The following is a 144,179-nucleotide window of genomic DNA, read 5'->3' as shown; positions in this document are numbered from 1 at the left end:
TTCTGCTGCCATTGTCCTGTCCCAAAGGTGGTCGACAGGAAATGGTTCTGATCTCTGTTCTTGGAGTATAGCTGGTGCAGCGGTTGCTACCAGCTATCTCTTCTGTTCTGTCTCCTGGGATCGCGCTAGCCACTTTTCGCTAGCGCTGGGGATCCTTCTGTTCTGTCTTCTGGGATCGCGCTAGCCACTTTTCGCTAGCGCTGGGGATCCTTCTGTTCTGTCTCCTGGGATCACGCTAGCCACTTTTCGCTAGCGCTGGGGATCCTTCTGTTCTGTCTTCTGGGATTGCGCTAGCCACTTTTCGCTAGCGCTGGGGATCCTTCTGTTCTGTCTCCTGGGATCGCGCTAGCCACTTTTCGCTAGTGCTGTGGATCCTTCTGTTCTGCTACTCTGTACCTGGATCGCACTCGCTTCTCGCTAGTGCTGTGGATCCTATCTCTCGCTTGTCCCTGTTTTCGTGTGTCTGTCTTGTCTGCTACGCTTGCTGGAGGCTCGGTGAGGTAACCGTTAAGCAAGCGTACGCGTCCTCTGTTTCATGTTTGTCTGTCAATGGTTAGTTAGGCGTGCTTGTCTCTATTGTGCTTATCACGTGGAGACCGCGCATAACCGCGTGCACTGTTGCGAATGAGTGCGGTGTCCGCGGTTAGCTAGCGTTTGTTATTTTCCTTGTTATTCTCATTGTATTATTTGCTGTGCCTTTGCTAACCTCGTATTCTGTTCTGATCTGCCTTGTGTCACGTCTGGCGATCGCACCTCTCGCGATCGCGTTCCTATTTCATATCTGCTGTTACACAGATTGTATGTGTGTGCGCCAATCTAGTCGCCACCCCGCGACCGCGCACACACATACAATCTGTCCCTTTGCTCGTTCTCATTCGCAATCGCCTCGATTGCGTTCTGCGCTTCGTACAATTCCTGTCTGGCATTTGTGGAGGTACAGAGGATTGGTTCCTCTGCACTCCCCAGCGCCATCTGCCGACAGGAATTTTCCCTCTACGGGTGCGTAGCACCTTTTGCTGGGTGCCTGCAAATATACGCTTGTGGAGGATTTCCGCCGTGTCAGCGCACGCGTTGTGCGCTGATCACGGAGAAAGTTCCACAATCGTTACAATCCCCTTTTCTTATTTTTTTCTGCTTCAAACACAATAGGAAATGATAGCTGAGTGAGTTGTGAGCCCCCTCCTACACTGCACCCTGATGCTGGAGCCTCTCCAGCCTCTGCCTTGGCCCGGCCCTGATCAGGGGAGCTGCGCATCGGGAGAGGAGCCTTCTGTAGGTAAGTAAATGCTTTTTTTTTTTTCAGGTGCACATTTTCTGGTGAAACGCTGCCCACCACATTACGATTATTTTCTGGTGAAACATTGCTGTATTACGATTATTTTCTAGTGAAACATTGTTGCATTATAATTATTTTCTAGGGAAATGCTGCCCACATTACGATTATTTTCTGGTGAAACATTGCTGCATTACAATTATTTTCTGGGGAAACATTGCTGCATTACGATTATTTTCTAGGGAAATGCTGCCCACATTATGATTATTTTATGGTGAAACGTTGCTGCATAACTATTATTTTCTGGTGAAACACTGCCCACATTATGATTATTTTCTGGTGAAAGGCTGCCCACATTACAATTATTTTCTGGTAAAACATTGCTGCATTACAATTATTTTCTGGGGAAATACTGCTGAATTATGAATATTTTCTGGTGAAATGCTGCCCACATTATGAATATTTTCTGGTGAAACATTGCTGCATTACATTATTTTCTTGTGAAACCATGCCTACATTACAATTATTTTCTGGTGAAACATTGTTGTATTACGATCATTTTAAGTGAAACATTGCTGTATTACGATTATTTTCTAGTGAAACATTGCTGCATTACAATTATTTTCAGGTGAAACATTGCTGCATCACAATTATTTTCTGGTGAAACACTGCGCATATATTGATTATTTTTCTGGTGAAACGCTGCCCACATTACGATTATTTTCTGGTAAAACATTGCTGCATTACAATTATTTCCTGTGGAAACATTGCTGCATTACGATTATTTTCTGGTGAAATGCTGCCCACATTATCATTATTTTCTGGTAAAACATTGCTGCATTATGATTACTTTCTGGTGAAACATTACTGCATTACAATTATTTTTTGGTGAAAAGCTGCCCCATTACGATTATTTTATGGTGCAACATTGCCGCATTACGACTATTTTCTGGTGAAACATTGCTGCATTACGAATATTTTCTGGTGAAATGCTGACCACATTACGATAATTTTCTGGTGAAACATTGCTGCATTACAATTATTTTCTGGGGAAACATTGCTGCATTACGATTATTTTCTAGGGAAATGCTGCCCACACTACGATTATTTTCTGGTGAAACATTGCTGCATTATGATTATTTTCTGGTGAAACACTGCCCACTGTAATGAACAGCGGAGATGCCGCCGCGTGGTCTAGTGACAGGGCGGCTATCTCCGCGTTCAGACCGGCGGTTTCCACGCAGCGACACGCGTCTGGCTTGGCTGGACCTTCTAGTGCACACAGATGGAGAGCTACGCGTGCGCGCGACAGGACATTTATACCAGCAGAAGGGGAATCAGCTGATCAGGCCGATCAGCTGATCCCAGCTGGACTCTGGATTGGCTGAGTGGCTCGGGCGGAGCTGCACAGCACTGCAAGTATATATAGATCTTGCTTGTCAGTTGCTGGTTGTCTGCCGTTGCGAATACTTACGTGTGAGCACTCAGACCTCAGTCAGATCCTACAGTGTGTTAGAACCAGGTGGACCTGGGAATTTACACTTAGCCAGATTACACTATGATTATATACTGTGTTATACTTTAGACCAGTTCCAGGGTGTTGTGACCAAGGACCTCACACCCAATCTTAGGATTACTGTGTCATTGCTGTGTTATACTTTAGACCAGTTCCAGGGTGTTGTGACCAAGGACCTCACACCCAAGTTTAGGATTACTGTGTTATACTTTAGACCAGTTCCAGGGTGTTGTGACCAAGGACCTCACACCCAAGCTTAGGATTAATGAGTCATTACTGTGGTATACTTTAGACCAGTTCCAGGGTGTTGAGACCAAGGACCTTTCACCCAATCATAGGATACTGTGTTATTCTTTAGACTAGTTCCTCTGTGTCGAGATCACGGACCTCACACCCCATACTAGGATTGTGATTTATATCTGTTATGACCATTTGCTCGGGTGTTGCCGACCTGGCCTGCCAGACCCTTCTGGCTGTCACTCATTCCTCGAGTGTTCAGTCTGTCTGTACTACCTGTGACACTATTCCACCAAGTGTCAGTTAGCTGCAAGGACCTCTTGCTCATCAGAGAGTCCTTCCTGCAGTACAGCCAGTGGCCTCTATCCCATTGGAGTCCCCTGGCTGCAGTACAGTCTGATTTCCAGTTTACCAGGGAATCACTGGCTGCCAGATTATCTCTGTCTCCTCTCTCAAGGAGATAGCCCTGCACAGCTCAGGGCCACCTGCCCCTCAGGTGGTTCCTGGCCGAGCTGCCCGTATCTCCCGCCTCACGGGAGATAGACTACAGTTACACTTTACACTTATACTTCATTAGGTGTCCAGAGGTTAGCTATACTTGTATTATTGGTGATTCTGCAGATCATCAATTATCAGATTCTCTCTGTGTGCTGACACCAATCGTTACACCCACATTACGATTATTTTCTGGTGAAACGCTGCCAACATTACAATTATTTTCTGGTAAAACATTGCTGCATTACAATTATTTTCTGGGGAAACACTGCTGCATTACGATTATTTTCTGGTGAAATGCTGCCCACATTATGATTATTTTCTGGTGAAATGCTGCCCACATTATGATTATTTTCTGGTGAAACGTTGCTGCATTACATTGTTTTCTGGTGAAACATTGCTGCATCACAATTATTTTCTGGTGAAACACTGCACATATTACAATTATTTTCTGGTAAAACATTGCTGCATTACAATTATTGTCTGGTAAAACATTGCTGCATTACAATTATTTCCTGGGGAAACATTGCTGCATTACGATTATTTTCTGGTGAAATGCTGCCCACATTATGATTATTTTCTGGTGAAACATTGCTGCATTATGATTATTTTCTGGTGAAACGCTGCCCACATTACTATTTTCTGGTGAAAAGCTGCCCCACTACGATTATTTTCTGGTGAAACATTGCTGCATTACTATTATTTTCTGGTGAAATGCTGCTCACATTATTATTTTCTGGTGAAACATTGCTGCATTATGATTATTTTCTGGTGAAACGCTGCTCACATTAGAATTATTTTCTGGTGAAACTGCTGCATTACAATTATTTTCTGGTGAAATGCTGCCCACATTATGATTGTTTTCTCTTGAAACATTGCTGCATTACGATTATTTTCTGGTGAAATATTGCCGCATTATGATTACTTTCTGGTGAAACATTACTGCATTACAATTATTTTCTGGTGAAAAGCTGCCCCATTACAATTATTTTATGGTGAAACATTGCTGCATTACGATTATTTTCATGGGGGGCGCCTGGAGTGACAAAATGGCTAGAGGCGTCCCTGGTGATTTTAAAAGCTTTTACTAATGTAAGGCCTCTTTTCCACGGACTGTTGATAGGCAGTAAAATGCCTCGTAAACTCTCACAACTGCCTGGTAACTGCTTGCTGAGCGCACAGCTCAACAATCCAAGGAAAAGAGGACTTATGCTATGGGTGTGATCCCACTTGAGCGATGTGATTTTATAAAAATTCCCCATAGCATTGCATTAGCCAGAGCTTTTTCAAATCACTTAGAAAAGGCTGCTAGTGGGTCCCATGCCTAATGGTCAATAAGATACAAATAATTTAGGTCTCTTTTCCACTGGCAGTGAAATGCCTCTCAAACTCTCACAACTGCTTGCTAACTGCTCACTGCTGCCTGGTAATTGCTTGCTGAACACACAGTTCAACTGCCTGTGGAAAAGAGGCCTAATACTTTTAGCCATAGACCCTGAACAAGCATGCAGCTCAGGTGCTCTGACTTAAATCTGACTGTATTAAAGGGAAGGTTCAGGGAGTATAAAAAAAAATTCACTTACCTGGGGCTTCCTCCAGCCCGTGGCAGGCAGGACGTGCCCTCGGCGCCGCTCCGCAGGCTCCCGGGGGTCATCGGTGGTGCGCCCGACCTGGCCAGGCCGGCTGCCAGGTCAGGCTTCTTCTGCGCTCCAATCTGCATCTCACTGGTGCGCGCTGACGTCATCGGACGTCCTCCGGGCTGTACTGTGCAGGCTCAGTTCTGCGTTTGATTAGCGCTTGCTGAGCACTTGTTAAAAAAATTGTTCCCATTCACTTTCATTAAAATTGCGGTAAAAATCACAGCGATTGCCGCGATCGTATACGCAAAAAACTTACGAGATTACCGTGATTTTAATGAAAGTAAATGGGAGAAATTTTTTGAGTTGCATCAGGGAGTGAATTACAAAACCACTCTGGAAAAGTGCTTAGAAAAGTGCTTTTACCAGACACGCAGCGTGCAATGGAGGGGAAAAACCAAACGCTCAAAAACGCAAAAAGGCTTGCATTTTCGATTTTAGGTGTGAATGAGGCCTCAGGGCCCTTTTCCACAACCAGCTAAATTGCGTGTCTTTTTACTGTGAGCAGTTGATAGGCTGTGAAAAGCCTCTCAAGCTCTCACAACTGCGTGCTGCTGCCTGGAAACTGCTCACTGCTGCCTGCTAACTGCCTCCTGGTAACTTCTCACTGCCACCTGATAACTGCTTGCTGAGCACACAGTTCAAATGTCCGTGGAAACGAGCCCTCAGGCTGGAAGCACCCTTGTTTAGGCCTTGTTCACAGCATAAATCTCAAGCGCTTGCGTTTTTGTGTGACTTTTTTTTTGTTTTGTTTAGCACCTCCCGGCGCTTACCTGCACGTTAGCAATTTTTTGTAAAGCGATTTTCTAAGCGCTTTTGCAGAGCAATGTTTTTTCACTTACTGACGTTGATCAGGAAGTGAACTTTTTTTTTTTTTAACAGTTAAACTTCATTTATTTTGTACAAGACACAAAAAGAAAGATAGGTACAGTTGCACAATAATTGGTTCAGCCAATAGATCATATGTTTATAAGGAAGTAAACTTTTACACCCGGAAATGAATAAATACAAATTATTTATTCATGAAAGCGCTAGGGAAATTGCTTTACAAAATGCTTTTTCAAGCGCTTTGCGATTTTCATATACCTTCCATTGAGGCAAATCACCCCTAATATGGTACAGGCAGCGCTTTGGTGAGCAGATCGGAATTGAACCGCTCATATGTGAACACTCTCATAGGGAATTCATTGCACAAGCGCTTTTAGGGCAATTTTGAAAATCGCCCGTGCTTAAAAAAACAGTTAGTGTGAACAAGCCCTTAAAGGGACACTTAAAGGGAAGGTTCAGGGACTGTTTAAAAAAAATAAAAATCCGCATCCACTTACCTGGGGCTTCCTCCAGCCCGTGGCAGGCAGGAGGTGCCCTCGGCGCTGCTCTGCAGGCTGCCGGTGGCCGACCCGGCCAGGCCAGCGGCCAGGTCGGGCTCCTTCCGCGTTCCAAAATGCGCCTCACGGCGGCGCGCTGACGTCATCGGACATCCTCCGGGCTTTACAGCGCAGGCTCAGAACTACTGTTCTGGATGAATTAGCTGGTTTTGGATGAATTAGCTGGTTAGAGTCTGACCCTTTGACCCGAGAATATTGAACATTTTTTATAATACTCTAATGGGCTGAGATTTTGATTTTGGGGTTACCATAAGCTGTAAGGCATAATTATCAAAATGATAACAAAGGCTTGAAATATCTTACTTTGCATGTAATTAGTCTATTCCATATATTAGTTTCACCTTTTAAGTTGAATTACTGAAATAATGTAAAAGGACTTTAGCACAATATTCAAATTTTTTTAATTTCCCCTGTAAGGGCTGGAACCCTCTAGAGCGATTTTTTTGAGTGTTAGGGAGGTTTTCAAAATGCTATCGATTTCCCTAAAAGCCAATGTTTATGGATGGGCCAAATTCCACTGGAGCGATGCAATGTAAAGTATATAAACGCTGGTGTAATCGCTCGTCAAAACCTACACAGAGCGATTTTGCTAGCATCTTTAAATTACTGCACACTTGTAAAGGATTGCGGAATGGCCGCTGCGTGCTCTGACGGCGTGGCGGCCGTTACCGCGTCCAGTCCGGCGGTTTACGCGCGGCGACATGTGTCTGACCTGGTGCAGCCTTCCTGTGCACATAGTAGAATCCAGATGATCCGCACACTTCATATGAACCAAGTTCAAATTTTATTCAAAACATCGTGACACAAGCCATTCCAAACCAACAATTCGTTTCGGGGCCACGCAGGGTCCCCTTTGTCAAGGCAGTAAAACACAGAATGGTGACATGTGTTTTACTGCCTTGACAAAGGGGACCCTGCGTGGCCCCGAAACGAATCGTTGGTTTGGAATGGCTTGTGTCACGATGTTTTGAATAAAATTTGAACTTGGTTCATATGAAGTGTGCGGATCATCTGGATTCTACTATTTGACAATTTACTGATTCAGCACCTCTTGGGTAGGTGTGCAGTTCCCTCGTGGATTCCTGTGCACATAGGCTGAGGAATACACGCGCGCGGCGAGACAGAAGCTTTATGGGAAGCAGAGAGGGATCAGCTGACTCCTTTGGTCAGCTGATCCAAGTTTGTATGCGGATTGGCTGGAAGGGGCTGGGCGGTGCTGGGCAGCGCTGCACTATATAACCACTCGTCCCTCAGTCTCACATCGTCTGCCGTTGCAAATGCTTACGTGTTAGCACACAGACCTCAGTCAGATCCAACAGTGTGTTTGAACCAGGAACGACCTGGGAATCCACACTGAACTAGAATACTTTCTCATGCTTATGTTATGTTATGCTTTAGACCAGTTCCAGGGTGTTGTGACTACGGACCTCACACCCAAGACTAGGATACTGTGTCAGTTCTATGTTATGCTTAGACCAGTTCCAGGGTGTTGTGACTACGGACCTCACACCCAAGACTAGGATACTGTGTCAGTTCTATGTTATGCTTTAGACCAGTTCCAGGGTGTTGTGACTACAGACCTCACACCCAAGGCTAGGATACTGTGTCAGTTCTATGTTATGCTTAGACCAGTTCCAGGGTGTTGTGACTACGGACCTCACACCTAAGACTAGGATACTGTGTCAGTTCTTATGTTATGCTGCCAACCTTAGTCCACGCCTTCATCACATCCCGACTGGACTACTGCAATGCTCTCTACACTGGCCTTCCAAAAAAGGTCTTGTACCGACTACAGCTGATACAGAATACTGCTGCCAGACTGCTAACCAACCAACCCCGTCACTGCCACATAATGCCAGTCCTGCACTCCCTTCACTGGCTACCTATAGAATGGAGGGTCCTATTCAAGATCGGCCTACTGACATTTAAATCCCTGAATAATTTAGGCCCTGGATACATGAAAGATATGTTGCAGCTGCGTAGCAATCCCCGCATTCTCAGATCAACAGGTTCTAATAATCTAGTCATACCCAGAGTCCACTTGGAAACTTTTGGTCCCAGAGCCTTCTGTCATGCTGCCCCTACGTTTTGGAACTCCTTACCTCAACAGATCAGGACAGCTCCATCCCTGGACGTGTTTAAATCCAGACTGAAAACCCACCTGTTCAGTTTGGCATTTGCAGAAATATAACTTTTGTTGTGTGAATACTTCATCCTACTAATTACTGAATCTGAGAGAGCCTAAGCGCTTTGAGTCCTATGGGAGAAAAGCGCTATAGAAATGTTATTGTATTGTATTGTATTGTATTATGCTTAGACCAGTTCCAGGGTGTTGTGACTACGGACCTCACACCCAAGACTAGGATACTGTGTCAGTTCTATGTTATGCTTTAGACCAGTTCCAGGGTGTTGTGACTACGGACCTCACACCCAAGACTAGGATACTGTGTCAGTTCTATGTTATGCTTTAGACCAGTTCCAGGGTGTTGTGACTACAGACCTCACACCCTAGACTAGGATACTGTGTCAATTCTATGTTATGTCTTAGCCCGGTTCCAGGGCATAGAGAATAGGCCCTCACACCTAGTTAGGGCAAGCCTGTCTATATTAGCAGCAGGGCTTCCTGCAACCTAGCCTAGGCCCCTCTCCTAGGGAGCCTTTGGCCTAGGGATTCACCCACAGTCTGAGGTGAAATCCCTTCTTCTTCATACCTCCAGTTCCTCTGGCGGTTCTCTCTCAAAGTGCTACTGTTACATTGTACTCTCATATCTCAGGTGTCCAGAGGTTAGACATACCTGGATTATTAGTGATTCTGCAGATCATTCATAATCTGGTGTATATCTGCATTACTGGTGATTCTGCAGTTCACCAATAATCAGATTCTCTCTGCGTGTTGACACCAATCGTTACAACACTGTAAAAAAAATTAAAAGTTAATTGAAAGGACCAATCAGAATTAAAAACGCTAATCGCAAATCATTACACAATCGCTGGCAAAACGCTTACACTTTTTAAAATCGCTACCAAAATTGCCAATAAACGATCATGAAATCGCTTACAAAACGCTCATTAAACTGCTAGTGATTGCGATTAGCGAGTGATTTGTAGTGGGTTCCAGGCCTTAGGCATGCTGAAGTTTTTATGTTGTTTTGTCCTATTTGTTGTTTGCTTCACAATAAACCAAATAATACAGTGTTCTGTCAATGAAATGGTGCACACCCTCGAACAATCAATTTGAATTCCAGGTTGCGAGGCAACATAACATAAAAAATGCAGAGGAGGTGAATACTTTTGCAAGGCACTGTATTTGCATTCAGAATCTACATAATCCTGCATGAACTCAGAATTACTTGCATCTCATTGATCATCCCTATTGGTCAGTTGCTTCCTTGCCTTCATTACATCGTATCATGCAAAGGCAAATTTTGTTTTTAGTTGCGTTCTAACAGAATGCAACACTCCACTGAGAAACTGGCCTTAGTGTATAGAAAGAGTGCTACATAGAATACTGAACGTATCTTTACACTTTTATGAAGAAACTGCACTATTAGCAAAACAAGCCTCACATAGATAATCTGTATATCATTTTTATTGGGTAAGAAGACCAACCAATCGTTCCATGAGATAAGATGGGAACAGACAGTATAAACACAATGTAGGTAGGAGATGGAGAATCCCTCCTTCTGATTGTTTAGAAAGCCCATTACCAGGGAGGAAGGAGAAGTTGGGTACATGCCCAACTGGAGCTAACGTACAGCCACACACCGAATAACATCTGAGCAGTCTATGAAAGTATTGTGTCCACTGGAACTGTAAAGTCCAAGGAGTTGGTAGACAGTACTTTGTTAATAGTCCAAAGTTGAGTCCAGAGTCCAGCAGATAGAGCTGGGAAGGATAATAAAGATTGAGCAAGCATGAAAGGACAGTGTGGTTCTGCAGCAGACTTTTTATGTTCTCTGGGGCTCATACATATCAAGCACTGGTGGTTTAATATCATAGAAATTCATATCTCAGTTTCAGAATAGGCCACAATGAGGATTGACGTCTTGGCACATTCATATTTTGTCCAGTGACAATCCCACTTAGTTACATAAGGCTGGCATTATTTGTAAGATGGAATTATGATAGACAACCTATATTCATTCCTAGGAGCCTCAGTGGTCACTGTAGATTCAACCCCTCTCTACATTTGTAACCCTGTAGGTTTTATGGAATTCTGTCTCCTTTCTTACTGACAGAGAAAAAGAGGATGTACACGCCAGGTTCTGTTCTGGCTCCTCAGTTCTTCTCAGCAGCTTCTGATTTATGTCCATATCTAAAGCTTCTCTTGAAAGGCTTGGTAAGGGTATGTACAGCCCTCTTCCTCTAGAAGACTTGACAGTTTCAAGAGACCCTGTGCTTTTTACAATCCAATTTTAAGGGGAGCTCTGCTATCTCCAGCCCAGGATCTGTGCTGACTTTGGGTGATCGGCAATCTGGCAAATGATGATTATTCATCACATCATGGTACTACTAGAGATCTATTTGGTCATAGCACACATTAATGGCCTCAATTCACTAAGCTTTATCAAACGTTTGATAATTTATCTCATGGGTAAAATCTAACGTTGAATTCACTAAGGTGTTATATATCTATCGAATGTTTTATCAATAAAACATTCAAAATATATAACACCTTAGTGAATTCAACATTAGATTTTACACATGAGGTAAATTATCAAACTTTTGATAAAGCTTGGTGAATTATATGTTCCCTGTTTTGCTGTGTTTGGATATCCAGCAGAAGTGACATCAGCAAACACGGGAAGTGGCTGATCACTTCCAGGTCAGGGGTGAATCCGTCCTATAGTCAATTATCTATGCACTAGCCAACCCGCGTCGTAGCATACGCCGCATCTATCTATCTAATAGAGTACGTGCCTCAACCTTGAAGCAAGAAGAAGTAGGCTTTCCATGAGAAAATGTATGCGTGCTCAAACACCAAGTTTAACCCTAGCAAGTCTGGCTTTGCAAATCCGGCCTAATTGGCTATTCATGAGGCAATGCTCATGCAAATATGCATTTGCTTTTGCATGCCAAACTATGCAGAGTCAAAAAACCAATACTGCAAAGTGCTCTCTTGCTGCCTGGGAACCACAGCGGCACCCCGGAGTGGGAGGCTGGGTGGCGCAGCCGCCCCCCCCAGCGTGGCCAGCGTTGGGGAGAGCCGTCCGCACCCACCTCCTAATATTAAAAACGGCCACTTACCTTAACATCCATTGGGTTCTGCTACATGCGCATTAATTTTCTCATGGAAAGCATTTTGTGCAGTTTGTATCCTTTGGAGGCAGGTGGTGGATGGCTTGCTCCGGTGGTGTGAACCCTGGAGTGAGTGCGCCTGTCCTCCCCCCCCCCCCCCCCTCTGGAGTGCTGTATGTGAGCCAGCCCTGAGCTCTAAAGCTCGGGGTGACCCATGCTTCTCTCCTTTCTCATGTGGTGCCCCCAAATTAATGCGCATGTAGCAGAACGCAATGGACGTTAAGGTAAGTGCCTGTTTTTAATATTGGGAGGTGGGTGCAGACGGCTCTCCCCGGCGCTGGCCACACTTGGGGGGGGGTCGTCCACGCCACCCAGCCTCCCCGTCCGGGGTGCCGCTGTGGTTTCCAGGCAGTGAGAGAGCCTGGGACCCTGCGGTCCCCCCAGTTGTATAAAAAGGGGGCATTGGGAATCCTCCCCGTGGCGCTCCTGGAGGCCTGGAGCACACCAAAAACTGCTAGCAGATCCGCAAAATACTAGCAGATTTTGAAACGCTTTTTCTTATTTTTCTGTAGCATTTCACCTAGCATTTTGCGGTTTTGTAAAGCGTTTTTGGTGTAGTAGATTTCATATATTGTTACAGTAAAGCTGTTACTGAACAGCTTCTGTAACAAAAACGCCTGCAAAACCGCTCAACTGCCATTTTTCAGAGCGGTTTGCGTTTTTCCTATACTTTACATTGGAGGCAGAAACGCCTCCGCAATCCAAAAAATGCCTCACCTCGGGAGTATGCGTTTCAGCAAAACGCCTCCCGCTCTGGTGTGCACCAGCCCATTGAAATACACGCTGCCGAACCGCTCTGGTGTGCACTAAGCCGGATAGTGCTAATGTAGCATGTAGCAGGGTGACTGCTTTGTGGTATTGGTTTGTGCATGCATTTGCATGAGCATTGCCTTATGAATAGCCAATTAGGCCAGATTTGCAATGTCAGACTTGCTAGGGTAAGGCCTCTTTTCCATGGACTGTGAATAGGCAGTGAAATGGCTCTCAAACTCTCACAACTGCTCACTGCTGCCTGGTAACTGCTCGCTGCTGCCTGGTAACTGCTCGCTGCTGCCTGGTAACTGCTCGCTGCTTCCTGGTAACTGCTTGCTGCTGCCTGGTAACTGCTTGCTGCTGCCTGGTAACTGCTTGCTGCTGCCTGGTAACTGCTTGCTGCTGCCTGGTAACTGCTTGCTGCTGCCTGGTAACTGCTTGCTGCTGCCTGGTATCTGCTCGCTGCTGCCTGGTATCTGCTCACTGCTGCCTGGTAACTTCTTGTTGCTGCCTGGTATCTGCTCACTGCTGCCTGGTATCTGCTCGCTGCTGCCTGGTAACTGCTTGCTGCTGCCTGGTAACTGCTTGCTGCTGCCTGGTAACTGCTTGCTGCTGCCTGGTAACTGCTTGTTGCTGCCTGGTATCTGCTCACTGCTGCCTGGTATCTGCTCGCTGCTGCCTGGTATCTGCTCGCTGCTGCCTGGTATCTGCTCACTGCTGCCTGGTAACTTCTTGTTGCTGCCTGGTATCTGCTCACTGCTGCCTAGTATCTGCTCGCTGCTGCCTGGTAACTGCTTGCTGCTGCCTGGTATCTGCTTGCTGCTGCCTGGTATCTGCTCGCTGCTGCCTGGTATCTGCTCGCTGCTGCCTGGTAACTGCTCGCTGCTGCCTGGTATCTGCTCGCTGCTGCCTGGTAACTGCTCGCTGCTGCCTGGTAACTGCTCGCTGCTGCCTGGTAACTGCTCGCTGCTGCCTGGTATCTGCTCACTGCTGCCTGGTAACTGCTTGTTGCTGCCTGGTATCTGCTCACTGCTGCCTGGTAACTGCTTGCTGAGCACACAGCTCAACAGTCCGTGGAAAAGAGGCCTTAAACTTGGTGTTTGAGCACGCATAAATTTTCTCATGCAAAGTACTTCTTCTTCTTGTGTGAAGGTTGAGGCACTTAGTCTATTATATATATAGATTGCGGAACACACTATTTACACCAGTCCTGCTGGTTATCTGATCTTGTGATCAGTAAGTCTGGTTATTTAAGCGCCCATTGCTGCAGAGTCTCAGACACCAATACAAATGCCAGCTAACGGACGCCCAGTTTAGGCACACAGTGCTCCAGATAGAATAGTGAAAGTAGCATTTGATACCCTGCTGATTTTACTTGTTTGCCCTCTGACCAAGACATGACTAGTCTATACTTTAAAGGGACTCCGAGCTCTGGCTAAAATAAAAATGTTCACTTACCAGGGGCTTTCTGCAGCCCAGTGCTGGTCGGGACGTCCCACGCCGGCCTCCTGGCTCTTCTCCCCACTGCTGTCCATATAGGGCTGATCGGTGGCTCCCCGGGCGATACTGGATTAGTGTCGGGGCTCCTTCTTCCGCAAACCTCATCAATGACGTCGCACGCCGGCCGCCTCGCGTCATCACGGCGGCCGGTGTGACAGCACGGCGCATGCGTGATTAAATCGCGCATGCGCCGTACTGTCACGCCGGCCGCTGTGATGACGCGAGGCGGCCGGCGTGCGATGTCATTGATGAGGTTTGCGGAAGAAGAAGCCCCGACACTAAGCCAGTGTCGCCCGGGGAGTCGCCGGACAGCCCTATATGGACAGCCGTGGGGAGAAGAGCCAGGAGGCCGGTGTGGGACGTCCCGACCAGCACTGGGCTGCAGAAAGCCCCTGGTAAGTGAACATTTTTATTTTATGCTAGTAGAAGGCGACAAAAAACACAGGGACACCAGGAGCCCAATATCGTGTATTATCGTCAATCCAGATGGTCAAGATATAAACGATAGGTAATATACTCACAAGTGTGGGTTGCCAAAATAGAGCAACCACCTTTAGTGCATGTGGAGAAGGACCGTCTCCACTCGGCCTTTATTGGTCGCTGCTCCTAGAAAAACGCGTCCTACGGAAATGTAGAGGCGCAGCCAATGGCAGAATTGCTAGGGTCACGAGTAATAGATTACAAGGGAAGGAGGCGCCCAAGGGATGTATGTGAGTCCTCAATTACTAGGTAGTATATATATGACAATTTGATCGGGTAAGAAGAGAATACTCTTACCTGTAGTAAAGGTAGAAGACCACTGGTATAAAATAGAAATAATTTATTAGATAAGATTAGCACCTTGACAACGCGTTTCGCGACACAGTCGCTTCCTCAGGTCATGTAAAGTGCTCTATAGTTGTGATAGATAGTCTGGGCGCCAGACTAATCTAATCTTATCTAATAAATTATTTCTATTTTATACCAGTGGTCTTCTACCTTTACTACAGGTAAGAGTATTCTCTTCTTACCCGATCAAATTGTCATATATACTACCTAGTAATTGAGGACTCACATACATCCCTTGGGCGCCTCCATCCCTTGGGCGCCTCCTTCCCTTGTAATCTATTTTTATTTTAGCCAGAGCTCGGAGTCCCTTTAAATGGTAAGTTTAGTGTAGCTGCGAGAGACAGAGCAACAAATGAACACTCAAAAACCAAGTGTCCCAAAAGTCAGAGGTTGATCAAAAAAGGTTTAAAGGAATACTATCGATTCACATATTTTTTTTCAATTGACACGGAATTGTTTGGGAAGTGCTGCTAAGTACTGGTGTATACATTTTAGTAGCAACTTCTTTGTTTACTGTTAGCAAAATACATTCAAAGTTTACTGACGCCAAAACTGACGGCTGACTGAGCCATGAGGAGAGGAGAAATTCCCCTCACACTTGATCAGTTAACTCTATGTGTAGCTCTGTGTGTGACAGAGAAGAGAGCTCCCAACAGCTGCAGCTCCTGTGTCCTGTGTTTCTGACTGACGTGTCTGAAGAGAGAGCAGAGGAAATGTAACTAATTGTCACAGCTTTTCATACTGTTTTTGCTTTCAGAGTTTGATATGTTTGATATTTGCTTTCTGCAGTCTGATATGCAACTCTGGCTGTGCATTGAAGCAGATACCCCTTCTGCAATTGATTTGTCCCAATACAGCTAAATCTTACCCTCAATAAATTACAGCTTTTGCCTCTGATATTTAACATGAAAAGTATGAAAATGTTTACACAGCTACTTAGACATTATTTGTACATTGTCATTTACAACACTTGGGTATCGGTATTCCTTTAAGTTTAAAAAGATTAAAAATAATAAACTAAAGGGACAGGGTCACCATATACTTGGCCTTAAAAGTACATACACACGTCTGATTTTTCCAAACGACCGGCAGTTCAGATATCAAATCAGGCGTGTGTACAAATGATCGTTCAGCTGATAAGACTGGTTTTGACCGATCCGCCAAGCAGATCCGTCAAAACCAGCATTCTCAGCTCAAGGACTGTTTGTACACACGCCCAATTTGACGTCCTAATGACCAGTTCAAACGACCGGTCGTTTGGAAAAATCAGACGTGTTTATGCACCTTAAATTGTGTCGACACCCGTAATGGTTGCCACCCACATCGATCGGATGTGGTCACTTGGGCAATAGTTCAGGGACCCAAAGCTGAATAGATGTAAAGCATGTCTAACCTGCTCCCTAATAATAGTTTATTTATTACTACAGTACTAGTGTTCTCCACATTATAGGTGCAGGTATAACATTGTCAATCCTAACTGCTTCAGCACAACACATTGGCCTCGATTCAAAAAAAGTAGTGCGATAAAAAAAAAAAAAAAATCTTGTTGGGAAATTACTGCACTCGGTATTTTCCTGGTCTGTTTGCTAATTCATAAAGGTTTTCCCAGCTGCCGTTGAAGGTCGGTAAGTTACCGCAGCCCATTGAGCGGTAGAGTAGAGCAGTGTGGCGATATCGCTGTTTTGCTCTGCACAGATGACTTACACAGACTTTCCCTGCCTGCACAGATGACTCGCACAGACTCCTCATACAGACGGCTCTCTGCACAGATGACTCACACAGACTTCGGCTCCCTGCTCAGACTTTCGGCTCCCTGCATTTGCATTGTTAACGCCTCACCAGAGGTGTCGGTAACTTGTTAAGACCTCACCAGAGGTGTCGGTAACTATTGTCAGGCTTACCGCTTGTTGAAGGCTTTATGAATTGACATATGCTGACAATTTACTGACATGTGTTGGAGGTAACTACAGCCAAATCTGTAATTTATCTCCCTGGTCGGTAATGTCAGCTTTTCATGCGGTAACAGCCATTATGAATTGACACATTGCTAAGTGCTCGGTAAAGTCTGCTGCTTTCAGCATTACTGCATGCGGGAATACTTTATGAATTGAGGCCAATGTGGGGATAGCTACAGGTGTGTGCAATTATGAACGCATACAGGCGAAACTTGAAAAATTTAAATATTGTGCAAAAATTCATTAATTTCAGTATTTCAACTTAAAAAATGCAACTTATAATTTTGATGATTATGGCTTACAGCGTATGAGACCCCGAAAATCAAAATCTCAGACCAATAGAATACAGTGAAAAGGTTCAATATTCTAGGCTGAAAGTGTCAGACTCTAACCAGCTAATTCATCTAAAACTCCTGCAAAGGGTTCCTATTTCATATATTAGTTTCACCTTTTAAGTGGAATTACTGAAATAAATTGACTTTTATTCAAATGTTTTGAGTTTCACCTGCTTGTGCAGGAACACTGGCACATTAGTTCAGTAGAACGCTGGATGGTGTAGTCAGTGGGACTGTGTATTTAAAGGTTACTTCACTAGAATTGTCGGTGGACCTGAACTCTTGCACAGGAAAGAGAAATGCACCCTGTATGTATTTAGAGAGTTTAACCTGTTTATTCCCCCCTCATTTTTGTCTAATCACAAGTTGTAATTTGATCTCTCCCTTGTGTCATATGGCTGCCACGGCAGAGATGGCAGATAAGCTCATATGAAAGCACAGCCTGGTAACAACATGAATCAGGAAGTAGAAACACTGCAGATTTATTTTAGGATTTGTACAAAGAAATGTTTTTTTGTTTAAAGGTTATTATGCTGTTGTGTATCTTTTAGAGCAGAGAGGACATTCTGAGTTCAGGTCCGTTTTAAGAAAATGTATTAGAATTGCTTATATTTTACAATATTCATTTATACATTATTTAGTCAAGGCTTCCCCTCCCCGATATACAGTCTTAAATTTGTCACAGGTGGTGACATTATTACTGCTGGCAAGGTGCATCACCGTGGAATGTTAAGCAAACTGGCTCCTAAAAAATGCAATCCCTTCTCTACAGGCCTAGAAACTGCTAAGATTAATGCCACACAAATTGACTACCTTGTATATATAAATTAGACTGCTCAGCTGGATCCATACAGATTGAATACTTTATTAAGGCTGGGAATGTCAGAGCTTCCTGAAAGCCACTCAGTCAGGGGCGTAGCAATAGGGGTCGCAACTTTATCGGGGCCCTTGGGCCAGAGGGGCCCCGAAGGGCGCTCCCTCAACTGCAGTATTAGCTCTCTATTGGTCCTGTGCTCATATTAATCACTTCTATAGAGATACTTTGAACAGTGGTAATCATGAAAGGGACCCCGAGCAGTAAAAATAAATGGAATCGCTACTTACCTGGGGCTTTCTCCAGCCCACCGTAGGTCGGGAGGTTTCACGGCGCATGCGCAGTACTGTCACGCAAGCCGGCATGGTGACGCGAAGCGGCCGGCGTGATGACGCAAAACGACCGAGATACGGAAGCGGCAGCCCAACACCCGACCCAGGTGTCGCTGGTGCTGTATGCGGCGGAGGGACCTGGAGAGGAGCCAGGAGGATGCCGGGGGACCTCCCGACCTACGGTGGGCTGGAGAAAGCCCCAGGTAAGTAGCGATTCCATTTATTTTTACTGCTCGGGGTCCCTTTAACATGCTGTTCCCCATCCCCTTCTTGCATCTCTGACACTGTGGTTGTCCTTGGCAGGTTTTGGTGCGCCGTATCAATTGTTATGTATAAAGTGCTTGGGGGGCCCAATGTAAAACTTGCATCAGGGCCCACAGCTCCTTAGCTACGCCACTGCACTCAGTTTATGCAGGTGTAGATTAGGGAAGGTGAAATCTTGTGGATTATGCCCAATTTGTACCTCATGTCTCCCCCTTGTGTCCTCCTCCAGGGGCGTTGCTAGGATCCGGGGCACCTTTGTGCACTCCAGTCAAAAAATGGGCATGGCCATGCACCAGAATGTGGGTGTGGCCATGGGTGGAGCATAATTTACATGGAACTTAACAGCGATCTGAGTAGGCCTGCCCAGCAAAATGTTAGATAAAGCCCCAGCATATCACATAAATAGGCAATGTCACTTAAACATAACTAGGCAAAGTTACCTAGCTTCTGGTCTGGCTTTCTGCTGGGCGAGCTGGCCTGTTGCCATTCCTCATATAGCATTCCATGACCTTCTAGTGGACCCCCTACCATGCTCCCACGGACCTCCCATTGAGGCATCACGACTCTCAGCATACTCCCATAGAAGGACCACAGCACATAGCATCACAGTGCCCAATGTGTCCACACAGAGGCACCATTTGCACCCAGCATACCCCCCATTGCTGTGGTGCCATGCTAGGTGCTATGGTGTCATGCTGTGGGTGCTATGGTGCCTCTATGGGGCATGCTGGGTACTGTAATGCCATGCTGGGTGCTGTGGAGCCACTACTCTACCTGGGGGACATGCGGGGCACCCCAGATTAGATAAGGGGCATGTGCTACTGATCTTTGGGCCTAGAAACACCCCTGTCCTCCTTTGTGTGTCTCCTTGTGTCCTCTGTTTGTACCCCTGGGTCCTCCTCTGCATGGGCACAGTACAGGGAGTCCCCGACATTGCGGTGGGTTGGAGGCTCGTATTGGCAGGCATTCACAAGTCAGGAACTCTCTGCATTTGGACTATAAGACGTAGTGACTTTTTTCTCCACTTTTGGGGGGAAAAAAGTGAGTCTTATAGCCCCAAAAATACAGTAGATACTTACCTTAGTAGAAGCATCCCTGTTCCAGTGCTGGAACCTCCCCGAACCTCCTTAACAAGGACTTGTCAATGGAGCGCGACTGCACTGCTCAGGACTGCTTGCGCAGTAGCAGGGAACCGTTTGTGCTCAGCTTTTTCTGCCAAGCACATGCTACTGTGCAGGAAGATCCTGAGGTTTCCCTCTACTGAGGTAAGTAATAATAATGGCAGTATGTGTATAGCGCCTTTCTCCTGTCGGACTCAAAGCGCTTGCGAGGCAGCCACTAGAGCGCACTCAGTAGGCAGTAGCAGTGTTAGGGAGACTTGCCCAAGAAACTCCTTACTGAAATAGGTGCTGGCTTACTGAACAGGCAGAGCCGAGATTTGAACCCAGGTCTCCTGTGTCTGAGGCAGAGCCCTTAACCATTACACTATCCAGCCACTGCTCATAGTAACTGACTTTTCCCTCCCCTAAAGTCACAGGTTAGCTTTACAGCACATCTGTGAGGTTTGCCTAGGCTTTGTTTACATACTTACCTCGGGAGGGGGAAGCCTCTAAAACCTAACAAAGCTTCCCAGTCCTCCTTTCCAGCCCATTCCAGCACTGGGACCCCCAAAGAGTGGCCTCTCTGCGCATGTGCACTAGCACCGTCCTGCTCAGTCTGCAGTGGAAATAGCTGAGCTCGATCGGCTCCGTGCACCTGTGCAGTAGTACAGATCTGATCCTGCCTGACTTTTTCCGAAGAATGCCAAGTAGGACAGTGCTAGTGCGCCTGCACGGGGTGCCGACAAGCTCTTTTTCAGGGGGTCCCAGTGCTGGAAAGGGGCTGTGGAGGAAGATAAGGGAAGCCTCTTTAGAATCCAGAGGCTTCCCCCTCATGAGGTAAGTAGCCCCTGGGGGCACTTTTTTCCACTACAAGTACACTTTAAGTACTAGAATAGCATTGTAGATCAGGAGACCGTTTAGGGCCGGTTGAGTACATTTATTTTAGAAGTTCACTTATGGCTCAGTCCATCTTTCAGTTCTTCTGGTTTGAAGACTCCTTTTTCTGTAATGATGGCAGTGATAAGCTCGTGAGGCGTGACATCAAATGCCGGGTTCCAGACCCCGATACCTGAAAGAGAAAAGATCAGTCACGCCAACTGTGAAGCTTCTGGACTTCACCAGAAGTCCTTTCTAGGCACGACCACCCACCTGGAGCTGCCACTCGGACACCGTTGATATCAGTCAGCTCTTGGCCTGGCCGCTCCTCGATTACAATGCTGGCCCCCGCGGGTAGGCTGAGGTCACATGATGTGCTCGGGGCAGCCACGTAGAAGGGAATCCCGTGGTACTTGGCAGTGATGGCCAACTGGTAGGTTCCAACCTTATTGGCTGTGTCTCCATTGGCAACCACCCGGTCTGCTCCCACGACAACAGCTGAAGGAAGAAAAAGCAGCTTCAGCTTAGGCATATGCCGTTTGAAGACACCCTGGCACGCATTATCTGTCTTGAGATCATGCGTGTAGGACTGCTGATAGGTTAAGGAACCACTGTGGTGAAAAAAAAAATCGAGTTTAGAAAAGCCTATAAAGCCACAAACAGAACAATGCAGATAGTGTATTGACCAGGTATTGAACACGGGACTCCAGTGCTGCAAGCTGAGAGGGTTAGCTACTTCTTCATCAGGCCACTCACTATATCCTCTTTACAGCACATTAATGGACTACCAGTCATGCTCTATGGATTAAATCCAATTGAGTTTCATTCAGATTTCATCCTTCTAATTAGTGCAACTGAGAAGGTGTGTGCGGGGGGGTTTAACCCAGCAGCCATCTTGTTTAACCCGTCCCACGCTGCATTCCAAGCCGCGTCACTTGACTACAAAAACTCCCTCCTTCCGGGTTGAAGGAGGAAGTGTTTGTACTCACGTGACGCGCTTGGAATGCAGCGTGGGAGGCGCCGTGGGAAGGGTTAAACAAGACGGCTACTGGGTATGTTTAACCTCCAGCTGCAGTAATTAGGAGGATGAAAGCCAAACGAAACTCATCGGATTTCATCCGGTGCTCATCCCTGATGACTACATAGTGGAAAACAAACAGAAGGCTAATGTTCATAATTAAACATGGAAAAGTAGAAAACCTGTATACAGAACATACATATGCACATACAGGACAGGACATGTTTCTTACTGGATCATGGTTTACAGGAAGAGGAGCCTATAGTCATGTGACGCTCACCATTGACGTGACGTTCCCGGATGGTGACTGCCGCCATGCTGTCTGTGATGAGAGTGGCTGGCATCTTCTCATACACCAGCTCATAGGCTGTGAGCCTGGAGCCCTGATTGTACGGCCGGGTCTCGGTGCAGAAGACTTGGGACAAGCGGCCCAGGGAGTGCAGGGACCGGATCACACCTGGACAGATATATAACCAAACAAATCATCTACGGTGTTCACATAAAGCTATACACCACCTAATAGCTTAGTATTCAAAGAAGCCAAAGGTTTTCTCTTGTTTCTCGGTCTAGGATTTAAAGAAAAAAAAAAGCTGGAAATAGCAGCAAATTTTTTTTGCATGATAGTTTTAATTAATTATAATCCTTGCCTCGACACTTAAAACGTACCCGAGATGTATTAAAAGAAGAAATGTATACATACCTGTGGCTTTCTTCAGGCTGCTCAGTCCCTCGCCGTCCTCCTCCACCACTTGGATCCTCTGCTATGGGTCATGGTAATTCAGCCAGTCGGGGGGGTAGTGCACAAACGCAACCCGGTCGCACGCGCCCACTCGTGCGCTCCCGCTCGTGCTCCTGTCGCTAGGAGCAGGGCTGTGGAGACGGTACAAAAATCATCTGACTCCTCAGTTTATGAAACCTCCGACTCCAACTACCCACAATTGCTCCGACTCCTTGATTCCGACTCCTTAGTCTAATTTTTAGACTATGGATTTGGTTCAAAAATCATCCGACTCTGACTCCTGAGTTTATTGAAACCTCAGATTGCAGGTACCCAAAATTGCTTTGACTCCTTGACTCCACAGCCCTGACTAGGATCGTGACCAGACTGCACTGACTGGCAGAATTACTGGGACCCATAGCGGAGAATCGGCACAGCTGAGTTGGACAGTGAGGGACTGAGCAGCCTGAAGGGGGCTGGAGAAAGCCCCAGGTATGTATACATATCAGGTACATTTTAAATTAAACCAGTGCTTAAAGGACAACTGAAGTGAGAGTGATATGGAGGCAGCCATATTTATTTCCTTTTAAGAAATACAAGTTGCCTGGCTGTTCTGCTGATCTTCTGCCTCTAATATTTTAGCCATAGCCCCTGAACAAGCATGCAACAGATCAGGTGTTTCTGTCATTGTCAGGTCTGACAAAAATTAGCTGCATGCTTGTTTCTGGCGTCATTCAGCCACTACCGCAACCAAATAGATCAGCAGGGCTGCCAGGCAACTGGTATTTCCTAAAAGGGAATTAATGTGGCAGCCTCCATATCACTCTCACCTCAGTTGTCCTTTAAAGTGAACCTGAGGTGAAAATAGACTGTTGAGATAAACAACTGCATCTATTCTATGCCTAAAAAGACCCAAAACACTAACTTTTTTTTTTTTTTAAAGGTATCGCAGTTTTATTTTATGTTTGAAAACTTAAAAAGTAGATTTAATGTTTTTATTAAATGTTCCAATGTATCAGCACACCAGTTTCCATCAAACACACTCTTTTATTGAGAGCCATATGTTTTCCACGAGACGTTAGCCGACAATTGTTTCGGGGGGCCACGCAGGGTCCCCCTTCATCAACCTTTGGTAACCACACAACTTGATTGAGGGGAACCCTACGTGGCCCCCAAAACAATTGTTGGCTAACTTCTCATGGAAAACATATGGCTCAATAAAAGAGTGTGTTTGATGGAAACTGGTGTGCTTATACATTGGAACATGTACCACTGATAGCGGCATTACCTATGCCGCAGTGTCAATCACCCCAATATCTAACTGATGGAAACACTTGAGTAGATACACAGAACCGGCACTGCAACTGCTAATCAACATGCATAGAGACTAAAGTAAGTTGCTTCTTAGAGGGTTAGTAACGGGACATGCTACAAATTGCGTGCTCAGGCTTGAAAACAGCAGGTCATGATAAGCAGAATGCAAGAGGAAAGTCGGCACATGCAAGCAAGTAGCAGTAAAAAAGCTTTATTCTTGCGGCTTCATGCGGTTAGCATAACCACACAAAATTGGTAAAATTTGTCCTACCCGTTACTCCAAGTGGCTGTGGGGTGAGGTGGGAGCAGTGGGGGCCGCCTTACGACCGTTTCGCTCTCTTGAGCGTCTTCAGAGGCAATGCGCACGCCATGTTGTAGGCTCTCGCCGTATATATTGTGTGGGAAACTTCCCAGGATGCTGGGCGTGCGGGTCCCCGCCGTACGTCCTCTCTTCCGGGAGGTCGCCGTCATCTGACGGCTTCCGCCCGGAAGCTCGGGCGTTCCACGCTGGCTGCAGCACCTGCGCACAAAGCTCTGTGCGTCTATCGGTGTTGCAGCCACTAGATGGCAGCAAAGTGTAGGAAAATGCTAAACTGCGTTTCCGTGTGCCATGTCAAGCAACCACGGAAAACCACAGCCTTGCAAGCTCTAAAAAGATAAAATGTAATACATGACATATGTTTATAACGTAATAATTCCCTCAAAATGGCCAGGATCTTTGATAATACTATCTTTAGTAATACATAGTTACATAGCACTACCCATCTTATATAGAGTAGATTAAAACTGGTCACCATAGAGGAGGGGGAAGAGAAGAGGGAATAAACAGGTCAAGGGGAGGGAATCAATTTGTACCATCATAAATAGATGGTGGCTCATAAAATTATGGCCTAAACCCCAAGCCCCATTGGGTGCATAATTGCTACAAATTCCCTCTAATCCAAGTTCGGTCCCTACTCACCCCTCCATACCACTTGTTACAGCAGGTAATCAAAAGGGACAATTATGTGTAACATATTATAAAAACATCATATAAACATTCAGGAAGGGACCACCTAACTATTTAAACCTACAGTCCAGTACGTGGGTACACTATCTAAGGATCCAGGAAACAGGCCATATCGATATGGTCGTTCAGACCCAATGCTCCCATTGCATCGGTCTGGATTATCCAGCGAGATTCTTTTCTTAATAGAAGTTGTTCTCTGTTGCCTCCTCTGGAAGGTAGATTGATTTGCTCTAAACCTACAAATCTTTAACAATTTGGGTTGCTTTGATGGTCTATCCTTACGTGTTCTATCAATCGGGGCGAGCCCTTACCTGAACCAATTGATCTCACATGGTCCTGAATTCTTTCTTTTAACTTTCTAGTAGTCATGCCTATGTAAAATCGGTGGCAGGGGCACCAGATAACATATACTACATATTTTGTTTGACAAGTGATTAGGGTACTAAATTTCTTATCTATTGGACCTAATTGTATACGGGGACATTGCTTCATGAGGGGACAGACCGAGCAGCGACCACACCTATAGTTGCCCTTGGGTTGCAATTCCTCTAACCAATTCCTACCTCTTGACGTTTTATACTCATTTCTCGTAATTTTGTCTCCTATCGTGGGAGCCCTCTTAAATGAAATCAACGGTGGCTGTTTATAAATTGCTCCTAAAATGGGGTCTCTTTTAATGATCTTCCAATTATTCAGGATGCTATTTCTAACTTCTTTGTGCATGGGGGTGTACTCAAAAGTGAATGTTGCTCTCTCATCTTTACTCCTATCATCCTTTATACCCCTCTTTCTCTGTAGAAGATTAGCCCTATTGGTGTGTCTAGCTTTGATCAGAGCTTGTTCCAATTCTTTCTCGTCATAGCCCCTCCTTTCCAGATTCACTTTCAATTCCTGTGCCTGTTGCTCAAAATCTTCATCTTTCATATTGTTCCATCCCAATCTTAAAAATTGGCCATATGGCAAAGATCTGAATGTATGTTCTGGGTGGTAACTCTGGCGATGTAGGAGGGAATTGCCCGATACCGGCTTTTTGTAGCCCTTAGAGATTAACTTTCCCTCCTGTATGTCTAAAATTAGATCTAGGTAGGGTACCTGTTTATTACTGAATTCATATGTGAACTGCATATTATGCTTTCCACTATTTAGGTAATTGAAAAACTCTAAGAAGGCGTCCCTTGTCCCGCTTCAGAACACCAGGACATTGTCCACATATCTGGACCATCTCCTGAGGCAGTTGCCATGGGGAACGGCGGGGCCACACACGTATTGGCTCTCCCACCATGCCAAAAAAAGATTGGCATACGTGCATAACACCGACGTCCCCATGGCTGTGCCCGACACCTGCCAGTACCACCTCCCGTCAAAAGTAAAAAACCCTTTAGGAAAAGGACACGAAGGGGCAGGAGCAAGACCAAGAGACAAGCAAAACAAACAAGTGAGCTGGAAAGGTCAAAAAGTGGAGAACGACCAGAGATCCAAAAAGAGGAAATATCACAGGGAGAGCAACAAATAGAAGTAATTAATCTAACAGATAGCCCTTTACCTCAAGGGTGTGAAAAGTTACTGAGTAAAGGTCTTGGCTTCTCCTGTACCCAGGACTTCAATTTCTGTGACTTTAAAGTAGATCTGTATAAAGGTGTTAGGCGTATTAACATCAAACATTTTTTCACAAAAAAAGAACAGTATCAGACAACGATTAGCTCTGCTGAGGAGATAGGTTCATTGGGATTTATACCAGGAACAGAATGGACACAAACAGATATGGACACTTTTAAAGAATCTGGAGGAACTCTGGCAAGAAAGCCATCAGGATGACAATGTAGATATAAATAAAGCTGAAGTTAGTCACCCTTTCCCCTTTAGGCCCTGTAGATCAATTAAACCATTCCCTGTAACACAAGGTTCAGCAGTAGACATTTTTCAGCTGCAGGTAGAAGAGGAGCTAAAAGCATTACAATATAAAAAAGTGCAGCCTAATCTCAGTAAAGAAGAAGAAAAAGCAATGGCATGGCTACAAGCGAGAACTGATCTTATTGTGAAGAAAGCGGATAAGGGAGGAGCTATTGTGGTGATGACATCTGCATATTACAATGAAGAAGCATTGCGCCAATTACAGGATCAGCAAACTTATAAATTATTGAGTACTAATCCAACTATGAAATTCAAACGGGCCATGCAATCCCTCCTAAGAAAAGGAGTGGAGTTAGGCTATCTCAAACAAAAAATGGCGGAGGATTTGTTGCCAGAATACCCCAGAAAACCAATATGGTATCATCTACCAAAAGTCCATAAGTCCCGCTGCAGACCACCGGGACGCCCGATAGTCTCCGGTATAGGTTCTCTTACCGAGAGACTATCAAGGTTCCTGGACCATCTCCTGAGGCCACTGCTCGTGCACGTGCCGTCCCACCTCCAGGACACGCTGGACATACTTACCAGTGTTGAAGGCCTGTCCTGGAATGAGGGGGACTCCATAGTCACGATAGACGTGGTCAACCTTTACAACAGAATTCCCCATGAAGATGGGGTAGCAGTCGTAAGATTTTTCCTGGAGAAAAATAACCATGATACTGCGTATGTTGATTATATATGCGAATGTCTGAAATTTGTCCTTGAACACAATGCTTTTACTTTTGACGGGAGGTGGAACTGGCAGGTGTCGGGCACAGCCATGGGGACGTCGGTGTCATGCACGTATGCCAATCTTTTTTTTTGGCATGGTGAAAGAGCCAATACGTGTGTGGCCCGCCGTTCCCCATGGCAACTGCCTCAGGAGATGGTCCAGATATGTGGACAATGTCCTGGTGTTCTGGAGCGGGACAAGGGACGCCTTCTTAGAGTTTTTTTCAATTACCTAAATAGTGGAAAGCATAATATGCAGTTCACATATGAATTCAGTAATAAACAGGTACCCTACCTAGATCTAATTTTAGACATACAGGAGGGAAAGTTAATCTCTAAGGGCTACAAAAAGCCGGTATCGGGCAATTCCCTCCTACATCGCCAGAGTTACCACCCAGAACATACATTCAGATCTTTGCCATATGGCCAATTTTTAAGATTGAGACGGAACAATATGAAAGCTGAAGATTTTGAGCAACAGGCACAGGAATTGAAAGTGAATCTGGAAAGGAGGGGCTATGACGAGAAAGAATTGGAACAAGCTCTGATCAAAGCTAGACACACCAACAGGGCTAATCTTCTACAGAGAAAGAGGGGTATAAAGGATGATAGGAGTAAAGATGAGAGAGCATCTAGAGATCTAGGTAGGGTACCTGTTTATTACTGAATTCATATGTGAACTGCATATTATGCTTTCCACTATTTAGGTAATTGAAAAACTCTAAGAAGGCGTCCCTTGTCCCGCTTCAGAACACCAGGACATTGTCCACATATCTGGACCATCTCCTGAGGCAGTTGCCATGGGGAACGGCGGGGCCACACACGTATTGGCTCTCCCACCATGCCAAAAAAAGATTGGCATACGTGCATAACACCGACGTCCCCATGGCTGTGCCCGACACCTGCCAGTACCACCTCCCGTCAAAAGTAAAAAACCCTTTAGGAAAAGGACACGAAGGGGCAGGAGCAAGACCAAGAGACAAGCAAAACAAACAAGTGAGCTGGAAAGGTCAAAAAGTGGAGAACGACCAGAGATCCAAAAAGAGGAAATATCACAGGGAGAGCAACAAATAGAAGTAATTAATCTAACAGATAGCCCTTTACCTCAAGGGTGTGAAAAGTTACTGAGTAAAGGTCTTGGCTTCTCCTGTACCCAGGACTTCAATTTCTGTGACTTTAAAGTAGATCTGTATAAAGGTGTTAGGCGTATTAACATCAAACATTTTTTCACAAAAAAAGAACAGTATCAGACAACGATTAGCTCTGCTGAGGAGATAGGTTCATTGGGATTTATACCAGGAACAGAATGGACACAAACAGATATGGACACTTTTAAAGAATCTGGAGGAACTCTGGCAAGAAAGCCATCAGGATGACAATGTAGATATAAATAAAGCTGAAGTTAGTCACCCTTTCCCCTTTAGGCCCTGTAGATCAATTAAACCATTCCCTGTAACACAAGGTTCAGCAGTAGACATTTTTCAGCTGCAGGTAGAAGAGGAGCTAAAAGCATTACAATATAAAAAAGTGCAGCCTAATCTCAGTAAAGAAGAAGAAAAAGCAATGGCATGGCTACAAGCGAGAACTGATCTTATTGTGAAGAAAGCGGATAAGGGAGGAGCTATTGTGGTGATGACATCTGCATATTACAATGAAGAAGCATTGCGCCAATTACAGGATCAGCAAACTTATAAATTATTGAGTACTAATCCAACTATGAAATTCAAACGGGCCATGCAATCCCTCCTAAGAAAAGGAGTGGAGTTAGGCTATCTCAAACAAAAAATGGCGGAGGATTTGTTGCCAGAATACCCCAGAAAACCAATATGGTATCATCTACCAAAAGTCCATAAGTCCCGCTGCAGACCACCGGGACGCCCGATAGTCTCCGGTATAGGTTCTCTTACCGAGAGACTATCAAGGTTCCTGGACCATCTCCTGAGGCCACTGCTCGTGCACGTGCCGTCCCACCTCCAGGACACGCTGGACATACTTACCAGTGTTGAAGGCCTGTCCTGGAATGAGGGGGACTCCATAGTCACGATAGACGTGGTCAACCTTTACAACAGAATTCCCCATGAAGATGGGGTAGCAGTCGTAAGATTTTTCCTGGAGAAAAATAACCATGATACTGCGTATGTTGATTATATATGCGAATGTCTGAAATTTGTCCTTGAACACAATGCTTTTACTTTTGACGGGAGGTGGAACTGGCAGGTGTCGGGCACAGCCATGGGGACGTCGGTGTCATGCACGTATGCCAATCTTTTTTTTTGGCATGGTGAAAGAGCCAATACGTGTGTGGCCCGCCGTTCCCCATGGCAACTGCCTCAGGAGATGGTCCAGATATGTGGACAATGTCCTGGTGTTCTGGAGCGGGACAAGGGACGCCTTCTTAGAGTTTTTTTCAATTACCTAAATAGTGGAAAGCATAATATGCAGTTCACATATGAATTCAGTAATAAACAGGTACCCTACCTAGATCTAATTTTAGACATACAGGAGGGAAAGTTAATCTCTAAGGGCTACAAAAAGCCGGTATCGGGCAATTCCCTCCTACATCGCCAGAGTTACCACCCAGAACATACATTCAGATCTTTGCCATATGGCCAATTTTTAAGATTGAGACGGAACAATATGAAAGCTGAAGATTTTGAGCAACAGGCACAGGAATTGAAAGTGAATCTGGAAAGGAGGGGCTATGACGAGAAAGAATTGGAACAAGCTCTGATCAAAGCTAGACACACCAACAGGGCTAATCTTCTACAGAGAAAGAGGGGTATAAAGGATGATAGGAGTAAAGATGAGAGAGCATCTAGAGATCTAGGTAGGGTACCTGTTTATTACTGAATTCATATGTGAACTGCATATTATGCTTTCCACTATTTAGGTAATTGAAAAAAACTCTAAGAAGGCGTCCCTTGTCCCGCTCCAGAACACCAGGACATTGTCCACATATCTGGACCATCTCCTGAGGCAGTTGCCATGGGGAACGGCGGGCCACACACGTATTGGCTCTTTCACCATGCCAAAAAAAAAGATTGGCATACGTGCATGACACCGACGTCCCCATGGCTGTGCCCGACACCTGCCAGTTCCACCTCCCGTCAAAAGTAAAAGCATTGTGTTCAAGGACAAATTTCAGACATTCGCATATATAATCAACATACGCAGTATCATGGTTATTTTTCTCCAGGAAAAATCTTACGACTGCTACCCCATCTTCATGGGGAATTCTGTTGTAAAGGTTGACCACGTCTATCGTGACTATGGAGTCCCCCTCATTCCAGGACAGGCCTTCAACACTGGTAAGTATGTCCAGCGTGTCCTGGAGGTGGGACGGCACGTGCACGAGCAGTGGCCTCAGGAGATGGTCCAGGAACCTTGATAGTCTCTCGGTAAGAGAACCTATACCGGAGACTATCGGGCGTCCCGGTGGTCTGCAGCGGGACTTATGGACTTTTGGTAGATGATACCATATTGGTTTTCTGGGGTATTCTGGCAACAAATCCTCCGCCATTTTTTGTTTGAGATAGCCTAACTCCACTCCTTTTCTTAGGAGGGATTGCATGGCCCGTTTGAATTTCATAGTTGGATTAGTACTCAATAATTTATAAGTTTGCTGATCCTGTAATTGGCGCAATGCTTCTTCATTGTAATATGCAGATGTCATCACCACAATAGCTCCTCCCTTATCCGCTTTCTTCACAATAAGATCAGTTCTCGCTTGTAGCCATGCCATTGCTTTTTCTTCTTCTTTACTGAGATTAGGCTGCACTTTTTTATATTGTAATGCTTTTAGCTCCTCTTCTACCTGCAGCTGAAAAATGTCTACTGCTGAACCTTGTGTTACAGGGAATGGTTTAATTGATCTACAGGGCCTAAAGGGGAAAGGGTGACTAACTTCAGCTTTATTTATATCTACATTGTCATCCTGATGGCTTTCTTTCCAGAGTTCCTCCAGATTCTTTAAAAGTGTCCATATCTGTTTGTGTCCATTCTGTTCCTGGTATAAATCCCAATGAACCTATCTCCTCAGCAGAGCTAATCGTTGTCTGATACTGTTCTTTTTTTGTGAAAAAATGTTTGATGTTAATACGCCTAACACCTTTATACAGATCTACTTTAAAGTCACAGAAATTGAAGTCCTGGGTACAGGAGAAGCCAAGACCTTTACTCAGTAACTTTTCACACCCTTGAGGTAAAGGGCTATCTGTTAGATTAATTACTTCTATTTGTTGCTCTCCCTGTGATATTTCCTCTTTTTGGATCTCTGGCCGTTCTCCACTTTTTGACCTTTCCAGCTCACTTGTTTGTTTTGCTTGTCTCTTGGTCTTGCTCCTGCCCCTTCGTGTCCTTTTCCTAAAGGGTTTTTTACTTTTGACGGGAGGTGGTACTGGCAGGTGTCTGGCACAGCCATGGGGACGTCGGTGTTATGCACGTATGCCAATCTTTTTTTGGCATGGTGGGAGAGCCAATACGTGTGTGGCCCCGCCGTTCCCCATGGCAACTGCCTCAGGAGATGGTCCAGATATGTGGACAATGTCCTGGTGTTCTGAAGCGGGACAAGGGACGCCTTCTTAGAGTTTTTCAATTACCTAAATAGTGGAAAGCATAATATGCAGTTCACATATGAATTCAGTAATAAACAGGTACCCTACCTAGATCTAATTTTAGACATACAGGAGGGAAAGTTAATCTCTAAGGGCTACAAAAAGCCGGTATCGGGCAATTCCCTCCTACATCGCCAGAGTTACCACCCAGAACATACATTCAGATCTTTGCCATATGGCCAATTTTTAAGATTGGGATGGAACAATATGAAAGATGAAGATTTTGAGCAACAGGCACAGGAACTGAAAGTGAATCTGGAAAGGAGGGGCTATGACGAGAAAGAATTGGAACAAGCTCTGATCAAAGCTAGACACACCAATAGGGCTAATCTTCTACAGAGAAAGAGGGGTATAAAGGATGATAGGAGTAAAGATGAGAGAGCAACATTCACTTTTGAGTACACCCCCATGCACAAAAAGTTAGAAATAGCATCCTGAATAATTGGAAGATCATTAAAAGAGACCCCATTTTAGGAGCAATTTATAAACAGCCACCGTTGATTTCATTTAAGAGGGCTCCCACGATAGGAGACAAAATTACGAGAAATGAGTATAAAACGTCAAGAGGTAGGAATTGGTTAGAGGAATTGCAACCCAAGGGCAACTATAGGTGTGGTCGCTGCTCGGTCTGTCCCCTCATGAAGCAATGTCCCCGTATACAATTAGGTCCAATAGATAAGAAATTTAGTACCCTAATCACTTGTCAAACAAAATATGTAGTATATGTTATCTGGTGCCCCTGCCACCGATTTTACATAGGCATGACTACTAGAAAGTTAAAAGAAAGAATTCAGGACCATGTGAGATCAATTGGTTCAGGTAAGGGCTCGCCCCGATTGATAGAACACGTAAGGATAGACCATCAAAGCAACCCAAATTGTTAAAGATTTGTAGGTTTAGAGCAAATCAATCTACCTTCCAGAGGAGGCAACAGAGAACAACTTCTATTAAGAAAAGAATCTCGCTGGATAATCCAGACCGATGCAATGGGAGCATTGGGTCTGAACGACCATATCGATATGGCCTGTTTCCTGGATCCTTAGATAGTGTACCCACGTACTGGACTGTAGGTTTAAATAGTTAGGTGGTCCCTTCCTGAATGTTTATATGATGTTTTTATAATATGTTACACATAATTGTCCCTTTTGATTACCTGCTGTAACAAGTGGTATGGAGGGGTGAGTAGGGACCGAACTTGGATTAGAGGGAATTTGTAGCAATTATGCACCCAATGGGGCTTGGGGTTTAGGCCATAATTTTATGAGCCACCATCTATTTATGATGGTACAAATTGATTCCCTCCCCTTGACCTGTTTATTCCCTCTTCTCTTCCCCCTCCTCTATGGTGACCAGTTTTAATCTACTCTATATACGATGGGTAGTGCTATGTAACTATGTATTACTAAAGATAGTATTATCAAAGATCCTGGCCATTTTGAGGGAATTATTACGTTATAAACATATGTCATGTATTACATTTTATCTTTTTAGAGCTTGCAAGGCTGTGGTTTTCCGTGGTTGCTTGACATGGCACACGGAAACGCAGTTTAGCATTTTCCTACACTTTGCTGCCATCTAGTGGCTGCAACACCGATAGACGCACAGAGCTTTGTGCGCAGGTGCTGCAGCCAGCGTGGAACGCCCGAGCTTCCGGGCGGAAGCCGTCAGATGACGGCGACCTCCCGGAAGAGAGGACGTACGGCGGGGACCCGCACGCCCAGCATCCTGGGAAGTTTCCCACACAATATATACGGCGAGAGCCTACAACATGGCGTGCGCATTGCCTCTGAAGACGCTCAAGAGAGCGAAACGGTCGTAAGGCGGCCCCCACTGCTCCCACCTCACCCCACAGCCACTTGGAGTAACGGGTAGGACAAATTTTACCAATTTTGTGTGGTTATGCTAACCGCATGAAGCCGCAAGAATAAAGCTTTTTTACTGCTACTTGCTTGCATGTGCCGACTTTCCTCTTGCATTCTGCTTATCTAACTGATGGAGTGCCCATTCACATCCATTGTACTGCTTAATGTTTTTATTGTCTCTGCTCAATGACAGTCTTTCAAATGTCCCAGAGCTAAAATGTATGAACAACAAGCCATTTTTAACTTGTATTCAGGAGCTGTTCTGTATCAGGAAACAGTTTTATGGCTGTAATTCCTTATCAGTGAGGGTTAAGGTGGCCTATACGCTCATTGGTTTTCTCATTTGATTCCTTGAAGAATCGAGTCATCTGCTGGGAATCAATTACCAAAATGTTTTTTTTTTTGTCTAAAAACAATAAAAAATGTTTTAAAACAATCAGGGACGGGGGAAGAGCACTGGCATATCGATATCCTATAGCTTTGCACTGCATCAAAAATTGCAACTCTCCAGTTCAATCCATTTTCAATAGATTCCCTGCTGGACCCTACTGGAATTCTAGCTCTATTGGAATTTGATGTGCAGTGTATAGTAAGAATCAATTATTTTCAGAAAGGAATCAATCATTTTGGAACATTGAGTTCATTATAGCTGAGCCTGTCTTCTCTGGTGTCTTTTCAAGCCCAAGCCTGCCCCCTACTGGCTCTGCTATAATGACTCAGCTATAATGATTCCTGAGCAAAGCCAGACTGAATGCTCGGTCGGGGATTTTATCAGGGCTGATAACAAGCAGGCTGAGCAGTGAAGTATGAAACAGAGAGCAGGGTAGGTGTTTTCTCTAATGTTCCCACTGATATATATGGTAAAATACATGAGGGTGCTTCGTCTCTGGTTCACTTTAAGAGGCCTTTTCCACTAGGTGCGGTCTTAACTTAGGGAAAAAAAATTGGGTCGTACGCTCACTCCGGACGTTTGGAAAACCGCAGGGGTGCCGTGGTTAACTGTGTAATCTAAATCACAATCCCGTTTTCCACCGCGGCAATTGCGTGCGTCGCAATTTTTACCAAAGCGCAATCACACTGCCTGCTGTAGTTTTTGTGCAATTGCGCCTTGGTATTTACAATCGGAGAACACAAAAAGCCTCTTACCCAGCGCTGTTCCGTACCCAGCCGTGGCCAGGGAGCCCGTGTTGCAGTGGGTCATTATACAAACGCCGCCAGTCACTTTGGTTGTATCCAGAATGTGCTGAGCCCCCAGGTCGCCAATCATGCGGTTGTCTTTCACATCTTGCTCCAGAAGAGACTCCGCCCACTGGATGACACTGCGGAGATACACAGAGTATAAGGAGTCACATGGGTTATTATTTATTTATATAGCACTGCCATCTTCCGCACTGCTGTACAGAGTATATTGTTTTGTCACTTAACTACCCCTTACGTTAGTCCTAATCCCTACCATAGTCATATGTCTATGTATGTATTGCATAGTGTATGTATCGGAGTCCAGGGCCAATTTAGGGGACGCCAATTAGCTTATCTGTATGTTTTTTTGATGTGGGAGGAAACCAGAGTACCCGAAGGAAACCCACCAGACATGGGGATAACATACAAACTCTCACCCAGTGCTGCAAGGCAAGAGTGCTAATCACTAAGCCACCGTGCTGCATGGTGGCATAGTGCTTATGGGTAATGTTCTTTTTTCCCCGCCTAGAATCAGACTTAAAGGGGAACTTCAGCCTAAACAAATATACTGTCATTAAGTTACATTAGTTATGTTAATTAGAATAGATAGGTAATATAATTTTTTACCCACCCTGTTTTAAAAGAACAGGCAAATGTTTGTGATTCATGGGGGCTGCCATCTTTGTCATGGGGGCAGCCATCTTTTTGGTTGAAAGGAGGTGACAAGGAGCAGGAGACACAGTTCCAACTGTCCTGTGTCCTGATAGCCCCTCCCAGCTGCACACGCTAGGCTTTAAATGTCGAATTCAAAATGTGAAAAAAAAAAAAAATTGCACCAAAACAGCAGAACGAGAGCAACAACATCAGAAATCCCATCATGCTTTGCACAGCATCAGGGGAAAAAAGGTTCACTTTAAAGAGACACTGAAGCGAAAAAAAATATATGATATAATGAATTGGTTGTGTACTATGAATAATTACTAGAAGATTAGCAGCAAAGAAAATATTCTCATATTTTTATTTTCAGGTACCGTATTTTTCGGACTATAAGACGCACTTTTTCTCCCCCAAAAGTGGGGTGAAAAAGTCACTGCGTCTTATAGTCCGAATGCAGCTTTTACCTATATGGGGGCGCATGTGTCCGATGATAGCAGCAGCCGCTATGAAGTTTCCCCGCATCAGCCAGAGTGTCCGCAGCGAGGAGGCAGCAGCTGGATACAAAGTTTCCCCGCATCAGCCAGAGTGTCCGCAGGGAGGAGGCAGCCGCTCGATACAAAGTTCCCCCGCATCAGCCAGAATGTCCGTGCGAGGAGGCACTGGCAGCCACTCGATACAAAGTTTCCAGCATCAGCCAGAGTGTCCCCACAGCGAGTCAGCAGCAGCCCGACCTAAAGTATTTCCTGAATCAGCGTGATCAGAGCAGTACAAAGACACCTTCAGCCGCTATATCAGCAGAGTCCTCTGAGGCTTCCATACTGTGTTGTTTATTGGTGTCAGCCCATAACCCCGCGCACGTGCGCTGCGGGTGATTGGAGGGCGCCAGTAAACAACACAGTATGGTAGCCTCAGAGGACTCTGCCGATATAGCGGCTGAAGGTGTCTTTGTACTGCTCTGATCACGCTGATTCAGGAAATAATTTAGGTCGGGCTGCTGCTGACTCGCTGCGGGGACACTCTGGCTGATGCTGGAAACTTTGTATCGAGTGGCTGCCAGTGCCTCCTCGCACGGACATTCTGGCTGATGCTGGAAACTTTGTATCCATTGGCTGCCTCCTCCCACGGACATTCTGGCTGATGCTGGAAACTTTGTATCCAGTGGCTGCCTCCTCCGACGGACACTCTGATGTGGGAAAACTTCGCATTGAGCTGCTGCCTCCTTGCTGCGGTGACAGGCTCATTGCTGATGCGGGGAAAACTCATCGGGCTATTGCTGCGGGGACAGGTTTATTACTGAAGCAGGGAACAGATGCCACCCAGGCTGGATAGGTAAGATAGATCTCATTTATATTGTAGTGGTTAGCATAGCTAGTGTTTTGGGGGAGAGCAGGGGTTTGTGTTGTGTAGTGTAGCTGGAGAAGGTGGTATCAGTGGATTTGTGAAATGTAGTATAGTTAGTGGGGGCAGCAGTGGTTAGTGAAGTTAGGCAGTGTAATTTAGAGACATCTTGGGGAGGGGGTAAAGGTCCATAAGACACTCCTGGACCATGGATGCACCTAGGCTTAGTATTTTTTTTTCCCCTGGTTTTTGCCTTCTAAACCTGGGTGCGTCTTATAGTCCGGAGCGTCTTATAGTCCGAAAAATACGGTATAGTGTTTTTTTCTAACATTGCATTATTCTATAATATGTGCAGATTACACAACACTCAGCATTCAAAATGATTCTTTCAGAGCAGTCTGTGAACTAATGACCTCTCCTCTGGCAGAGAAAAAGTAAATAGTTAACTAACAGTTGAGATAATAAAAGTCAAAAAACAGCCCTCTCCATGACTTTGAAAGTCGTAGAGATTAATGGCTTTTTTGCATAGAGATAACAACAGGAGTTTCTTAACTCTTCCTGTACTGGAAACAATTAGACTGATGTATCTGATATTAATGTTTTATTTCTTAGCTGTACTACACATACAAATCATAATATCATAATTTTTTTTTCGCTTCAGTGTCTCTTTAAAAGTACAATTTTCCTTTAAGGATGGTCTACTTTCCCCCATGGAAGGGGAGTGATATTGTTATTGCACCAATGGAGTCACAGCCAATCTGATGACCGATGAGGCCAGACAATTCACTATGTTCTTTAAAGCGGACCTCCGATGTAAAAATAAAACCCACACTATTAGCACAGGCAGCAGAAGTTATAACAGAGGAGCAGGAAAACATGTCTAAAAACGAACTGCTTGTGCAATAAAATAAAGGTTTTTCGTGTTAGCCACACCCCCTTTCTGAAAAACCTGCCATGGCAGTTTTCTGCCTTTGCAAAGGCTGCTAAGAGATAGTGTCATCTGTGGGTGGGAGGAGCCTTATAGTGTGGTCTGAGGGGTGCTCGGCTTCTACCTGTGCTGTCTTTGCACCTTCTGACAGACTTATATATCGCGCACTAATCTGAAATCAGCACAGCAATGTGTAAGTGTGCTCATACCTTGTTTAATCACTTAATAAAGGACCAAAGCAATTAGCCACAGATACAAACTGCCACTACTCACCTGTATGTATCAGTAGAGGGGAATGCCCCAAAATAATGAATACATTACATGCCCATAACTACAGGAAACAAACATTCATGACTTCACTCATGGCTGAACAATTGATAAAAAAGGCATTTTTTTAAAACAATATTCAGTTGTACAATATAATAGTCAGTTTTCGCCAATGGAAAAACTTTCCTCACCCCGATTTATATTCTGAAATGGATCACAGGAGGCAACATCAATCCTGGCAGGTGATCGCTGCAGAATGTTTGGTTACTGAGGCCCAGTGCACACCAAAACCGCTAGCAGATCGTCAAAACGCTAGCGGTTTTTGAAGCATATTTTCAGAGCGATTCTAGGCATGTTTAGAGAGGTTTTCTAAACATGCCTAGCATTTTTTGGAGCTTTTAATTTTTTTTTTAATTCTTTATTTTTGAGATATAAAGTTATAAAACAGAGCATACAGTAACATAACTATTAGGTACATTCTTGTGTGGGCACGTATATAACAATAAACACATGGGAGAAGTTACAGCAAGCCAGCGCTGTTTGAGATTAGTGTATATATGGCCATCTTGTATGAATGGAGGAGCTGGAGTCGGTCATGGACTGTCTATTGCCCAAACGGACTGTGGGTTGTCGGGTAGAGAGGAACAAACTCCTCGCTCTCGACAAAAGGTATATAATGTGAGTGAGAGTTGCTGCCAGGTCCATAAGGGGAATTTAGGGGCTGTGGTGACCCAGGAGCCCAGTGGGATCATACATCCCAGGACACCATATATGAAAGACCAACATTTGGACCAAGGGGGCTACAGTCCGGCAACCTGGAGAGGTGAGTATATATATTGAGTGGCAGAAACCGTGACAGACCCAGTGCACCATAACAAATCAACTGATTACCTAGATCAAAAGGTTATAGAGGAGAATATATAGAAAAGGTAGCAGGAAAGAAGAAAAAGAAAATGGAGAGGAATTAGGACACACTAACCCTTGCGCTGTGAAACCAGTGTGCCTTATTTTGGAGTGTTTTTGTGTAGCAGATTTCATATATTGTTACAGTAAAGCTGTTACTGAACAGTTTCTGTAACAAAAACGCCTGGAAAACTGCTCTGATCTAGTGTTTTCCAGAGCGGTTTTAGCTTTTCCTATACTTTACATTGAGGCAGAAACGCTTCTGCAAACCGCAAAAGTGCTGCAGGACCCACGTTTGCGATTTGCTAAAAACCTCAAACCGCTGGTGTGCACCATCCCATTGAAATACATTAGCCAATCGGTTTCACAGACGGAAGCGGTTTGCGGAACGCTTCAAAAACCGCTCGGTGTGCACCAGGCCTGAGAGTTCCTTAGACAGTACAAAGTATACCTGGTCTTCTAGAGGAGAATTATGCATAGCTAAATAGCCTAGGCTAAACATCACTGGGAAGGCGGGGCTACATACTAATATATAGCAATATATAGATATAGGAAGGGTTTCTAATGCTGAAACTAGGATAGTTACTATAGAAGTGGGAATCATGAATCATTTTCTGCATTCTTCTATAGGTCACTACAGAGCTACTTCAAAGTCATACTTCAGGCTCCTATTTTTTTAATAGAATTTATAATACAGTAGAATCCCTTACTAGCAAACTTCAAGGGTCCTGCCCAAGGAGCTTACTACATATGTAGGTATTAGCGGCTCCCTTGCAGGGTTAGTTAGATGCACTATCTGTCCCAGGGAGGACGTTAAGGATATGTGCTCCTATTCGTTAGATGAATGCGAGCATGTTTGTGCTATGCATGTTACAGGGCCAGAGTTAGGACACATGACACTGGGCTACCTCTATGCGGTGTATTTGACTACACAGGAGACTTTATTCTTGTGACGAAGATCCCAGCTTTTAACTTGGCTGTAGGGACAGCATTGATTGCTGCATGATTTTTGTGAATAGATTCGCATGAGGATTTGCATGAGTGTGCGAAAGTTCATTTTGACTTTGCTGGATATCAGACCAGTCGGAAATTATCTGTAGACCCGTCTATCTGACAGGAAATTGCATGGTGTACTCCCAGCATAAAGGTGACCATACATTACTCATTGTTGCCGGATGACCGAATGACTTATTCCACATGATGCTGGCACATATTGTGTCGTCACTACATGATACAGGAACGTGCGGTCGCATCAAACACCGAAGGCGGCCAGCAGGGTGGTGAGCATTTACTTACACAATTTCGGTGGCGCTAGAATGATTTCCAATAGATTTCATGATGAAATCAATTGCAAATCGCTGTTCAGTGTGTGGCAAGACAATAAATCCTGCTCTGATCACATTCTATCAGAGAACGATCTGTCCTACAGGCGATTTCCAATAGATTTTATTATGAAATGTATAGGAAATTGTCCTAGCGCCGCCGCCTCGCAAGTGTATAAGTAAACGCTCTCCACCCCGCTGGTGCCATTCTTGGTTGCCTCCGGTGATTGGTGTGACGGCACGTGCCTCTACCATGTGACTCGGCGCATGTAGTGACGACACAATATGATGCAGCATCACCTACTCCATGTGAAGCCGGCACATATTGTGTCGTCACTGCGTGCGCTGAGTCATGTGGTACAGACGCTGCCAGGAGATTCAATGCCGTGAGAAAAGGGGAGATTTATTACGGGCGACTGGATATTGTATGGGTCAAAGACAATACCTGTGACACAAGACCAGGGATTGAATCTTGGCTAGTTACCTATTCAGCAAGGAGACCTTGGGCAAATCTCTCAAATGCTCCAGGGAAGCAGGACATTTGGGCCTCACCATAGCCTGCATTATTACCATAATTGCGGCTATTACAGCGCCCAGTGGACAATTTGGGCTGTGGGCCGGATGTGTTGGTAATGGGAGAAACAGCAGTGGTTTATGGCATGAATAGCAGCGGCAGGGGTAAGTGATCAGATATTATGTAGCTGAGCCCCACAAGGCTGAACATACTGTACGGTAATCAGAAGTGACATATGACATCAGCAGCACATACCTCTCTGTGACAAGCATCAGAAGTGACATATGACATCAGCAGCACATACCTCTCAGTGCCAAGCATCAGAAGTGACATATGTCATCAGCAGCACATACCTCTCTGTGCCAAGCATCAGAAGTGACATATGACATCAGCAGCACATACCTCTCTGTGACAAGCATCAGAAGTGACATATGACATCAGCAGCACATACCTCTCTGTGCCAAGCATCAGAAGTGACATATGTCATCAGCAGCACATACCTCTCTGTGACAAGCATCAGAAGTGACATATGACATCAGCAGCACATACCTCTCTGTGACAAGCATCAGAAGTGACATATGACATCAGCAGCACATCTCTCTGTGACAAGCATCAGAAGTGACATATGACATCAGCAGCACATACCTCTCAGTGCCAAGCATCAGAAGTGACATATGACATCAGCAGCACATACCTCTCTGTGACAAGCATCAGAAGTGACATATGACATCAGCACCACATACCTCTCTGTGCCAAGCATCAGAAGTGACATATGACATCAGCAGCACATACCTCTCTGTGACAAGCATCAGAAGTGACATATGACATCAGCAGCACATACCTCTCTGTGACAAGCATCAGAAGTGACATATGACATCAGCAGCACATCTTTCTGTGACAAGCATCAGAAGTGACATATGTCATCAGCAGCACATACCTCTCTGTGACAAGCATCAGAAGTGACATATGACATCAGCAGCACATACCTCTCAGTGACAAGCATCAGAAGTGACATATGACATCAGCAGCACATACCTCTCTGTGACAAGCATCAGAAGTGACATATGACATCAGCAGCACATACCTCTCTGTGACAAGCATCAGAAGTGACATATGACATCAGCAGCACATACTTCTCTGTGACAAGCATCAGAAGTGACATATGACATCAGCAGCACATACCTCTCTGTGACAAGCATCAGAAGTGTCATATGACATCAGCAGCACATGCCTCTCTGTGACAAGCATCAGAAGTGACATATGACATCAGCAGCACATGCCTCTCTGTGACAAGCATCAGAAGTGACATATGACATCAGCAGCACATACCTCTCTGTGACAAGCATCAGAAGTGATATATGACATCAGCAGCACATACTTCTCTGTGACAAGCATCAGAAGTGACATATGACATCAGCATCACATACCTCTCAGTGACCAGCATCAGAAGTGACATATGACATCAGCAGCACATACCTCTCTGTGCCAAGCATCAGAAGTGACATATGACATCAGCAGCACATGCCTCTCTGTGCCAAGCATCAGAAGTGACATATGACATCAGCAGCACATACCTCTCAGTGACAAGCATCAAAAGTGACATATGACATCAGCAGCACATGCCTCTCTGTCACAAGCATCAGAAGTGACATATGACATCAGCAGCACATACCTCTCAGTGACAAGCATCAGAAGTGACGTATGACATCAGCAGCACATACCACTCTGTGACAAGCATCAGAAGTGACATATGACATCAGCAGCACATAACTCTCTGTGACAAGCATTAGAAGTGACATATGACATCAGCAGCACATACCTCTCAGTGACAAGCATCAGAAGTGACATATGACATCAGCAGCACATACTTCTCTGTGACAAGCATCAGAAGTGACATATGACATCAGCAGCACATCTCTCTGTGACAAGCATCAGAAGTGACGTATGACATCAGCAGCACATACCTCTCTGTGACAAGCATCAGAAGTGACATATGACATCAGCAGCACATACCTCTCTGTGACAAGCATCAGAAGTGACATATGACATCAGCAGCACATCTCTCTGTGACAAGCATCAGAAGTGACGTATGACATCAGCAGCACATACCACTCTGTGACCAGCATCAGAAGTGACATATGACATCAGCAGCACATACCTCTCTGTGCCAAGCATCAGAAGTGACATATGACATCAGCAGCACATACTTCTCTGTGACAAGCATCAGAAGTGACATATGACATCAGCAGCACATACCTCTCAGTGCCAAGCATCAGAAGTGACATATGACATCAGCAGCACATACCTCTCAGTGCCAAGCATCAGAAGTGACATATGACATCAGCAGCACATCTTTCTGTGACAAGCATCAGAAGTGACATATGACATCAGCAGCACATACCTCTCAGTGCCAAGCATCAGAAGTGACATATGACATCAGCAGCACATCTTTCTGTGACAAGCATCAGAAGTGACATATGACATCAGCAGCACATACCTCTCAGTGACAAGCATCAGAAGTGACATATGACATCAGCAGCACATACCTCTCTGTGACAAGCATCAGAAGTGACATATGACATCAGCAGCGCATACCTCTCTGTGACAAGCATCAGAAGTGACATATGACATCAGCAGCACATACCTCTCTGTGACAAGCATCAGAAGTGACATATGACATCAGCAGCACATACCTCTCTGTGACAAGCATCAGAAGTGACATATGACATCAGCAGCACATACCTCTCTGTGACAAGCATCAGAAGTGACATATGACATTAGCAGCACATACCTCTCTGTGACAAGCATCAGAAGTGACATATGACATCAGCAGCACATACCTCTCTGTCACAAGCATCAGAAGTGACATATGACATCAGCAGCACATCTCTCTGTGACAAGCATCAGAAGTGACATAGGACATCAGCAGCACATACCTCTCAGTGCCAAGCATCAGAAGTGACATATGACATCAGCAGCACATACCTCTCAGTGACAAGCATCAGAAGTGACATATGACATCAGCAGCACATACCTCTCTGTGACAAGCATCAGAAGTGACATATAACATCAGCAGCACATACCTCTCTGTGACAAGCATCAGAAGTGACATATGACATCAGCAGCACATCTCTCTGTGACAAGCATCAGAAGTGACATATGACATCAGCAGCACATACCTCTCTGTGACAAGCATCAGAAGTGACATATGACATCAGCAGCACATACCTCTCAGTGCCAAGCATCAGAAGTGACATATGACATCAGCAGCACATACCTCTCTGTGACAAGCATCAGAAGTGACATATGACATCAGCAGCACATACTTCTCTGTGACAAGCATCAGAAGTAACATATGACATTAGCAGCACATCTCTCTGTGACAAGCATCAGAAGTGACATATGACATCAGCAGCACATACCTCTCTGTGACAAGCATCAAAAGTGACATATGACATCAGCAGCACATGCCTCTCTGTGACAAGCATCAGAAGTGACATATGACATCAGCAGCACATACCTCTCAGTGCCAAGCATCAGAAGTGACATATGACATCAGCAGCACATACCTCTCATTGCCAAGCATCAGAAGTGACATATGACATCAGCAGCACATCTTTCTGTGACAAGCATCAGAAGTGACATATGACATCAGCAGCACATACCTCTCTGTGACAAGCATCAGAAGTGACATATGACATCAGCAGCACATACCTCTCAGTGCCAAGCATCAGAAGTGACATATGACATCAGCAGCACATACCTCTCTGTCAGCTCTTGGATAGTCACTCCCGGCTTCTCTGCCTCCTGGGCAAGGAAGGAATTGAGCTCCTCTGATGCTTTCTTCATATTGACAGCGGTGGGCCGGGCACCAACCAGCAGCGCCATAGACTCCCGGACATAAGTAAGAAGATCCGCCACTTGCTGCGGGGGATGTGACGTCAGCTCAACTGCCAAGCTCAGGGACCCCACAATGGCGATAGCCGGGGCCCCACGGACCTGGAGAAAAAGAGGGCCACAGCCTTAGACTTTTACAGTCTACAAAGTCAGAATTACGATAAACTTTTCTCCTGAAGTGCACAAGTGGCACTTCTCAAGGGTGCATCCGTCAACTGGAGCATTGCTATTGCACACGCGCAAGTCCGGACACGCTTGCTCAGTAGTGATTCACTTGTCCTCGGAACTACTTGGGGATATATGTAGTTCCGAGGGTCAAGTGCTGGTTGAACAGCAGAAGAACAGAAAGGCTCTATATTATTCAGAGCCTTCACTCTTAGGCAAGTATGTAACCTGAAGCAAGTTTCCTTACTTCAGTGTCCCTTTAAAACACACCTGAACTGAGAGGGACACGGAGGCTGACATATTTATTTCCTTTACAAGAGTACCTGAGCTCAGAACTTCTCTGCTCTAAAAGATAAGCAACAGCATACTAACCTTTAAAGAAAAACCATCTTTGTTACAGCTGATACAAATCCTGCAATAAATCTACAATGTGTCTACTTTCTGCTTTCATGGAAGCCGATATATTGTTAGCATCCGGTGTTTGACTATTAACCTCCCTAGCGTTCTGGACGAGCTAGGCGCGTCCAGAGACGCCGGAGGTCACCGCAGGTTAACTATTCTCCCGTGGCAGCCAGCTGATGGATCAAATAACAACTTGTGATTAGATAGATGAGGGTGACTTAGATAGGCTAAACTCACTAAATACATACAGGGTACATTTCTCTATGTTTTCCGTCTGTCTTGTGCAATAGTTCAGGTCCACAATGCCAGAATGTCCTGCTGATCTTCTGCCGGTAATTTTCCAACATAAATTTGGTAACTGTACATTGAATTGTGAATGGAGGCTAATAAAATGGTTACTTTCAGTGGAGCGGTTTCTGGGCATATTTTGGTGGAAAAACGTTTGGCTCTACAGGTTATCGGTGTGCCCTAGATTGTTGGGGATTGAGCCATTAACGCAGTTGTGCCCGCTTCTGTCCGCTTTTCAGCATCTGTAACATTGATGTGCTGCTAAAAAGCAGACACAACTGCGCACAACTGTGTTGGTGGGCTCAGGCCCTTAGCGTCTGATCCGAGATGAACTTTTACTCATTGCATAATTGTGTTCCTTTCCTATTGTTTATAGGGCATTCCTCCAGCCAAATACTTTTTTGTTTTAATACTCCAATTCCCTATAAACTAAACAAGCCACGCCCACAGGTTTTCAGAGAGGTAAGGCACTTTCAGACAGTAGCAAGGGCTCATGGGAGCTCAGTCTGGGCAGGAGGAGGGGGAGGTATTACTAGCCAGAGATTTCAGAGGCAGAGGGGAGGAGGGAGGAGGATTCGTTTTTTTTTGCTCAAGATGCAGATAAGCCCGCCTCTGTGTAATGTTTACAAACAACATGGCTGCTGTCATTGTATCACAGGAAGAAATAATCATATTCTATTGAAGCTGTTTGCAGCTAGATCTGCTGTGTAAATTATCTAAACTTTAGATAACATATATAGACAAGTTACTTGTTATAGTTTGTTTTTCATCTCGGATCTGCTTTAACGTCACTATGCTAGTGTCGCATTAGACATGCGCAATAGAACTTTTAGTCTCTGAAGACAGCTGATTTCAAAAACATGCACAGTTTCCCTTTAACAGTGTGATGCCCAACCCAGAAGCAGCGCAGGACTGTACCATTCTCGGGCAGCACGGTGGCGTAGTGGTTAGCTCTCTCGCCTTGCAGCGCTGGGTCCCTGGTTCGATTCCCAGCCAGGGCACTATCTGCAAAGAGTTTGTATGTTCTCTCCGTGTCTGCGTGGGTTTTCTCCGGGCACTCCGGTTTCCTCCCACATTCCAAAAACATACGGATAAGTTAATTGGCTTCCCCTAAAATTGGCCCTAGACTACAGTACTTACACTGCATAATATAGACATATAACAATGGTAGGGATTAGATTGTGAGCTCCTTTGAGGGACAGCTAGTGACAAGACCATATATATATGTACACTGTACAGCGCTGCGTAATATGTCGGCGCTATATAAATACTAAATAATAATAATAATAATTCTCCATACATACTGCACCATTACTTTAGCACCGTAGCAATGGCAGAGACAGTAATAGGTGGAACTCACCTTCTCCTGTCTCTGCTATTGCTGCGGTACTAAAGTAATGGTACATCCTGGTATGGAAAGTAGTACAGCTTCCTGCACTGATTCCAGGCTGGTTATCCCACTATCATAAGGGAACTGCTCATGTCTCTGAGATCAGATGTCAGCCACTTTTTAGAAACTGAAAGTTCTATTGCAAATGCGCATGAGTAACACAACACTATCATAATGACATTAAAGTGGACCAGAACTCTTGCACAAGACAAAATGAAAACACAGAGAAATGCACCATGTATGTATTTAGATAATTTAGCATGTCTAATTCCCCCTCATCTGTGCCTGTGCTGTGCCTTCCGCAGCGCTGTACAGAGTATATATAGTCTTGTCACTTACTCACAGTCTAGTCCCTACCATAGACATATCTGTATTGTGTAGTGTATGTATTGTAGTCTAGGGCCAGTTTAGGGGGGAGCCAATTAACTTATCTGTATTACATATTAACAAAAACATATTAACAATGGGTATCATTCATAAAGCATTTCCGCATGCGGAAATGCTTAACACCGGTGACTTTCCCGACCACTCAGCATAAGCCCCATTCATAAAGGCTCTTTCCGCATGAAAAGGTGACAGAGCGATACATTTCCGCCTTGTGCGGAGTTTTTCTAGATTAATCTAGAAAAAGTAACAAACACATCCATTCATAAAGATTAGAGCAAGCGGTATCCGGAAGGAAAATACCGCTTGCTCGACAGTAGCGATAGGCGGGCGGAATACATATAAATGAATGGGAGGGACCTCCCAAGCAGCATCAGACAGAGCAGCGCAGGGAGGGAATCGGGCAGCTTTTAAGTTTCCGCATGTCTTCCGCCACGCTGCCGCCAGCTTCCTCCAGAAAACCTCCGCACTTCTTCCGCAACAGGCAGACTTCTTTATGAATGGCCACCCAGAAGTCTTAATTACCGGTTGCGGAGAAGAACGGTGTTTTCCCGCACTACCGACAGCCTGTTTATGAATGATACCCATTGTTTTTTTTCTACCAATGGGATGTCAGAGGAAACCGGACTGCCCGGAGGAAACCCACGCAGACACAGGGAGAACATACAAACTCCTTGCAGATTTTTACCTGGCTGGGATTTGAACCGGGGACCCAGCAATACAAGGCGAGAGCGCTAACCACTATGCCACCTTATGTCTGCTTCCATGAAAGCAGGAAGTAGACACACTGCAGGTTTATTGCAGGATTTGTATCAGCTGTAACAAATAAATGTTTTTCTGTACAGGTTATTATGCTGTTGGAACATTCTGGACTTCCCACTACTGAAATAAGTACCCTTCCATCCTTATTTCAGGTGAGCTATAGGCTTTCCAGTTCAGCCAGCCCAGCTCTAGGAGAGCATATACACTTCTAGGTGAACTATAATCATAAACGACAGGATGACATCACATGACAAAGCTAGGAGGGATCACGTGGCCCTATTAGAGCGTGGTCACTGCAGCAAGCTATTGATCACGTGCCTGGCTAAGCTTCTATTGGCGAACAGAACTCGTACTTGCGAGCCACGCCCCTCCCCGCCTCCCCAGTCACGCCCCCAGCGCGTCGTGCTCCCTCGCCCCGCATCCTCACCTTCATGGTGCGGATGGTTTCGGCGCCTTCCCGCACGCTGCTCACGGCCTCGTACTGGCTGCATTGCGGCAGCAGCAGCTGATTGAGAACCTGCAGAGATCCCCGGACGTACCGCACCGACTCCAGAGACATGGCGGGAGCTGCACTTCCTGCTGCTGGGGACACGTGTGCCTGGAGGGGGCGGGGCTTTACGTACAGCAGCTGGGACTGGGAGCACGTGTGTCTGAGTCTGTCCTATAGAGGAGAAGAGCCATGCCATTCTTATACGTATGCCTAGACTGTACTGATATAACACCTAACAGGATTAAATCTACTGAGGGTTCAGGGTTGGGGGCTAGACGCCTGGGAACTATTTAGGGGTGCAGAGTGACAGATTCGTGCTGCACTAGGGAGGGAAGACAACTAAACACCAGGGAACTAAAAGGGGAACTTCAGCCTAAACAAACATACTATCATCAAGTTACATTAGTTATGTTAATTAGAATAGATAGGTAATATAATCTCTAACCCACCCTGTTTTAAAAGAACAGGCAAATGTTTGTGATTCATGGGGGCTGCCATCTTTTTGGTTGAAAGGAGGTGACAAGGAGCATGAGACAGTTCCAACTGTCCTGTGGCCTAATTACCCCTCCCAGCTGCACACGCTAGGCTTCAAATGTCAAATTCAAAATGTCAAAAAAAAATTGCACCAAAACAGCAGAACGAGAACAAAAACATCAGAAATCCCATCATGCTTTGCACAGCATCAGGGGAAAAAAGCCCGGGCTTCTGTGCAGCTAAAAATGAGACTTGTATAAGAGAAACAAAGTTCTGATGCTGTGAAACTGTTAGGGCTCATTTCCACTATCGCGAATTCGCATGCGTTTTTCGCATGCAAATTCGCATAGCAATACAAGTGAATGGGACTGTTTCCACTTGTCAGGATTCCTTTGCGTTTTTCTGTGCAGAAAAAATTCGCATGGCAGAGCCATCAGAATTCGCATACCGCATACCGCTATGCGAATCGCATACAATGTATTTAATAGGAAATTCGCATGAGGTTTGGGTATGCGAATTTTCATGCGAATTTTCATGCGAATTCGCACAGAAACAATGGAAAAGCACACCAGCACTGCCATGGTTAAATTTGCATACATCGTCATCCATGCGAATTCGCGTGCGAATACGCATGAAAATTCGCATGGACCCGCATGCGAATTTCGCATCCGCATGCGAATTTTTACCGCGGCGATTCGCACCGCACAAGTGGAAATGCAGCCTTAAAGAAACACCAAGCCTTTTCAGTGCTGCTGAGTCGATTTTTAGTCCGGAGTTTCACTTTTGCAGGTATCTGGGGCAGGATTGTGGTGTGCAGTGCTACCGTAGGCGGAGCAGTGCTTTTCAGCGCTGCTAGATTTGGACGCACCCGGCGCCTCCATAGACTGCTATAGGAATCATTCCTATTGCAGCGCTCAGTGAGTAACGGCGGCGCAGTCAGAAGACGGAGCCGAGGTTACTTAAAAACGTAATAATTCGGCCTCCAGCAACCGCTGGAAGCCGAATTATTTCATTCCCCCACTATCCATGTTGGCCTGGAGGGGAGAATAGTAATTAAATCGGCCCGGACTTGTGCAGAAGCCGGATCAGCCATATACCGCTGTATCCTGCGCCCAAGTCTACCGGCTTCAAATGTACTCAGTGTAGGTGCCCATGTTAACCATTTCAGCCCGCGGGGATTTTTCACCTTATGCATCAGAGCAATTCTCACCTCCCATTCATTCTCTAATAACGTTATCACTACTTATCACAATTTATTGATCTATATCTTGTTTTTTTCCACCACTAATTAGGCTTTCTTTAGGTGGTACATTTTGCTAAGAATTATTTTTTTATAAATATATTTTAACAGGATTAATAAGAAAAAAAATTCTCAGTTTTCGGCCATTATAACTTTAAAATAATCCATGCAGGGGCGTAGCAATAGGGGTTGCAGAGGTTGCGACTACATCGGGGTCCTTGGGCCAGAGGGATTCCGAAGGGCCTTCCCTCAACTACAGTATTAGCTCCCTATCAGTCCTGTGATCATAATAATCACTTCTATAGATCCTTTGAATAGTAGTAATCATTAAAGGGAAGGTCCAAGCAAAAAAAAAAAATGAGTTTCACTTACCTAGGGCTTCTACCAGCCCCATGTAGCCATCCTGTGCCCTCGTAGTCACTCACTGCTGCTCCAGTCCCCCGCTAGCAGCTTCCTGACCTCGGAGGTCAGGGCCAAATTGCGTACATTTTTACACATTCCCGCTAGTGCAGGAACATTAACACATACATTTTTACGCGTTAGTGGTGCAACGCGTAAATTTTTGTTCCTGCACTAGCTGGAATGCGTAAAAATGTATGCAATGTGGCCCTGACCTCCGAGGTCAGAAAGCTGCCAGCAGGGGACTAGAGCAGCAGTGAGTGACTACGAGGGCACAGGATGGCTACATGGGGCTGGTAGAAGCCCTAGGTAAGTGAAACTCATTTTTTTTTTTTGCTTGGACCTTCCCTTTAACAAACTGTTCCCCATCCCCTTCTTGCACCACTGACACTAGTTGCCATTGGCAGGTTTTGGTGCGCCGTATCAGTTATGTATAGAGTGCTTGGGGGGCCCCATTGTAAAACTTGCATTGGGCCCACAGCTCCTTAGCTACGCCACTGAATCCAGGCTACTATAATTGAAACCTATGTATTTTATTTCCCCGTTTGTCTCGGTTATGACACCATTCAAATTTTGTCCCTATCACAATGTATGGCGCCAATATTTTATTTGGAAATAAAGGTAATTTTTTTCCGTTTTGAGTCCATCACTATTTACAAGCTTATAATTTAAAAAATGTTTGTAGTATACACCCCTTCAAATGCATATTTAAAAAGTTCAGACCCGGAGGGCCCGTTTCCACTCTCGCGGAAACGGCCGCGAATCCGCAGAGTTTCCCCGCAGGCAAATCGCGCGGGGAAACTCTGCCATAGGGGACAACGGCGCCGCCGGCCGAATCGCTTGCAGTAGCGATTCGGCCGGAAACCCCCACAGAATTCGCGGCGGAGGCTGCGATTCCCATAGCCGTGCATGGCACGGCTGATGGGAATCGCCTGCGATCCCGCCCACCCGCTCAGTGCCGGCGTGCGTCTAAGAGACGCACGCCGCACTAGTGGAAACGAGCCCTTAGGTAACTATGTCTTTTTTTTTTTTTTTTTTTTTTTTTTTTTATTTACATTTTTTTTCCCATTAATGTTATTTCAGTAATATTTTGGTGTGGGAAATAAACAGTTAGTTTTTAATGTTATTATATGTGTAAATTGTAATGTAAAAATATGTAGATGTCGTTTTACTATTTGGCCACCTTGAGTTTTTTTTCTCCTTGTGCTTCTCGCTAAGCGGAAGCACAAGGGGGACGCGGAAAATGTTACGTGCAGAAAGACTGAAGCCTCTAGTAAGAGTGCTTCAGTTTTTCTGCTGGGGACACGGATCGGTGATCGGGAACCATGTTCCCGTTTACTGATCCCAGGGCTACCGGGAGACAGCACGGGGGCGCGTCCGCAATCGCGCTGAAGAGCAGCACCGCAGCAGAGCAGCCGCCCGGACGTGAGCTTCACGTCCGGGAGGCAGAAATGGTTAAAGGGCAACTGAAGCAAGAGGGAATTGGAGGCTGACATATTTATTTCCTTTTTAAACAATGCACATTGCCTGGCTGCCCTGCTGATCCTCTGCCTCTAATACTTTTAGCCACAGACCCTGAACAAGCCTGAAGCAGATCAGGTGTTTCTGACAATAGTCAGATCTGACAAGATTAGCTGCATGCTTGTTTCTGGTGTGATTCAGCCAAATAGATCAGCAGGGCAGCCAGGCAACTGGTATTGTTTAAAAGGAAATAAATATGGCAGGCTCCATAGTCTTCTCACTTTAACATTCTGAATTGACGGTAATAGAGGTGGTCGATTTTTATTGAAAAAACTGGATAATCGTTTGATTTTCTTGATCGAAAAAAAAGATTCTTATTGTCTTTAATTCGATTCAATCATTTTGGTCGAATAAACAGGAAAAGCAAACATTTTTATTGTACCGTGTATGGGCACCATTAGGAGGGTTTTTAATGCTAAGCTACCCACTAATGATACAATCTTGATTGTACAATCTTACCACTTCTATGTACTGGAAAGCTACAGTTCATTGAGGAAATCATGAATGCCAACATGTATGGAGACACATTAGGCTCTATTCACAATTACACATGCAGTTAGAGGTTTTTTACTGCTATATTACCGGCAGTAATCATTTCTGCATTTTTTCCACATTCACAAAAAAATGTCCACATGTTTTCCGCATGCGGGAACAATGCGTAAAAAATTGGGGAAGGATGCGTAATTAAGTACTTAGAAGAGTTATCAGGGAAAATGAATAAAATAAGTGCTACTTACCAGGGGCTTCCTCCAGCCCCAAGCTCCCAGCATGTCCCTCCCCGCAGCTCCCTCCCGGTCCCCGGCGATGTCAGGCTGACCTCCAGAACTACTGCGCCTGCGCAGTCCACTCTGGCCCACGTGGCGGTGATTGACAGCATCGCTCGCGCAGGCGCAGTACAGGCCGGCCTGTCAGGGACCGGGAGAGAGCTGTGGCGAGGGACCTGCTGGGAGCTTGGGGCTGGAGGAAGCCCCCGGTAAGTAGCACTTATTTTATTCATTTTCCCAGATAACTCCTTTAACATGTAAAAACCATGCAGGAAAAAATTGGCATAAAAAAAGTCCAGCAAATGCAGCGCTCAAGGCTGAAGACTATTTAAGTCAATGGGAAGCAAAATTTATCACCAAGTACTTCTTTGTGAATTTCAATTTTTTTGTGGAAATTTTTTGCACTTTCACCGCACTTTTTATGCATACGGGCAGGGGCGTAGCAATAGGGGGTGCAGAGGTAGCGACCGCATCGGGGCCCTTGGGCCAGAGGGGCCCCAAAGGGCCCTCCCTCAAATACAGTATTAGCTCTCTATTGGTCCTGTGCTCATAATAATCACTTTTATAGATACTTTGAATAGTGGTAATCATTAACAAACTGTTCCCCATCCCCTTCTTGCACCTCTGACACTGTAGTTGACATTGGCAGGTTTTGGTGCGCAGTAGCAATTGTTATGTATAGAGTGCTTGGGGGGGGGGGGGCCATTGTAAAACTTGCATCGGGGCCCACAGCTCCTTAGCTACGCCACTGCATACGGGAAAACCATGCGTTCAATTTTATATGTCAAGATGGTCTTATTTCAGTCAGTAATTTACCGCTATTGCATTTCCGCATGTGGAAAATGATTGTGAATAGAGCCCATTGAAGCACGAGCCCCTCCCTCCGGAAATTGGAAAGCAGGGCAGTATTCCAACATGATAACTACCCCCAACACACCTGCAAGACAACCACTGCCTTGCTGAAGACACTAGGGGTGCAGAGGCTGGACTGGCCCCACGTCTCCAGACCTAAACCCTATTGAGAATAAGTGGGGCGTCCTCAAATGGAAGGTCTCTTATCATCCACCTGCTTCGCCACGGAGGAGTGGAAAAGAATACCAGTGACAACCTGTGAAGCTCTCGTGAACTCCATGCTTTAGGCTACTTTCCCACCAAGACGTTGCGTTTTAGGGGACGTTATGGTCGCATAACGTGTCCCTAACGCAGCGCATGGTGGTGTTGAAGTTGGACGTCAGATTGAGCTGCGTTATGCAGCTCTCAAAGCAGCCGCACCAGGTTAGTGATAGGAAGTCCGGATCTTTTTAAGGATTTGGATCATTTGAATCGGATCATTGAAAAGATCCGGATTTTTGAACCGAATCATTTGAATCATTTTACTAGGGAAGCAGACTGGGGGTGAAATGACTAGCAGGACAGGACTTTCCCTGCACTGTACATTCTGTATGTTCCTGTTTCTTCCAGACAGACATCCACTGTGAACCGAATCTTTCATTGTGATGATCCGGATGATTCGACTCACAAAAAAGATCTGGATCAAATGAACAATTCGTTCATGATCCGGACAACACTACAGTCCCACCAGGAGTCTCTGCAGTGGAGGAGGAGGGGAGACCTCCTCCTTCAACATTACTGAGCATGTGCAAACAGTCTAACGTGGCTTAGCCCAGTATAACGTACAGCATGCAGCACTTTGTTTAAACGTGCTGCGTTACTATTTAACGCAACATGTGCACTGTGAACAACACATTGATTTTACATTGCTGTGAGTTAGGCTGCGTTACTGGCTGCTGTAACGTGGGACTTTAACGTCCCACTGTGAAACCAGCCTTCACCTCCCTGGCGGTGGATTTCTGTCTGGAATTATGAGTCAAAAGTAATACATTTTTTTCAAGAATTTTAGGCCTCCGATTGTTAAATCATAACTCACCAAAATATATCAGAATAAAAGCCTGGCAGACATTCCACATATGAATAAAAGACTAGAACACAAATTTGTTGATTTAATTACATTTATGAATACACTTAAAAATTTTTGAAACTGTACAAATAAGGCAGGCAGAGAGTAGTCAAAATCCCGGCAGAGGTAGGTGCAGGCGGCAGGCAGAGAGTAGTCAAAATCCAGGCAGAGGGTGGTGCAGGCGGCAGGCAGAGAGTAGTCAAAATCCCGGCAGAGGTAGGTGCAGGCGGCAGGCAGAGAGTAGTCAAAATCCAGGCAGAGGGTGGTGCAGGCGGCAGGCAGAGAGTAGTCAAAATCTAGGCAGAGGTCGGTGCAGGCGGCAGGCAGAGAGTAGTCAAAATCCAGGCAGACGGTGCAGGTGACAGGCAGGGAGTAGTCAAAATCCAGGCAGAGGTCGGTGCAGGCGGCAGGCAGAGAGTAGTCAAAATCCAGGCAGAGGTCGGTAACAGTAAGGCAGAAGCACCTAGCTCAGAAACAGTTGGGAACCAAACGGCTATATTGTCATCCTGTGCTTTCAAATGGGCTAATCTGCCATGACAGTCAGGTGACACGGGGAGAGATCAAATTGCAACTTGTGATTAGAGACAAATGAGGAGGAATTAGACACACTAATATTGATACGTGTGTGTGTGTGTGTGCGTGCGTGTGTGTATTATGCACATGTACACGTGTATATACTGTATATTGGGGTCTAATTCCTCCTGATTTCTCTAATCACATGTACAGGGCGCATGTCTCTGTGTTTTACATGTGCCCTGTGCGACTCTTCAGGATCACTTTAAAATTTAGTCCCGCCCCCAATGATATCCCACCGCACTAATTGGGACTGGATCCCCACGCGCGGGACTCCGAGAATGCCAGGGAAGCAGGTAATTTGCTGGCCCGAGCTGAGCACGGGGTTACCGCTCTCAGCTAATTTCTCCCACCTGCTTACCGCTAGGGAGGTTAAGGGACTCTGAGCAGTGCATACAAATGAAAATCTGCACTTCCCTGGGGCTTCCTCCAGCCCCCTGTAGCCCACCAGTTCCCTTGGCGTCCTCTGGGTCCCCTCCGTGGTCCCGCTGGTGGCTCCATTAAGCTGGGTGCAGGCTGTGGTGCAACTATAATGTTTAGGTGAATTGTGTTTTCTTTTACTTCCGAATTAAACAGATCTCAAAGTGAAAATGGACCAATCTAATCCCATATAGGTGGAATAGGTCCATTTTTAACCACTTGATGACCCACCCTTTACCCCCCCTTAAGGACCAGCGTGGTTATTAGTGATCTGTGCTGGGTGGGCAGAGAGATCAGATTGCCCCCCTTTTTTCCCCCCTATGGGGATGATGTGCAGGGGTGGTCTGATCTTTTCTGCCTGCGTGTGGCTGGCGGGGGGGGGGGGGGCACCTCAAAGCCCCCCTCCGCGGCGAAATTCCCCCCTCCCTCTCCTACCTGTCCCCTCCCCGGTGATCCGGGCTGCACAGGACGCTATCCGTCCTGTGCAGCCAGTGACAGGACGTCCCCTGTCACATGGCGGCGATCCCCGGCCGCTGATTGGCCGGGGATCGCCGATCTGCCTTACGGCGCTGCTGCGCAGCAGCGCCGTACAAATGTAAACAAAGCGGATTATTTCCGCTTGTGTTTACATTTAGCCTGCGAGCCGCCATCGGCGGCCCGCAGGCTATTCACGGAGCCCCCCGCCGTGATTTGACAGGAAGCAGCCGCTCGCGCGAGCGGCTGCTTCCTGATTAATCAGCCTGCAGCTGGCGACGCAGTACTGCGTCGCTGGTCCTGCAGCTGCCACTTTGCCGACGCACGGTATAAGCGTGCGGTCGGAAAGTGGTTAAGGTGCATAAATTTTGTAATCCTGCATCAAACTTGGATTTACAGATAGCCCCTGGTTAATGAGTTAGATAGGGACTGTAGGTTAATTCTTAAAGGATATCTAAGGTGATGAAAAAAAAAAAATGTAGCTTTGCTTACCTGGGGCTTCATCCAGCCCCTAGTGGTCTCTCTGTCCCTCGCTGCAGCTCTGGTTCTTCTCCGGAGTCCCGCTGGCAGCCTCTGAAGTATCATCAACTCCCGATAGGTCGGTGTCTTCTGCGTGGGAATGTCACTGGGAGCAGCTCCCAGTGACGTGGATGCACGCAGGGGTCGGTGACACTTGAGGCTGGTAACAGTAAAAAAGGGCGCAGGAGGCTAGTGGACAAATCGGGCGCCGCCATTCACTCCCATAATAAATATCGTTTAATGGGCACCCGATAGGAAAAAAGGGCGCCGGAGAAAAATAACGTTTTAAAAGCGGCGCCCGGAGACTTAATGTTTTATTACTGCTTCTCATGATTACACATTATTTAATGATTTATACATTTTTTAATATTATTTTTAAACGAAAAACAGTACAATATTTTTTTCAAACATTATTTTTAAACGAAAAACAGTACAATTTTTTTTTTTACATTATTTTTAAACGAAAAAACCGCACAATATGTTTTTGAAACTTTATTAATGCTTATCACAGGGGGGTCTTAGGTTTAGGCACCAACAGGGGGGTCTTAGGTTTAGGCACCAACAGGGGGGTCTTAGGTTTAGGCACCAACAGGGGGGGTCTTAGGTTTAGGCACCAACAGGGGGGGTCTTAGGTTTAGGCACCAACAGGGGGGGTCTTAGGTTTAGGCACCAACAGGGGGGGTCTTAGGTTTAGGCACCAACAGGGGGGGTCTTAGGTTTAGGCACCAACAGGGGGGTCTTAGGCACCAACGGGGGGGTCTTAGGCACCAACGGGGGTCTAGGAGTTAGGGGTAGGTACACACTATTTAAACGAAAGATTAACGTTTTTACAATTGCCGATTTAATGCACATTATTTAATGATTTATAACTTTATAAAACATTAATTTTAAACGAAATACAGTACAATACATTTTTAAACGTTATCCATGCTTATCGTTTAAAACCCTGCGCCCTTTTTTCCCAGCGCCCCTTTTTAACGTACGCCTTGAGGCTGCCAGCGGGAGAAGAACCAGAGCTGCAGTGAGGGACAGAGTGCCACTAGGGGCAGGAAGAAGCCCCAGGTAAGCAAAGCTAGATTTTTTTTTTCATCACCTTAGATATCCTTTAAAGTGGACCTGAACTCAGAACTCCTCTCTGATCTAAAAGATACACAACAGTATAATAACCTTTAAACAAAAAACAATTTTTGCATTGCACGCGATTGCGAATTTTCACGCGAAACTAACGTTTTCACGTGCAAACGCAAATTTTCACACTAAAACGATAGCGATTTTGCTGTGGGCAAAAACGTTATTGTTTCGCGTGAAAGTTCGCGATTGCGCGCAATGCGAAAATTCGCGCGAAAACGGCCGTGCTAACAGTTAGCACTGTTTTGTGAATCAAGCCCATACTGTTTACAGCCTGTACTTTCAAATGGGCTCATCTGCCATAAGCCGCGTACACACGCACTACTACAGAGAACGACGGGTCCGTCAGACCCTCCCACTGGGCGGTCGTTCTCCCGACAGTAGTGCGTGCGTAGTCTATCTGCAGACTAATAAGGCTGTTTCTGAATGATCCGCTCAGCGTGGCTCACTGTGCAGGGCCGCCATCAGAAATTTTAGGGCCCCTCACACATCATCTGTGTGACCTCATGTTCCCATCATCTCTTTTTTCCCTGTGCCTATTTTGTCTGCCTGTGTTACCTCTTGTCCCCTTCTGTCTCAGCTCATCCCCCTGCCCCAGCCAGGTATAGGTTCCCACAGTATAAGTAGCCAGCTATATGTGGTGCCCCAATATAGGTAGCCTGGGGTAAATGCCCCCAGTATAGGTAGCCTGGTATAGCTGGTGCCCCAGTATAGGCCAGCAGGATACAGGTGCCCCCAGTATAGGTATTCAACTATAGGTGTTTTCCCGGTATAGCCTGGTATGGGTGGTGCAACAGTTTAGGTAATCCGGTACAGAAGCCTCCAGTATAAGTAGCCAAGTGTAGGTAGTGCCCCAGTATAGGTAGCCAGGTACAGGTGGTGCCCTCAGTATAAGTAGCCCCCCCCCCCATGACTGCCCTGTCACTGTGGGCCAATCTCAGAGATCAGGAAGTGAAGAGGGGAAAACCAGGAAGTGAAGGGCAGTACGAAAGGAGTTAAATTCACCATAACTTTACACACTACTGGAAGAAGCTGTTGAACTCAAACCTGCCTGCATGGTTAATTCCTTTGTTTTTAAAGCAAGTCTGTAGAGGAAATAAACTAATGAGATAATTGTATGTGTAGTATGGATAATAAATAGAACAGTAGCAAAGAAGAGACTCATATTGTTTCCAGTACAGGAAGAGTTCAAAACCTTGAGTTATCCATGCAAAGGCACTTCACTGAGCTTGTCTACTAGCTTGGTCCTAACTTTTTTTTTTTCTGAAGAGCTGGCCAAGAAACAGTGAGGAGACAGGTAAGGTTTTACTGCAGGAAAGTTCAAAGGGTCATTACTTCTGCCTTGTTTAAGGGCCCGTTCACACTGCACGCGTTTCCAGCCGCGTTTTGGAAACGCGTGCAGGTGGCCGATACGCACGACATCAGACATTGCATAGAGTGCAATGTCTGATGTTCACACTGCATGCGTTCCGGACCTGTGCGGTCCGGGAACGCATGCTGCACGCAGATTTTGCTAAAACGCGTGGCTGTCCCATTCACTTTTCAGTGATGGGATCAGCCACGCAACGCACACAAACTCGGATGGCCATGCGTTCGTACGCGTTGCGGTCCGCACGCGTTCCGCACGCATGGCCATCCGCATTTGTGATCTGAACGGGCCCTTACAGCTTACAGAGGGGCCATATGCAATTCACTTCTTCACCCGAGTTTTCTCCTAGGTGATATTTTTAAACTTGTAAAAAAATGCCTTTTAACCTCCCTAGCGTTCTGGACGAGCTCAGCTCGTCCAGCAAAAACTTGCTGAAGGTGTTTTGGACGAGCTGAGCTCGTCAATACCGCCAGGGAGATTTCCTGTTTCTCTGCACCGCCCGCTGCAATTTTCCCTCATCAGAGGGATTCCCCAGGATGGCTGGATGCCTGACTGCACGCTGTGGGTAGCGATCTGTGCTACCCCCAGCATACAGAACAAGCATCCAGCCACCCTGGGGAATCCCTGTGCAGCTGGCGGGGCAGAGAATGTGCTGCGTGCAAGGATTCCCCCTATGTGTGCGGACGGGTGTCCACTCTGTGCAGGGGGATTCCCTATGCGGGCTGGTAGTGGCCGGCGGGGATCCCCTCTGTGCAGCAAGGGGGGGGGGGGTGTCCCGTTCTATGCTGGCTGGTAGTGGCCGGCGGGGACCCCCCTTCTGGGCGGGAGGGTGTCCTGGTCCTTTGCAGGCTGTGGGTGGCCGGCGGGGACCCCCCTTCTGGGCGGAGGGGGGGGGGTGTCCTGGTCCTTTGCGGGCTGTGGGTGGCCTTTCCCTCCCCCCTCCCATCCCCCATGCAAGCCCCCCCTTCCCCCTGAACCCCTTCCCTCGGTGTGAGTCCTGTTCTACTCACCAGGCTGTCTCCAGCGGCGCCAGCAGAATCCCTTCTTTCTCTAACGCCGAAGTCCCGGCCTGTGACGTTACTGCTACGAGGCTCAGTGACGTCACCAAGCCTCGTAGCGGTAATTACACAGAGCATGAGACTTCGGGGATGGAGGAAGAAGGGATTCTGCGCCGCCGCCGCTGGAGACAGCCTGGGTGAGTAGAACAGGACTCACACCGAGGGAAGGGGTTCAGGGGGAAGGGGGGGCTTGCACTGGGAATGGGAAGAGGGAGGGAAAGGCCACCCACAGCCCGCAAAGGACGGGGACACCCCCCCCGCCCAGAAGGGGGGTCCCCATCGGCCACTACCAGCCAGCATAGAATGGGGACACCCCACAGCCCGCAAAGGACAGGGCCCCCCTCCCTGCCCAGAAGGGGGGTCCCCACCGGCCACTACCAGCCAGCATAAAATGGGGACACCCCACAGCCTGCAAAGGACAGGGCCCCCCTCCCTGCCCAGAAGGGGGGTCCCCACCGGCCACTACCAGCCAGCATAGAATGGGGACACCCCACAGCCTGCAAAGGACAGGGCCCCCCTCCCTGCCCAGAAGGGGGGTCCCCAAAGGCCACCAACAGCCTGAAAAGAACAGGGACACCCCCCCCCCCCCCCCCCCCCCAGAAGGGGGATCCCGACCAAATAAAAAAAAATGATTGCAAAAAAAAAAGTTTAAAATGATTGGAAATTAATTGAACCACTTCTTGCACGGAAATCCTGGGGAAATAGAACGCCAGGGAGGTTAAGCCCCCGGAAGGCAAGAACTGGTACTTTTTTTTTTTTTTAGTTGAAAAGTACTGGAAAGTTATTTAACCTCCCTGGCGTTCTATTAAGATCGCCAGGGAGGCTGCGGGAGGGGTTTTTTTTAATAAAAAAAAAAACTATTTCATGCAGCCAACTGAAAGTTGGCTGCATGAAAGCCCACTAGAGGGCGCTCCGGATGCGTTCTTCTGATCGCCATGGCGACGAGCGGAGTGACGTCATGGACGTCAGCCGACATCCTGACGTCAGCCGCCTCCGATCCAGCCCTTAGCGCTGGCCGGAACTTTTTGTTCCGGCTACGCTGGGCTCAGGCGGCTGGGGGGGACCCTCTTTCGCCGCTGCATGCGGCAGATCGCCGCGCTGCAGCGGCGATCAGGTAGCACACGCGGCTGGCAAAGTGCCGGCTGCGTGTGCTGCTTTTTATTTGAGCCAAATCGGCCCAGCAGGGCCTGAGCGGCAGGCTCCGGCGGTACTGGACGAGCTGAGCTCGTCCAGACCACTCAGCAGGTTAAAATCAAAGATGAAAAATTATTTCCTAGGAGAAAACTCAGGTGAAAAAGAGAATTGCATATGGCCCAGAGACTAAACTGCAACTTGAACCTTCTCTGGTAGGGATGGTCAATGAGAGGCAAATGATTTTGTGTCGATGCACCATTATGCAAATTTGGATCGCAAATTTATACCAAATCATACTCCACTTTGATAGGATTTAACTGATCTGTTCAAACATGCATACATTTGCATAATCCAGCATCAACTTGGAATTTTTGGCATCTCATTGACCATACTTTACCACTTTGTCCACTGCTACAGTATATCTACGTCATCTGTGGCACCCTCCAAGCCACAGCCACGTAGATGACCTGCTTGCAGCCCTGTTGTGCAGGAACAGGTGCACTTCAGAGCGCACCTCCCGGCACTAAAAGCTGCAATACTAATTGGTGAAAGGGAAAATGTTCCCTTGTAGCCAATTAGTGACCCCCCTGCGGATGAACGATCACCGCTGTAGCAAACAGCGGTGATCCTCCATCTCTCCCCCTCCTAAAAAAAAAATGCCCTTGCAAGCAGAATCTCTCACCTTACCTGGTTCCTGCGATCATCCTTCAGCCCCAGCTTCCATTTACCGCTCTTCACTCAGCCCTGTGACGCTGAATATCCGGGTACCGGCTTGATGACCTCATCAAGCCGGGACCCGGTGATCGGCATCACAGGGCTGCGTGCACCGCGGTGAATGGAAGCTGGGGCTGAAGGATGATCGCAGGAATCAGGTAAGGTGAAATATTCTGCTTGCAAGGGCATTTTTATATCGATCTGGCCACGGAGGGGGCAGAGTAGTAAGGTGGGGGGGCAAATCTGGCTTCCCATAACGGAGGGTGGGGGTAGTGTTCCGAAAAGGGGGCCCATCAGGGTAACAGGGGGTGGGGAATAATGGGGGAGCACATCTGATGGTCCTGGGGGCCATAACCTAACACTGGGGGCACATTTGGCTATAATGGGGAGGGGGCGCTAATCCTGGGGGCACATCTGGCTACAATGGGGAACATTGATCCCGGGGACACATCTTGCTATAATGGTGGGCCCTATTCCGGGGGGCACATCTGTCTATCTGGGGGGCTAGCAAATACGGGGGACAGATCTGGCTATACTGGGTGGCTGATATTGGGGGGCACATCTGGCTATACTGGGGACACGCCTGGCTATCTATCCTTGGGGAATGTAATACTGGTGGCATGTTTGTTATCAACTGTAGCATTTTTTATTTTTTACTAGAATTGGTGAAACCTAAGGATTAATGCATTTTTTCATTCCTGCCCCCCCCCCCCCCCCCTCTTTTTCCCATTAAAATGCATAGAATTTTTTTTTCCTGGGTCAAAAAAATACCCCCCTATGAAAGTCTAGTATGTCCTGAAACAAACGATACCTAGATCATTTAGGTGTCGTGAGTAGGGATAAAGTTATGGCTGTTTAAATAGGGACATGGCTAAAGCGTCAAAACTGCTCTGGTCCATAAGGGGAAAAGAAGATCTGGATGCGAAGTGGTTAACCACCCTGGCGTTCAGTTTCCCCAGGATTTCCGTGCAAAAAGTGTTTCAATTAATTTCCAATAATTTGCAACCATTTTTTTTTGCAACCAATTTTTTTTTAATATTAAATTTAACCACTTAACATCTCAGTCGGTTTCAGCTTATGCATCCGAGCAATGTTCACCTCCCATTCATTAGCCTATAACTTTATCACTACTTATCTCAATGAACTGATCTATATCTTGTTTTTTCCGCCACCAATTAGGCTTTCTTTGGGGGGTACATTTTGCTAAGGCTGCATTTCCACTTGTGCGGTGCGAATCGCCGAGGTAACAATTCGCATGCGGATGCGAATTTCGCATGCGGGTGCATGCGAATTTTCATGCGAAGTCGCATGCGAATTCGCATGGATGACGATGCATGCGAATTTAACCTTGGCAGTGCTGGAGTGCTTTTTCCATTGTTTCTATGCGAATTCGCATGAAAATTCGCATGAAAATTCGCATACCTAAACCGCATGCGAATTTCCTATTAAATGCATTGCATGCGATTCGCATAGCGGTATGCGGTATGCGAATTCTGATGGCTCTGCCATCCGAATTTTTTCTGCACAGAAAAACGCACAGGAATCCTGACAAGTGGAAACAGTCCCATTCACTTGTATTGCTATGCGAATTTGCATGCGAAAAACGCATGCGAATTCGCGATAGTGGAAATGAGCCCTAAAAGCCACTTTACTGTAAATGCATTTTAACAGGAAGAATAAGAAAAAAAAATGAAAAAATTCATTATTTGTCAGTTTTCGGCCATTATAGTTTTAAGATAATACATGCCTCCATAATTAAAACCCACGTATTGTTATTGCCCATTTGTCACGGTTATTTCACCATTTAAATTATGTCCCTATCACAATGTATCGCGACAATATTTTATTTGGAAATAAAAGAGCATTTTTTCCGTTTTGCATACATCACTATTTACAAGCTTATAAAAAAAAAAAATAGAGAGAAATATTTCATCTTTACATAGATATTTTGTTTTTTTAGTTTTTTTTTATTAAACATTTTATGTGGGCATTTTTGGGAGGGTGGGATATAAAAGTGTTTTATTTGGGGAAATATTGGTGTATTGTAATGTTTTTGGGAATTTACTTGTAGTTTTACTTTTTGGCCACAAGATTGCAATCTCGATTTTTTTTACATGACGTCACTCTAAGCGTACAATGTACGCTTAGAGGGACACAGCTTCAGAAAGAGCGAAGCTTCCGAGAGAAGCTGTCGCTTTTTCAGCGGGGGAGAGGAATCAATGATCGGGCTCCATAGCCCGATAAATTGATTCCGTGGCTACCGACTCCGCGGCCGGGAGTGCGCGTGCACGATCGGCCGCGGGAGCGCGCCTGTCCTTGACGTTTTTATACGTCAAGGAGGACAAAGTGGTTAATACAGATTATTGTATTGAATTCAATTTAAAAAAAAAAAGTGTTTTCTGCAAGATGTTGATGACGCTGTGTGACCCTGGTGTCATCAACGCCGATCAACGGGGGACATGTGATCGCTGAGGAAGAAGAAAAATCCGCCAAGGGACATGGAAGAAGACACTGGGGAAGCTATCAGAGGTACGCGACGAGGGATCAGCATGCCAATGGTGAGTATAAGACCCAGATGTATAGGTAGAAGATGTGCAGCCAGGTATAGTTAGCCAGATGTGCAGCCAAGTATAGTTAGCCAAGTATAGTTAGCCAGGTATATAGTGAGCCAGGTGTTTAGCCAGGTATATAGCGAGCCAGATGTTTAGCCAGGTATATAGTGAGCCAGGTGTTTAGCCAGATTTATAGGTAGCCAGATGTCCCCCACCCGATCCTCCCCTCCCCCCCCCCCAGCACGCTGTGGGTAGCGATCTGTGCTACCCACAGCGTGCAGAACAAGCATCCAGCCACCCTAGGGAATCCCTGGGCAGCCAGCGGGGCAGAGAATGTGCAGGGGATCCCCCTTGTATGTGGAGGCTGTGCTGGCGGGGGATCCCCCTCTGTGCGGGCGGGGGGATCCCCCTTCTATTGTGGCTGTTGCGGGCGGGGGATCCCCCTCTGTGCGGGTGGGGGATCCCCCTTCTATTGTGGTTGTTGCGGGCGGCCTATCCCCCTCCTCCCCCTCCCTCCCGATGTCCCCCCTCCCGATCTCCTCCCCCCCCCCCTCTCTAAGCCCATTGAGTAAATAGATTTACTCACCGAGGGCTTTCTCCAGCGACGGCAGCAGCACTTCCTCCTCCATCTCCGAAGTCTCGTTCTCTGTACAGTTACATTACGAGACTTGGTGACGTCACCAAGCCTCGTAATGTAACTGTACAGAGACCGGGACTTCGGAGATGGAGGAGGAAGTGCTGCTGCCGTCGCTGGAGAAAGCCCTCGGTGAGTAAATCTATTTACTCAATGGGCTTAGAGAGGGGGGGGGGGGGAGGAGAATGGGAGGGGGGACATCGGGAGGGAGGGGGATAGGCCGCCCGCAACAGCCACAATAGAAGGGGGATCCCCCCACCCGCACAGAGGGGGATCCCCCCGCCCGCAACAGCCACAATAGAAGGGGGATCCCCTGCCCGCAACAGCCACCATATAAAGGGGTTCCCCCCGCCCGCACAGAGGGGGATCCCCCGCCAGCACAGCCTCCACATACCAGGGGGATCCAGCGCACATTCTCTGCCCCGCTGGCTGCCCAGGGATTCCCTAGGGTGGCTGGATGCTTGTTCTGCACGCTGTGGGTAGCATAGATCGCTACCCACAGCGTGCAGTCAGGCATCCAGCCATCCTGGGGAATCCCTCTGATAAGAAAAAAATGCAGCCGGCGGGGCAGAGAAACAGGAAATCTCCCTGTCGGCATGGACGAGCTCAGCTCGTCATTAACGTTTTTTGCAAGTTTTTGCTGGACGAACTCAGCTCGTCCATACCGCCAGGGAGGCTACAGGAGTTCTATCAGGCGAAATGTAACAAAATAAGTGCTACTTACCCGGGGCATCCTCCAGTCCCAAGCTCCTAATAGTTCTGCGCCTGCGCAGTCCGCTCCGGTCCACGTGGCGGTGATTGACAGTGCCACTCACGCAGGCGCAGTACAGACTGACCTGGAGGTCGGCCTGACATCATCGCCGGGGACCGGGAGGGAGCTGCGGCGAAGGACATGCTGGGAGCTTGGGGCTGGAGGAAGCCCTGGATAAGTAGCACTTATTTTGTTACATTTCGCCTGATAACTCGTTTAATGTCTAGTACTGAAGGCTTTTGAGGTTTTTTTGGGTAGGGATAGAACAGCAATGCTTTTTTACATTTATAGTAGAATCCCTTCATAGTAAACTCCAAGGGAGCGGGCCTAGAAGTTTTCAATAATTGAGAGCTGTTTTTTTCCCCCAGACAGCTTGTGAGTTACATCAAAATGCAGTACTGTACTCAATATGCAGGGATTTGCATACAATAATCAAGCAGCATCTTACACAGAACACATAGGTCTCACCAGTTATTGAGGCTACAGTACTGATAATGTGCTTCTCTGTCCACATTTCTGTGCAGCCTAGAGGATACTGTAGTGTTGCAGCCATGCACAAGCAAGTCACAGATGACAGGCAATTCCCTCAGTGATCAGGCAGCAGCTTACAGAGGAAAGTGCCGGCTGCTTACCTGGTAGCAGTGTTCCGGCAAGTCCTCCAGGACGGCCCCTCCTGAGATTGTGTCAGTCTCCCCTCCCAAATCGGAAACACCTTAAGAGAATTAAAATAATTAATTGATGCAGTATAAATCCCACCTCCTCACAATCTCCCACAGTTTATGCAAAGAGAAGAATAACGAACCGCACTCCCTTCATAAATAAAAGTTTAAAAAGTCAGGGTTGGGAACTAGGCGGCCGTCCTGGAGGACTTGCCGGAACACTGCTACCAGGTAAGCAGCCGGCACTTCCTCCCTTCGTCCTCCAGGACGGCCCCTCCTGAGATTTAGCGAGAAATTTATCTTAGGGTGGGATGACTGCTTGCAGAACCTTACGAACAAAAAGTCTGGTCCTGACTGGAGAGGAGCTTCACTTCGTAATGCTTAACAAATGTCGAATGCCTGGACCCTGTCGCAGCCCGACAATCTGTTCCAAAGAGACTCCCGACCTTTCTGCCCATGACGTCGATAAAGATCTGGTCGAGAGTGCTGCAATATGAGCAGGTGCTATTACCTGAGCTTCTGAGTAGACGAGTAATAACCTTCTTAATCCGTCTAGATACCGTAGCTCTAGTGACCCGAAACTCCTCTTTTAGTACCTCCGAAAACTATCAGAAGGTTAGTCGAATTTCTCCAGTCCTTGGTTCCTCCCAATGGGACAGGAAGCACAAGATGTAATACCAGTACCACCTCCTCCTAGCTATCCTCAGTGCATTGAATATTACCTTGAATTAGTAGGAGGTTTATCGTTTGAATTGGGTGGGTATATCCATTTGTTGTGGAGGCTACACGGAAAACCAACTACCAGTAACCATAATTATTGGCTTCCGCTTGCCTCCACAATAGGTGACCAATGAGAGTTAGAATACAACCTCTTCTCAGGGCGGGACCACTCCAAGGCTTGATTTCTTGGTAAATCCAAAACGATAGAGCTTTATGAACGTGACATAAGAGGCTCGTGTGGTAGCTTCACAACTGTGAAACAACATGACAGAATTCCTTTCTGCCCAGGAATAGGAGACAGCCCTAGTAGAATGTACTTCCACGTTCTCTGGATATTGTTATACTTTTAACCAATTACTGAGTGTTCTCAGATATATACAGTATATCGTTTCAGCATACTGAAACCAAACAGAAGTTCTGTTTAGATAAAACAGACCTAACTTTCGTAGAAATAAGAGCGGTAACCTGAAACCAATTCTATTCTCCAGGACAGAGATGGATGGTGGTTAAGTGTATAGGCCCTGTATTTCTCCAATACACCTGGCCGCCGCTGTCACCCCCAAAAGAACATTTAAGGATTAAGTCTTCAATAGAAACTTCATGCAAAGGTTCAAGAAAGACATAAAAGAAGAGGTTTCTGTATAGCGATAGCGTTACTGTTTCAGACAAATGACAGCCTCATTTCAGGATGAGCCGCCCACACCTTCAGATAACGAGAGGCCACTGTGAAATGGCCTGACCCTGCTTCACAAAGATCACCCAAGATCTGCAAAAACACCAATGGCACCTTTACCAAAGGTAGGACTATAGGAGATGCCAAACCTGTTTTGGTCAGTCTGGCAGAAAAAGAATACCTGAGGTCTGATCCTACATCCCTCTTTGAAGTACACTTCCTATTATCTTCAAAGGGGGGGGGGGGGGGGGGGGGGAATCCAAACAAAAACGTATGCTCTCCCCAGTGCTTCAAAAAACGTTCACACTCTCTGGAAGAACAACATTGTTCCAAGCTGAAACCAGGTAGCTACAACTTGTCACATATTTGTTTGGACGCCAGTTCTGAGATGGTTGTTTGCAACTCAACCAATGTGCTAGAATAATATCCTTTCCTTTGAGATAAGCGGATCTCAAGGAATCACCTTGCTCACTGCACAGTAGCCACTGATTCTTTCATTTCTGGAGAGCACTCAAGACTGCAAGAGGTTCAAAGAGAATATTTTCTCCAGTGAAGCATACTTGTCATGTATGTAATTGAGATCCAGATGCCCTGTACAACTCCAGAGTCTTGCATCTGTCATAATAAATGGATTTTATAATCCATTCGATTACAGACTTGGTTGAGAAGTCCAACTCTAGGGAGAGTGTCACTGGATCTGACATCCAGATTGATTTCTCTATCCAACCACTGACATAGAAATGCTGTTTGAAATATTTAGTAGACAGCTTGTGCTTAAGCAACAGCTGGAATACAGGCAAAAGTAAAGACATAACTTGTCTGTGTCCGACTTTGCTCTGAAAAAAATATCAGAGTACTTCTGATCCAATCTTTTCTGCCGATCCATCCTAAATACTCTAGAGTTGAAAAAAAACAACCTGAATATTATCTTCGGTCTTCCTTCATTTTCGCAGCTAGGCAAAGTTCAAAAAATATCTTCTGTATACTCAGATTGCTGCTATTGTAATCATGATCTTTCATAAAGATCCTGGGAACATTTGTAACCCACAAAGGAAGCACCATGGACCTCAAAACAAAAGATTTGGGATTGAATCCTGAATTGCTGCTTCAGCATTTTTTGTTGCGCTTCTGTCCAGATGGACTGAAGGCACCTGAGCTGCAGCCATTAAAGCACGCTTAGTAGGCAGTAGCAGTTCCAAAGAACCTCGCCCAAGGACTCCTTACCGAACAGGTGTAGAGTTTCTGAACAGGAAGAGCCAAGGTATAAATCCCAGTCCCCAGTGTCACCCTTAACCACCACACTAGCTATCGCCACTTTTAGAATCTTTATGAAAAGCAAACTTGCCATCAGCATAACTTATGCATAAACCTTGCATACCTTTATATGAAAAACAGTGTTGCAATTCAAATGTATATGTGCAGAATCCCTGCACCTAAGTAAACACACCTCTGCTAATAGCTTGACTCCTGTGCATATTCCCTGCACAAAATTATTTTCTGAAAGCACACCTGCTATCAGAGTCATCTGAAAGGAGCACTTGCTACTGCGAATAGAAATGTGTATAATTATTACACACCATTGATACCTGAAAATTAGCATTGCAAACTGAAGGATTCTGTGCATATTTTTTCCCTGTAAATTCTGCATTGCATTCAGAACCCTGCATCTAGACTATGTGCCAATCCCTGCACATAACTACTATCTGAAATGCACCATTGTCATCAGAATATCCATGTGCCAACCCTTGCACACCATTCCTATTTGAAATGCATCATTGCATATCCATGTGCCAATTCTTGCACAAAAACTTATCTGAAATGCATAATTGCAATCAGAATATCCATGTGCCAATCCTTGCACACAATTATCTGAAATGCATAATTGCAATCAGAATATCCATGTACCAATCCTTGCACACAATTATCTGAAATGCATAATTGCAATCAGAATATCCATGTACCAATCCTTGCACACAATTATCTGAAATGCATAATTGCAATCAGAATATCCATGTGCCAATCCTTGCACACAATTATTTGAAATGCATAATTGCAATCAGAATATCCATGTGCCAATCCTTGCACATAATTCTTATCTGAAATGCATAATTGCAATCAAAATAACCATGTGCCACTGCCAATCCTTGCACATAGCCTCCATAATAGGTCAACAATGAGTCTTTGCACATAATTTAGATGTAAAAAAGTGGCATTGCATTCAGAATCTGTAAAGCACACCTGCTAACAGATAAACTATGCATGCATATAATTATCTGAAAATGTATGCACACAAATCATTTTTTCAGGTAGCCTGTCACCACCGTTAGCACCCTTCTTAGATTTCTTGGTGCTTTTAGTTGGTTTCTGCCAAGACAACTTATAATACAGGCCAGAAACAGTGCATTACTAACATTGTTTAAACAACCATTTGTCACAAGAATTAGTAACACTGCGCCTTACCGCTGGGCGAGATCCCGTCTACTCAGGGTTACCAGCTGAAGGCAACTCCTGCGTCTGAAGGACGGGCTCCATAGTCTGCTTTATAGCCCCCAAGAGACTGCAGGGTCTGTGCGAGGCGTGCTGTAGTGCATGCAACAAAACCGCACTACACTTCTTCCGGGATGGCTCTTATCCCTGCCTGCACGCGCCGTTCCAGACGCCTGACATTGACGCATTCAAATTCTTTTCGCATGCCTCACATCAGGCGCCTACCCGAAAGTAGCGAGACGGTACTGCGCCAAGAGCCAGGAGAGCGGCGAATAGAGAAAAATTCCACCGAATCCTCTCCATTTCAAACTGAGCACAGCTGCAACTGCCCGTATTACTCATTTCTAGGTCGCACCACCGCACTGACCTAAACCACTCTCCAAAAAAAATGAAAAATAAAGAATACATGTAGATACTGCAGGTGCCAACAGGCTCCCCCACAGCAGGAACATCCAAGGTGCTTCCGTGAAGAGTCTGGGAAACAAACAAAAAACTGTGGGAGATTGTGAGGAGGTGGGATTTATACTGCATCAATTAATTATTTTAATTCTCTTAAGGTGTTTCCGATTTGGGAGGGGAGACTGACACAATCTCAGGAGGGGCCGTCCTGGAGGACGAAGGGAGGAACCTAGGTCTCACTGGCTGGTGATTTTGAGGTAATCCACACAGGCCAGGAGTAGCGTGCAGATAGCAAGAAAAGTTACAAGTGGCTGCCAGGCGGAAGCAGGGGAAAAAAAAAAAGTTGCATGTGGCTAATGAGCAAAAAGGGTGCAATGCAAAATATCGGCTATTGGGCGCCAGACATTAGGGTACCAGACATTAGGGTACCTCACTTTAGCAGTTGCAGGGATCGTGATAACAAAACTTTTCGTTTACAGAATAAGATTACAAATATAGTTCGCAAATTCGTTTTGACTTTCGGTTTAACTTATTTTATCGTTTTTAAATTTCGCTTTCAGGAGTGTAATAAGTACATTTTCATTTACACTTATTTTAGTTTTAAAATTTATTTTCATAAGTATAATGCTGAAATATCATTTTCAAGCTTATTACAAATTAATCTCTTTTGGTATTAAGCTTGTTTTCAGAATTATAATGCGTAAATTATGGTTTTCAGATTTATCTTACTTCTATATCGCTTTTAGTATTACTGTTATTTTAAGATGTTTAATGCGTACGTGATTGCAAGGCTATTTATTCTGTTAAATATATAACTTTTTCTATTTATATTTTTAATGCGTACGTGATTGTAAGGCTATCTATACTATTAAAAATATAAAAATGATTCTATGAATGTTATTTGTAGTGAAGTATTTTACTGTATCAAATATATTATTGTTTGTGTGTAAGGGTGTTTGTGCACTGGGGATGGTTAGGGTTAGGCACCACCAGGGGGGTGGTTAGGGCCCTTTTACACTATCAGTTGCTCTCAGTTAGAACTGAAAGAAAACGGATTTTCAAAGTAATGCCCAGGTTTTCCAATGGCACTTTTCACACTTGACACATTTTAACTGAAAACTTTTTCACAATGCACTGCTATGGAAAAAAGGAGCACCAAAGTGTACTAACGCACACTAATGCGTACCAACTGATTACCAGGGGGGTGGTTAAGGTTAGTCATCGCCAGGGAGGTCTATGGGTTAGGGATAGGTATAGGAAGAGTTCTGTGTGAGTACAGTTACAGTAAAACACCTGTAATATCTACAATTGTATTACTATGCTTAATACAAGTGTAAGTATAGTTTTTGTTATAGACTATTTTACCAATTATGGTTAATTCAACATATTTAGCACTTGATTTTCATTTATAATATAGAAACGGAAAATATGGTTTTAGATAAAAACTTATTTCGTCTATATCCCGCGCCTTTTTTCCAGACGCCCTTTTTGCATGAACGCCTGCCAGCCTGCCCAAGTCTCATGGGTCTCCGACTGATATGACACATGCACCCACCCACTTTCCACTATAGCCAGATACAGACTACCGCAGGGCAGTGGCGTTCCTACCATAGAGCACAGGGGGGCGTGGCGCATCGGGTGACTGACAGTCAGGGGGTGTAGCTACGACCCCCCACAGCACAGAGCAGGAGGTGGAAGCAGCGCTAGGAGGGGCAGTGGCGAGGGGCAGTGGCGGGGGGCCAGAACCCCCCCTCCCTCACCTGGGACCCCTCCTTCTGCCTCTCTCCCCCTCCATAGATTACCGGCAAGTGTAGGCTCGGCGGGGAGACATGCAGAGAATTACTCACCTCATTTCCGCGTTCCAAGCTGGAGCGCAACGTCATGTCGTCACAGGTTTCCGTCTTCAATGCCGCCCACTGTACTTCCTGATTAGCGGAAGCACAGCGGGCGGCATTGAAGGCAGAGATCTGTGACGACATGACGTTGCGCTCCAGTGCTTGGAACGCAGAAGTGAGGTAATTCTCCGCATTAGTTAGCCTTCAAAATTATTTTTTTTTCTTTAATTATTAGGGATAAGAGATATTTATACCTTAGTATAGTGTAATAGATTCTTGTACACACATCCTCCCTCTGCTTCACGGCAGGGGAGGACTGGCCAGGGGGGAAGGGGGGAGATTTCCCCCCAGGCTGCCTCTCATTTAATGATTTAGGGCTGGCACTGTGAATGGTGAATTCAGGTTTTTGTATAAGGCAATGTGAAACACTAGGCTGAATGAGGGAAATAAACGCCCAATTACAGAGCAATCGCAGGGCGGGCAAGCTAGTAAGTATACACAGCATGATACAGAGCAGAGGCTTGCCTGCAGGGTCCGTGGGAAAAAAATCTGTCTGGTCTCTCACCATTGTTAACTGCATGTGCACAGCTACATAAGATATTGTCTAGGCCGAAAAGTTTTCGACAGTCCCTAGACTCCAGAAGGGCTGCTTGCAAGACTTGTGTAAGAGATAGAAACCCCGACTGTTGTAAATCAAAATGTATTATGTGTCCCTCCAGTGCCAGTGCATTTATACTTTACCTGTCACGCTGTCCCTCGAATGTCCTTGCTGTATTTCCCACGTGACTATCGGTATATAGCACGTGTGTGATGTCATTTAGGCTGGGGCTGCCGTGAAAACGGGCCTCTAGTTTGTGTTTTCCCCTCAGGCCAAAAGGTCCCAGTGCTCCCCTGCTTCACGGTACTATTCAGTGCAGCTATCAGAATACACAGTGCAGCTGCTTCACGGTACTATTCAGTGCAGCTATCAGAATACACAGTGCAGCTGGCACATTTATTGCTGTATAGACTTGTATTGGGTGAAGGTAGTTGTCTCTTCCTTAGTGAAGCACTGCAGTACGATGTGTAACCACCAGGAGGCAGTGTTTAGCCTCATGACAAGCTTCCTCTTGTCTCGGGCATCTGTAAACACCAGAAGAACCATACTGCAGGGTTCTCAGCACTGAAAGGGACTCCGAGCACCTGTCATGGGCATGCCTTTAAGACTCCGACCAGTACTACAAAGTACTTAAAGAGAAACCATGACCAAGAATTGACCTTCATCCCAATCAGTAGCCAATACCCCCTTTTACATGAGAAATCTATTCCTTTTCACAAACTGATCATGAGGGGGCTCCCTATAGCTGATATTGTGGTGAAACCCCTCCCACAAGAAACTAAGGACCATGGTCCTGGCAGTTTCCAGTCTGAACCTCATTGGATTGTGGGGAATGTTGCTGTTTACAGCTGTGACCAACTGCCAAAAAAAAGCAAGCAGCAGCTGCATCACCTGCCAGCAGTAAAAATGTCACCATGTGATAAAATGTCAGAATGTAAATCAGGGAGAAAAATTTTACAATGGGCAAACACTGCCTAAATAATTTATACATAATTATGGTAAAAATGAAGCACTTTACATTTTCACTGGAGTTCCTCTTTAAAGATGCATACCTTTCTGTAGCTTGTGCTCTCCTCTCATTTGATGCCTGAATCGCCGTTCTACACCAAATAGTTTTCGTTCGATTTCAATTTAAAAATCACGGCTGCCATCTTGTCTATGTTATAAACTTCCAGGCCACCCCTGTCTTCTCTGTTAGAGAAGTGCATCACTGAATGAAGCAGGAAGAGGAAGTGACATGCATGGCTATTGCAAAAGGCTCCTCCAGAGGGGTCATAGCACAAATTTGTTGGACGTCGTCTGGCTTAAAGGCAGACTCATGAGAGGTGCTCGGAGTCCCTTGAAATACTACAATGAGCAGAATTCATAAAAACAGCACCACGAGGCATTTACCATTTTTGTGGTAACAACCTCTCTGTTTTACGGTTGCTAGTGCGGTCCACTCAGATGTGTTGCTATGAAAACAGCACTCCTGGTCAGCAAGTCACCCCTTGGATGCTGGAAATGTCCATTTATTAACCCTTTTCATGACTAACCCCTTAAAAAAAAAAGGAACCCATAGTGAGAGACCTATGGAGGATGCCATTTTTTAGGTTTTTTTTTCTCCCCACAAGGGGAGGTGGGTATTAGCATGCTGTTAGGGAGCCAGAGAGAGGAATAACTTAGGAGGGCTGACTTCGTCTGTACCGTGGTCACCATCTCCTCCACATATGTCGCAGTTTCATTTTCCCGGCTTCGGCAATACATGCCAGGAGGTGTAGTCCGTGGATGCGAGAACAGATGTAGTCACATCCATGGACTACATATGGTGATCACCATACAGACAAGAGGCCACAAAAGCAGCCCCAGTCAGTAAGTAAATCCTCTCCTCCCGTCACCCCAATGGCACACTGGCAATGAACCTTCCCATAAGGGAGGTTCATATTAAAACAAAAATGCTGCTCAGTTCCCTTTAAGGACCAAAGCTAGATACTTATGTAGGTAGGGGGAAGCCTCTGTACCTATGAATGTGCCAGCGGGAGATTTGGGAGCAGGGTAAAGCCGTTAAAAGGCTTACCCTGCTCCTGCACAAGTCCTGGCAGTGCTAATTACTATTCCGCCTCCAGGCCGCCATGTTGGGGGTAAGTTGTAATTCAATTTCCAGCTATTGCTGGCAGCCATATTAGTGTTTTTAGAGTACCGTATATTCCGGCGTATAAGACGACTTTTTGAACCCTGAAAATCTTCTGCAAAGTGGGGGGTCGTCTTATACGCCGGGTGTCAGTATTTGTGGCAGGCAGAGCTTACCGGGTGCAGCAGCCTTCGTGGAAAGGTGCGCTCGTGTCCTTGGTCCTTCTATGTCCTCCACTGTCCCCCTGCATCATTTATGTCCACGTCCCGTGTTTGAAAATTCAAAGCTGCAATACCACAGCATCTTAGTGGGTAACACCGCAGCTTCCTGATCATATGACTGGTGACGTGCGCTCCACAATGCAGTGTCTTCCTCTTCCTATGCACGTCACCAGTCAGGTGACCCAGAATCAGGAAGCTGCGGTGTTACCCACGCGAGCAGCTCCTCGCAAGATGCAGTGGTATTGCAGCTTTGAATTTTCAAACACAGGGGACATGGACATAAATGATGCAGGGGGACATAGAAGGACCGAGGACACGAGCGGACCTTTCCACGAAGGCTGCTGCACCCGGTAAGCTCTGCCTACTACAATACTGACACCCCGATCTTAATCACACAGTCATTTCTTTTCCCTCCCCTGGATGACTGCGGCACGCAGTAATATGCAAAGGTGTATACAGGGGTGGGCCAGGAGGATGGAGGAGGCATGTTGTGAAAAGGGGTAGTCTTATACGGCGAGTATATGCCAAATTCTTTATTTTAACTGGAAAGTTGGGGGGTCGTCTTATATGCCGGAATATAAGGTAACCTGTGCTCCTCCTTTTGACAACGCCCAAATCACTCACTGAGCACTGCTATAGCCGTAATTCCTATCACGCCCTGTGGTGGCGCCGGCTGCGGCCAAACCTCCTGCGCTGGGTAACTGGAAACTGTGGATTCATAAACTGAGGAGCAAGAGTATTTTTGTACAAACGCCACAGCCCTGGTAAGTATTAGACTTAGGAGTCAGAGTAGAGGAGTCGGAGCAACTCTGGGTGTACCTGGAGTCAGAGGCTTCATAAACTGAATAGTTGGATGATATTTGTACCGACTCCACAGCCCTGGAAAAAAACATGCTAAAAACAATGGGGTTTTTTTGCCAAAAAAGCTGAAGAGTAGGGAAATTGTGGCCTGGCAGAAAGAAAATTAAAAATGTATCTTTTGACAGGACTTTGCATTTAAAACATATTACTTGAGAAAAGAAACTGGCACTAGATGTGAACAGGAAAACAGACTGGCAAACTACCGGAGTTGACCCAGCAACTGCGTGCTCTCCTATAAACACTTCTTGTATATGGAGCAAGAGAAAGAAGAAACGAGGCACTGTAGATGCAATTCGGGTACCTTTACTCAACGGTGACCACACATCGGGTAAGCGGTGGGTTGACAGAGGCCTGACAGCCGTTTCGCTTACAACTAAGCTTCCTCAGAGGCCAGTAATGAGTACAAGAAGACCCGAGTGTGTCAGGATTTAAATAGATTTCTCTTACCGCAATGTTGCGGCTGACACCGTCCACTCGTGCTGGCCGCGGCTTCGTGCTGGCCGCGGCTTCGTGCTGGCCGCGGCTTCGTGCTGGCCGCGGTGCTCATTACTGGCCTCTGAGGAAGCTTAGTTGTAAGCGAAACGGCTGTCAGGCCTCTGTCACCCCACCGCTCACCCGATGTGTGGTCACCGTTGAGTAAAAGGTACCCTAATTGCATCTACAGTGCCTCCTTTCTTTTTTCTCTTGCTCCATATAAAACATATTACTGTATAGTCAAACTGTACAGTATATTAGACCCTTGCTTGACAAATAGGCAAAAATGTCATGGATATTGAACCACTTTTTTGCACAGAAGCCCAAAAGTTGAACGCCAGGAAGGGCAGTACACAGGTTACTATGAGGGGATCCATCAGTCACTTTTTTGCAGTTTTTAAATAGGTAAAGACGACTAGATTGATTTCTTTCACAGTTTTATTGTGACTCCCTAAAGTTTTTCAAACGCACATCACAGAATTCATCACAAAATGTCTTTGTATCTTTAACAGACATCTCGCACAGAACAAAAAATAAAAAAAATTCAGAACCAACAACAGAACAATAAGACAGCGAGAGAGATAAAGACAAGGAACAGAGGAGAGAGAGTAGTCGGGAGAGTTTTGTCACTGTTTATTGTGAAGTTAAAAACAGGCAATAAAAAGTAAAAACTCAGCGTACAGTTTCCATGTCTCTGAAAAGACAAAAAACACATCACAACCCCCCCCCCCCCCCCCCTCCTCCCGGGCAGAGAGAGACGGGCAGACTTCACAAGGCCCCCGGCTGCACTTGGGGGGGCCAGCAGACAGCATGGGGGGGTGTTGACAGGGAATGTTCAACCAACTAAAAGCACAGGGACATAGGGACGTCATCCTTTTACATAAAAAAAAATAAAAAATAAAAATTGCTTACTCACAGGCTGTTCCAGTGAATAAAACCGTCTGATTTTCTCTGGGAAGGGGGGGGGGGAGATTGGGGGCAGGGAAGAGTCGGTGAAAAAGAAGGGCAGGATGAATTGATATTAGTCCTAATTTCTACACCTCGCCCTCACTGATTGGGGCTCCCGGATAGCATCATGTTTTGTGGATGGGAAAAAAAACTGAGGGAGGAAGAGGGGGGAAAAAGGGGAGGAACCTAAAAAAAACAAAAAAACAAAAACAAAATAAAAACAAAAATAAAATAATACAACTAGAGGACTCTTCAAACAGCTTCTCCCCTCATTGAGGTCAGCAGCAGAGGCTGTCATCTCCAGACTGGCAACAAGTGACGGAAAGTGACATTCACTGGGTCTGCAAGAGAACACAGCATACGGTTAGATGAACGGCAAAGTGTGGAAGTTATACATTGGCCATGCAGCATAAATCATCTGCCATGCAGCATACATCACCAGGGCCTGGCTATATTGATCTATAGTGCCATATAGTCCATCCCCCTTAAAAGACACCCGAGATAAAAACAATTGTATCTATCCTCCTAAAAATGATTTAAGATATTCCACAGTCTTATATTATATTTAAATCTACTTTTTACGGTTTTCTTTTTTTTTTAAACCCCCCCCCCAGCAGTGTCCGGCTCATAGCTCTGCCTCCAACAGCAGCAAAATAAACGACCAGGAAAGTCGTGGATTTTGCGGGGGGAGAGGGAGGGGGAATTTAGATATTGTACAGCGGCAGGAATGCGGCGGTTTAGGTAGGGATAGCATATTAAACATTTTTAAAATAAAAAGATGTTTTTCTTGAGACTTCAGTCTCTTTAAGGGAAGCAGGCAAATATCACAGAATGTTCTCTGCATGACTCACCTGTGGGCCTGGCTGTGCTGGAGGGGGCTGTGCGGGTGGGGCTCCTGGTGCCTGGCCATAGTATGCTGCTTGTTGTCTGTAATACTCTGCCCACGCTGCACTGTAGTCTGGCTGGACTGCAGGAGGGACAGCTGATGCTGCTGCGGCAGTGGCTGCTACCGCCGCCGCAGCTGGGGCTCCGGGAGTTGCTGCGGCCGCCGCCACTGCGGCTACTTGAGCTACAAAGAGAAAGCACAGGTCACAGGACTGGAACAGAGAGTCACAAATCACAGATAGAATTCCAAAATAATCATCACTATAGAGCAGGGGTCAGGAACCATTCTGGCTGAGAACCATGAACGCAACATAATTTAAAAAGCAATTCCATGAGAGCCATACAATAAGTTTCAAACTGGCACAGTACGGCTCAAGTCCCCGTTGCCATGGTGATGTGTACAGTTGATCTGCCGGGCAGCGGAAGTGTTAGAAAAGTCTTCAGCTTCTCTTGGGTTTCAGCAACATCAGCAATTTCCCCGAGAGCCAGACAGGAGAAACACAGACTAACAGCTTGTACAATTAGCTAGCTGACTTGCAGGTTGATTCACTTTGTAGGGCGAGATCCCCACACTTTGGCCCAATTGGACGCCTGTCAAGTGACAGGCAGCCTACTGGGCCAATCAAAGTGCGGGGATCCCGTCCTACAAAGTCACTGGACCTGACAGGGCTCAGAGTGGGACAATTAGAGCAGCTGTTAGTTTTGGGGGTAGTGCGAGTAAGTTAGCAGTTCAGGCTACAGCAGTAGCATGCCTACTTTGAAAATTTTGCTTGCGCTGTTACACTAAGCTGCGCTGCTTGAGCAGTGTAGTTTAATGAATCACCCCTACTGATTTGTATGTGAGCCAGGTGAAGCCATCAAAACAGCCACATCTGGCTCTCGAGCCATAGGTTCCCCACCCCTGATCTAGTGTAACCCCTTACCCATTTTCACAAATAAAAACGCAACCACAAATAGTGTTCTTACCCACTTGAGGACCGCGGTGTTAAACTACCCTAAAGACCAGGCCATTTTTGACTAATTGGGCTACTGCTGCAGGGCCACACAACTCAGCACACAAGTGATTCCCCCTCCCTCCCCCCTTTTCTCCCCACCAACAGAGCTCTCTGTTGGTGGGGTCTGATCGCTCTCCAGTTTTTTTTTTTTTATAAATATCTGATGCAGATTTCCCATAGGCATTCATTTATCATTCAAGGGTGGGCGTAGAGGTGGGGGAAAAGCAATGGGATGAAGATTAGGATTGGCTGGAAGATTAGGGAAAATTCATGAGCAACTGAAGTCCTGCTGAGTAGGTAATGCCAACAACCCAGCCCAGTGCTTCCCGACCCCATCCTCAAGCACCAGCAACAGTGCATGCTTTGGGGAAATCCTCAGAGGTAGCTAATCAGCTCTGCTGTGACACCGATTACTTCACCTGTGACTAAGCTGTTCCCTGCAAAACATGCACTGTGTGTGGGCCTTAAAGTGTAACTGTCGGGCATAAAAACAATTCCTTTATTTTTATCAGGTAAACAAGTAATAGGGATGCTAACCAGACAATCCAAAAATCACTATTACTTTTCTTGTTGATAAATGATCATTCTCCAGTTTACCTGACTCATTTGATACACACAAAATTTGGTACACAAAGGAAGTAGCAGGGCATGCTGGGTTGTCCCTTTTTGCTTCTCCATTTCCCCTCACTCTTAACTAATGCAGCCTGATTGGCTGAAGTCTCTTTCCCTCCTGTTTTCCCCTCCCACACCTTTGCTCCTCTCCGATTGGCCAATATGTCTCATGCCGAGACAATGCACTTTCTATAGTGAAGGGCAAATCAGGCAAAAGAGAGTAGGGTAGGAAATGATATCAGGATTGGCTTCAAAATAGCCACACTTAAAGAGAACCAGAGATGAAGCAACCTCATGTATTTTACCTTATAAATCAGTGGGAACATGACAGTAAACACCTAATCTGCTCTTTGTTACATTGTTCTCTGTTTAATTTGCCTGTTATCACCTCTAAGATAAGAATCCCGACTAAGCAGTCGGTCTGGCTTTGCTACAGAATAATTATAGCTGAGACTGTGTTCTTTGCTGTCTTCAAGTCCAAGCCTGCCCCCTGCTGGCTTTGCTCAGGAATCATTATAGCTGAGTCATTATAGCAAAGCCAGAATCAATGCTCAGTCCGGGATTCTTATCTCAGCTAGATAACAGACACTTTTAGCAGTGAGGATGGAACAGAGAGCATGGTAAATGTTTTCTCTAATGTTCCCACTGATTTCTATGGTAAAATACACAAGGGTGCTTCGTCTCTGGTTCACTTTAAAATGGGAAATGCCAAGAAGGATTTTCTCTTTTTGTACTGTAGAAAAAAAAAATCACTAAAATCAAAACGTGGACAGCACTATACTTAAGTAGAGAAAGTATTCATCTACTAATATATGTGGGTTTTTTTCTGAGACAGTATGGCTGACAGCTCCTCTTTAAAAAGGGACCTTGAGCAGAACAATAAAATGGCCAAATTAACTTACCTGGGGGGCTTCCTCCAGCCCCTTGGCGTCCTCCGGGCTCCTTCAGTTTTCCCCCTGGCAGCTCCATTAGAGCGATGACTTTGGCTGAAGTCAAACGCAGCTGCACAGCCCCTCCTGCACATGCACAGTTCATACTTTCAAGGCCCCAGGTAAGGGGATTTGGCCCTTTTACTGTACTGCTCAATGACCCTTTAATAATAGGCTTGGGAAGCCCTGACCTAGACCACAGACATGCCACCACCTATCTGAAAATGAGCCTATTACCACAATAGAGTTCCTCTGAAATTCAAAAGGACTGAAAAACTACTACATGCTGCTCGTCATAATATAGAATGAAACATTCAACAACATTTATAGGACCTTCCCTACACTGTACTACAAGACACGATAAAACCAGAGGGCTTAACTTCTCTATGGACAACACTTATGCTGCATTGATTTATGGGGGTCCACACATCCCAACAGTTAAAAATGTTAAAAACAATTTGCCCAGTTTTACTTAGAGAAGGCCTCTTCCAGCCCCCTGTAGACGTCATGGTCCCTCCGCACTGCCCCCTGCACCAGTGTACAGAGGAGAACTGCTGGTGCAGGGAGCAACTCAGAATGAAGGCGAGGGACCAAAAGAAACCTTAGGCAAGTTGAACTGGGGGACTGTTTTTAACGTAACATTTCCTTTAATTCAACCATTACATCATGCTTGTGCCTGAGCGGTTCTGCAAAGGACATTTAAAGTATGATGTGCTATGTGGGGGGGTTTAAATTTAAACTGTAATTAAAAGACAAAAGGTTTTATTTTTCTCAGATATTTATGATGGCCATTCATTTGTATATAGTTATAGCAGTACTTAGTCCACAAATGAAATAAACTAATAAGCGGTTGTGAATGCACTGAGAATGTTGTGCACACTGATTGCAGAGGTGCTGTCTATCACTAGTAATCATGGTTCAGATTGTGCATGAAGAATGTGTAATAGAGGAAGAATCTCCTTATTCCCCTGCAGAGTACCTGCATATCACTCTTACATGTACCCACAGTTATAGTGCCTAGGGCCTGATCCAGGTTCAGATGGATGAAGAATGTTAATAGAGGAAGAAACCCTTCATTCTCATGCACAGTACCTGCACATCGCTCTTGTGGTGGCCATTAAGATTTAACCACTTTACCACCGTGGGTGCGGATATCTACGACTCATTTTCCACCCCTTCCCCACCAGGTAGATATTCGCACCTCGCGCCGCTGTCCGCGCTCCCTCGTGCGCGACACTGGCCACTCGCCCGGAGATCAATGAATGGAAAAAAAAAAAAAAAAAAACAACATTCCCATTCGTTGATCTAAGCCCCCCAGCAATGATCAGCTGCTTCTATGAGAAGCAGCGCGATCATTGTGGGGGAAAAAAAAAAAAAAACAGTTTCCCCGCCTCACAACTTCCTGTAAGCGTCCTTCCGACACTTACAGGTCGCATAAACAAAAAAGTACTGTGGCCATCTTGTGGCCAAATAGTAAAACTACACCCAAAAGCATTTTTCATATACAAATACATTGTTTTACACTATAAATTAACTCATTACCTCCCACACGCCATTTTTTTTTGGGGGGGGGGGGGGTAATAAAACAAAATTTGCAATAAAAAAAATACATAGTTACCTTAGGGACTGAACACTCTAAAAATTTATGTCAAGAGGGTAACACTTAAACTATGGGCTTGTAATTAGGGATGGACGCAAAACTGAAAAAAATGCACCTTTATTTCCAAATAAAATATTGGCGCCAAACATTGTCATAGGGACATAATTTAAACTGTAATAACCGGGACAAATGGGCAAATACATTTCATGGAATTACAGTAGCATACATTATTTAAAAACTAGAATAGACGAAAACTGAAAAATAATGATTTTTCCCACATTTTTTCCTATTTTCCCATTAAAACACATTTAGAATAAAATTCTTGGCATAATGTAAAGCCTAAAGAAAGCCTAACTGGTGGCGAAGATAGTTCATTTAATTGCGATAAGTAATAACAAAGTTATAGACGAATGAATGGAAGCAGCGGTGAAAGGTGAAAATTGCTCTGGTGTTTCAGGGGTAAAACCCCTCAGTTGGGAAGTGGCTAATCATAATATCGGTCCGGTACAATTGATATTACGACTGAATTGGAGAATCAATCATCTGAAGAATTATTAATGGTCACCTTTTGATGTACACGCAGATTGTCGTCTTCACATTGAACATGCCCTAAGCAGAGGACCAGGTGGAGTTTCAGGGGGGAGGCCTGAAAATAATTATGGCTTGGGCCCACTTCATTTTTGGGGCTTTACCTTTTAGCGCCCAACACGATCACTCCTTACCAATGCTTTCACTAGTTACTGCACAGTGTGCAGTATATCTACGACCTAACAGACATCATCTGAAGTCCCAAGGACGTAGATATTAGTCTCCTGCAGAATCACCGCGGTGTGCACTCCCACGCGTGTTCTCGTTGCTGCCAGTTAGTAGACAAATCAGTGAATGGGAAACCGTTCCTATTCACCGGTTTAAGTGCCTGTGACCAATGATCACCGGCATCAATGAGATACCGGAGGTCATTGACTAAAGTTAAAGTAACGTGTTACCTCCTATAACGCATGTATGTAGGAATAAAGTGGGGGGACATCTAGTGGCCAAACAGTAAAATTTATATACATTACCATTAAATAAAAATACATAAAATACCTCATTAACTCCTTACCCTCCCCTCCCACAGTTACCAAAATGAAACAAAACAAAAACAAAAAAAAATGTACATAGCTACCTTAACGACTAAAAAACTGTAATACATTTGTCATGAGGGTATATTACTCTAATTTTTTCAAGTAAAAACTTGTAAAACGCAAAACAAAAACAAAAACAAAAAATTATGTGTTTCTTCCCAAATAAAATATTGTTGCCATACATTGTACTAGTAACAATTTAAATGTTGTAATAACCGGTACAAATGGGCAAATAAAATGTGGCTTTTATCCACAGTAGCAAGTTTTATTTAAAAACTATAATGGCTGTAAACTGAGAAAATTAATTTTTGTATTCTTACCATTCCCCTTAAAATGCATTTAGAATAATTCTTAGCAAAATGTACTACCCAAAAAGCCGGGAAAAAAAACAAGATATGGATCATTTTGTTGTAATAAGTAGTGATAATGTTATCAGCGAATTAAAGGGAGGAGTCCTCAAATGTGAAAATTGCTGTGGTCCATAAGGGGATAAACTCCTCAGTAGTTAACTGGTTAACCTTCATTCCTCCTCACCCTAACCTTTGTAGGGTTTTTTGCTGATCTGATTAACCTTTTGCCTTACCCATGACCTAACCTTCCAATACTTACAGACATAGATAAACTTTCCATACCCTTTATTTCTAACCACAACCCTCAAACAAAAACAAAAACTTAGTTCAGTCTTACATGCTTTTAAATGTCAAATATAACAAAAAATTGCATTATTCAAGCAACGCTTTGTGCCTTTCATGTCTGTACTTTTTGCAAAAAATATATTGAAAATACCTGTATGGCCGAGTCCTGCAGCTTCATTTCCTGTTGAGATGACAGTGCAATTTTACTGGAGAGAAAGCGGTCCAAACTCCTCCCCCTATCCCATCACCCCCAACACATGAAGTAGTCACAATGAAGCTGAGAGGAGGCAGCAGCCAGTCTCTCCCTGAGAACACATATCACTCCCACCCCTCTCTACACTCTGTGTCCAGCACTGCAGGGATGTCATAGTAATCCATAATGCCTTGTAGAGCAGCCCACAACATTCATTTCCCCGAGAGTGAGATCTGATTTTCAGATGTGAACACACTCTGCTGCCAGCACTATGCTTGCTGGAGTAAACTAGGGGGATTCTCAGTATTTCCTGAAGTCTTCACAAAAGCACTGCCTGGAACATATACATCAATGCTGGCAAGTCTCTACTAGTTCGCATGTTATTTCTGCAGCCGATTATTTTAAAAAAAGAACGAAAAAACACAGAATCCCCAATGAGGAGATGGACTAGTCCAAAACCCTTTTTTACTTCCCACTATAATTGACAGCAACATAGGAAACAAATCATTCTAGTGCATTATTTACACATTTTCATGACTGTGGTATTTTAAATATGAAATGTAATGGCATAGTCCCAGGATGGAGGAGAACTAGGGTTCTAAGTGGTACCTGATAGCAAAAAAAAAAAGACAGAATTTTGACAATTTCTGCACCAAATCTACACACTCCCCCTCCCAATAACACGTAAAAACGTAATGATTGTATAGTAATGATACAGCGAATGCTTTGTGAGCAGAGACAAAATGGCTGCTGTGCTTAGGCTAGACACATACCTTGTTTCTTGTAATATTCCTCCCATGCTTTTGTGTAGTCTGGCTGGCCTGCGGGCTGAGGCGTCTGCTGACCTGTAGGAGGAGGATACACAAGTGTCAGTGGGATTACTTCACAGCTGTGACACACACACACACACGGCTCACAGCTTACCCATCTTCTTGTAGTACTCCTCCCAGGCTTTCGTGTAGTCGGGCTGGCTGGCAGGAGGGGGCTGCTGCGGAGGTTCACCTTGTGGCGGAGGGACGGGGACGGCAGGAGGCTGTCCAGGGACGGGTGCAGGGGGCTGCTGGTAGTAGTGTGAGTAATAAGCAGCCCAGGCTGCACTGGGGTCTGTGGGGGCTGGGGGTTTAGCTGCAAGACCAAAAAGAGAAAAAAAACAAAAAGACATTAAAGTGGATCCGAGAAACTTTTACTCATTGCATACTTGTGTTCCTTTCATATAGTTTATAGGGTATTCATCCACCCAAATACATTTGTTTTGTTTTAATATTCTAATTCCCTATAAAGCTAAACAAGCCTCGCCCACAGCTTTTCAGAGAGCCTTGGCACTCAGTACCAGGTAGCAAGGGCTTATGGGAGCTCAGTCTGGGCAGGAGGAGGTTACTAGCCAGCGATTTCAGAGGCAGAGGGGAGGAGGGAGGAATGACATTTTCCACAGGCTGATGACTGGAGATGCTATCAGCTTGCCTCCGTCTAGTGTGACTAACAGAACATGGCTGCCCTCATTGCATCACAGCAATAAATAATAAACTTTTAAAACTGTTTGCAGCTAGATTTGGTGTGTAAACTACCTAAACTTTAGATAAGATATGTATACAAGTTACTTGTTATAGTTACTTTTTCATCTCGGATCTGCTTTAAGTGAAAACCACAGGCTTCAGAGATGCTGTGTAGAAGCCAGAGCTATTATAGGACCAGCTCACTAAACTGCCCACAACTGAATAATATAAACTTAATTGACATCTACTGCACTATTACTGTAATGACTCCAGTATACAAGGATATGCATTACAGTTACATTAACCACGGACTATCTGGAAGAATATATTTGTCCAAAAATTGCCACTCAAAGGCGATGAAAGATCAGCAGGACAGCCAGGCAACTGCTTTTGTTTATAAGGAAATAAATAAGGCTGCTTCCGTATCACTTTCACCTCGGGTTCCCTTTAAAATAAAATTGTACTGTTTAGTCTCTGCAGACTTAAAAAGGAACCCGAAGAAGCTCGGGTGCAAATAGAGTTATTTACCTAAAGAGAGGGAAGCCTCAGGATTATATTGAAGCTTCCCTCACGCCACGATGCCCCCCCCCCCCCCAATTGGCACGGCCCCCCTTCACATCTGGGCCACACTCCTCCACCGTTACAAACACGGCCGTGCATGTGCAGTAGCACGGAGCCACTCTGGCTTCCTGGCACATGCGCGGCTGCGCTGATGGAAGAGGAGGTGAACTGCCCTGATATGGGGGGGGAGCCACACTCAGCATCACTGAGGAAAGACTCAATAGGATTCTGAGGCTTCTTTCTCTAAGTAAATATCTAATATAGTACCGGAAGCTTAGGCTCGGTTGCACTTTCAACCAGATTTTGTAGCCAGGAGGGCAGATAGACTGACAGACTGCCTCAGCATTACAGTAAATGGACAGACTGTACATATAAACTACCAAATCTGAGGCTGTTTTAGATCATAGAGGAGACAGAAAGAGTAAGGACAGCTACGTTTTTTACCAGAGTCATGTAGGCAGCCAGAATTCAACAGTGTCACTGCATAACAAAAAAAATAAATAAATAAAAAATATTAAAATTAAAACAAAAAAAGATAAAAATGAAAGATAAACGTACAATTAAAAGCTTCAATTTTACATGCTAAGAAGCTTCTGTGTATTTCAGTCCATCACTGTAGATTGAGTAACAGTCTGAGGTAAAACACTTACTGGGGTCGTGAGGAGCTGGCGGTTGCCCCCATTGGGGATACGTGCTCCCCCAGCCTTGTGGGGGATACTGGTGAGGGGGTGGGGGTGGCGGTGGTCCTGGGCTGTACAGGGAAAAGAATACAATAGTGTAAATTGAGGAAGAAACGACACAACAGGCAAATAAAACCATTAGGCTTCAATGTCACAACTATAAACCCACAATGCATCTGTCACATCAATAGAACACTGACTCAGCATGAAGGAAATCCATAGGAAGGAGCCCATTAGTCTGCAGGAAAGCAAGAGAGTTTACTGCCTTGTGCGTTTCTGCATTGTCTGTGTGCTTTCTGACTTTGGTTGTGCTTTTCTTGCATTTTCTTTAATGTTCTCATTTTTCAATTGAGAAAAATACAGCATAATTATTTTACAGAAAATGCTGGCAGAACGCGCGTCTCTTCCCCACAGAGAAGCATTGTATACAAATCGCATCGTTTTACTCAGGCCTGTGGAGTCGGATAATTTTTGTACAAAATCCACAGCCCTGGTAAATATTAGACTAAGGAGTTGAGGAGTCGGAGCCATTTTGGGCACCTGGAGTCAAAGGTTTCATAAACTGAGTCAGAAGATTATTGTACTGACTCCACAGCCCTGGTTTTACTATGTGACCCATAGGCATCCATTGTGTTTAATATAGCAGTTTTCAGCACTCCTGGAAACGCGTGCAATTCTGCAAAGTTTTTCATTGTAAGGATGTAAGTGACAGAGTGGTTGGACAGTGTACTGGTTAAGGGCTCCGTCACAGAAGACTTCAAATCGATCTGATGCTCTCCCCTGCATAGCTACAGAACATATTGCTTGTCTGCAGATTAGCAACTAGTCTGTAAAGGTAGCCATACACCTGAAGATTATAGGCAGATTCGACAAAGACAAATTTATCTTTAATCAAATCTGACTAGAGACAAATTTGTCTCTCGTCGAAGCTGCCCATATACTGCAGGACGATTCTCGTACGATTGCAGCAGGAAATCTTCAGGGATCGGCTGAGCTCGCCGCGTTCGCACCCAAGTGTGTGCATTTATAAATTACCTGTCCTGTAGCAGCCTCCGCACGGTGCCGTCCATCTCTCCGGGTTCTGACGTCAGACACTATGCGGCGCCAGCATGTATGCGGCTGACAGAACCCGGAGATGGGCGGACTTCGCGCGGAGGCTGCTACAGGACAGGTAATGTATAGATGCACACACCAGGCACATTTATGCATTACTGCGGCAGCGGCTTGGGTTTCGTTGTTCCGAAATTGGCCGCCGTACACCTGACCGCCCGACATCTTGCAGCATGCACGATCGACAATAAATTAGTCGCTTTGTCATGCACTTGGCGGCAGCGATTTTCTTCCAATTTCATTACAGTAATCGAATGATCGATCGGCCGCCAAGTCACCTGATGTAGGAGGCATCGGGTGGGTCATATGTGTACAAAGCTTTAGGAATGCGTGTAGAGATCTCCCCACTGGAGTCAGCAGGCTCCGACCCCATGACAGCTGACTACAGGATTTAGTGATATTTCACCATTTAGCAGAGCTGCATCTTGAAGTTCAGTGCAAACAAAAAGTGGCAAGAAGTTAATTTCCTTGTCCAATTCCAAGCTGTATAAAATCTGCATGCAAAGCAGTTACCAAGTTCTCCCACAATAGAGATGGGGTTATGGCAGAATCCCATCATACAACACAAGATCTACTACTGCTGTCTTCTGCTGAGCAACAGTCCCGGCAGGTGCTGACTGAGCTAACGAAGATCTGACCATCAACAACGCACATCTCCAATCAATTAGAAACTACATACTGTGGAGGGGCTCCTGGGGGTCCGGATGGGTAAGGGCCGGGGTTGAAGGGTCCCATGGGACCAGCTGGACCAGGACCAGGGGGGCCAGGCCCAATCGGACAGAGAGGACCCTGTTAAAATAAGCACAAAATTAGAAATAAATCGTACCATATAAAGAAAAAAAAATGAATCTTTAAAGTGCAATGAAAACCACTTCTATAGGGAAACCCGCAAATTATATAGAATTCCAGACTGGACGAAAAAAAACAACAAAAAAATAAAAAAAAAACTTGCTTCCCTAATCTTTATTGCCTATACAGTTACCCTACTTTGATTTTGTCCACAAGCAATGTTCTACGTAAAATTAAAAAGCCCCCCCCCCCCCTCCCAAGCACAGCATTGTTATGTGCTGCTATTACTTGCATAACATTTTATCAAAATTAGCCAGAGAGCTTTGTGCACAGCATTATATATGCATATGATCCAGAATCATCCTCAAAGGTCACGGAAACCTGCAGAAAAATATATCTCTGTTCTGTTAGTCTTAAAGGGGTTCTGTGGGGGTTTCTGAGGAGAAAAACTGCCACTTACCTGGGGCTTCGATCAGCCCCTGCAGCGGTAATGTCCCACGCCGTCCTCCTCCCATCTGCCGTTCTCCGTCGCCGGCGCATTATTCGTCTGTGTGACTGACTAATAATAGCCCGGTGCCGGCTGCGGGGAACGGCAGATGGGAGGAGGACGGCGTGGGACATTACCGCTGCAGGGGCTGATCGAAGCCCCAGGTAAGTGGCAGTTTTTCTCCTCAGAAACCTCCCACAGAACTCCTTTAACTCTAATTTGCAAAACACTAATTGCAAGGGGGGAGGGGGAGGTAATGGGGGGGGGGGGGGGGAGAAATTTTAGTGCAGAGGATACATTTTAAAACATTAGTTCCACTTTAATTAATGAACCACTCAGTTGCCAAATAGGCAGTGAAAGCATGAAGCACTGACAATGTGGAGTCACAGCAGATCCAAAGTCTGACACCACTGGCTGCATGCTTGTTTTTCAGTCTCGCACCAGCAACAACTTAAAGGAATACTGTAGGGGGATCAGGGGAAATGGAGTTGAATTTACCCGGGGCTTCTAATGGTCCCCGCGCAGCCAGTCACTGATGCTCTGGCCCCGCCTCCAGTTCACTTCTTGAATTTCCGACTTTAAAGTCTGAAAACCATTGCGCCTGCGTTGCCGTGTCCTCGCTCCCGCTGAGGTCACAAGCAGCGTGCTGCACAGGCACAGACCATACTGGGCCTGCACAGTATGCTCCTGGTGAAATCAGTGGGAGCAAGGACACGGCAACGCAGGCGCAGTGGTTTTCAGACTTTAAAGTCGGAAATTCAAGAAGTGAACTGGAGGCGGGGCCAGAGAATCAGTGAGTGCCTGCGCGGGCACAGGATGTCTGCGGGGGAACATTAGAAGCCCCGGGTAAGTTAAACTACTGTATATTCCTGTGTATAAGACTACTTTTTAACACTTGAAAATCTTCTGAAAAGTTTGGGGTCGTCTTATACGCCGGGAGTCATTGATACCGGGTGATTCGCCCTATCCTGTTACCGCCTCTCAGATCTCACTGCTGAGGACTGTAGTGAAGCGGCGCAGGAGCATATATGCGAGATCTAAGTGGCAGAGAAGGAGGTAAATAGGATACAAGGGTGGGCCAGACAGGTGAAAGAGGCGTGTTTTATGGGCACAGCACAATCTATTCTTCCATACCGCTCTGATAAACCAGTAGACAAGGAGAGCTGACCAATCCACTTATGGAGAGGGAGAGTTGACCAATCCAACCAGTCAATAGAGTTTATACTGTTATATACTGGGTAACACATACAGTACAGCACCAGAATATGTCCATATATAGCACCAGTATATAATTTTTAAAAATTTTTTAATGCGGTGTGCGTTGGAAGAGGGGTAGTCTTATACGGCGAGTATATCCCAAAGTCTATATTTTACCTGTAAAAGTTGGGGGTCGTTTTATACGCCCAGTCGTCTTATACGCCGGAATATACGGTAATTTTCCCCCGATCCCCCTACAGTACTCCTTTAAAAGCGTACATGGTTTTTTTTTTTTTTTTTTACATTTAAAAAGGGCATCTTCCCACCTTAAGGACATGCCTCTGTGTGCCCTCCACTGTCAGCCCCAGCTGTGCCGTGCTTGACCTCCCCCAAATCTGCTGACAAGCAGCTTGTCAACAAACTAATAGGGAAGGGCGTCCCTTGTGGGAGAGGAACTCCTGTGCAACACCCCTTCCCTGCCCATCAGTGCCTTCTCACTGGCTCTCCTCTGCCTGTTCCCCACCCCTTGCATTCTCGGAGGAGAGTACAGAGCTGCATCTGCAGTGTTATGACCCCTGGAGTCACAGGACACAAAGTAATGAGGAACTGGACATAGGAGCGTTGGTAAGGGACATCACCCGATCTAGCAACCCCTCCCTTTTTTTTTTACTTTTGAGACAGGCTTGTGTTCTTTTTAAGCTAAAAGCTCAGCATGCCAGCCAGGTATGAAAAATCAAGCCTCTGTATTACTCTTACTTCAGGTTCTCTTTAAATTGAACCAGAGACAAAGCACCCGCATGTATTTCACCATATAGATCAGTGGGAACATTAAGAGAAAACACCTACCCTGCTCTCCGTCTCATCTTTCACTGCTCAGCCTGCTTGTTACCAGCCCTGATAAAATCCCTGACTGAGCATTCAGGCCTTATTCACACTTGCATGCTTCTGTCCGCTTTTCCGCAACATGTGTCAATCTGTAACATTGATGTGCTGATAAAAAGCGTACAGAAGCGTACATAGTGTGAATCTGGCAGTCTGGCTTTGCTCAGGAAACATTATAGCAGAGTGTCTTCTCTGATGTCTTTTCAAGCCCAAGCCTGCCCCCTGCTGGCTCTGCTTTAAGGACTCGGCTATGATTCCTGAGCAAAGCCAGACTGAATGCTCAGTCCGAGATTTTATCAGGGCTGATAACAAGCAGGCTGAGCAGTGAAGAATGAAAGAGAGCAGGGTAGGTGTTTACCATCATGTTCGTGGTGTGGGTGTGTGTGTGCATGTGCGTGCATGTTTCCACTAGCGAGATGGACGCCGGCACTTGTGCACGCCGATTACCTATCCGAATCCATGCACGGCAATGGGGATTCAGACCGGTTGTCCAGAATTCAGAAAAAGTCTATTGATTTTAATAGGCTGAGATTCAGGAGCCGTATTTGTACGCGTGAATTCGGGCACAAACAGCCCTAGTGGAAACGGACACACCAATATAAAACCCCACATACCTCTATTTTTTCTTCAATAAGCTGTTTGGCATGGTCAATCTGTTGTGGAGCTCCCCGAATAATGAATATTTTGAAGTTGGGGTCACCGTTAGGAGGTGGCTGCCGTGAAATCTCTACAAATGCTCCCGTCTGCTGGTTAATGGCCTTTACGTTTTCTCCACCTATGTAGAAATACACGAGAATGTGAGGAGGAGAGGATCACACACACCACGTGGTAATGAGGCCGCATGTGGGACAAAAGACGCGAGATATCACATACAAAATCTTACCTCGACCAATTACCAGGCCACATTTATGAGTAGGGATAGTGAAGGTCATTTCCCCGCCTGGAGGACCCCATGGTCCCCCTTGTCCCCTGCCCCTTCCTCTGCCGCCACCTGGTGGCATACCGGGGCCTGAAGGCCCAGGAGGACCGCTCTGCACAATGGAAACACAAGAACAAGCTAAGAACAAATATTTCATGGTAACCCTTCAAAACAAAACATGATACTCTCAGTGTTACTTACCCTCAAACTATTTAACAGGTCCCCAATAATTCTGGCTGCATGGTCGCACCTGTCTGGTGGGCCCATGATGTGTGCAATCTTATCAGGACCTGTCCCGTCATCTGTGGGTGGTGGGGAAAAACAAACAATTTACATTCACTGTGAGATGATATTTAGCACCAATACCTGCTCCAATTTCTTTCAAAATCTCTACAGAATATTTAGTTCTATATTAGCTTCCTAAATAGTCTTATGTTACATGTATGTGCCACACAAACCTCTCTGCTTGCTTTACAGAGTACACTGACCAATTCTCTGAGGCAGGAAACACACTTGTCTTTCTGCATACTTTTTCTGCACACCAAGTGCGTTCCTATGTAGGAAAATGCGCAAGTTTTTTCACAGCAACTAATGTAATCGATACAGAAAACTGCCAAAATGTGCAGAATGTCAGTTTTTTACGCATTAAGTGTGAACTAGTCCATTAACATGAGTTCTCGTTTTTTCTGTGCAGAAAACACGTACAAAAATAGTCAAGTGTGTTGCCTGCCTCACCGATTCTCTAAGAAACTCGCTATTTAAAGGACCGCTATCCAAAAATAGTCTGAAGTCTTTTTACCTGCATTTATGTTTAGAGAAACTTCGACCAAGAATTGAACTTTATCCCAATCAGTAGCTGATACCCACTTTTACATGAGAAATCTATTCCTTTTCACAGACAGACCATCAGGGGGCGCTGTATGACTGATATTGTGGTGAAACCCCACCCACAAGAAACTCTTGAGTACGTACTCTTGGCAGTTTCCTGTCTGTGAACCTTGCTGCATTGTGGGAAATAGCTGTGTACAGCTGTTTCCAACTGCCAAAAAAACCATGCAGCAGCTACATCACCTGCCAGCAGTAAAAATGTCACCATGTGATGAATGTCAGAATGTAAATCAGGAATTTAAAAGATTTTACAATGGGCAAACACTGACTAAATCACTTCTATACAATTATTGTAATAATGAAACACTTTATTACAATATTTTCACTGGAGTTCCTCTTTAAGTCCTTTTCAGCAATAAATTCTAAGTGGATTCGCCGCATTCCCGCGGCAGAACGAGTGATTTAGAGCAGAGAAATAGCCCAGCAATGTTCCACAACTTTGCAGGTCGTAGATTTAGCTGCCCGGGGGAGGCAGAACTTTGCGCTGTAGCTCTGCCTCCTCTCCAGTCAATCTCCGCCTCTCTCCCAGTGAAAGAAGCCAGAGGGGCGGGGAGAGGCAGAGATTGATTGGAGAGGAGGCAGAGCTACTGCATACAGCTCTCCCTCTTCCAGGAAGGAATCTGCAAGCCCAGAGCTTTGCTGGGCTATTTCTTTGCTATAAATCACTCAGGAATGCAGCGAATCCACTTAGAATTTAATGCTGAAGAGGACTTGAGCATTAAAAAAAAAAAAAAAAAAAAACTTCAGTGTCTCTAAAGTGAACCAGAGATGAAGCCCCACGTGTATTTTTCCATATACAGTCATATTCTAGGTTCTTCAAAGTAGCCACCTTTTGCTTTGATTACTGCTTTGCACACTCTTGGCATTCTCTTGATGAGCTTCAAGAGGTAGTCACCTGAAATGGTTTTCACTTCACAGGTGTGCTCTGTCAGGTTTAATAAGTGGGATTTCTTGCCTTATAAATGGGGTTGGGATCATCAGTTGCGTTGTGGAGAAGTCAGGTGGATAACACAGCTGATAGTCCTACTGAATAGACTGCTAGAATTTGTATTATGGCAAGAAAAAAGCAGCTAAGTAAAGAAAACCGAGTGGCCATCATTTTCAGAAATGAAGGTAAGGCCGAAAAATTGGGAAAACTTTGAAAGTGTCCCCAAGTGCAGTCTCAAAAACCATCAACCGCTACAAAGAAACTGGCTCACATGCGGACCGCCCCAGGAAAGGAAGACCAAGAGTCACCTCTGCTGCGGAGGATAAGTTCTCCTGAGTCCCCAGCCTCAGAAATCGCAGGTTAACAGCAGCTCAGATTAGAGACCAGGCCAATGCCACACAGAGTTCTAGCAGCAGACATCTCTAGAATAACTGTTAAGAAGAGACTGTGTGAATCAGGCCTTCATGGTAGAATATCTGCTAGGAAACCACTGCTAAGGACAGGCAACAAGCAGAAGAGACTTGTTTGGGTTAAAGAACACAAGGAATGGACATTAGACCAGTGGAAATCTGTGCTTTGGTCTGAGGAGTCCAAATTTTAGATTTTTGGTTCCAACCACCGGGTCTTTGTGCAACGCAGAAAAGGTGAACTCTACAAGCCTGGTTCCCACAGTGAAGCATGGAGGAGATGGTGTGGGGAATCTTTGCTGGTGACACTGTTGGGGATTTATTCAAAATTGAAGGCATACTGAACCAGCATGGCTACCACAGCATCTTGCAGCGGCATGCTATTCCATCTGGTTTGCGTTTAGTTGGACCAACATTTACTTTTCAACAGGACAATGACCCCAAACACCTCCAGGCTGTGTAAGGGCTATTTGACCAGGAAGGAGAGTGATGGGGTGCTGCGCCAGATGACCTGGCCTCCAGTCACCAGACCTGAACCCAATCGAGATGGTTTAGGGTGAGCTGGACCGCAGAGTGAAGGCAAAAAAGGGGCCAACAAGTGCTAAGCATCTCTGGGAACTCCTTCAAGACTGTTGGAAGACAGTTTCAGGTGACTACCTCTTGAAGCTCATCAAGAGAATGCCAAGAGTGTGCAAATCAGTAATCAAAAAAAGAAAAAAAAAAAAAAAAGAAGAAAAAGAACCTAGAATATGACATTTTCAGTTTCACACATTTTGGTTATGTACTATACTTCATGTGTTAATTCATAGTTTGGATGCCTTCAGTGTGAATCTACAATGTTCATAGTCAGGAAAATAAAGAAAACTCTTTGAATGAGAAGTGGTGTCCAAACATTTGGTCTGTACTGTATATCAGTGGGAACATTAGAGAAAAACACCTACCCTGCTCCATTCTTCAATATTCAGCTTGCTTCTTAACAGCCCTGATAAAATCCCCGACTGAGCATTCAGTCTAGCTTTGCTCAGGAATCTTTATAGCCGAGTCATTATAGCAAAGCCAGACTGAATGCTCAGTTGGGGATTTTATCAGGGCTGCTAACAAGCAGGCTGAACATTGAAGAATGGAACAGAGCAGGGTAGGTGTTTTCTCAAATGTTCCCACTGATATATATGGTAAAATACATGAGGGTGCTTCGTCTCTGGTTCATTTTAAGTACATGTAAACATATAGAAATACGTACATTTTGCCCCAGAATAAAAAAATGTGCTATAAATTACTTTTCTCCTATGTTGCTGTCACTTACACCAAGTAGCAGAAATCTAACAGGTTTTAGACCAGCCCATCTCCTCACGGGGTATTCCCAGTGGTTTCTTTATATTCCAAAAGCACTTGTAAAATTAAATGGCAGTTGCTCCATCCAAGTGCCAAAAAGTGTGCAGCGAGGACAGAGGCTGGCGTGCATATTTGTGTAAACCCTTTTCAGGGAGTGTCTTTATAAAGAATAAAAGCCATGCTGAGAATCCCCCATGATGAAATGAGCTGGTCCAAAATTTGTCGATTCTGCCAGTTTTCTACTACCTACAGTAAGTGACGCAACATAGGAGAAGAGTAATGTATGGCTCATTTTACTCTGGATATAAAAAAAAAATAATAAATAAAAGGGAAAGAAAAAAAAAAAAAAAGAAAAAAAACACCACATTTGTATGGTTTACATTTTAAATGATACACTTTTTTGTGATAGTGGTCCTTTAACATGGGAGTGAAGTAAAAAGAGACTTAAATTATAAAAGGGCGTTTCAATAAAAGAATTGCCTGGTTTCAAATGGTTATATTTAATAAAAAAATGTGTTACAGTTACCAAACAGGACCCCTGAGATGAGAGGGATATGGAGGAATTCACATTGATTGATGCCTGTTGCCTGGCAGCCCTGCTATTTGGCTGCAGCAGTGTCCAAACAACAAATTAAACAAGCATGGAGATAATCGTCAGATTGGACAATAATGTCAAACGCCTGATCTGCTGAATGCTTGTTCAGGGTCTATGGCTAAAAGTATTACAGGCAGGGGATCAGCAGGATAGCCAGGCAACTGGTATTACTTAAAAGGAATTAAACATGGCAGCCTCCATATCCCTCTCGCTTCAGTTCAAAGGCGAATCTAGGTCAAAAAAATGAGATACTTTGCTAAGAGGGTAGCACCTGGATCCTCCTTAGGCTTCCCACGTCCTCCGGGCCCCCACTGTTTGAGTACGATCCCAGACAGCAGCAGTGGTTGGAGAATCCAGAGGCTTTCCACCTCTTAGGTAAAAATCTAATTTTATGCCCAGTGTTTCGCCCCAAGTTCTCTAATTTTAGTCACCATAACAATAAAACTTCCATGCAGCCTCCACCTACTGCAAGGACAACATCTAGCAAATAGCTGAATCTGCCCCAAAGTTCACATTTTTGAGCTCATCCAAATCAGCAGGTAATAGTGGGAAAAAGGAAAAATCTGTTGCGAATTTTTTTTTTTTTTTTTTTAACGGGGAATGTAATACCCCAGTTCGATTTCATATCCCAACAAAATAGCTGCACAGTCTAGGGCCCTATTCCACCTGCAATCGCTAGTGCTAAATGCTAGCGATTGCCCCTTATTTTTCTGCAATTGTGATTTTGCTATGTAATGCATTGCATAGCAAAATCACTGTAAAAATCACTCCGCGGCGCAATTGCGCTTTTGTAAAAATCGAATTGCGGTAGTAGAATATACCTACCGTGATTCCTATGTTATTTATCAAGCCTTAACGATTTAAAAATCGCTAGCGATTTGAGTTTTTGTGATTCAGCATTGCAAACGCTGATAGTGGAAAAAGGCCCTAAGGTCTCAAACAGTAGTGACCAAAGTAGGAAGAACAGTCTCCAAACATAACAGTAAAGAAGTCTGGATATGGTGGCAATGGGCAGTGACCTGGGGGTGCAGCACCAAAGTCATTTGCACATTTGTTTCTTTAGCTGCATAGTTCACTACGCACTTCATTCATATTCAGAGATTTAATTTTAAAATGCATTGCTAAGTTAGGCCCGGTTCACATCTGCGGTTTTTTGTGGAACCGGCCATCTGGATCCGGGAATACGGTCCGTTTTAATAGCCAGTGTGCTGTAAAACGCCCGTTTTCCATAGGTTCCTATTGTGCTGCAAAACCTTCAGATTCCATTCCGCTGAGCGACACACGCCGGAAAATTGGGTCCTGCTGTATTTTTTTGTCCATTCATCAGAACGGACTACAGAAGCGTACGGCCGGTCCCGTTGGCAAAACCTAATGTGAACCGAGCCTAATACTTGTAAGCATCCGCTTTCAGAATTAAGCTGCAGTTTTGGGTTTCGTTTTAATCACGAGCCAGCTTCAAAGTTTTAAGTTACATTACTTTAGTGTAATTGTTACATATACTTGCATGCAATAGTCTGGTAATTCACAGATAATTAAGAAGTGTTCCTCACCTTGTTTAAACTGTATCCTGACACCAGCGTCGTTCTGAATTTTCTTGATCATCTCCCCGTTCCGTCCGATCACCACCCCCACCGAATGCCGTGGAACAGGAACCTGCAAGGAGAGCCGAGCTGATGAAGTACAAGTGTCACATTCGTTACTCTGGTCTGAAAGGGCTGAAGCATTACTTACATCGATCCCTCCTCCTCCTCCTCCTCCTCCTCCTCCTCCTCTGCCGCCGTATTCATTCCCACCTCCAAAGTTGGCCTGATCCCGCTCTCTTAGGAGATCCATGACCATTTCACAGGCTTGCTGCAACACAGATGAGAGGAAAAAAAATGAAATAATTTTGGACCTTAACATATCTGTAGTAAGGCAAGACGCAATGTTGCCAAATTCAGAAGATATTACAATGGCCAATGAAAAAGCAATGTACGAGTGACAGCGAACGTCCATGTATGAGGTTAGTGATGTGTACCTACCTAACCTTTCTATGGTATGATCCACCACCACAGTATACCCCCCCCCCCCCACACACACACACACACACACCTTATGGTCAGTCTCACATCCATGGTGCCAATCATTCAAAGAGCCTTCACTGAACATCTGTTCTCACCAGTGAAAGATGATCCCTGGTTGTGACTTCTGGAGCTTATATACAAAAATTTCTGTGCTGTGAACACTTTGAAAAATGTCCTTGAAGTCAACATTTCTTACATGTGTGAGGAGCCTGTGATATTTCCCACAAGCCTTAGGGCTGGTTAACAATTGTAAAAAATAAAATGAAAAGCATACCCATAAAGGACTTTTTTTTTTAAAAAAGTGAACCTCGACTAACAATCTACTCAGCAGCACTGAAAAGAGTTGGTGTTTAACAGCATCAGAACTTTGTTTTTCTTACCGAAGTCTCATTTTTAGCTGCATTTTTAGCTAAGCTCCGCCCCATCAAAGAAAACTGCCCAGGGATTTTTCCCCTGATGCTGTGCAAAGCATGATGGGATTTCTGATGATGTTCTTGTTGTCTAGCAGCTGGGAGGGGTGATCAGGACAAAGGACAGTTGGAACTGTGTCTCATGCTTAGTCACCTCCTTTCAACCAAAAAGATGGCTGCCCTCATGAAATCACAAACATTTGCCTGTTCTTTTAAACCAGGGTGGGTAAGAGATTACCTATCTATTTTAATTAACATAACTAATGTAACTTAATGACAGTATGTTTGTTTAGGCTGAAGTTCCTCTTTAAGCTCCGCTCAGCGCAGGAAGCAGAAACAAATGTTAATGGACTCCACATATACATACATACATACATACATACATACATACATACATACATACATACATACATACATACATACATACATACATACATACATACATATATATATATATATATATATATACATACATACATATACATATATACATACATACATGTGGATCAGTTTTGCCGCATAACTGTAAAGAGAAACAGAGCCCTAACTTCCAGGACAGTTGGAAACATTTATGCAATGAAAGCCTATGAGGACAGTGTCCGTTCTCAATAGGCTAGTTGCCAGCAGAGGCATGGTGATCCCCACAGGGTTGCAAACGACCAAATGGGAATCCTAAGCGACACGGAGGATTCTCATTGGTCCATGGCAGACCAATAAAAATTCTCCCTTTTGCTAAGGCGAATCGGTCTATTGACTCACATGGGGAGCACCATGCCCCTGCCGGCCTCAGCTGTATACCGAGGGACCGAGCGGCAGCGGGACATGCAAGTGGTGATCGATGCAGACAGGCAAACTCGGACGGAGCAGATTGCTGCAAGCGGATGCAAGATGGACGGAGTGCCCTTACATATCCATTTCACATTCGCTCAAGTGTGATCCGGCCCTTACACACTCTCTGAGCAAGATCTAAGGCAGCTAACGGCGTGTATCCCTCTGTACATGCTTAGCAATCTGATAATTACCTGCACTTTAAAGGGCTCTCCTACAATGCGAAGAGGTTTATCAACGTTGGTGCCCTGAGAGGCATCCTGAATCAGGATCATCTTCACACCAGCTCGCTCCTGGAATGACAAATAGTTCACATAAACTTCACAGAAGTGAAAAATCCGCTCTCTAAAAATCACACAGTTCCATTATTAATGCTGCAAATCTCAAGCTGTACCTGTCAGAAAAACAGAAGCTTTGTAGTGTGCATCTTGTTTACACCACAACTTAGTTCAGTGATGAGATTTTGGTGTGCCACCATTGAGATTAGTTTCTGAGAGGCGTGGTGTGGTGCACTTTCAGCAATCCTTCATGTATCCAGGGCCCAAATTGTGTAGGGATTTGAATGTCAACAGTCCAAATTTGAAGAATATTCTCCATTCATTTGCTAATTTGACATGTCTCATTTAGATAGCCACTTATACCGTGTACTAGTGTGGAGCTCACCAGTGCCCAAATGCTGGTCTGAATACTGGATCCTGCATTCAGAAAGCCCAAATTGTGCTGAACACTGCACTTCAGCACCCGAGCTAGTGGACGGGGTCACAGGGAGGTCACTCATGGGTCACGCTGTGCTTCAAGGGACTGATGCTTCCGGCTTGAAAGGGGGAGGCAACTGAGTCACATGAAGTCCTCCCACCCATAGCAGCCTCCACACCCCTCCAACAACACATAGCTGAATCGACACCCCCTCCCACTTATAGGATGTACCACCAGCTCACACGGCCACAATAGTTCCCATAAACTAGCAATGGGAGGGTAACTCGCACACCCTTCCCATCAGGCAGCGCAGGAGTCTGAAGCAACTCTAGACACATACTGTGTGTGTCTTATCCTATTCTTTCTGTAGGTGTCAAATCCAATTCCAGACACAACCCAGTCATGCTTGGCGAATAGAGGATTCTGATTAAGGGGGCGTACACATTTCATTTTTGGGGAGATGAAAAGGGAAGGGGAATAAAATGAATTCCTAGGCATTTGCTTTCGTTCTCTCAAGTTTAAGGCCTAGGACCCACCAGCAGCACTTTTCTAAGCACTTGTGATTTGGAAAGCTCTTACCAATGCAATGCTATGAGGAATGGTTTAAAAATCCCATCCTTCAAGTGGGATCACACCCATAGCATTACATTAGCAAGAGCTTTTCAAATGATAGGCGCTTACAAAAGCGCTTCTAGCAGGTTCCAAGCCTAAAGCAGTTACAGAGCCCATGAGGACAAACTCCTAGGCAAACAATAGAAAGGTGACTTTGTAAGAGAAGTTCTCCCCACAGCAAGAAGCTCCTGCAATACGTGTCAATCATGTATCACATACCTGCAGCTGCTTTATGGTCTCGCCCCCTTTGCCGATGATCAGCCCCGCTTTGCCGGCAGGGATCATAATCTCTTGTAAGGATCCATTCTGTCCATTGGAGGAGTTGTCGTGGAACTGGCTGGGGGGCCCGCCGCCACGCCCCCTCTGTACTATATCATCTAACATCATTTTGGCTTTCCTGCAACACGGGAGAATAAATAACTTTTCCATGTTCCTCAAATGGTACACATACCGATATCAAGTTTATTGCTCAATGATCTTTTAGAGCTCAACAAAACCATTAATGTACCATTCACCAGTCAAAGAATGCAAGACAGTAACTTGGTGAGATGATTGTAAATGGTTTATAGAAGCACAACACTGCAAAGTCCACTCTGCATAGAATATTGCTGTCTCTGCAGCACAGCCCAACAATTCCCTTCTTCAGCCTCATCCCGCCAAAGCAACAAAGTTTCTTAGAGGAGCATTTATCAATAGCGCCTGAGAAAATATTGGTAGGTTTTTAATAAAAAATAAAAATAAAAAAAAATGGTGCAAAACTGTCTCAGGCATCTTAAGAAATCACTAGATAGTGCAGATTCCTTCTAAAAAACTGTTGAAAAATTACTTCTGCTGTATTGATAGCCTCTGAGAAGTAATTCAGCAGGGGGGGAGGAGCACATCACAAATCATGTCTAGCCTGCACTGCTGCACTATCCGTAGAACTGCTATTAACCCCCTTGGCGGTATGAAAAATACCGCCAGGGGGCAGCGCAGCAGTTTTTTTTTAAAAAAAAAAATTTAAATCATGTAGCGAGCCCAGGGCTCGCTACATGATAGCCGCTGCTCAGCGGCATCCCCCTAGCCCCGCCGATCGCCTCCGGCGATAGGCGATCAGGAAATCCCGTTCAAAGAATGGGATTTCCCGGAGGGCTTCCCCCGTCGCCATGGCGACGGGGCGGGATGACGTCACCGGCGTCAGGGACGTCATTGGGAGACCCGATCCTCCCCTTGGCGCTGCCTGGCACTGATTGGCCAGGCAGCGCAGGGGTCTGGGGGGGGGGGGTCGCGCGCCGCACTGGATAGCGGCGATCGGGCACGCGGCGGCGATCGGGGTGCTGGCGCAGCTAGCAAAGTGCTAGCTGCGTCCAGCAAAAAAAAAAAAAAATATTTAAATCGGCCCAGCAGGGCCTGAGCGGCACCCTCCGGCGGCTTACCCCGTGTCACACACGGGGTTACCGCTAAGGAGGTTAAGCACTTCTTAATCTGCAGCAGTTTAGGGATGGATTTGCACTTTTAACTGTAGAGCAGCTCTAGAAATTCACGCTAAACTGCCACTATAATTTAGGATTTAAGAAGGTTGTTATCATGCAGAACTGTTCTCCCTGCTTGTTAGAATAGTTTAAGAAAAAAAAACTGTTGGTAATGCTTTGATAAATCTGGCCCTTCGAGTGCAAGCACAGGGATGTTCTTCTGACTAGCTACTAGGGTAGCTAGCTACTCGGATTCAAAAAGTTAAAACAGCTGCGACCGCGGGAGGTTAACTTACCCATGTGTCACACGCCGCATTCCACGTCACTACCTCACTTCCTCCTTCCAGCTTGAAGGTGGGAGCGGCATGGAACATGGCTTGTGACACAAATGGAACTCATAGGACATATGGGTAAGCTAAACCCCCATCTCCCACGGTCACAGCTTTTTATTAACACTTCGAATCCAAGTAGCTACTACTCGGAAGAACATCCCTGTCCATATACACAGTTCTGATTGGCCAATAACTGGCCAATTTTACCGCCTCCATGTAGTATGAGGGCCAACAGATTTTGGATACTATGAAAAGATTGTTTAGGTATGCTCTCACACTGCATGGAGGTGGTAAAATTGGCCAATCAAAATTGAAGATTTATACCAAGCTTTACATCGTCTGGGCTGGTTAACATTACAAACTCAAGGGCTTTTCAGATAGTCTTTGATTTGAAAAATACTCGTTAACAACAGTTTAAAGGACTTACGATGCAAACAGAAAGAAAAAAGTTATGTACCTCATTGCCAATGAATTCCTCATAGCAAACCTTCAGCGCCTTCTTTTTCAGGCCCTGACCCTCCCCAGGGTCGCCTTATCCGCTTCTCCCCTCGCTCAGCGCTGCTAGTCACTGCTGGGGAAGGTCTGCTATGAAGAATCCATTGGCAATGAGGTACATAACTTTTTTCCTTTCTGTTCGCAGCGTAAGTCCTTTAAAGGCGTTCCCACAGCAGCAATGCAATCCGATAAAAATTTCTAACGCGGGGCATGCAGGATTGTTTCAGAGCGCAAAAAATAAATAAATAAAAAAAATCAATAACACCCTAAGCACGTGATTTGTAGTGTGAGCAAAGCCTTATGCTGTTCTTTACTGCCTGGCCCCCTTTCCACAAGAGGCTGAAGGAGGGGAACTCACTGCCTGTCAGCTGCTCCCCTACACTTCCTAGTGCCCAGCAGGGAAGCTGCAAAGCCCCCCCCCCCCCCAGAGTCACATCTGAGTGCAGCCGAGCTGGCATGTGTGGTGTTATAAACGCTAAAAAATTCCAGCTGCAAGGCACCCATAGCCAGCAGAAGAGCCACTGAACTAACTGATTGAAAATCGCATACAGTATGCGCCAGCACAACAAATAAAAAATGGTGCCACACTCACTGACTGTTCTATTTTTAATTGTAATAACCGTAGTACGGATGTGAAATGAGCACAAAACGCTGTATACTTACTGGACTGAATCTGGGGAACCGGTTAGCGACACAATCCTATCTGGCATCCCTCCACTGTCTGCAAGAGATGCATAAAGATTTACGGACACCAAGAAAAGCTATAAAAAAGTTAATTTGAGACACTGTATAGGCTATTCACAAACAATGAATGAGATACAAAAAATTAAGAGAGTAAGGCCTCGCTCACATCAGGGCCGTCTGTGCGCTTTTCACAGCGTACTGCCCTGTGCGTTCAGCAAGGTATTGATTTTCCCTACACCTCGTTTCCCCCTATTCTGTCAGATTGTAAGCTTGCAAGGGCAGGGCTCTCTCATCCTTGTGCCTCTGTTATACATTTCATTCATCATGTTACATTAGTCATTGCAATTACCAATTCTGTATTTTGTACCGGTGTACAGTTTATAAAGCCAAGGTTTTTTTTTTTTAACCTTGGCTGTTTAAAACAAATCTCTTCCCAGAGCATTCTGGGAGAACCGACATTTTCACTGGCTTCGGAATTCTCAGTAACCAAACATTCCCCAGAGCTGGACCTGGCAGAACTAAAGATGTCGCCACCTTTGTTAAGTTTCAGAATGTAAAATCGGGGAGAGATGATTTTACAATGGGAAAACACTGACTAAATTATTTATAAACGAATATTATAAAAAATAAAAAAAAAATATTTTCACTACAGTTCCTCTCACAGTTTTGTGTTATAACACTACATCTGTATGTAGTTTTTCACCTCGTTGGATGGGGTGCTGAAAGGAAGCGTACTTCAGCTGTCTAGTGAAATAAGCTGCTTGACATTTCTTCCCAGGAGCAGAACAATAAAGTGCATGTGTATGAATGGGCCTGTACACATGCAGCATTCAGCCCAGCGCTGCTGTATACAAATGACTCGGGCTCGGTCAGACAGACACCGGCAGACTCGTCTTACTCCCTTTCACGACAAGTACTGCCAAAGTCACGTCCAACACGTCACCGGAGGCACCGAACAGAGCAGCGCTGCATCAGACACTGCGTGCGTTTCCTTTATATACCAAACACAAGACCTGCTAGACACAATCCCCTTCACCAGCCCTCCCGTCTGCTGGCCTAATTAAATAAACAATCTGTAATCTGGAGAAGTCATTCTTCCTCTGGCCTGGATTCAGGGCCCCCGGGGGGCGCTCTGCCAGCGGCGTGGACATGCATGCAGGCACTTTGAGCTGCCTGGATGTGGCGCATGCTGGCAGGCTAGGCAGAACTGAGTGAACTCTGGTTCACTTTCAAGCCCTCACCTGGAGAAATCTGAACTTTACATCCCGAGTCTTGTTGGATCTTGTTGATTTGTTCCCCTCCACGTCCAATGACTGGAACAAACAGGCAGGTTTGTTAGAAACAGTGTCAGAAGTCAAAAGCACACCTATCAGGAAAACGTGACATTTCCGCAGTGCATAAATGCAATGGTGGCTGGAGAACTCAAACCTGTAAATAGTATGAACAACTGTTTTCATTTCCCACACAAGTCATGTCACACTGCTGTATCTCTACAGCCACTGACGGGCCTAACAGACAGGGCAGCCGCTGATGGGCCTAACAGACAGCACTGCTGGTGAACGGCTGATGGGCTAAAAAACAGTGCTATGGCGGTCCAGTCCATTGCAGGATTTTAGCTGCAAGCATATACTGTTACCACTGCTTCAAACTGGCTTTAATCGTGCCTGCCAGGCGCAAGTACTTCCATCTCCCCATGCCTCAAAAACATGGCAGATCAAAGGCAAAAATGCAGACTAGAATATACACAGGAGATCAGTCTATAGCGCTGCTGTGAGGGGGATAAGGCAGCTGCATGACAAGAGGTGTGGGAAAACAATACATGCTTTTATAAAGACAAAGTGGAACTCTGGGGACAGAAATATATCAACTGGAAAAGGCAGTCAGGCTATTGCTTCAGTTGGTTACTTCCTTGTCTCAAACCACCATGTGGAAGAGAAACTCCATGGAGGTCTGCCATATAAAACCACTAAATCCTTAACTGAACACGGCACATTATCAAAGCAATCATGTTGATCAGTATAGAAGTATTAGCCTTGTGGTCCTGTGAACCACAAGCTGCAAAAACTGCAAAAATTTCAAATGAATATTTTTCACTATGGAACAGTTTCCGCCAACAGCTACCTCTGCATTAAAAACAAGGACCACTCAAGTTCCTGTTAACACACACTTTTCACTTGTAGGACCACTATGGCGAAAAATCGTAAAATTTAAAATACCTGTAAAACACAAATAAGTAGTAGGTTTCTTTCAGAGTAAAATGAGCCATAAATTACTTTTCTCCTACATTGCTTTCACTTACAGTAAGTAGTAGAAATCTGACAGAACCAACAGGTTTTGGACTAGCCCATCTTTTCAAGGGGGGGGGGGGGGATTCTCAGGGTTTTGTTTATGTTCAAAAGCACTTGGTGAATGGCAGTTGCTCTGCCCAACTGCCAAAAAAAAGTGTGCAGCAAGCAGGGAGGTTGGCCAACATTGTATAAATCCTTTTCAGGGAATGCATTTATAAAAAAAAAAAAGGCTTGCTGGGAATCCCTCATGAAGAGATGGACTTGTCCAAAACCTGTCAGTTCGCTCCGATTTCTACTACCTACTGTACGGGGCATTTTCCACTAGCAATCGCTAGTGTTCTCGCTAAATGCTAGCGATTGCGATGGAGCAAAGCTCCAAATTTTCCCAGCGATTACGATTTTGCTATGCAATGCATAGCAAAAATCGCTGCAAAAATCGGTCTGCGGCGCGATCGCGTTTCTGTAAAAAGAATAGCGGTAGTGGAAATGACTTACCGCGATTCCTATATTAGGCAAACTGTAGCGATTTAAAAATCACTAGCGGTTTGCGATTTAGCATTGCAATCGCCGCTGGTGGAAAAGGGCCCTTAGTGACAGCAACATAGGAGAAAAGTAATTTATGGCTCATTTTACTCTGGGAGAAGTGTACTTATTTGTATGCATGTACATTTATTTTACAATACTGGTCCTTTAAAAACTGATTGCAATTAAAAGTTGACATTCAATTTCGGAAAACCAAGTCTTTTGTCGATAGAAAAAAAAAAATAATAATAATGAGCGCCTCCAGGGGAAGGTGTATACTTAGTTAAGATGGAAGACTATGGATGTTATCTGACTGAGCAACAGCAAAGGAGAAAATCCTCAAGCTGTTATTTAGCCCTGGGCTGTTACCCCAATATACCCATTTTCAGACTATTAAATCCTTTATATGCTCAGTTTTATTGTAAACACAAAGCATTAAACTGTCACTATTAATAATTGTGGCACACTAGACTGCTCTTTTTCTGACTTGACTAACCACAATTGTAAAACAATCTATAGGTACAGTTGAGGTTCCCAATGGTCCCTTTCCAACCATATCACTGGAATGCAGCCAAGATGTGCATTGCACAATTAACTCCATGTCCCAAACCTTCAAGGGGTCATCATTGGAAGGCAAAACAAGCTACTTTTGTAAGACCCACAATCCTCTTATGTCTCAAGACAATAAAGTGGCAAATGAAATAGGACTGAAGACACGTCTCAGAAACCACTGCAACACCATGGAAGAAAGAGGTCAGGGTTAAGATATCAACCAGGGAGATATCAAAGCAAGTGTTCTGTTCCCTACAGATTCTATTTTTGCCCAGAAGTGCACTTTATAGAGTAAGACAAGAATATTAGGGTGAGGAAAGCCTGGGAAACCATGTGCATTTCACTTACCCCTGTGCCCACAGGGAGGCCCTGAGCACATTGCGCTTTCTCTACTAGGAAGCCGGAAAAAGTCCCATAGACGGGGCAGATTTTGACCAGCTATAGGCTGATGCTTTGAAAGTGGAAGGTTGCTGGTGTCCTATTTCTGCGCTGGTGCAAGATAGGAATTACAATGTCCAGCATTTTACTCGCATTACCCGAGCCACACAATTCATGTTACAGGTATGAGTGCTTGCCACCACTGCACTAATGCACTGCTCGTGTGTCAGAAGTCATCGCAGAAGACTTGAAAATAAAAACAAGGAAGACTCACTAAGGCCCACCATGCCGTCTGGGACGCGGTACTCTTCAGTTAGCGAAGCCGACCTATAAGAAGCAGCAAGTTTATTACATTTCAGCTCTGAAAGGCAAAACTGACGAGAGAGGATAAGACATGAACCAGACGGCACAAGCCGTGAATGCAATCTTACCGAGGAGGGAGGACTGGAGCAAGCGGTGGAGGAATAGCTACAACAATACAGAAACAAGAAATTAGGCCAATATCAACAGCATCCGACAGTCTGCACTGCCGCAACTTACACAGAACCACGGGCAAGTGTAAAGCGCTCCTCTAAGGGAGGCAGTAAAAATGGAGTGCAACGAGAAGAGTGTGTAGTCAGCCATTTCAGTAATGGCTTGCAGGCATTAAAGGCCCAACTAGAATTAGAGGGAACCTGAAGTGAGAAGAATACGGAGGCTGTCATCTTCATTTCTAATAAACAATGTTGGTTGCCTGACTTCTGTGCTGATATCTCTAATACTAGAAGTCACTGGCTCAGAATGAGCATACTTATTAGATGCTGTGACTCTGGTGTGACTCCACTGGCTGCAATGCTGGTTGCAACCTGCCTTAAAACACAACTAAAGCCAAAGGATCAGCACTACAGCCAAGTAAATAGCATTGCTGTATACTCTGGATGGCCAGATTCCTCTCCTCCCTCCAGAGTTTCCAGCAAGAGGGATAATTTGCCTAATCGATGCTTCCTGCGTTGGGTCTCCATGGCCACAGTGATGTCATGTGACACGCCAGTGTTCTCCCCAGGCTCTTTTAGCCGGGTGCTCCACTCGGCTAGTTTTGGTGAGCACCTGGCTGTCATCGGCTTACCTCCTCCTATGCTGTAAGCAGAGTTGTGCAGAGAAGCACTAGCCCTGTATTCTCATCTCGCCCCACCCAGCTACTTTTTCATGCCACCCGGCTGGAAGAAATTTCTGGGGAGAACACTGCACACAGTCAGTACATGCCACACTGGCACATGACGCCGATGTGGTCATGGAGACCAGACGCTGGAAGAGACGATTAGGAGAGTTATTACTCTTGTTAAAGGGAATATCCAAAAAAATAAAATAAAAAATGAAATCTTACCCGGGCTTCCTCCAGCCCCAAGCAGCTGATATGTCCCATGCCGCAGCTCCACTCTCAGCCGTTGTCTCCCGTTGCTGAGGACGACCTCGAAAGGTCATGCTTTACTCCGCCTGCGCAAGCGCCTCTGTCAATCAAATCCACGTGGTCGGAATGTATTGCGCAGACGCAGTAGTTCTGCACCTGTGCAGTACGCTCCAGACAACATGGATTTGACTGACAGAGGCGCAGACAGTAGAGGACGGCCTGACGAGGCGCAGAGAGCCAGCGGCAGAGAGTGAAGCTGCGGCGTGGGACAGATCAGCTGCTAGGGGCTGGAGGAAGCCCCAGGTAAGTAGATTTCATTTTTTTAATAGCTCGGATGTATCCTTTAACTCCTGCTTACAACTCTGCAGGGAGAGAACAAAGAGGATTGCAGCCTGCGGCCCGCTTAAAGTTTGCCCAGCACTGGGCCAGGTGCACAGCTGCAAATAAGCAAGACTACACAACAGGTTTTTGAAAAGATCAGTTTAAGAGGAGAATACTTATTTACACTAATCAACATGCTTGCTTTGATAATCCAGGCATCCACTAAACAGGCCTGTGTACTAAACTGTCCACCATGGGCTTTCCTACAACATAAAGAGTTCTATTTGCAGAACTATTCCAGAGAAAAACGAAAGAGAAAACTGGAAGGGTGAAAAAAATGCACATGCGGCCCAAACTTACGTTCGTTCTGTGTGGCCATTTTCTTGCTCTCTGGTTGGTCTGGAAAGAGGGGGAAAAAAAATAGAAAAAAAATTGAGTCTAGGGAGGAGGTGTGGCCAATCACAGCAAATCAGTATTGAGGACCACCATTGACACTTTTCAGTCAGAACACAAAGGGGGGGGGGGGGGGGGTTTAGATGCAACTCTGAAGCGAGTCTAACTCCACATTTTTTACTTTTATGGATGTTAATCAATATAGCTAGTGCTAAACCGCGCATCTGCAGGCCAAAACGAGGGGTTTATATTCCCCAAAGCCCCTCTGCTAAGTCCGGGGAGCACTTCCTGCTTGAGGCAGAGCTTAGGGCTGTAGCTTTGCCACTTGGCACATCAATCCCCCGCTGATCGCCGTCTCTCCCCGCCCCTCTCAGTCTTCCTTCACTGAGAGGGGCTGGGAGAAGCGGAGATCCGCAGGCAGATTGACACAGCAGAGCTGCATCGCTAAGCTCTGCCTCCATGGGCAGCAAAATCCACGACTAGAAAGTAGTGGATTTTGCAGAGGGAATTTTAAACCCCTCGTTTGGCCGCGTGGATGCAGTGGTTTAGAACTAGCTATAGTGCTTTACATAAATAGAAGTTAAAAACGTGAATTTAGACTCGCTTCAGAGTCTAAGGGCCCATTCACACTGGGGAGCTTTCCAAATGATTTTACGCAGCGCTTTGTGTTGCTGTCGATCGCTAGCTCTTGGAAAAGTGCTTGTGTTCCCCAACCCGGTCCTCAGGGCCCACCAACAGTGCATGTTTTGTGGAAATCCACAGAGGTAGTTAATCAGCTCTGCTGAGACACTAATTACCTCACCTGTGCAGGTTTGTGGTTTTCTGCAAAACATGTACTGTTGGTGGACCTTGAGGACAGGGTTGGGGAACTAATGTACAGTATTTGGCATTAATCTCACTGCAGCAATTGGCAGAAAACAGAAATGTTGTGCATGCAGTGCTTCCCGATTGTGGGTTCGCAGTTCAAATGTAAAAAAAAACAAAAAAAAACCACACATTACTCTGCCAATGCTAGTGATTTTACTATCCCGCCCCTCTGTCTTCCTTCACTGAGAAAGGCGGGGGAGAGACGGAGATCTGCCGCTGATAGACGGGAATGGAGGCAGAGCTGCGGCTCATAGCTCTGCCTCCATGAGCAGCAAAATCCACGACTAAGAAAGTTGTGGATTTTGCAGGGGAGAGGGAGGAGGGAGATAGATTACAGCCGCAGGGATGCAGCGGTTTAGGTAGGGCTAATGTGTTAAACAGGATTGTGTAATAAAAAACGGATTTTTCAGAGGCTTCAGAGTCTCTCTAACTAGTAACTATTGTCTACACTACACCCCAATCTGTGCAATAACACAGCTGTAGCTTCCACATTCAGATTGAGGATTGGCAGCAGAAGCACAATCTTACCTCCATCTTCCAGCTGCCGCTTCTGTCCGCCAAAGTTGAACTCTGGTGTGTTATTCACTCCACCGGTGCCATCACCACCGATTTTAGCAGCAATCTGGGTAAAAGATACAGGCATTTACAGTTAGCCAAGTCCATTCCAGGGAACCACTTTACTCATATTCTGCCTCACCAGGATTTCATTTTAAAGGACACATGAACAGAGGAATATGGAGGCTGCCATATTTCCTTTCAAACAATACCAGTTGCCTGGCAGTACTAGTGATCTCTGCAGTGGTGTCTTAATCACACGCCAGAAACAAGCATGCAGCTATTAGAGTCAGAAAAACCACATTGGGCTCAGGGTCTATTGCTTAAAGTATTACAGGCAGGGGATCAGGGGGACAGCTAGGCAATGTGCGCTGTTTAAAGAGAACCCAAGGTGAAGGATATGGAGGCCGCATCTTTATTTCCTTTTAAATAATGCACATTGCTTGGCTGCACTGTCTGATACTTTAAAGCCGCATCTACACGCGATTGATAAGATCCAAAAGCACGGATCTTGCTTCCGCCGATTCCCTGCTCGCTCCCCGCGAGGGGACAATGGCAGGGAATCGAGCGGAAGATAAGCGGCGCTGGCGGGGAATCGAATGCGGGGCACGCGCAGGGACGCGGAAGAGGCGATCCGGCGGCTAATCGAGCCGCCGGATCGCAGCCTCATCTACACGTGTAGATGAGGCTTTAGCCATAGGCCCTGTCAAAGCATGCATCAGAGGTCTGACAAATCTGACAAGATTAGCTGCATGCTTGTGTCAGGTGTGTGATTCAGACACTACTGCAGCCAAAGAGATCAGCAGGACAGCCAGGCAACTGGTATTGCTTAAAAGTAAATAAACATGGAAGCTTCCATAGGTCTCACACCTCAAGTTCCTTTTAAAAAGGAAAGGTGTGCTTTAATGTAGGTCTTATTTTTCAGGCGTGTTTACAGTGGGACATTGCGGAGCTACGTTATAAAATCTTTGGGCCCGTTTCCATTATATGCAGTACGATGCGGCTACATATGGGTGTCCTGAAACCAATGCACAGCAATGGAACAGTTTCCATTCCGTGCATTGTGTGCGGAGCGATCAGAGAACCTGCAGCATATTCTCGCACAGCCGCATTCGCCTGCCATTCCCTCCATACACTTCCGCATCTCCTGAACTTCCACGAATGGCAGCGGAAGTGATGTGGCTAGATAGATGCACTCGCATCACTCTGCAAATGGAAAAAGTGCCCTAAACACAGCTTACCACAGTGCAATCGTCCTGCGTTGCATGGTAACATGTAGCGTTACTTGGTAATGCACACGTTACCAAGTACAGGAAAGCATACTTTTCAATGCCTGTATGCCTACTGTACCTACTGTATCGTTAATGTGAGTTACCACTTTTGTTGTGTTGTAATGTTGCGTTGTGACAAACCTGCATGTATAACACTACAGACTGACACAGGAGAAGACCCTGCCCAATGTTTGAACCCCAAGTTCTAATCTTCAGCTGGAGAGTCATTTTGGAGCAGGAGTGGGCAGAGGGGAACGTTAGCATTTCCCAGCTTTGGGTATTTCCCAATGAATCAAAGATGGATTGGTTTGTGAAGATTCAGACATAACAGCTCTGGTTAACTACTTTAGGACCGCGGTGATTGAAATCTACGCCATTTTGGTGGGCTCCTGGCTGGCAGGGAGTAGATTTCAATCACCACCACAGCGCGGAACAGCTGTTTCCATCGCTCCGCGCCACTTAAACCCGACATCTCTCGCCGCAGCTCACTGGCTCTGCCTGTCTCTATGACGGCAGAGCCATGTGAGCCGGTCAGGAGCCGATTTCATTGGCTACTGGCCGTGTCCATCAATGTAAGCTGCTCCCATTGGCTTACATTGATAGACACAGTCAGGAGCCAATGAAAGCGGCTCCTGACCAGCTCACATACAGTGGAGGAAATAATTATTTGACCCCTCACTGATTTTGTAAGTTTGTCCAATGACAAAGAAATGAAGTCTCAGAACAGTATCATTTCAATGGTAGGTTTATTTTAACAGTGGCAGATAGCACATCAAAAGGAAAATCGAAAAAATAACCTTAAATAAAAGATAGCAACTGATTTGCGTTTCATTGAGTGAAATAAGTTTTTGAACCCTCTAACAATAAAAGACTTAATACTTTGTGGAAAAACCCTTGGTTGCAAGCACAGAGGTCAAACGTTTCTTGTAATTGAGGACCAAGTTTGCACACATTTTAGGAGGAATGTTGGTCCACTCCTCTTTGCAGATCATCTCTAAATCCCTAAGGTTTCGAGGCTGTCTCTGTGCAACTCTGAGCTTGAGCTCCCTCCATAGGTTTTCTATTGGATTAAGGTCCGGAGACTGACTAGGCCACTCCATGACCTTAATGTGCTTCTTCTTGAGCCACTCCTTTGTTGCCTTTGCTGTATGTTTTGGGTCATTGTCGTGCTGGAACACCCATCCACGACCCATTTTCAGTTTCCTGGCAGAGGGAAGGAGGTTGTCGTTCAGGATTTCACGATATATGGCTCCGTCCATTTTCCCGTTAATGCGATTAAGTTGTCCTGTGCCCTTAGCAGAAAAACACCCCCAAAGCAAAATGTTTCCACCCCCATGCTTGACGGTGGGGACGGTGTTTTGGGGGTCATAGGCAGCATTTTTCTTCCTCCAAACACAGCGAGTTGAGTTAATGCCAAAGAGCTCTATTTTGGTCTCATCAGACCACAGCACCTTCTCCCAGTCACTCACAGAATCATTCAGGTGTTCATTGGCAAACTTCAGACGGGCCTGCACATGTGCCTTCTTGAGCAGGGGGACCGTGCGAGCCCTGCAGGATTTTAATCCATTGCGGTGTAATGTGTTTCCAATGGTTTTCTTGGTGACTGTGGTCCCTGCTAATTTGAGGTCATTCACTAACTCCTCCCGTGTAGTTCTAGGATGCTTTTTCACCTTTCTCAGAACCATTGACACCCCACGAGGTGAGATCTTGCGTGGAGCCCCAGAGCGAGGTCGATTGATGGTCATTTTGTGCTCCTTCCATTTTCGAACAATTGCACCAACAGTTGTCACCTTCTCTCCCAGCTTCTTGCTAATGGTTCTGTAGCCCATTCCAGCCTTGTGCAGGTCTACAATTTTGTCTCTGACATCCTTGGACAGCTCTTTGGTCTTTCCCATGTTGGAGAGTTTGGAGTCTGCTTGATTGATTGATTCTGTGGACAGGTGTCTTTTATACAGGTGACTAGTTAAGACAGGTGTCCTTAATGAGGGTGACTAATTGAGTAGAAGTGTCTAACCACTCTGTGGGAGGCAGAACTCTTAATGGTTGGTAGGGGTTCAAAAACTTATTTCCCTCAATGAAATGCAAATCAGTTACTATCTTTTATTTAAGGTTATTTTTTCGATGTTCCTTTTGATGTGCTATCTGCCACTGTTAAAATAAACCTACCATTGAAGTGATACTGTTCTGAGACTTTTCATTTCTTTGTCATTGGACAAACTTACAAAATCAGTGAGGGGTCAAATAATTATTTCCTCCACTGTAGCTCTGCCGTCAGAGACGACAGTCTATCAGTGTTCTCCCCAGGCTCTTTTAGCCGGGTGCTCCACCTGGCTAGTCTTGATGAGCACCCGACTGTCATCGGCTCACCTCCTCCTATGCTGTAAGCAGACTTGTGCAGAGAAGCATCGGCCCTGCATACTCTCGTCTCATCCCACCCGGCTACTTTGTCATGCTACCCAGCTGGAAAAAAATTCTGGGAAGAACACTGTCTACGTCAGGAGGATCAAAGCGTGCGGCGGGTATATGCAGCGATTCATCAGGATTCCGTCTGTATTGTACCAGTGGTCTCTGATCCTTAAGGGGGCAGAAACAGCTGGTAATGAATCCAACATTAACACATTTTCACTAATGATGTTCCAAGAGATCACAAAAAAAGTTTGTTGCACAAAAAAAAAAAAAAGTCACAGTAAACATCGTCCCGACCATGCGCTGTATGAATATACAATGTGCAGGTGAAACTGGAAAAAAATAGAATGTGCAAAAATCCATTTATATCAGCAATTCAAGATGAAACTAAGTTTAATAGACTTGTTACATGCAAAGTCAGGTATGTTTTAAGCCTGTATTTGTTCTTATTTTGATTATTATGGTTTACAGCTCATGAGAACCTAAAAAAAAAAAAAAAAAAAAAAAAAAAAAAAACATTACAATCTCACCCCATTGGAATATTGTGAAAAGGTTCAATATTCTAGATACAAAGTGTCACTCTAACCAGCTAATTCATCCAAGGGGTTCCTATTTCATATATTATTTTCACCTACTAAAGCGGAATATAACCCTGCATTTCAACTTTGCTCTAAAACATTATTTACAGCATATTATAGGCAACCAGCATTTTTTTTTTTACTAGACCAGCATTGGAAGGGTTAAACACAGAGGTTTAAAGTTCCGTGGAGAGATATGCAGAAGTTCAGATTGTTACATTCTATTAAATGTATCTATTGAGAAATGTTACACACACTCTTTGGCTGTCCTCCAGCTCCTTCTCAGTCAGAGAGATGAGTCACATCCAACACTTAGATACATTTATGTAAACAAAATGTATCTATGTCAGCTTCAGATGCATCTGCAGAAATCTCCAGGAACTTTAAAGCTCTGCGTAACCCTTCCAATGCTGGTCTAGCAAAAAAAAAAAAAAATAAATAAAAAAAAAAATGCTGGTTGCATATAACATGCTGTAAATAATGTTTTAGAGCAAAGTTGAAATGCAGAGTTATATTCCGCTTTAAAGAGGACCGGAATGAAAAAACAGCCCCTGGAGGGTACTTACCTCAGGAGTGGGAAGCCTCTGGATCCTACCGAGGCTTCCCCCATCTTCCTCACCCTCCAGGATCCAGCGCTGGCAGCCACTAAACAGACAACTTGGATATTTACCTACCGCAATGCAGGCGCAGCAACAGCTTTCTGGTGGGTCTCAGGCAGAAATAGCTGAAACCAATCGGGTCCTCTCCTCTACTGCGTAGACTACTCATGCCTGCCTAGTAGAGGAGACCCGAAAAGGCTTGGCCATTTCAACCCGAGCCAGATCGGAAAGCAGCTACTGCGCCTACGCTGGATCGCAGTAGGTAAATATTGCAGGCCCTACCGCGGCCCAGGGCTGTGGAGTCGGAGTCGTGGAGTCGGAGTCGTGCAATTTTGGGTGCCTGGAGTCGGAGTCGGAAAAAAATGCACCGACTCCGACTCCTCATGAATTTGTAACTGTAATTAAAATAGAAAATATGATAAAATGTTCTATTTCTCAGATAATAGTCATTAAAAATAATGTATATATACAGTATATATACAGTAATAGCTGTGCTTAGTCCACAAAAATGAAATAAACCAATCAAAATTAGTTACTTGTGCTGCTTCAAAAAAAGCAGTCCCCGTATTTTTAAGGACAGATATACATATCTGATTGTGACTGTATATATGATGTGTATACAGGAATCTCTTATATATACTAAATAACATCTATGCTGTAAGAATAAAGCCTGATGTGTAGCTGTGTCACTAATAGAGATGGTCAACGAGATGGAAATAATTCTGCATTGATGCTGATTTATGCAAATGTATGCACTCCCTTTGCTGATGAAATCAAATAATTTGATATGTTAAAATTTGGTTTGGTGACTACAAATTAAAGGGTAACTGAGAAGGATGAAAAGTAAAGTTTTATACATACCTGGGGCTTCCTCCAGCCCCCTTCAGGCTAATCAGTCCCTCACTGTCCTCCACCACCCGGATCTTCTGCTATGAGTCCTGGTAATTCAGCCAGCCAGCGCTGTCCGGCCGCATGCCACTCCCACAGCCAGGAACATTCTGCACCTGCGCAATAGTGCTGCACAGGTGTAGTATGCTCCTGGCGGCGGAGTGTGTGCATGCGCACTACGCCTGACTGGCTCAAGTACCTGGACTCATAGCAGAAGATCCAGGTGGTGGAGGAGGACAACGAGGGACTGATTATCCTGAAGGCGGCTGGAGGAAGCCCCAGGTATGTATAAAACTTTAATTTCATCTGTCTCAGGTTTACTTTGTTACACAGTAGTAGTATACTCTACATATGCACTCCCCACAGAGCTTCAGGGAATCCACTGAGAATGCTGTGCACATTGAACACAGAGGTGTTGTCTGTTTACAATCTCCTCATTCCCCTGTAGAGTACCTGCACATCATGCTTACATGTACCCACACTTACATTGCCTAGGGCCTGATAGATGTTCTTTGTTCCGGTTTGTACCTTTTACAAGTACTCTTACCAAGGACTAGTTTTAGTCTAAAGGGAATAAATATAGTAGTCTACATAACCTTCTCACTTCAGTTGTCTTGTAAAATTCCTAAGCGTTAGCAGTTAAGAGACGAATTTCATGTTACATTCTTTTAATCAACAAAATTGTAATATGCAAATTAGAGGAGTCGGGAGTCGGTGGAATCCTAAACTGAGGAGTCGGAGTCGGTGGATTTTTGGACCGACTCCACAGCCCGCCAGTGTTGACATCCTTGGGATGTGTTGTGTTACAGATCCTATAAGTCAGGGATGTCAAACCGGTCCTACGAGAGCCGAGCTCCTCACACATTTTTGGGAAAGCTCAAATGAATTGATGGGTCTGAATCAGGAAAGGTGTGGTCCATCAGGTAGAACACATTTCTCTCTCAGTCCATACTAAACACTGGCATGGTTCTGGCCCTCCAGGCTTGGAGTTCGACACCTGTACTCTAAATCAAATTACTGAAATAAATGGACTTTTGCACGATTTTCTAATATAAAGGGATTTGCTATAAAGGGATACTAGTGTATGTGCAGAATAAGTCTGTAAGATTTATGTGCAGTCATGCATAGGCAAGGTGTAATTATGCGAATGCAATAAACCCTGTGTACAGTGTGAACTAAGGAAAGACATATCCCCAGGCAGGTAACCTCATCTGCCTCTTCAACTGAGTCATTAGGCAGAGGAAAGGCCACACACACTTTGGATGGAGTGTTGACAAGTGTAAGAACACACAGCAGATTCTGGCAGCTATAACTGCACTCAGGGTTTCCCCAGATAAAGCAGTAGGCATGTGTCGCTGTGCGCAGTATATGCCCCACACATACTAGTCCCATATTTATTCCTCAGATAAAGCAGTAGGCGCGTGTCCTATAATTACTCCTGAAATAAACACTGACTGCTCCCAGGATACGGTAGCTCTGCTAAACCCACACGGTCTGCAGCTTGTGTAACATTCCCTATGAATGGTCCTTTATATGCAGGAACCGTGCGCTGTATAAATACTCCTATGTTCACATTAATGAGCGCATTAAATGCAGGAACAGAAATGTAAGCTGAACTATTCATCAGCACCACAGCAAGAACAAGGCTCATTTCATGTTTTACTACAGACCTAATAACACAGCAAGGGCTAGCCACTCATTCACGTGTGCACTAGGGCAAATGGTGCTCATAAACATAGACTTTAGCCAATTACAGTGGCTGCTTTAGGCTAGATCAGCGCTAGGCAGAGTACTCACCGCTTCTTGCATTGCGTCTCCATGGCAACAGGGCGTCACATGACATGGCTACCAGCGTGTGAAACGATGGCATGTCACGTGACTGCCTGTTACCATGGAGATGTGACGCAGGAATCGGCGAGTAGGTGAATTTTAACTTCCGATAGTCGCGTGCTTGTGACTGCAGGGAGGGAGGGCAGGAATGTTAGGAACACGGCCAAGGCTAGATTCACACTAGTGCCTGCAAATGGCGGGAAGGGACGTCACATCCATGTTGCCACACAACAAATGACTGTTTGGCATAGTAAGCGCACAAGACAGCAGAATGGTGCTACCTGCAGCATGCGCTGATCGACCATCCATGTGCAATGGTAGTGTGAATGCCACCACTGCCCCCCCATGTCTGGAAGTTTGCCAGTGCTCCCCTGGTGACAGGATTAGGGTAATGCTGGATTTCAACACTAGTGTGAACTTGGCCTTAAAGGGAAGGTTTACGCTGCAAAAAAATAAAAAAAATAAAAAAATAAACCTGCACTCACCTGGGGCTTCTTCCAGCTCCTGGCAGTCGATAGGTGCCCTCGCCGCTGCTCCTCTCCCTCCAGGCGTCCAGCGGTGAAGAAGCCGACCTCGCCAGGTCGGCTTCTGTGCGCTCCACGGCGGGGGGGGGTCACGTGGTGTAGAGACGCCATCAGGTCTCTACTGTGCCTGCGCAGTAGAGACCAGATGACGTCACGTACACCACGTGACCCGCGCCGTGGAAAGCACATGATGCCGACCCGGAAGCAGACCTGGCGAGGTCGGCATCTTCACCGCTGGAAGCCCGGAGGGAGAGAGCTGCGCCGAGGGCACCGATCGACTGCTAGGAGCTGGAAGAAGCCCCAGAGGAGTGCAGGGGTTTTTTTTTAGCAGCGCGGATCTTCTCTTTAAAGAGACTCTGAAGAGAGTCAAAATCCATGCTTTTAACTTTTATGTTAAGCACTATAGCTAGTGCTAAAACGCTGCATCCTCGCGGCAAAACGAGGAGTTTATACCCCCTAAATTCCCTGGGCTACATGCGGGGAGCGCTTCCTGATTGAGGTAGACCTTAGAGCTGTAGATCTGCCTCTTCGTGCGTCAACCCCCGCCTCTCCCTGCCCCTCTCAATCTTCCACTACTGAGAGGAGCGGGGGGAGAGGCGGAGATCTGCAGGCAGATTAATGCGAATGGAGGCAGAGCTGCAGCTGAAAGCTCTGCCTCCCTGGGCAGCAAAATCCACAACCAAGAAAGTCGTGGATTTTTGCCCCGAGATTAGGGGGTATAAACCCCTCGTTTTGCCGCGGGGGTGCAGCGTTTTAGCACTAGCTATAGTGCCTAACATAAGTGAAAAGCTTGGATTTTGACTCGCTTCAGAGTCTCTTTAACAAGATGGACTGTAGGGACATGGGATAATGCAGTGAATTACTCAGGATCCCTACTTTTACTAGTTTCAGCATCAGAAAAACTCTTCCTCTACTTTATATATTGGTATGTACCCCCCCCCCCCCCCCTCCCACTAATGCTTAGCCTCATCTGAAAACTATGCAGAATTCTTCTCCCAGAGCATTCTGAATGACCAGGTATGTTTTATACTTGCTTTAGAACTCAGTAAACCAACATTCCACATAGCTACTGGGTGGGAAAAGGTGCCCAAAAAAATAGGTTGTGGTGGATGAACGGTATACTCTATATTATGTGACTCAAAAAAACCAAAAAATATAAATAAGAATGGCTTACCGCAAAGGAAGGGGCAAAGCCAATTTCATACAAAAAGTTTTATTTTTCATCAGACACTATAAATGATAACGCGTTTCGCGGAACACAGTCCGCTTCCTCAGATCAAACAAAGCAGGGTCTTCATACTGTAGACAATAAGTTCAGCGCGCAAAAAAAAAAAAAATCCACTTTAGGTGCTCCGACGGGATTTCCTCAAGTCTACATACTGTGGTTGCTGGTTGTGCAACCCACACTTAAGTATTCTTTTGCTCTTTAACCAGTTCCAGATTTCTGCTACGTATATATACGCCCCTGTGTTTACCTCTAGCAGATCAGGGGCGTATATATACGCACTGTTTACTCACCGCCGCCAATCGCGATTTCAGCGCCGTTTCCGCCGCATCCCCGTTCTTCTGTGTTCAGGGCATGAGAATAATCCATTCTCAGTCCTGATCCCCGTGCTGATATGAATGGGAGAGAGAGCATCTCTCATTCATAACCCCAAGGAAACTGTTACAAACAGTTTCTTTCCTATCTGCTGTAAACAGCAGACAGTGAGCTAAGTGTAGTGCCATCTTGTGGCCAAAAAGTAAAATACAACCATATACACACCAATATACCATAATACACTCTTACATTCAAACATTTATTTAAATATTTACTACTAGCTGATTGCCCGGCGTTGCCCGGGTATGTATTTGGCTGGTGTTGGCTCCGCCCATTTTTTCTAACCCTAACACACAATTACTCAATGACCAAGTTTGGGAGCTTTGCGGTCTTTGGTATCAATAATTTGCATTGAAATTAAAAAATCTGATTGGCTGTTTGTGGCTCCACCCCCTTTTCTGAATTTGAACCCCAATGACCAACTGTACCAGGTTTGAGGCCTGTGCCATTAACAGTGCAAGAATAGCAGCAATTAAATATTCCCCTTAAAAAGCAATAGGTGAAGTTTAATTCACTTTTGTAGGCTCCACCCACTTTTCTGAATATTAATCTCAGTCACCCAGTGACCAACTGTGCAAAGTTTGAGAACCCTGCCATTAACAGTGTAAGAATGGCTGCAGTTTACATTTTCCCAGGGAAATTTGTATTTGTCTCCACCCACTGATGACCCAGCGTTGCCTGTGTATGTATTTGACTGGTGTTGGCTCCGCCCACTTTCTAACCCTAACGCACAAACACTCAATGACCAAGTTTGTGAGCTTTGGGGTCCTTGGCATCAATAATTTGTATATTCCCATGAAATGAAACAAATCAGATTGGCTGTTTGTGGCTTCACCCCCTCTCCAGCATTTGAACCCCAGTCACCCAATGATCAACTGTAGCAGGTTTGAAGCATCTGCTATTAGCAGTGTAAAAATGGCAGCAATTTAAATATTCCCCTTGAAAATCAACAGGTGAATTTTGATTGGCTATTATAGGCTCCACCCACTACCCTGAATATTAATCTCAGTCACCCAGTGACCACCTGGGTTCAAATCTCGGCTCTGCCTGTTCAGTAAGCCAGCACCTATTTCAGTAAGGAGTTTCTTGTGCAAGTCTCCTTAACACTGCTACTGCCTACTGAGTGCGCTCTAGTGGCTGCCTCGCAAGCGCTTTGAGTCCGACAGGAGAAAGGCGCTATACAAATACTGCAATTATTATTATCTGGGCAAAGTTTGAGAACCCTGCCAATAACAGTGTAAGAATGGCTGCAGTTTATATTTTCCCAGTGAAATTTGGTTTTGGTTCCGCCCACTTTTTGTAACCTGGACACACAGTATCTCAATGACCAAGTTTGTGAGCTTTGGGGTCCTTGGCATCGATAATTTGTACTTTCCCATGAAATGAAACAAATCTGATTGACTGTTTGTGGCTCTGTCCCAGGTTTGAGGCTTGTGCCATTAACAGTGCAAGAATGGTAGCAATTTTAATATTCTCCTTGAAAAGCGACATGTGATTTTTGATTGGCATTTTTAGGCTCCACCCACTTTTCTGAATATTAATCCCAGTCACCCAGAAACCAGCTGTGCAAAGTTTGAGAACCCTGCCATTAACAGTGAAGAAAGGCTGCAGTTTACAATTTCCCAGAAAAATCTGTTTTTGACTCCACCCAGTTTTTGTAACCTTGACACACAGTCACTCAGTGATCAAGTTTGTGAGCTTTTGGGTTCCTGGCATCAAAATTCTGCTAATGGAAGCAGTTTATGCAGCAAAGAAATCTGATTGGCTGTGTTTGGCTCTGCCCCTTTACTGAATTTGAACCCCAGACACTTAAAGAGAGTCTGAAGCGAGAATAAATCTCGCTTCAGACCTCATAGCTAGCAGGGGCATGCGTGCCCCTGCTAAAACGCCGCTATAGCGCGGCTTAACGGGGGTCCCTGTCCCCCCAAACCCCCTCCGTGCAGCGGGGGAGCGCTTCCTGGTTGGGGCAGGGCTAACCGCCGCAGCCCTGCCCCATGCACGTCTGTCAGACGCGTATCTCTGCCTCTCCCCCGCCCCTCTCAGTCTTCCTTAACTGAGAGGGGCGGGGGAGAGGCGGCGATGCGTGTCTGATAGACGCGCTGGGAGGCAGGGCTGCAGCCGTTAGCCCTGCCTCCAGGAAGAGACAGCCAGCGACCATTTTACGACCAAGTATTGCGGGGGGTGGGTTGGGGGTGAAGGGACCCCCGTTAAGCCGCGGGATAGCGGCGTTTTAGCAGGGGCACACGTGCCCCTGCTATATATGAGAGCTGAAGCGAGATTTAGTCTCGCTTCAGTGTCTCTTTAACAACCGACTGTAGCAGGTTTGAGGCCTCTGTCATTAACAGTGTAAGAATGGCTGCAGTCTAAATATTCCCCTTGAAAATCAGTAGGTGAATTTTGATTGGCTCTTGTAGGCTCCACCTACTTTTTTGAATATTAATCCCAGTCACCCAGTGATCAACTGTGGGAAGTTTGAGAACCCTGCCATTAACAGTGTAAGAAAAGCTGCAGTTTATATTTTCCAATGTAAAAAGTTAGTTGTTTTTGGCTCCGCCCACTATTTCTAACCTTAACATACAGTCACTCAATGACCAAGTTTATGAGCTTTGGGGTCCTTGGCATAAATAAGTTGCATTTTACCATTGAAATTAAACAAATCTGATTGGCTGTGTTTGGCCCGCTCCCTTCAGAATTTAAACCCCAGTCTCCCAGTGACTGACTGTACCAGATTTGAGGCCTCTGCCATTAAGAGTGTATGAATGGCAGCAATGTAAATATTCCCCTTGAAAATCAAAAGGTAAATTTTGATTGGCTGCTGTAGGCTCCACCCACTTTCCTGAATATTAGTCCCAGTCACCCAGTGGCCAACTGTGTCACGTTTGAGAAACCTGCCAATAAGCGAACGGCTGAAATCAATCTAACAAATCTGATTGGCTGTTTGTGGCTCCACCCCTTTAGCGAATTTGGACCCCAGTCACCCAATGACTGACTGTATCAGGTTTGAGGCCTCTGCCATTAACAGTGTAAGAATGGTAGCAATGTAAATATTCCCCTTGAAAATCAATAGGTCAATTTTGATTGGCTGTTGTAGGCTCCACCCACATTTCTGAATATTCATCCCAGTCACCCAGTGGCCAATTGTGTAAAGTTTGGGAACCCTGCCATGTTAAAAATGTAGTTGTTGGCAGTTCTTGTACAGTCACTCAGTTATCAAGTTTATCAGCTTTGGAGTCCTTGGTATCAATACTTTGTATATTCCCATTGAAAAATAAACAAATATGGCTGTTTGTGGCTCCGCCCCCTTTCTGAATTTGAACCCTAATCACCCAATGACTGACTGTATCAGGTTTAAGGCATATGCTATTAACAGTATAAGAATGGTAGCAGCTTAAATATTCCCTTTGAAAATCAAAAGGTGATTTTTATTGGCTTTTGTAGGCTCCACCCACCTTCCAAAATCTTAATCTCATTCACCCAGTGACCAACTGTGCAAAGTTTGAGAGACCTGCCATTAACAGTGTAAGAATGGCTGCAGTTTATATTTTCCAGTGAAATTTGTTTTTAGCTCCGCCCACTTGTTGTAACCTTGACACACAGTCACCCTGTGACCAAGTTTGTGAGCTTTCAGGTTCCTGGCATCAAAAATGTGTGAATGGAAGCAGTTTATCTACCAAGGAAATCTGATTGGCTGTAGGTGGCCCCGCCCCTTTAGTTAATTTGGACGCCAGTCACCCAATGACCAACTGTAGCAAGTTTGAAGCCTCTGCCATTAACAGTGTAAGAATGGCAGCAGTTTAAATATTCCCCCTGAAAATCAATAGGTGAATTTTTATTGGCTGTTGTAGGCTCCTCCCACTTCCCTGAATCTTAATCCCAGTCACCCAGTGACCAACTGTGGCAAGTTTGAGAACCCTGTGATTAACAGTCTAAGAATGGCTGCAGTTTACATTTTCCTATTTAAAATGAATGGCTGAAATTTGATTGGCTGTTTTATGCTCCTCCCACTTTTCCTGGATTCGTAACCTCTGCCACCAAGTGACCAACTGTGCCAAGTGTGGGGACTCTGGGTTGATTACTGTGAGAATGGCAGCCTTTTACATTTTTTCCATTGACTTGAATGGGTGAAATCTGATTTGCTGTTTGTAGCTCTGCCCACGTGTGCAGGGGGGCCGCAAGACCCCCAGAACATATCATCCCAGGTAGTAAGGGATCTGTGTACCAAGTTTCGTTCAAATCGGTCAAGCCGTTTTCGAGTGATCGCGGCACATACACACACACATACACACACACATACATACATCCGATTTTATATATATAGATTGTTAAACCCCTTCCACCCCTAACCCATAGTTACCAAAATAAAACTTGTAAATAAAAAATAAAAAAAATTACAACATAAAAAAAAACCTACATAAAATAGTTACCTTAGGGACTTTTTAAATATGTATGTCATGTCGATATATTAATGTTGCCTTTGTAAATAAAAGCCTATAATTATGTTTATAGTATAAAAGAAACACTAAACAAAAAATACACCTTTGTTACCAAATAAAATATTATCGCCATACGTTGTACTAGGGACGCAATTTAAGTATTGTAATTAATGGGACAAATGGGCAGATAAAATTTGACTGTTTTACCTACAATAGCACTTTTTTTTTTTTTAAACTACAATGGCTGAAAACTAAGAAATTATGAATTTTTGCAATTTTTCTCTTCTTCCCTGTAAAATGCATATATAATAAAATAATTCTTAGCAAAAAGTATAGCCCAAAGAAAGCCTAGGTTGTCCCACAAAAAATAATACATAGATCGTTTCAGTGTGTTAAGTAGTCAAAGTTATTGGCGAATGAATGGGAGGTGCGTTATGTGAAAATTGCTCTGGTCTTGAAGTGGAAAAAACCCGTGGTAGGGAAGTGGTTAAAGGGACTAACAACATGTTCAGCCTTATTTCTTCTATCCTATAAGTTCCTATACCTGTTCTAATGTGGTCTGGCTTACTGCAGCCTTTTCAAGTGGCACTGTCTCTGTAATATAAGTAATCTTTTCTTTGTCAAGCCTTGTCGAGCCAAAGTGGAATGCACTGTCTCTGCTGTGATAGGGAGAAGTTATGCACACCCCCTGCAGGCTCTCCTGTGTGTCTATGAGTCACAGGCAATGTGTCTGCTCACAGCCAGCATCTCTGCATGGCTTGTGGAGCTGAGACATTTCAAACAGCTGTGAGTGCAGAGAGATCAGTGCAGAGCTCAGACAAGCAACTAAGGCAGGCATGGGCAAACTCAGCCCTCCAGCTGTTACGGAACTACAAGTCCAACAATGCATTGCAGGAGTCGACAGCCACAGTCAAGACTCATAAAGGCAAATGCATTGTGGGACTTGTACTTCCGTAACAGCTGGAGGGCTGAGTTTGCCCATGCCTGAGATAAGGCAACACGTGGGAGTAACATTTGAGATATTCAAGTCACATTTGAGAGGAGCCTCTGCAAACAGGCACCTGCTCTGATGATGCATTTCCTGTTTGGCGGCCATCTTCATTGTTTACAAAAACAATGAACCAACAGTGATTTTATCACCAGGAAAGAAGCGGGGAGCTGCGAAAATGTCAGAGGGGGCTAGGAGAAGACAGAGGCTAGTACATTTATTTATGTAAGATTTTCACAATACAGATTCTCTAAGACTACATGTTTAGCACTTTACATACTACACCATAAGGGGCTCCTGGTGTCTGTCTAGGAAGTCTGTTGACTCCTTTGGGATAACACACACCATCCACAGAGCTGCACCTGACAGGACTACGGCCCAGTGCACAACAAAAAGCACTAGTGTAATCACAAACGCTGTGCAGTTTTTGAAGTTATTTTCCTAGGCATGTGCCTAGCAATTTTTTAATCATGCCTAGCACATTTTTGGAGCATTTTAGAGTAGCGGTTTTTACATTTTGTTACAGTAGAGCTGGAACTGAACAGCTTCTGTAACAAGAATGCTTGGAAAATCACTCCGATCTAGCGTTTTTAAGAGCGATTTTTCACTTTCCTATACTTTACATTGAGGCTACGTCACCTCAGAAATCAGCAGAAATGCAGCAGGACCTGTTTTGGGGCTTTCCGGTCGCATTCCAATCTGAAAAGTGCTGCACAGACCATTCTCGGGGCAATACCTCGATAATGGAAGGTATAGGAAAAGCGCTAGAAAAAGCACTTTTGCCAGCGATTTCATGGGCGTTTTTCCCCTAGGACAGTTAGAAAATCGCAAAATGCCCAAAAATGCACCTACAAGCCGCCCCAACGCACAGAAATCGCAAACAGTTAAATGTCCAGCGCAAGCGCTACCACGATCAGGATGCAATGTGAACAAGGCCTTAGAACTCCTTTAGACAACTTAAAAAAACAAAAACAAAAAACAGTAGTTGGGGAAAGTAATTCTCAATGGTGCAGACAGGGAAAAGTTATGTACATTTCCACACATTCTTTGTGAATTGAGTCCATAATGTGGGTCTTAAGGCTCATACACACATCAGACTATAGTCTTTGGAAAATGAAAGATCACAGACCAATCTTACCACCCTTCATGTAGTATGAGAGCCATACTCTACACAGTCCTATTCCAGTGTTTCTCAACACGTGGTTCGCGGACCCCAGGGGTACGCGAGACCCCAGCCGGGGGTACGCAGCCAGGAGGGGGACTCAGTGCAAAACGGGGGAGCATGCCCACACATAGCGGCGGGGAGGGGGTCCACTCCCCCCTCCCTCACCTGGGCTCCCCCCGTCAGCGCTTTCCCCCTCCGACACATTAACAGCGGCGGCATGGTAAAAGGAACGTGGACTTACTTCCGCGTTCCACGCCGGCGATTCTTCTCTGTTGAGCGATGACGCTGCTTCCTGTTTATCAGGAAGTTGCGTCAGGCTCAAAGAAGATCGGACCTCCGGCGTGGAACGCAGAAGTTTGCGTTCCTTTCACCATGCCGCTGTAATTGTGTCGGAGGGGGGAAAGCGCTGATGGAGGAGCCCAGGTGAGGGAGGGAGTGGACCCGCCGCTATGTGTGGGCATCACTCCCCTCTCATGCGCTGCGTCCCCCTCCTGGCTATACTTGGGGCACCCATGCCTGGCTATACTGGGGGGCATCCACACCTAGCTGTACTTGGGGGCACCTATACATATCTATACTGGAGGCACCCATCCCTGGCTATACTAGGGGCACCCATACCTAGCTGAACTGGGGCCACCTATACCTTGCTATACTGAGGGCACCTATACTGGTGGGGGGGCACCTATACCTAGCTATACTGGGTTCACCTATACCTAGCTATACTGAGGGCACCTATACTGGGGGGGCTATACCTAGCTATACTGAGGGCACCTATACTGGGGGCACCTATACCTAGCTATACTGGGGCCACCTATACCTTGCTAAACTGAGGGCACCTATACCTAGTTGTACTGGGGGCACCTATACCTAGCTATACTGGAAGCACCCATGCCTGGCTATACTGGGGGCACCCATGGCTGGCTATACTGGGGGGCACCCATACCTAGATGTACTGGGGCACCCATGCCTGGCTATACTGGGGACACACATGCCTAGCTATACTGAGGACACTTATACCTAGATATACTGTGGGCACCCATGCCTGGCTATACTGAGGGGACCTATAACTAGCTATATGGGGGCCACCTATACCTAGCTTTACTGAGGGCACCTATACTGGAGCAGGCACCTATACCTCGCTATCTATCTATACTGGGTGCACCAATACCTCGGGTGTATACACACACGCGCACACGCACGCACGCGGTACTTGGTAGGGGGTACTTGGCTCAAACTGAATTGCGATAGGGGGTACTTGGCTCGAAAAAGTTGAGAAACACTGGTCTATTCTATGGAGCTGAACTCCACATCAGAAAAAATCTTTGCAAGATGCTGCACACACAGATGCTGTACAGACACAAAAGATCTGTTCCTGCCAAAAATCCATTCCTGCAAATTGCAATGATAGTCTATGAAATCTGCAGATCATCATACACACATGATTTAACTGACATTCATCTGCAGATCAATCAATCATCTGCAGATCTGAAAATCCATCCTGGTGGATCTGATCTGCAGATGAATGTCAGTTAATCATGTGTGTATGATGATCTGCAGATCTCAGACCAGTGTTCTCCCCAGAATTTTTTTCCAGCCGGGTGGCATGAAAAAGTAGCCGGGTGGGTTGCAACCAGGGGAAAGCAGGGCCGGCAACTCTGCTTACAGCATAGGACATCCCTGTACCTCCTATCACGTCCTCTGCAACCCCTATCACATCACATTCATCCCTGCAACCCCTATCACATCACATTCATCCCTGCACCCCCTATCACGTCCCATGCATTACTGCACTCCCTATCACCATGCGTTCCTTCGCCTCCATTACTCTCACCTAATACTTTACTGCAGCTCCACCTATCTCCCAATAGACAACTCAAACAATACTATTACCTTATAACATAGGTTATTGCACTCAGACACATTTCATACAATACTGTACCACTATCACATTCCACATATCACTGCACTTCAGTATGCTCCCTTACAGCACCCGCCACACTCCACATATTATTGCACCGACCTACAGCTTATTAGTGATCCCATCACCCTTCTTACAGCACATACATTGCAGCATTACTACAACCATTCTATTTATAAATACACAACCATTCTATGATTATTACACCCTGCAGTATAGGGTACCCCTCTGCCCTGATCCAGTATGCTTGCACTTTAACACCGCTTCCTCCCCTTAACCATACCGCCCAACTTTTTGAGATGAGGAAGAGGGACACTTAAGCCATGCCCCTGCCACACCCCCATCACAACCCTATTCATGCATACCATTAAGATTTCATAAGAAAAATATGTTTTATAATTCAAACCACCCTGGTCCTTTTCATCCTGGTTCATTTTCCTTCATGGTAACATTTTACTATTAGTGATATATCAATTTAAAGGATGGGAATAAAATTTACAGTCAAACACATTTTTAGTGGAGATATATATATATATATATATATATATATATATATATATATATATATATATATATATATATATATATATATATATATATATATATATATATATATATATATATATATATATATATATATATATATATATATATATATATATATATATATATAGATAGATAGATAAATATATTTACATAGAAAGAGGGACAAATGAGGAGGAGAGAGGGACAGGGGGACAGGGCTCCCAAAGAGGCACAGGTGGGAGCTATGCCTTAACATTTCCCAATGTCACCCCCTCCCCCTGCTCACCCCATTGGCAGCCGCGAGGATGAGCTGAATGGCCTCCTTGAAGTAGTAGTGCTTGTCCACAGCACCCTGTCCTGCCGCTCTGCTGGAACACTGTGACCCACTTCCTCAGCCCGCTGGTGCCCGGCTTCTGATCGCAGTACGGCGTCACGCTGAGTGTCTTCACAGCCATGATCGGCTGCGAGGAGTATACACGTGCTGCAGGCAGCCCAGGGGAGCCACTGGCCAGGCCACTGTACGGACGGGAGGGTGGGTGAGAGTACTGGAGGGGACCGGAGGATGTGCTCCCTAGTTCCTGTTGCGCTTCCTGCCTGTAGAGTTCTGTTTCGATCTTCAGATCGCTGCCGCAGGGATATGGGAGAGAAGTGATGTGCTGCTGCAGTAATGCGCTATAATGATGCAGCGCAGCCGGAACTAGGGAGCACATCCTCCGGTCCCCTCCAGTACTCTCACCCACCCTCCCGTCCGTACAGTGGCCTGGCCAGTGGCTCCCCTGGGCTGCCTGCAGCACGTGTATACTCCTCGCAGCCGATCATGGCTGTGAAGACACTCAGCGTGACGCCGTACTGCGATCAGAAGCCGGGCATCAGCGGGCTGAGGAAGTGGGTCACAACGTTCCAGCAGAGCGGCAAGACGGTGCTGTGGACAAGCGCTACTACTTCAAGGAGGCTGCCGCTGCTCTTAAGATATGACAACTCTACAGGCGCCAGGAGGGCAGCGCAGCCGGAACTAGGGATTGCAATTCAGAGGGAGACCCGCTCTATGCGAGCAGACAGCAGCGCACATGAGCATGTGATGCGGGCGGGCCTTGGAGCACCCGGGCGGGGTTTCAAAACAGCCGGGCGGCCCGCCCACTTAATAGGTCCTGGGGAGAACACTGCAGACTATCATTGCAATTTGCAGGAATGGATTTTTGACAGGAACAGATCTTTTGCAGATACTGATCTTTTGTGTCTGTACAGCATCTTTGTGTGCAGCATCTTGCAAAGATTTTTTCTGATGTGGAGTTCAGCTCCATAGAAAAGACTGTGTAGAGTATGGCTCACATACTACATAAAGGGTGGTAAGATTGGTCTGATCTTTCATTTTCAAAAGACTATAGTCTGATGTGTGTATGTGGCCTTACATGCCTTGCAGCAGTAGTGCTGCAAATTAGAATTCCAGTCAGAACACTATCTGCATGGGGTATGTATGCATATTCACCATGTCAATTGGATATTGTACAGGATGTGAACCCAGGGCAAAGGAAGCATTCTTCAAGGGAATCCGAGGTGAGAGGGATATGGCAGCTACCATATTTATTTCCTTGTAAACCATGGCAGTTGTTGGGCAGCCCTGTTGATCTTCTGGCATAAGTAGTGTCTGAGTCAAGTAGTTATAAGTAGTGGCTAATCCAGTTAAACCTGAGTCATCAGAGTACCTGATCTGCTGCATGCTTGTTCAGGGCGTATGGCTAAAAGTATTAGAGGCAGAGGGTCAGCAGGACAGTCCGGCAACTGGCATTGTTTACACGGAAATATATAGCCTCCATATCCGTCTCACCTCGGGTTCCCTTGAAGAATGCTTCCTTTGCCCAGGGTTCACATCCTGGCTCAACCAGGTACTTAAAGCGTAAGGAGTCTATAGGCAAGGCTCCCCAATGACCCTGGTCACCCGTGGAGTTCACCCAAAGCGGCTCAGCCCTGATTTGCTTCGAGTCCGCCAGGTGAAAACGCAATAAAAGTGTGTCCGGTATGCATCTTCCGGGTGCAACAGTTTCCTCTTCTTTAAGTAATCTATAGGTTGCTTCCACCCAATAAACATCAGTGCTAGAATGTAAGGGGGACATTAAGCAGCACACAAACATTCTCTCCTCACTATAGATCAATGCTAGCACTTTAAATCAATAAGGTAAAAATAGATTGGTCCATTTTCAAGCTGCATAATTTTGCATGCAAAGTTTACACAATCCTACATCACCTCAGACTTCTTTGTATCGCAATGACCATCCCTACTTGTGGATGAGGGTGCATCGGAACTCCGAGAAGAAGGATGGTCAATGAGATGATGCAAATTTATTCCACTTGGAAATACTCCAACCAATACAGCCGTGGCAAACGTGTGCATATCATTCACATGCCTAATGAAGAAGCTTGCATGTTAACAGGTGGGAGGATTTAAGATATATTTGCTGCAATCACCTCCTGCTTTAGGGCTGGTTCACAAAGGCATTGGTTCCAGACGTTACGGTTTAAGCACCCAGGGATCTTGGATGCTACATATATTGGCCAAGACAAGACTATGGGATCTACCGCCGCGTTCACACGGATGCAAAAAGCTGTACCAGTCATTTAAAATCACTTCCATTATATGACTGAAATAGCGGTTGACCACTTTTCCTGCCCAATCATCGGGAATTGGGCAATCATTTCCGAGATTGAGAAAGGGATCGATTTTGCATAGTTATCAGAAATCAATCCCTTTATCCACCAGGAGCAGTTTGGACATGTACACACGATACAACTTTGTCCGATCACGGGTTGATCGGACAGGAAATTGCATCGTGTGTTCTCAGGTTTAAATGCTCCTTTTGACACACACCGAAAATGCTGTGTTTACCACCTGTTTGAACCATCCCTTGGCCTGCACAAAAAAAACAAACATTCACTAATGTCTACCCGATTCGATTATAATAATTGGATGAAAATCAGTGCTGCCAAGTGCATGCCTGACCAACAATGCAACCAATTTGGAGCAAAAATTGGTTGCATTAATCGATCGGACATGTTGCAAGATGAAGGGCCTTGCTCGACCGGGTGCATGGCAGTAATGGCGAGCGATATCGGGACAAGTGACAAAGCCTCCGAGGTGCTGCCCCCCCCCCTAATGTTTAATCTGTCGTCCATCTACCCCCCCCCCCCCCCCAAAGCTATAAATTACCTGTCCGTAGCCTCCGCTTGCTCTGGGCTTCCTTTGTTGTTCATACACACGCACCACGTAACGCGGGCACGTACGTGACATTAAACAATATGACGGACAGCGGCAGGTTGGCGAGGCAGTCAGATGTGGCATCACAAAGCAGATTCCTGATCAATTTATTTGTGCTGAAATTGATCAGGAATCTGCCTGCGGTGTATGGGCAGCCGACAGATCTCTCTTGGTCAAAGACCATCATTGCTTGATGGGCCTTTAAAGCGGACCCAAACCAAACATTTTTTTTAATTAAAAATATTTAGTTGCACCACTCTGACACATACAAAGATAAATAAACACTCCTTCAAGCCTATGAGCATTTCAGTGCATGCTTTTCACCCTTCTCTTTTCATAGCTAGGGTTATACTGGGGGCAGCCATTAGCCATTCCTCCATTGCCAGACACCATCTACTCCACCAGTTTGCCGGAAAAATCCCGGCAATTTGAAAGGAAGGGAGGGGTTCCTCCAATAAATGTAAAATATTTTATATTTGTCATCATGCAGTTGAAAAAAGGCTGCTATTTATTATTATAATTTAGAAAATAGATTTTATTTCTAAAATCTTGTATTTTTAATTTGAGTCCACTTTAAGGCGCATACACATGTCTTACTTTAACGACGCGTCCGTCAGACGCTCCCGCAGGGCGGTCGTTCTGCCGAAAGTAGCACGTGTGTATAAGCTGTCTGCAGACATAAGACTGTCTGACAGATCCGCCGAGCGGAGTTTGCCAGGAGAAAAGCGCAATATAAATGTTCTGTGTCTGATAGAAAAAGTGGACTGACCTGGCTATAAGATTAAATTGAGCAGGCAGGTGAAATCGGCAGACAACTGACGTGCATTGGGTGGTACAAAGCTAGCAGAGCAGGAGCAGCAGCCAGAAGAATTCTCATCCAATCTGAGCTGAGATCTGACTGAAAGCCGTGACTTTCACAGTGGCGACGCACCATTAGGCCTGGAACCCACTACAAAACACTATCGCAATCGCTAGCGTTTTGTATGAGCAGTTTGCACGCGATTTTATGAGCGTTTTCAGTAGCGATTTTAAAAAGTGTATTCAATTTACCAGCGGTTGTGTAGCGATTAGCGTTTTTAATTCTGATTGGTCCTTTCAATTTTAATTTTGTTACAGTGTGCAGTAACTTCAAAACGCTAGCAGGTTTTGATGAGCGATTACGCCAGCGTTTGTATACATTACATTGCAGAACCACTAATGCTGCATGTCCTGCGTTTTGGTAATCAAAATCGCTCCAGTGGAATTTAGCCCATCCATTAACAGCTGAGCGTTTAGGGAAGTCGCTAGCAGGTTGGATCGCTCCCTAAACGCTCAGAAAATCGCTCTAGTGGGTTTGAGCCCTAAGGGCACCTTTTCACTAGCAATCGCTAGCGTTCGTGCTAAACGCTAGCGATTGAGCAAAGTGAACAAATGTTCCCCGCGTATCGCGATTTTGCTATGCAATGCAAAGCATAGCAAACTCGCGGCAAAAATCACTCCATGGTGCGATTGCGTTTGAGCAAAAAACGAATCGTGGTAGTGGAAATTACCTACCGCGATTCCTATGTTAAAAAGCAAACAGTAGCGATTTAAAAATCACTAGCGGTTTGCGATTCAGCATCGCAATCGCCACTAGTGGAAAAGGGCCCCAAGTTAGTTTTCAGTGCAATAGCCATGTAAACTGCCCATAACTACACAGAAGTGTAAGGGATCACACTTATGCTTGCGGGAACCGCAGACTATTCCCTGCACGTTGTGTGCGCATTTTTAATGCTTTTTTTTGTTGTTTTTACAGTGGCCAGTGAAATCAATGAGAAACCGCATGCTCTTTGTGGAAAAATAGTACAGGGTGTATTTTTTCGCACTACGCAGAATCACAGACGCCTCCTGAAAAAGCAGCAGAACCATAGACTATCATAACATGCATTTATTTATAAAAGCGCTCGGGAAATTGCTTTTCAATGCACTTTGTGATTTCCTTATACTTTGTATTGAATCACAAACGCTCATGTGAGAACACTCACATTGAGCATCATTGCACAAGCACTTTTGGGGCTAGGTCACAGCGCTTGTAACGCCGCTAGCCTGCGATCGGCTTTGCGATTTGATGCCAAAATATGATTCAGCGCGATTTGCGCACGTGATTCGCGTTCAATAGAATGAGAACCGGTACAGTGAGCACATTTTTGATTTTGTCAAAATCGAAACCGCTGCAGTACTGAGAATAACCTCTTAAAGTGACACTGCTGTAAAGCTTCGCGGTTTGCCGATGATCGGCAAAGTGCATGCGATCACTCACAGTGCTGAACCAGCCCTAAATTACACTTGTAAATCGCTATCACGGTAGGTATATTAATCTGACTACTACTCTGCACCTCTTATCACCAGTCCAGTCCTCATGGGGGGGGGGGGGGGGGGGGGGGATTTTCAAGGTTCCCTTGTGTCTGGCGCGTGATTTGTAGACACTTGTTTCAATGCATGCATGCTATGTATGTATGCTATTGTGGGGGGGGGTGATCACTTGCGTGATGCCAAGTTAGGGCCTGTACACACTGCTGCGCTTGCGTTGCGCTATTCAAATCACATGCGTTTTTTAATCACAAGGCCTTTTGAAAAATCATTCAAATCGTGAACTTTACATACTGGTGCGATACGTTTACTATTCTCATGAAGGTTTGCGATTTAAAAAAATCGCACGTGATTTTAAAGTGAGTGTTTACCATTTAAAAAAATAAAAAAGTCGGATACTCATCTAAGGAGAGGGAAGGCTCGGTCCTAATGAGCCTTCCCTCTCCCGATGCCCGGTCCCGCGCAGGATCCCCCGTGGCAGTATTCGACCAGTTCGGTCACATACTGCCACTTCCACATGCCGAAGGGAGCTTTCGGAAGCACTCGGGCTCCCGAAGACGGGCCGCTCCATACTACACATGCGTGAGTGCCCTCTATGACGCGCTCGCGTAGTATTGAGCGGCCCGTCTTCGGAAGCCCGAGTGCTCCCGAAGACCTCCGAAGTCGATGCGGCAGCGGACGCGAACGGGGGAGCCAGCGCAGCACCGAGGGCACCGGGAGAGGAAAGGCTCATTAGGACCGAGCCTTCTCTCTCCTTAGGTGAGTATTTGACCTTTTTATTTTTAATGTGGTACCCATTGGCTTTAAAAACGCAGCAGTGTGTACATGCCCTAATGCTGCATGCAAGCGATCGCTGCTGATTAGTGGTAAACGACCAATAATCGCCCCAGTAGGAATGGGTCCTTAGCCCTAAATGTTGTCAGAGTTTGTGTCTCAGTCCCCGCAAGCAACAAAAATAATCTAGTCTGATAGTTTGGGACGGTGCATTAGGAATGATTGGTTTAAAGGACACCTGAAATGAGTGATATGGAGGCTGCCATATGTATTGCTTTTTGATCTTTCGTGCATCAGTTGCGTCCGAATGACACCTGAAACGAGCACGATTTTAATCTTCTCTGATTTGTGTCAGAAACATTTAAGCGACATTCTTATTCAGGATCTATGACAAAATATTAGGACCAGTTTACATGGGCTAAATACGGCGTATTCAGCAGCCAACTATAGCGATGCTAAAAAGGATAAACCCTTCCATTCAAATGAACGAAGCATTTTTAAATTGAGTGTACTGGCTTTTCGTGTCGTTCGCGTAAATGCCACACCATGGACCAATCCTGTCACCTCGTTTTGCCCTGGAGCTACATGTAGCCTCGGGGATTTGCCAAGTTTGGTACTTCTGTGCCTGCCCCCTCCCGGGCATTAAAACACAACGACGAAATGCCAGGAACCAATGCTAACCACTTCTCTGATCGTTTGTAGAAAAGCTTTAAGCATCTGCAGAATAAGCCACTGCCAGTAGCTGCCAAGCAACCATGTGAAAAAGTCGTAAGAGTCAGAGGATCAACATAATGCCAGGCAAAAAGTATAGTTTAAAATTAAAAACATATGGCAGCCTCCATATCCCTCACTTCAGGTTTCCTTTAAGGCTTGCTTCTCACCTCCTGAATGAGCAGCATGTTCTGCCCTATGCTGCGAGAACACACAAGGAAGAAACTCATAAGAGGCGGCTAGTGGCGCTGCAGAAAGGTGGCAAAATGGCAATTGCCTGGCTATCCCATTGATCCAAGTTGTTACAGTAGTGTCTGAACAACAGCTGGAAAAAAAAAGCTAATTTTGTCAAATCTGACAATAATGCCATTAACACCTGATCTGCTGCATGCTTGTTCGGGGTCTATGGCTAAAAGTATTTGAGGCAGAAGATGAGGACAGCCAGGCAACTGGTATTGTTTAAATGGAGCCTGAAGCCTAATATAAAAAAAACCAAACAGATACTTACCTATATAGAGGGAAGGCTCTGGGTCCTGTGTTTCCCCGTTAGCAGTCTTCAGATATACTCGGGCTTCCGACGACAGGTCGATCCATACTGCGCACGGGCAAGCGCCCTCTCTCACGCATGCACAGTACAGAGCCGACTGTACCATTTAGACTGCCGAAGTCTCCTGCGGCGGGAAATTTAAACCGAAAAGCCCGCCGGGAAACGAGGAGACCGGGAAGCCTCTACATGACCAGAGCCTTCCCTCTCCTTAGGCAAGTATCTATCTTTTATTTTTAAATTGGACTTCAGATTCTATTTAAAAAGGGAAATAAACATGGCAACCTCCATATCAATCTCGCTTTAGTTATCCTTTAACCACCCTGGAGTTCTATTAAGATCGCCAGGGCGGCTGCGGGAGGGTTTTTTTTAATTAAAAAAAAAAAACTATTCCATGCAGCCAACTGAAAGTTGGCTGCATGAAAGCCCACTAGAGGGGCCTCCGGCGATCAGAATTAACAAGGAAGACCGCAATGAGCGGCCTTCCTTGTTTTGCTTACCTCGTCGCCATGGCGACAAGCGGAGTGACGTCAGCCGCCTCCGAACCAGCCCTTAGCGCTGGCCGGAAACGTTTGTTCCGGCTACGCTGGGCTCGGGCGGCTGGGGGGACCCTCTTTCGCCGCTGCTGCGGCGGCGATCAGGTAGCACATGCGGCTGGCAAAGTGCCGGCTGCAAGTGCTGCTTTTAAATTTCGTGGAAATCGGCCCAGCAGGGCCTGAGCGGCAGCCTCCGGCGGTGATGGGCGAGCTGAGCTCGTCCATACCACCCGGCTGGTTAAACAGAAGAGAACTTGAACTGAATAAAGGCAGCCATACACTGGTCGATTGCCACCAAATCGACCAGCAGATAGATCCCTCTGATCAAATCTGATCAAAGAGGAATCTATTGGCTGCCTACACTGGAAACAGATTTTGAATCGATTTCACTATGAAATCGATTCACAATCTGTGGAGCTGCCACTGCCCCCAGCATGCATTACCTGATCCGGCTAGCGCGAGTACCCGTCTCTTCCAGGCTGGCCTGACATCATCGCCGGGACCGGGAGGCAGCGACGGCGACCGGCTGCGGGCAGAGCTGCGGCGAGGGACATGCTGGGAACTTGGGGCTGGACGCACTCCCCGGTAACTATCACTTATTTTCTTTGAAAAGCCTGATAACTCCTTTAAAGGGGCACTGTGGGGGGTGCTGAGGGTAAAACCAGACACTTACCTGGTGCTTTTATCAGCCCCCTGTAGCAGTAATGTCCCACATCGTCCTCCTCCGATCCGCCGTTCTTCGCCGCCGGCCCGGTCTAGCGCGGCATGCTTTACAACTACGGCTGCATGGCCACGCGCCTGCTCGCGTCATCGGAAGCTTACTGCGCAGGCGCAGTACAAGAAACCTGCATACTGAGTCTGCGCAGTAATCTTCCGATGAGGCGAGCGGGAGAGCGCATTATTTGCCTTGTTAGAAGAATAATTGCCCGGCGCCAAAGGCGGGGAATGGCGGATCGGAGGAGGATGGCGTGGGACATTACTGCTACAGGGAGCTGATAGAAACCCAGGTAAGTGTGATTTTACCCACAGCACCACCCCACAGAACCCCTTTAAAAGGAGGTGTGTGTGTGTGTGTGTGTGTGTATGTGTGTGTGGCTTGAAAATAAAAAACAGACACTTACGGGGCTTCTATTTTCCCCCTGGAGCTATAACGTGCCATGCCATCCTCCAACGATGCTCCGTTCCCTGTCGCCGTTCCAATTAGATTGCGGCTGCATGGCCGGGCACGTGCTCGATCCCGCGTGCATTATCGTGAGCTTACTGCGCAGTACAAGAAAGCTTCGTACTGCACCTGCACAGTAAGCTCCCGATAACTGGCGAGGACTATTTATCTTCTTAGATGAATATCAGACCGGGACCGGCAGCAGGGAACGGAGCATCGTTGGAGGTCGGGGTGGGACATTACAGCTGCAGGGGGCCGATACAAGCCCCAGGCAAGTGTCTTATTTTCAACCCCCCACAGAACCCCTTTAACTGACAGCTTTTTTTACAACTACCTGTTGCACTCATTTTTATATCTGTGCAGTGTGGACCCAATTCATCCAACAGAGCAAGATACTTCCCTATGAGGTGCGTGAAGTCCCTCACTATCCTCTCCGTTCTCGTATAACCCCCCCTGGGTAATTTTGCTGGCCGCGCTCTTTTTCACAACCAGAAGCCTACAACTGGACAGATTACTCGGGGTGGGAATTACAAGAGAACAGAGCGGCCGGAGAGGGACCTCTCACACCTCATGGGGCTGGAGGACACCCCAGGTAATTGTAAATACACCAAGAAATCCAATCTCAGGCACACTAATATTTTTAGCCATAGACCCTGAACAAGCATTGCGATCAAGTGTTTCTGACTAAAGAGTACATTAGTCACATGCTTATTTCAGGTGTGCGATTCAGACACTACTGCAGCCAAAGAGACCTGCAGGACAGCCAGGCAACTAGTATTGCTTAAAGGGGATCTGAAGAGAGGCTGCCATGTTTATCTCCTTTTAGACAATACCAGTTGCCTGGCAGCCCTGCTGATCCTCTACATCTAATACTATTAGCCATAGCCCCTGAACAAGCATGCAGCAGATCAGGTGTTCCAGACTTTAACCCCCTTGGCGGTATGAAAAATACCGCCAGGGGGCAGCGGAGCAGTTTTTTTTTTTAAATCATGTAGCGAGCCCAGGGCTCGCTACATGATAGCCACTGCTCAGCGGCATCCCCCCAGCCCCGCCGATCGCCTCCGGCGATAGGAAATCCCGTTCAAAGAACGGGATTTCCTGGAGGGCTTCCCCCGTCGCCATGGCGACGGGGCGGGATGACGTCACCAACATCGGGACGTCATTGGGAGACCCGATCCACCCCTTGGCGCTGCCTGGCACTGATTGGCCAGGCAGCGCATGGGGTCGGGGGGGGGGGGCCGCGCGGCGGCGATTGGGGTGCTGGCGCAGCTAGCAAAGTGCTAGCTGCGTCCAGCAAAAAAAAAGTTATTTAAATCGGCCCAGCAGGGCCTGAGCGGCACCCTCCGGCGGCTTACCCCGTGTCACACACGGGGTTACCGCTAAGGAGGTTAAAGTCAGATCTGACAAGACTAGCTGCATGCTTGTTTCTGGTGTTATTCAGATACTACGGCAGAGAAATAAGACCAGCAGGGCTGCCAGGCAACTGGTATTGATTAAAAGGAAATAAATATGGCAGTCTCCATATACCTCTTACTTCAGTTCCCCTTTAAAGTGAATGAAAGATGGTTCACTAGTGCTTATTTAAACTTACCTGGGGCTTTCTCCATTCCCATGAGTAGCGACAAGTCCCTCGCCATCCTCCTTGGCCCCTCCATTAAGCCGCTATGACTCTCAGTAATCCAGACAGTTGAGGCTCAGCTGCGCACGCACCCCTCACACTCCTGTCCGCTGGAGCATTCTGTGCTTGCACAGAATAGGCAGAGCTCTCCAGGGGACATGCACAGAAATCCTCAACTGATGGCGACTGACCAAATTCTCAGCAGTCATAGCGCCAGAACGGAGGGGCCGAGGGACTCAGCTCTGCTTTAAATGGAGTCGAAACTGAGAGGGATATGGATGTTTCCTTTTAAACAATACCAGTTGCCTGGCAGTACTGCTGATATCTTTGGCCGCAATAGTGGCTGAATCACACACCTGAAACAAGCAAGCAGCTAATCCAGTCTGAGTTCAGTCACAACACCTGATCTGCATGCTTGTTGAGGGGCTGTGGCTGAAAGAATCAGAAACACATGATCAACAGTTGAGTCAGGCAACTAGTATTTTAAAATACTAGTCCTTAGTTTAGGTTCCTTAAGTAAAAATAAATATGGTAGCCTTCATATCCATCTCACTTCAGTGTCCTTTACCTACTCCACATGTTTTTGTTATGGTAGAATAAAAAAGGAGAGACCTCACACGACCTCGAGAATACACAAGCTCCATGCAGACAGTGCCTGGCTGAGATATAGACAGAGGACTCTAGTGCTGCAGGATAAGCATGGTAACTCTGTGCTGCAGAAATGTGGCAGGGGCTGTGAGAACCCAATAAGGAGAAATGACTGTACCCCTCAGGCCTGTGAGCACCCCCAGCAGCCATACAGGCAGCCCCGCACACTGGGGAGCACACGCTGCGGCTGCTGCGGAGGAAGCACACAGGGCTCGGCACGCGCTGACGGACGCTTCTCGTGCATCCCCAAAGAGCGCTAGGCAGGTTACTAGGGATGCTCGGTTGCTAGGGATACTCGGTTGCCAGGGACGACGGCACGCCAGTGCTGCGCGCAGAGGCCGGCCATATGAAGCGCACAATGCCCGGCCAGCAGCGCCACGCTCTCTCTCCCCCCCTCCCGCCATTCCCCGCTCCTCACCTGGCGGGCCCTCTGCACGGCGTCAGCGAACGCGTCCTTGCGGTTCCCGGTCTGGGCTCCGGGGTAGTCGGACATGGCAGCGGCGGCAGCAGCAGCTCTTCAGCGGGCCGAAGGCGCGAACAAGGCCGCTACGCGCGTTGCTCTCTGGGAAAGGAGGCAGGCCTGCGACCCGTTGAGTGACGCAACAGCCCACGAATCGCGACCAGGCAGCAGAGGCCGTCCCACCAACAGCGTCCGGGGGCTGGACTGCGGCGGACCAATGAGGAGAGAGCGCCGTGCGTCGCTGGAGACAAAGACTAGCGGGAGGAAGCGAGGAGATTGCCGGAAACGCGAACCAATCAGGGGGAGGCAGGCGGGGAAAGGGCAGGATAGCTGATCAATCAGCATTGGAGTTGCTAGAGGGGTGGGGTCAACTGCGGTTTTATTCACTGAATTGGCTGAAAATGAAATAATGGACACCGGAGGGAACCAATTAGGCGCTGATTTGGAAGATGAGGCAAAAATCCAAATTTAATATCCTTATTGCAGATTGCAGAAGACCATCGTATGAAGAAGAGTGCTACAGATAATAAATAACCTGATCTGATGGTGTATGATTATCCACTGAGCACATAACAGCAGATAACACAAAGCTAAAGGCTTGATAATAATAGTTATGCATTTATAGGGCTCAACATTTTGCCTACAATCACACTGACACATTGCAGTGTGTTGCATCGTACAATATATTGCATGGCAAATGCAATGCAATCATCATGGGCGTCCGCAGAAAATTTTCCGGGGGCGGGGCAAAAAGATGTAGCCAGGGGTATATGTGCCCAGTATATGGAGCCAGGGGTATATGTCCCCAGTATATGTAGCCAGGGGGTATATGTGCCCAGTATATGTAGTCAGGGGTATATGTGCCCAGTATATGTAGCCAGGGGTATATGTGCCCAGTATATGTAGCCAGGGGTATATGTGCCCATTATATGTAGCCAGGGGTATATGTGCCTAGTATATGTAGGCAGGGGTATATGTACCCAGTATATGTAGGCAGGGGTATATGTGCCCAATATATGTAGGCAGCGGTATATGTGCCCAG

At 45.7% G+C, this 144,179-nt stretch overlaps 2 protein-coding genes across 7 annotated transcripts; both read right to left on the bottom strand.

Annotated features, from left to right (window-relative positions):
- Window positions 1–20,638: 20,638 nt before the first annotated feature.
- MRI1 (methylthioribose-1-phosphate isomerase 1) lies at window positions 20,639–48,746 on the bottom strand. Its single transcript, XM_068274130.1, has 6 exons — window positions 48,578–48,746; window positions 44,626–44,861; window positions 34,901–35,073; window positions 21,897–22,073; window positions 20,872–21,096; window positions 20,639–20,791 (listed from the first exon to the last, which is right to left on the bottom strand). Exons 1-6 carry the CDS (start codon window positions 48,707–48,709, stop codon window positions 20,673–20,675), a joined length of 1,062 nt encoding a protein of 353 aa, XP_068130231.1. The 5' UTR covers window positions 48,710–48,746; the 3' UTR covers window positions 20,639–20,672.
- A 29,032-nt stretch (window positions 48,747–77,778) lies between these two features.
- KHSRP (KH-type splicing regulatory protein) lies at window positions 77,779–143,344 on the bottom strand. Of its 6 annotated transcripts, XM_068274123.1 has the most exons (22): window positions 143,096–143,343; window positions 112,355–112,448; window positions 110,927–110,965; window positions 109,290–109,326; window positions 109,133–109,185; window positions 106,360–106,431; window positions 105,098–105,155; window positions 102,376–102,553; window positions 101,043–101,141; window positions 99,279–99,398; window positions 99,098–99,200; window positions 93,599–93,699; window positions 93,362–93,509; window positions 93,093–93,253; window positions 89,803–89,912; window positions 87,984–88,084; window positions 87,778–87,813; window positions 86,204–86,404; window positions 86,053–86,124; window positions 85,238–85,267; window positions 79,158–79,375; window positions 77,779–78,647 (listed from the first exon to the last, which is right to left on the bottom strand). In XM_068274123.1, the coding sequence occupies exons 1-22, from the start codon at window positions 143,168–143,170 to the stop codon at window positions 78,639–78,641; spliced, it is 2,115 nt and encodes a 704-aa protein (XP_068130224.1). In that variant the 5' UTR covers window positions 143,171–143,343; the 3' UTR covers window positions 77,779–78,638. The 6 variants fall into 6 exon arrangements, with proteins under 6 accessions (XP_068130224.1, XP_068130225.1, XP_068130227.1 ...); XM_068274124.1 differs by lacking the exon at window positions 87,778–87,813 and having other exon boundaries at window positions 86,204–86,413; window positions 143,096–143,344; XM_068274126.1 differs by lacking the exon at window positions 106,360–106,431 and having other exon boundaries at window positions 143,096–143,344.
- Window positions 143,345–144,179: the final 835 nt, after the last annotated feature.

The sequence above is a fragment of the Hyperolius riggenbachi genome, chromosome 3 (assembly GCF_040937935.1).
Source record: "Hyperolius riggenbachi isolate aHypRig1 chromosome 3, aHypRig1.pri, whole genome shotgun sequence".
NCBI classification, from domain to species: Eukaryota; Metazoa; Chordata; class Amphibia; order Anura; family Hyperoliidae; genus Hyperolius; species Hyperolius riggenbachi.
The sequence above is the reverse complement of the archived record's forward strand: the minus strand, read 5'-3'. Positions and strand labels throughout refer to the sequence as shown.

Bases quoted from the DNA above. Each gene is read 5' to 3' on its own strand.
- MRI1 (XM_068274130.1), bottom strand. From the start codon at position 48,709: ATGTCTCTGGAGTCGGTGCGGTACGTCCGGGGATCTCTGCAGGTTCTC. The intron at 44,862-48,577 runs GTGAGGATGCGG...CTTTTTCTCCAG, and splicing joins AAACCATCCGCACCATGAAG to GTCCGTGGGGCCCCGGCTAT. The intron at 20,792-20,871 runs GTGGGTGGTCGT...TTTCTCTTTCAG, and splicing joins TGTCCGAGTGGCAGCTCCAG to GTATCGGGGTCTGGAACCCG.
- KHSRP (XM_068274123.1), bottom strand. From the start codon at position 143,170: ATGTCCGACTACCCCGGAGCCCAGACCGGGAACCGCAAGGACGCGTTC. The intron at 87,814-87,983 runs GTAAGTGTTTTA...TTTGTTATGCAG, and splicing joins GCCAGCTCCTCACGACCCCA to TGACACTGTTGAATTCTGGC. The intron at 86,125-86,203 runs GTAAGCTGTGAG...CTCCTCCTACAG, and splicing joins GGAGTACTACAAGAAGATGG to GTCAGCAGACGCCTCAGCCC.